This window comes from Phoenix dactylifera, chromosome 13 (genome assembly GCF_051530095.1).
Source record: "Phoenix dactylifera cultivar Ajwa chromosome 13, Ajwa_hap1_PhDact_Kaust_v1.1, whole genome shotgun sequence".
In the NCBI taxonomy this organism is placed as follows: domain Eukaryota; kingdom Viridiplantae; phylum Streptophyta; class Magnoliopsida; order Arecales; family Arecaceae; genus Phoenix; species Phoenix dactylifera.
In genome coordinates, this window is record NC_143202.1 from 22,210,177 (window position 1) to 22,354,355 (window position 144,179).

At 39.5% G+C, this 144,179-nt stretch overlaps 7 protein-coding genes across 17 annotated transcripts; 5 read left to right on the top strand and 2 right to left on the bottom strand.

Moving 5' to 3' along the window:
* Positions 1-44: 44 nt before the first annotated feature.
* Positions 45-6,901, top strand: LOC103720286 (phosphopantothenoylcysteine decarboxylase-like). Of its 2 annotated transcripts, none has more exons than XM_008809917.5 (3): positions 45-209; positions 5,741-6,107; positions 6,383-6,901. In XM_008809917.5, exons 2-3 carry the CDS (start codon positions 5,769-5,771, stop codon positions 6,665-6,667), a joined length of 624 nt encoding a protein of 207 aa, XP_008808139.1. In that variant the 5' UTR covers positions 45-209; positions 5,741-5,768; the 3' UTR covers positions 6,668-6,901. The 2 variants fall into 2 exon arrangements, with proteins under 2 accessions (XP_008808139.1, XP_088566046.1); XM_088709920.1 differs by having other exon boundaries at positions 68-209; positions 5,746-6,107.
* Positions 6,902-32,749: 25,848 nt separating this feature from the next.
* On the top strand, positions 32,750-42,424 carry LOC103698759 (cystinosin homolog). Its single transcript, XM_008780806.5, has 8 exons — positions 32,750-33,060; positions 33,215-33,347; positions 35,398-35,487; positions 35,609-35,733; positions 35,932-35,974; positions 38,391-38,508; positions 38,595-38,644; positions 41,942-42,424. Exons 1-8 carry the CDS (start codon positions 32,942-32,944, stop codon positions 42,086-42,088), a joined length of 825 nt encoding a protein of 274 aa, XP_008779028.1. The 5' UTR covers positions 32,750-32,941; the 3' UTR covers positions 42,089-42,424.
* Positions 42,425-45,894: 3,470 nt separating this feature from the next.
* On the top strand, positions 45,895-46,847 carry LOC103720283 (histone-lysine N-methyltransferase trithorax-like protein). The gene has a single exon (XM_017845972.5). The coding sequence runs from the start codon at positions 46,031-46,033 to the stop codon at positions 46,649-46,651; it is 621 nt and encodes a 206-aa protein (XP_017701461.3). The 5' UTR covers positions 45,895-46,030; the 3' UTR covers positions 46,652-46,847.
* Positions 46,848-47,868: 1,021 nt separating this feature from the next.
* On the bottom strand, positions 47,869-71,038 carry APC2 (anaphase-promoting complex/cyclosome 2). Of its 10 annotated transcripts, none has more exons than XR_015972845.1 (18): positions 69,814-71,038; positions 63,880-63,969; positions 62,005-62,031; positions 61,641-61,872; positions 58,519-58,799; positions 58,284-58,355; positions 56,793-57,034; positions 55,761-56,177; positions 55,416-55,617; positions 55,171-55,285; positions 54,992-55,074; positions 52,555-52,674; positions 52,256-52,344; positions 52,096-52,177; positions 50,039-50,221; positions 48,811-48,879; positions 48,537-48,721; positions 47,869-48,190 (listed from the first exon to the last, which is right to left on the bottom strand). XR_015972845.1 is itself a non-coding variant. In XM_088710222.1 (18 exons), exons 1-17 carry the CDS (start codon positions 70,024-70,026, stop codon positions 48,599-48,601), a joined length of 2,640 nt encoding a protein of 879 aa, XP_088566348.1. In that variant the 5' UTR covers positions 70,027-71,038; the 3' UTR covers positions 47,869-48,190; positions 48,552-48,598. The 10 variants fall into 10 exon arrangements, 7 of the variants coding, with proteins under 7 accessions (XP_088566348.1, XP_088566350.1, XP_088566349.1 ...); XM_088710222.1 differs by having other exon boundaries at positions 48,552-48,721; XR_015972848.1 differs by lacking the exon at positions 62,005-62,031 and having other exon boundaries at positions 63,895-63,969.
* Positions 71,039-75,054: 4,016 nt separating this feature from the next.
* Positions 75,055-103,589, top strand: EMB2423 (telomere length regulation TEL2 family protein). The gene is made up of 13 exons (XM_039130898.3): positions 75,055-75,541; positions 75,843-75,871; positions 78,962-79,064; positions 83,337-83,511; positions 87,550-87,747; positions 88,784-88,944; positions 94,566-94,842; positions 95,442-95,656; positions 95,731-95,829; positions 95,912-96,426; positions 96,558-97,321; positions 97,400-97,598; positions 103,097-103,589. The coding sequence occupies exons 1-13, from the start codon at positions 75,361-75,363 to the stop codon at positions 103,250-103,252; spliced, it is 3,072 nt and encodes a 1,023-aa protein (XP_038986826.2). The 5' UTR covers positions 75,055-75,360; the 3' UTR covers positions 103,253-103,589.
* A 2,970-nt stretch (positions 103,590-106,559) lies between these two features.
* LOC103697396 (26S proteasome regulatory subunit Rpn7) lies at positions 106,560-116,995 on the top strand. The gene is made up of 8 exons (XM_008779242.5): positions 106,560-106,860; positions 106,961-107,075; positions 114,601-114,691; positions 114,788-114,933; positions 115,029-115,248; positions 115,327-115,435; positions 116,127-116,295; positions 116,609-116,995. The coding sequence occupies exons 1-8, from the start codon at positions 106,725-106,727 to the stop codon at positions 116,781-116,783; spliced, it is 1,161 nt and encodes a 386-aa protein (XP_008777464.1). The 5' UTR covers positions 106,560-106,724; the 3' UTR covers positions 116,784-116,995.
* Positions 116,996-138,073: 21,078 nt separating this feature from the next.
* LOC103721262 (cytochrome P450 71A1-like) lies at positions 138,074-140,511 on the bottom strand. The gene is made up of 2 exons (XM_008811399.5): positions 139,294-140,511; positions 138,074-138,911 (listed from the first exon to the last, which is right to left on the bottom strand). Exons 1-2 carry the CDS (start codon positions 140,173-140,175, stop codon positions 138,297-138,299), a joined length of 1,497 nt encoding a protein of 498 aa, XP_008809621.3. The 5' UTR covers positions 140,176-140,511; the 3' UTR covers positions 138,074-138,296.
* Positions 140,512-144,179: the final 3,668 nt, after the last annotated feature.

Consider the following 144,179-nt stretch of genomic DNA (forward strand, 5'->3'; position numbering starts at 1 on the left):
CAATGGATATGCTAACTTGTAATAACCATTTTCGCTTTTTAATTCAAACAAAGTCGCCGTACCAATTCCTCCCTTTCTTCGGTGCTTCGCTGCTCCCGTTCTTTCATTCCCCTCCCAACTCCGCCTCGCCGGAAAGAACAACCGCGGAGCGCCGCCGGCGGAAGCGAGGGCCGCGGCCTCCCCCGCCTCCACTCCCTGACCTTGAGCAGGTACGTTCTTTCCTTTTCCTTGATTCCTATCTGCACTCCACCCGTAAAAAACTTTTATCCAACCCTAATCCCTAACAAAATCACAAACTCCTTTGATTCTTTAGCCTAAATATCTGTTCTTCATCTCATAATCTTCCTGCCAAGTCTCCGGGAATGTTGGTAGTATTGGCAGATTATTTCATCTCATCATCTTTTTGCTTGATGTAAGAGTAATTTATCTGATTAAGTCCATTGTATGCACTTGTGCTTGATGTTTATTGTTGTCGTTCGTGTTAAAATTTTAATCATTAGATTAATTAGACAAAGGACTCTTCTTTAGCATCAACCTTGTGCTCAAGGGGGGCTTTTGATTTGCCATAGCTCATGAAAGAGTTGGTGGGTGGGACAAAATGCGAATAAATTTGAGTGCAAAACTAACTGTAGAAGAATTTGTAGACCTGAGCGCAAGTTGAGAATAAGGGCATTAAAACCTTTGTTTTTCTTGGGAAAAATGACTAATATGGTTGTTTAACTCATGGAAAGGCAAGCGATTATAAAAAGATGGCACCTACTGTTTTCTTCCTGAACTTGCAAATACTTAAAATTAAGCTTACACCAAAGAAAAAAGAAAAAGAAACCTTTGGAGTTTTCCAGTGTGTAGAGACACTTTTTTATGTAGTTCTGTTTATGTACTGAGTTTATGAGTGTAATAATTTGTTGAAAAATTGAATTTCCTTTTCTAATTCCCATAGAAAAAATTGTTACCTAAACTGAACTTTGCTAAGTACGGATTCAGTATTGCACAGTCCAAATGTGTATACAATTGGAGCAAATACAGAAATAAGTTACCTAATTCGTTTTCAGCCCTATCATCTAGGTCCTCAGTCATGCTTCTTAGGTCCCAAGCGGCCCTATATGTGATTTGGCCACTTTGTCTAGAAGCTTCCATGTGCAGGTTAATTGATTAGATTCCAAGTGTAAAAGGGAACGTTTGGCATAAATAAGAGGGAGGGTTGCTCCTGAGCGGGTAAAATGTATGATACCTTACAGATTTGCTTCATTTGTGCGATAATCACTAAGCAATCAACATATGGGCAGCAAACTCTATTGCATCAACTAGTGTGAAGTAGAAAGTAGTATTCTAGTGGATACTGGATGATGATGCTTCAAAGTATTTTGTTTTGATATTTCTCTTTGGCTTTACCTTAGAGATGAATTTGATTTCTTATGTGAAATGCTGTCTTTTGCTTTGTTAAACTCTTCCCTAGTCTAGGGTATTTTTTTATGGTTGCTTTTGAAGGCATATGTTTAAATTGTGTAGCCAACAAGGTTGGCTTTCCTGCTGCTAAATATACTTTATGTTTCAGATTTGTATCCCTCTTTTGTCTAGTGTTGCCGCAGTTGGTAATTCAAAACCGATTCACGAGTGGTTAAAAAAATTTCAATTTTAAGTCATTTTGAGTCTTAGGTGGATAATTCCATAATCCATATAATCGCCCTATCAGCTGAGACAAGGTCTGTTGGTAGAATGATGGGATGCCATTTTGTTCATCTGTTGCAATTTGATGCCAGTTATCTATGGCATCCATCTATATAACCCATTTTTGAGACTGAATCATCTAAGAACTGTATGGAATAGGTTAAGGTGCTCTGTTGACAATTTTGTTGGTTATACTTACAACAATCTGCAACGAGGGCTAACAAAATCTGGTGCCCTGGAACCACATGTATCAGTGATTAACCGTAAGTTGTTAAGTCAGAACTAAAAGTTTCATATAACTTATTCATAGCAGCATCACATAACTTGTGATAACCAATAAGCACTATCATATTTATCTTGGTTTTCTAATTCCTGATTGCTATTTGTTTCCATCAAAGTCCAGATCCTCTGTATAGTCACTTTTCAAACCCCCGCTTTCAGGTTATATTAAAGTAATCTTAGTCTTCATCTTTCTTGGCCCCAAGTTTTTACCTGTTTCATACCAGGCCTTCCTATGTCTTCATTGCATATACTCCCACCATCTTAATTGATTTTAAATGATGTTAACCTTCACATTTTCATCTACTAAATTTCTGGTATTTTTCTTATTACTAACCCTTCCTAGTTTATTATAATTCTGCCACAATGTATTCTTTTTAATGTTAATATTCTTTAATGCTTAAAAACTACCTTATTCAACATTGTTTTTCATACTGTGTCTTATCATACTTTACTGGTTTATTCAGCATTGTTTTTCATGCAATGATTGTATAATGCTCAAGATCAGTGTTTTAATTCACTGCCACTTTTGTTTTCTTATAGATATCTTTTGCATCTCTAATTTTTATAATGGAACAAAGATCATAATAATAATGATAGTTGTTTTTTTTAACCTCTTGGTGAGAAATTATAATTGCAGTCACAATATTAGTTTTGTTTGTTATCGTCTGAAATGAGAATAAGTACTCCATTTTGGTCAATTTAAAATTTGGGCTGTGTTCTCTAGAATTCCCATTGCAAGTCCAAGTTGACATTCACCCCTTCTCTAGTCTTATATGCTTTTGCTATATCATCTACAAGTTTGTACGCTAATGGACCCTCACTTGAACAGTGAGAGTTAGTGTATTAGTAACATTTATAAAAAGGTAAGACCTAAAGTCTGACCTCTATTGAAGGTTTACTGCCACCAGTAACCTCCTAATCTTTCCATAGTCTATATGCTTGCTAATACTTTAGAAACTTTTCTTTATTTATCTTAATTCCCATTTGCTATGCTTTCCATGTGCCGCCAATTTAACTCTTTGTATATTTGTTCGGATTCAAGACCTAGAGCATAGTACCCAAAGAACAATAAAATCTCTCGCACTAGAAACTGCCTCCATAGAAATGCTATAGAGAAGAATTTGAGAAGAAAAAAAGAAACAGGAAGATTAGAGATGAATCGAGAAAGAATGAGAGGAGAGGGAGAGGAACTATGAATCATCTTATTAGTTTGTGTTGTTTCTTATTGGGGCCAAACAAATGTGGGCTAAAAGTGTCGGCACCTAGAATTAGTGGCCAAGATGAACAAGACTGCATCCAATGGTAATACTGGCCAACGTACAATGTTGATCAACTAAGTTTGTCCAAAAAATGCCAGTTATATCAAATTAATAAATTAAAACATAAATATGAAATCTTCAGCATTCCCTTCAACCTTGATTGTATCTACAAATCATCCAAGTTTGGATTATGCTCTCCTAGTTGTGTCTTTCCAAGGGCATTGTGAGACTGCCAACAATATGATTTGATATACAACGAGATTTTAGCCTCATATCCACTTAAGTGAATTAATGATCCACTTTTATACAAGGACTAAAGGATCACTTGCCATGCCTGAGATTGTCACATGTTAACATGGTATGCCTAGTGACTTATCAGACATCATGGCAGACAAAATGGGTCCATTTCAGCGCATGTTGATCCTACACACCAATACAGATGTACATGCAAATATTACATCTTCAGTTGCATTGTTAGTTACAGGCCTTTGCCCTTTATTTATTATGTCTTATCAAATTTATCTTCCTCTATTTTATAACAATTCTTTGCCCATGAGTATTCATTTCCCTTCTGGTTCTCTTTACATCGGCATGTCATGCCATCTCAGAATTGTCATTTGCTTCTTCCTTTAATACTGAATGCTGTGCATAATTCTGGAATGACACAGTTATCTCCCCGCATAATTTGCCCTGCACATACTTGCCCCCCCAAGATACGCCAATTTTCCAGCTTATGAATGCATTTCTTTTTCCCTTATGTTTGCAATGGTGTATTGTCTCATCCTGAAATTATCACCTGATTCTTTCCTTTTGTGCTAGATATTCTGCAAATGCTTTACGTTATCAGTTATATCATCTGTTAAAGTCTCTATTAGCTAATCATTTAAAAATTTGTAATTTGTTAAATTTAGCTCCCCTATGTTTAATTTGCAATGTGCATTGTCTCATCCTGAAATTTTTTACTTGCTTCTTTCCTTTTGTGCTAGATATTCTGCATAAGTTTTACTTGTATCAGTTATATCATCTGTTAAAGTCTCTATTAACTAATCATTTAAAAATATTTAAGTTGTTAAATTTAGCTCCCATTGGTTCTAATTCATCCTATCATTGTATTTGCTACTTTGTTGCTATTAAATTCTAGTACCCTCATTCCAAGTGGACGGATGGAAACGATTGCTCTGTAGAATTTACATTTCATAACTGAGGAGTTACATGGACAACCAGAAAAAGCATTAGGAGAAAACTTTAAAAACAGGTGGCATACATTTTTTATTGTATAAATGGTGCCCAGTAATGTAGATTGGTAGATCACTATGCTTATGCGGTAATAACAGAGATATTTTTAAATCTTCACCTAGTTTACCAAATAAAAAAAGAGCAAACAAACTTGCTAACGGTATAAAGTTTTGGAAGCTGTAGGATAACTGGCATGCCTGTGTTAATTTGTCATCTATTTCATGGATAACCCAGATTGAGTTTATATTGTTGGAAGTATTTTATCTTAGAGATCACTTCAGAATAATTATGGGATAGTGGTGAAACAGCTGTTTAGCTGTTTTCTTGCTATCATGGTGCCTTTTGAACTACACCCCTGGCAGCAGCTATGGAAATCTCCAAATTTACCTGCTAAACACCCCCCCCCCCCCCCCCCCCCCCAACCCAACCCAACCCAACCCAACCCAAACAAAAGAAAAAAGTGATTTCCATCTATGTCCAGATCCTGAAAGCGAAGGATTTTTCATTGAATAATAATGCGCACTTGCACATATATTGTAAGCATAGATAGGCTGTAATTGTTATTTCAAGTAGAATCTTTGTTGTCTGCGTACCTGAATTAATTGCAGCAGGGTTGCTGTTTTAACTGGTGGGCACTTCTTTTGGTAAGGATCTGCATTCAGGAAATTGAGTCCACATAGTGAGGTAAAAATAGAATTCATGTGTCATAGCTGTTGCGAGATAGGGTTCTTCTGAGGCCATCGTGCAATATTTTTTCTCCTACTCTTCACAATCTACCTTTATTCCTAGAACACCTACTGCTATACGCTTGCTTTGTCCAATTGTCGTACATTATCTTCATCAATACTAGTTCGATGAGAATTGTGTTAGCTTGGGAATTTCTTTCAATATGATGGTGTGAAAATGAACCATGTTGTCTTCAACACATTCAACTTAGTTTAACCAAAATTTACATTAAAAAGAAAAAATTTCTTGTATCTTGATAGCTTTAGATGAGAGGATAATTGCTTTTTATTGGTAACCTCGTATGATTATAATAATTTTATTTCAGTCACCTGACCATGAAATATATTGAAGCAGGTCATTTGAAAAGGTACTATGCTTATATTCTGAAATCTGAATGAGACAATTGACAGAATAGACAGTAGTTCCACATATTTGTTATATTTAGCCTTTCTGCAAAAGTTTATAAACATCTTCCTTACTGCATGTTATCTCCCTCGTTCGTTTTATTAACTATGGAATCATTAGTTTTCAATAAGCAGTTCCTTTCTCTTATTTCTGATTATCTTCAGCTCAGCTTCCTGTATTTAAGAGGGAGTGATGGCTAAGGTGGAGTCATCATCAGATAATGTGATGCATGACCATGAGCAGCCTGTTAAGCCACGGATTCTCCTGGCTGCCAGCGGAAGTGTAGCTGCTATAAAATTTGAGTCTCTTTGCCGTAGTTTTTCGGAGTGGGCAGAAGTCAGAGCAGTATCCACAAAGTCATCCTTGCACTTTTTAGATGAAGCATCACTTCCAAGGGGTGTGACTCTTTACACAGATGATGATGAATGGTCTAGTTGGAAGAAAATCGGAGATGGAGTGTTGCACATCGAACTACGAAAATGGGCAGATATTATGGTAATTGCTCCATTATCAGCAAATACCCTAGCTAAGGTACGTGTACAATCTACTAAACTTCAGCTCTGGACTAATGGCTCCATTAAAAAAGAAATTGCTAGTAACCTGCACTAATCTATCCTGAAGGGTTTTTTGATTTGTTGGAATGCATAGTCCATGTAGTAAAATGATGTAAAAATGGATTCATCGATGATTTCTGTTGATCATTTTGTCTTTCTACACTGATCTGCTAGCAATTATTTATGCCCTACCAATTTAATTGATACATTGCTTTGTATGGCATTCATGCATATTCTTCTTGCCTTAAGTAGATTGCAGGAGGACTTTGTGACAATCTATTAACATGCATTGTGCGAGCTTGGGATTACAGCAAGCCTCTGTATGTTGCTCCTGCCATGAACACCTTCATGTGGAACAACCCCTTAACGAAGCGTCATTTAGAAGCAATCGGCGAACTTGGTATAACTTTGATTCCATCCATCACGAAGAGGCTGGCTTGTGGAGATTATGGAAATGGGGCGATGGCTGAACCTTCCGTGATCTATACTACAGTGAGGCTTGCTTACAAGCCATCGCCAGTAAATGGATCTGGTTGATTCTCACATGTTATCAGGTGCTAATCAACTTTTTAACCTAACATTCTCTCTGTAGCTGTCTTGTTTTGCTCTGCATAATGAAAGATACTATGCTTAAAAATCCACTTTGGTTGTTTCTCCTTGTCAGAAGGAAGGTCATCTGCATAGGAGTATAGTTCTTTTAAATTGCTTCTTATGAAGTCATAGTGACTTTGTAATTAGAGTTGTATAATACTTTAAAAATCTTCTGGCAAATTCTATTGTCTCCTATAAACTGAAGGGCTGTGATGTACATGATGGATGTGATGTACATGATGGATGGCAATAGATTCATGATCCAGATTTTAATGTGTAGAAATCATGACAGTTGGAATCTTCCTCATTTGGGAAACCTTTAAACCACATGATGATTTATTCTTCGCTATCACCATGGACCCCTATTCTTATGAATAGGTCATCAGATTGTTAGAATTTTGCGGTCACACTTATCTCTGATCTTTGCCTGTTGACTAATTAGATTGTGCAGGGATGAAGCTACAGGCAAGTTCAGAATTCCCTTCTGCTGCTGAAATATGTTTTCATAGCTTTAGAATGCTGAGAAACTCCACCTTCCAGCAGTCTTGAGGTGCTGTTTGGAAGAATGGGGTCTAACCTAATTCAGCTGCATTCAGAAGTATGGAAATAAAAGAACATGACCACCAGAATTGTCTTTTTGAATGGAAACTGTAGGGATTACTCGCAAGTGTTGCCTTCCCAGGCTTCATTAAAAGATAAAATCACCCAAAAGAACCCCAAAATTCTCTCTTAAGCCACTTGTAGTTGTCAGAAACTAATGTGTTAAAAAACATTTTAAAGATGACAATGATAACAATAACGAAGTGCATTAGAAGTTGAACTCTCAAAGAACAAGCAAAGCAAAATAATTGGGATTCCAGAAGAAAAGAGAGAGGATGGATATGAGTCAGGCTTTCTCCATTAACCCCCATAACTGATCAAAAACTAATACCTTCTACCATGAGGCAACACACTGTGATCTTAAACCCTGGTCAAGGATCACCCTCCTTCCCACCATTGGAGTGCAACATGTAATGTGAAAAGTTATACTCCTAATTTTCTGATTTTTTTTTTAAAAAAAAATTCTTCTGAAAAGAATAACAAAATGAATTAGTTGATAAGGAAAAAACACTTTGTTTCCTTTTTTTTATAATTTTCTTCCTTGTTTTCTCTTAATACAAGATTTGAGTGATTGGTGAGCCACTAGAATGCGACCGAGTATGGTTGACCGAGAAGGTGGGAGATGGGTCTTGAGGACGTTTATTCTTTGAATGCTTGACAGCACAAGTAGTAGCATGAAACGGAAAGATGTTGATGAGGTGTTAGCAACTTCATTTGATAATTACCGATATAGATAATAGCAAGGTCTTCAATGTTCACGTAATCGAGCCGTGTATTCATGCTTCAAAGAGAGAGCGAGCTTGCTGTGCTCAGATTATATAAATGGTTTCACAGTACATGGAGTTCGATGACATGATATATGTATGACAAAAAGCAGACTATAAAAGAGCTTCCTTTGCGGCCAGTGCAGTGGACTGGATGACCTCATTTGCAGCCCACCATTCAGAAGGATTCATCTAAGGTGACCATGCATATGTGCCCTGATCTTTGTGTTATTTGCTCTTTTTCTAATTTTGTTGGTTATACCCATATCCGTCGTGTGTGAGCTGCTATTGTAAATAATAATAATAATAATAATAATAATAATAATAATAATAATAAAAGTTTTTTTTTTCCATAAACTAGAACAGGAGAAATTAATTTCTACCGACAAAAGCTAAATAAGCTGGACTATAACAACGCAAGAAGTCGTAAACTCGCTACGGATGAGACAAGATACAGTTGCAGAGTATATAGATTGGAAACAAGACGCTTTCATTTCAATTCTAATTTTTCTTTCCAAAAAAGTTTATATCACCTGAAAAAAAAAATCAAGTAAACAATAATTTGGACAATAACTGTTGTTATAAAATCTGTTTAATCATTACAATGGTTAATAATGATTTTAGATAGAGTGACAATGATAATAGAATAATATCATTACTGATCCTTGAGCCCCAAAAAAATCTTTTGTGAAGTGATTGATTATAACCCTATTTGATTTTGATGAGCTCAAAGCATTTGAGTATATCTTATGTTTACTAATGAATTCAATCTAGTGTTTCAGTGAAATTCTTGTAAATTTATGGTTAAGTGTCTCTAGATTTGGTTCAAGACATTTTGGATAAGTTAAGAAGTCAATTTGAACCAAAGTCTGAGACTCGAGTTGACTCCGGGAGATTACGAGTCGACTCCAAGCGTATCAGAAGCACTGGCACAGGCTCGAGTCGACTCCTGTACATTACGAGTCGACTCCGACTGAGAACAGACAGACGAACAGAAAGATCCAACTCAAAACCTGTCAACGAGTCGACTCCTGAAGAACGCGAGTCGACTCCGATACTGCCGAGTCGACTCCAGGGTAGTACGAGTCGACTCCAGGGAGTTACAGACAGAAAGACAGAGAAGTTATTTTGGACCCTGAGAGCCGAGTCGACTCCTGAGGAACTCGAGTCGACTCCGATGGTTGGCAGGTCGACTCCAAAGGAAGCGAGAGTCGACTCCCAGTGTGATACAAGGCAAAAGTCAGAGAGCAAGTTTCGGACACTGAGAGCCGAGTCGACTCCCGCAAAGTCCGAGTCGACTCCAAGACAGCGCGACCCCAAAAAGACAGAAGACAGTATTTTCGTCTCTGAGAGGCGAGTCGACTTCAAGACAGTTCGAGTCGACTCCAAGACAGCGCTACCCCAAAAAGACAGAAGACTGTTTTTCGGATACTGAGAGCCGAGTCGACTCCGAAACAGTTCGAGTCGACTCCAGGACGGCACGAGTCAAAAGACAGAAGATCGGGAGTTCGGACTCTGAGCGCCGAGTCGACTCCCAGAATTTCCGAGTCGACTCAAGTGAGCAAAATTGAAGAATACATCCATGGATTCCTTGGAATGAGTCGACTCCAAAAGTGCCAGGTCAGCTCCAGACTTTGGGGAGTCGACTCCGGGTTAAGTCGAGTCGACTCCCAGTCGAGAAGAGCACTTTAATTCAAAATCCGGAACAGTTGCCGAGCCGACTCTAGAAAAGCATGAGTCGACTCCTGCTGCAGCCGAGTCGACTCCAGATCGCGCGAGTCGACTCCGATCCCAACGGAAACATTGTCAGGATGTGCAGAATGTGCAGAACGGCTAGAAAATTGTGTCTAACGGCTAGTTTCCGTGGGGAATGGCATAAATAGCCACAGAGGACTGTAGCAAGGTAGAGAAGTGACATTCCTTTCAAAGAAAACACATATTCTTCATCTGCCAAAGGATTTTCAACAGAAAAGAAGGAAGAGGGTCATTAACTCCATTCAACCAACTCTTCCCAGCATTAAAGAAGTCTCCTTCAGCCTTCAAGTCTTCAAGACATTCAAGAGGAGACCCAGAGTTCAAGTAGCCTTCCACTACATCATCATAAATTGTTTGAGGGCTCTTAACTTCTCTTCTATTTATATTGCTGAAAATCTGCTTATTTAGAAGCTGTATTTTTCTGTTTGTTTTTCTATCCATTTGGTCCTTACTTGATTCAATCAGGGGATTGAATCAAGGGTGTAAAGGTTTGTTGGGGAGCCTAGGTTGAAACCAACGTGTGAAGGGTTTGATTGTGATCCTGGAAAAACAATCGGGCAGTTCTAGTCGGTGAGCCTGGGAAAACCGACCGAGTTCGTTGTGACCTCGTAAAACAACAAGTTGGGTTGTGAGCTTGTAAAACAACCGGCTGTAATCCGAGGGGTTATAGTGAATTCCCAAGTGAGGCTTGGGGAGTGGACGTAGGAGCAAGGGTTAGCTCCGAACCACTATAAAATCATTGTGTTTGTGATTGCCTTGACGTCTTTACTTTCATCTCACTCACTGCACATAGCATTTAATTAATCAACTTGCAAAAAGTATTAATTAGTGTCCACAAACATTTTAATTGCAATAATTATTTTAAAACCCAATTCACCCCCCCTCTTGGGTTGTCTATCTGGGCAACAAGTGGTATCAGAGCCGGAACTCTTTTACCCAAAGAGTAAAAGATCAAAATGACAACCCCATTTGGATCTTCCCACATTGAGGGCCAGTCCACCCAAAGACCCCCATTCTTTAATGGATCCGACTACTCATATTGGAAAGCTAGGATGAGAATATTTATCCAAGCCCAAGACTATGAGATGTGGACCATTATACTAAATGGACCATACATCCCATCCATTTATGTAGAGGGTGTCACTGTACCCAAACTTGAAAAAGATTGGGATGACAATGACATTAGGAAGGCACAACTAAATGCCAAAGCAATGAATGTACTTTATTGTGCTTTAGATAGAAATGAATTCAATAGAGTCTCTACTTGCAATTCTGCAAAAGAGATTTGGGATAGACTTGAAGTGACCCACGAGGGCACAAATCAAGTGAAAGAATCCAAAATAAATATATTAGTTCATAAGTATGAATTATTTAAAATGGACTCTAATGAAACAATCACTTGCATGTTCACTAGATTTACTGATATTGTCAATGGCCTAAAAAGCCTTGGCAAAAATTATACTAACAGTGAGCTTGTCAGGAAGATTCTTCGGTGTTTACCAAGGTCATGGAAAGCCAAGGTGACGGCAATCCAAGAGGCTAAGGATTTAAACAAGCTGCCACTCGAGGAGCTACTTGGATCCCTTATGACGCATGAGCTAACAATGAAACAACACCATGAAGAAGAATCTTCTCACAAGAAAAAGGTAATAGCACTAAAATCGGTTTCCACTAACAAACATGTGTCTTGCAGCAGTAGCAGTGAAGAAGAAGACAATGAGGGAGATGATGATGAGGCACTCCTTGTAAGAAAATTCAAAAGATTCATCAACCGGAAGAAGTCCTCACATCAAAGGAGAGGCCCCTCAAGTTCCTATCACAAGGATAAAGGTAAGGAAAAGAAAAATGAGGGGATCGGATGTTATGAGTGTAAGAAGCCGGGGCACTTCAGAGCTGAGTGTCCTTTACTGAAGAAGGGGAGCAAGTACAAGAAAAAGAAAGTCCTTGTCTCCACCCTATCGGACTTCGACACATCATCATCATCATCGGATGAGGAACAAGAAGAAAAGGCCAACCTTTGTTTTATGGCTAACGACAATGAGGTAACATCCGGAACACATTTAGATTTTACTTTTGATGAATTATATGATGCCTTCAATGAGTTAATGGACGAGTACAAGACAATAAACCTTAAAAACAAAGAATTAAAACTAACTAACCAAACTCACCTCCGTAAGTATGATACATTAGTTAAGGATAAAGATGTTTTTATTAAAGAAAATTCAGAACTTAAGACAAGCAACCAAATCTTAATTCAAAAGACTAATACCTTAACTAAAGATAACGAAAGGCTGAACAAAAAAATATTAGAACTTAAAAACAATAAACATATCTTAAAAGAGAGTCTCACAAAAGACCTAAATGAACTAAAAACAGAAAAACAAAAATTGACACTAGAACTTGAAAAGTACAAGCCTTTTGTAGAAAAATTTACATATAGCTCAGAAAAATTAAAGATGATACTTAATAGTCAACGAGCTGTATTCAATAGGGCTGGTTTAGGGTATAAACCTAAAAATAAGCAAAAACTCCTTAGTAATTTCTTTGTTAAAGCAGGGGAAAGTAAAAATAAGAAAATAACATGTTTTTGCTGTGGAACATTAGGACATAAAGCAAATGTGTGTGATTATAGAAAAGAAAAAACTAAAAGAAAAATTAAAAGGGTTTGGGTTCCAAAAGGAACCAACATTACTAACCATGAAGGATCCAAGAAAACTTGGGTACCTAAAATTGTATGATTTGCTTGTGTAGGAGTGTCTTGCAGCCAAGGTCGACAAAAATTGTTGGTACTTGGATAGTGGCTGCTCAAGACACATGACGGGTGACAAGGATCAATTCTTCACCCTTGAAGCTAAGAAGGGAGATGCTGTGACATTTGGAGACAACAACCAAGGTCACATCATTGGTATAGGTAAAGTACAAATTACCCCTTCAACCTTTATTGATAATGTTCGATATGTTGATGGTCTTAAACATAATCTACTTAGCATTAGTCAATTGTGTGATAGAGGTTTTGATGTTATGTTCAAACCATCCTTATGCATCATAACCAACTCAAATAACAATAGTTTAGTTCTTAAAGGAATAAGATGTGGGAATGTATATGTAGTAGATCTTGAGGATCTTGCCAAACATAACCCATGTTTAGTTGTTAATGAAACTAAGGATAATGATGCTAGTTGGTTATGGCACCGTAAGTTAGGTCATGCAAGTATGGACACTGTTGCTGGTGGTCCAAACCGAGAACGATTGACACGACGGTGTGAACGGGGTTCCGCCTGAGTTGTCTTGGTTGGTGCTGGTTGCGCTCCACCTTCCGCCAAGGAACCTGCAAACAAGCCTTGCACCACCACCAGGGTGGTGATGGCCCTCCGACGGTCAAGTCAGAGGAGATTGGAGGAGGAGAGATGATAATCACAAGTGGGAGAGAGTGCTCTGGGAGGTATTGCTTACCCCCCCCTTCTCCCCCCAGCCGCATATATACCTGGCTGGGAGGTCTCTCAGGGGGGTTTGTCGTCGTGGGGCACGATAGAATGGCCACTGACATGGCCGTTACGGGGCGTCGTGGAGCAGCGCTGGGTACGGTCATGGCAGGGCGTAGTGGAGCTCCGCTTTGTACGGTTGATACAGGAGATCGTGGGCAGCATCGGGTACAGCCGTTGCAGGGAGTAGTGGAGCAGGAGGCCGCGGCGTGCCTCTGGAGAATAGCCTGTCGTTATCAAAAGATCTCCGACTCGGGGTCGGAATGCTGGATCATAGGGCAGCCGACCCGGGGTCGGGCTGCAAAGCCGAGGAGGTCCGACTCGGGGTCGGAGTGCTGGATCATAGGGCAGCCGACCCGGGGTCGGGCTGCGGAGCCGAGGAGGTCCGACTCGGGGTCGGAGTGCTGGATCATAGGGCAGCCGACCCGGGGTCGGGCTGCGGAGCCGAGGAGGTCCGACTCGGGGTCGGAGTGCTGGATCATAGGGCAGCTGTAGCTTTCCTGGATACGCGTGCCGATCACGTGGGGCATGGCGGCTCAATTCCCCCATAACAGTAGCCCCCCACTTCCGAGCCTGGAACCAGAAGGGGAACAGGTGAAGGGAGTGATGTTTCGAGATTGCCGCCATCCTTCGGAGAGGCGCGCGCGCTTCAAGCTTCCCGCCTTCTTTATGGCGTATGGCGGTTGCTGCTGACCTGGCAACCTGAGGATTTCGGCGGACATCCTTCCTTAATGGTGTCGATTCGCCTTTGGGGTGCGAGCGACCCTTCGGCGGCCAGGCGTCTTCTGGCGTCATCGAGGTGTCACTTGCCCTTTCGCCTATTTAATCGGGGGCCCTCCCCCGTCCGTCTTCTTCTTTACGGACATTTTCGAGTTCTTCCGGCGCTAGGCCAGGCATCCGAGGGTTAAACCTCAGAAAACTCTTCCGGCGCTAAGCCAGGCATCCGAGGGTTAGGCCTCAGGAAATTCTTCCGGCGCTAAGCCAGGCATCCGAGGGTTAGGCCTCAGGAAATTCTTCCGGCGCTAAGCCAGGCATCCGAGGGTTAGGCCTCAGGAAATTCTTCCGGCGCTAAGCCAGGCATCCGAGGGTTAGGCCTCAGGAAACTCTTCCGGCGCTGAGCCAGGCATCCGAGGGTTAAACCTCAGGAAACTCTTCCGGCGCTAAGCCAGGCATCCGAGGGTTGGGCCTCAGGAAATTCTTCCGGCGCTAAGCCAGGCATCCGAGGGTTAGGCCTCAGGAAATTCTTCCGGCGCTAAGCCAGGCATCCGAGGGTTAGGCCTCAGGAAACTCTTCCGGCGCTGAGCCAGGCATCCGAGGGTTAGGCCTCAGGAAACTCTTCCGGCGTTAGGCCAGGCATCCGAGGGTTAGGCCTCAGGAAACTCTTCCGGCGCTGAGCCAGGCATCCGAGGGTTAGGCCTCAGGAAACTCTTCCGGCGCTAGGCCAGGCATCCGAGGGTTAGTCCTCAGGAAATTCTTCCGGCGCTAAGCCAGGCATCCGAGGGTTAGGCCTCAGGAAATTCTTCCGGCGCTAAGCCAGGCATCCGAGGGTTAGGCCTCAGGAAATTCTTCCGGCGCTAAGCCAGGCATCCGAGGGTTAGGCCTCAGGAAACTCTTCCGGCGCTGAGCCAGGCATCCGAGGGTTAGGCCTCAGGAAACTCTTCCGGCGCTAGGCCAGGCATCCGAGGGTTAGGCCTCAGGAAACTCTTCCGGCGCTGAGCCAGGCATCCGAGGGTTAGGCCTCAGGAAACTCTTCCGGCGCTAGGCCAGGCATCCGAGGGTTAGTCCTCAGGAAATTCTTCCGGCGCTAAGCCAGGCATCCGAGGGTTAGGCCTCAGGAAATTCTTCCGGCGCTAGGCCAGGCATCCGAGGGTTAGGCCTCAGGAAACTCTTCCGGCGCTGAGCCAGGCATCCGAGGGTTAGGCCTCAGGAAACTCTTCCGGCGCTAGGCCAGGCATCCGAGGGTTAGGCCTCAGGAAACTCTTCCGGCGCTGAGCCAGGCATCCGAGGGTTAGGCCTCAGGAAATTCTTCCGGCGCTAGGCCAGGCATCCGAGGGTTAGGCCTCAGGAAATTCTTCCGGCGCTAAGCCAGGCATCCGAGGGTTAGGCCTCAGGAAATTCTTCCGGCGCTGAGCCAGGCATCCGAGGGTTAGGCCTCAGGAAACTCTTCCGGCGCTAGGCCAGGCATCCGAGGGTTAGTCCTCAGGAAATTCTTCCGGCGCTAAGCCAGGCATCCGAGGGTTAGGCCTCAGGAAATTCTTCCGGCGCTAGGCCAGGCATCCGAGGGTTAGGCCTCAGGAAATTCTTCCGGCGCTAAGCCAGGCATCCGAGGGTTAGGCCTCAGGAAATTCTTCCGGCGCTAAGCCAGGCATCCGAGGGTTAGGCCTCAGGAAATTCTTCCGCTCGCTGGTCGGCCAAGGCTGGCGCAAGCCGAAGCGACCGGTCGGGGCTTCCGGCTAGTCTGCTCCCGGGATGATCATCGGGTTAGCCAGGCATCCGAGGGCCGTCAAGCCTCAGGGAAATTCCGCTCGTTGGTCGGCCAAGGCTGGCGCAAGCCGAGGCGACCGGTCGGGGCTTCCGGCTAGTCTGCTCCCGGGATGATCATCGGGTTAGCCAGGCATCCGAGGGCCGAGCCTCGGGAGATTCCACTCGTTGGTCGGCCTAGGCTGGCGCAAGCCGAGGCGACCGGTCGGGGCTTCCGGCTAGTCTGCTCCCGGGATGATCATCGGGTTAGCCAGGCATCCGAGGGCCGAGCCTCGGGAGATTCCACTCGTTGGTCGGCCTAGGCTGGCGCAAGCCGAGGCGACCGGTCGGGGCTTCCGGTTAGTCTGCTCCCGGGATGATCATCGGGTTAGCCAGGCATCCGAGGGCCGAGCCTCGGGAGATTCCACTCGTTGGTCGGCCTAGGCTGGCGCAAGCCGAGGCGACCGGTCGGGGCTTCCGGCTAGTCTGCTCCCGGGATGATCATCGGGTTAGCCAGGCATCCGAGGGCCGAGCCTCGGGAGATTCCACTCGTTGGTCGGCCTAGGCTGGCGCAAGCCGAGGCGACCGGTCGGGGCTTCCGGCTAGTCTGCTCCCGGGATGATCATCGGGTTAGCCAGGCATCCGAGGGCCGAGCCTCGGGAGATTCCACTCGTTGGTCGGCCTAGGCTGGCGCAAGCCGAGGCGACCGGTCGGGGCTTCCGGCTAGTCTGCTCCCGGGATGATCATCGGGTTAGCCAGGCATCCGAGGGCCGAGCCTCGGGAGATTCCACTCGTTGGTCGGCCTAGGCTGGCGCAAGCCGAGGCAACCGGTCGGGGCTTCCGGTCGCCCCTTCCTCTAGCGCCAACTGTTGCTGGTGAGGAGTGTTAGTTGAGCGGCCGCGATACGCGGGTTCTTCGAGGAGGATGCGGCCTGGGCGCGAGCGGAGACACGTGGACCTAGGGGTATACGTCACCCGGATCGTCCTGCACAAAGAATGCGATTTAAGGAGAATGACGCTTAGGAAATCGCGGGGAGATACGCCTCGGGAGCCGGAACGGCTCCGGATTCAGTGCGCCTGCATTTATTGGAGCCACCCGTATCGGAACTACCAGGGGGCCGCAGCTTGGCTATAAATACAGGTGCAGGTACGATGGAATTTGCCAAGCCGGAGCTGCAGGTTGCCATGGATCGCGGACCTCCTCCTTGGCATATGACTGAGAGACTCCTGTCGAAGGAAAGGGGAGGCGCTCCCCTTACAACTTCAGCCAACTAGCCGTTTCATCTGGGATCAACAAGGAGGGTCTCCCCGGCGGAACTCCGCTCTAGGCGTTTCATCCGGGATCACATCTCCCCTCCTTGAAGTTCAGCCTCCCGGTTGAGCTCTGCGCCGGACGCTCAATCCGGGACCGCGCCTCCATATACTCTTCCCCCTTGAATCCCTTCTCTTCCCTACCACTGGGGAAGATGGAAATATCCTTTGGAGGCGGCGTTCCCCTGGGGGCAGCGGGAGCTTCTTCTGCGGCGGCTCCTCCTCTTTTTGGTGAGGTGCTGGATGGCGCCTCCGGTTAGAAGCACCCACTTCTGGTGGGACTGCAGCCGCCCTGGGTTGAGGGTTTGGGTCCCCACCTCTTCTTTACTTTCTTTACTCCCTAATTCTCCTCTGGGAATTCCTTGTAATCACACGAGCACGCCACTGTAACCAGAAATTATTGAAATGAAAAGTATTGCACCTTTTTAAATTGTCTTTCTGGCCTTGTTGTTCTACTGGTAATACATCCGCAGGTTAGCGAAATTCCAGCCCCTTGGAATTTCTCGGCCATCTAGGGCTTCCAACTGGTAGGAGCCAGGTCGGTTTACCCAACGAACTTTATACGGGCCTTCCCAATTTGGCGCTAGCTTCCCACCTTCCGTAGGTTGAGATGCCTTAGCTCGCCTCAGCACCAGATCTCCAATTCTGAAAAGCTTCGGTCGGACTTTGGAGTTGTAATATCGGGCCACCCTCTGCTGATACATTGCCATCCGTACCTGAGCCATTTCCCTTGCCTCTTCCAAGAGATCCAAGTTCCCTCGGAGTTGCTCTGAATTGGCCTCGGGTCGGTGCGCGGCCACCCGAGGCGAGGGGAGTCCGAGCTCCACGGGGGCAACGGCTTCCGTGCCATAGGTTAGGCTGAAAGGCGTCTCTCCAGTAGGAGTCCGTTGTGTGGTCCGATACGCCCAAAGGACATTCTCGAGTTCCTCGACCCAAGCTTGCCCCGTCCGGCCGATCCGCGCTTTGATACCTTGGAGGATTGTCCGATTTGTGACCTCGGCCTCGCCGTTGGTTTGGGGATGCGACACGGATGTGAACCGATGCTCGATCCCGAATTCCTCGCAGAAGTCCCGGAAGTGCTTGTTATCAAACTGTCGACCGTTATCCGAGATGAGGACCCGAGGTACTCCAAATCGGACAATGATGTTCTTCTTCACGAACTTCCGGACTTGTGCCTCCGTGATGGTGGCCAGTGGCTCTGCCTCCACCCACTTGGTGAAGTAGTCGATGGCGACAATCAAAAATTTCCGCTGGGCCGAAGCGACGGGGAATGGTCCGAGGATATCCATTCCCCACTGTGCGAAGGGCCAGGGCGCGGTGATTGGCGCCAAGGGGACAGAGGGGACTCTCTGGACGTTGGCGTGGCGCTGGCAGGCGTCGCATTTCCGCACGTGGTCCTTCGAGTCCTCCAACAAGGTCGGCCAATAGTAGCCTTGCCTCATGATCTTATGCGCCAAGGACCTAGCCCCCAAGTGCGATCCGCAGATGCCTTCGTGGACTTCGCCGAGGGCGTAGGCCGCTTCCGCGGGGCGGAGGCACCTTAAGAGGAGGGCGGTAAACGAGGTCCGATACAGCCTCCCTTCATAAAGTACGTAGTGGGCGGACTTCTTTACAAGCCGCCGGGCCTGATCTTCGTCTTCAGGGAGGATTCCTTCGGCGAGGTAGGCGACGAGCGGGTCCATCCAAGACGGCTCCGGATCAATTGCCATCACCGCTCCAGCCCCGTCAATGCTCGGGGCATCCAGGGTCTCCAGGTAGATTGCCCTCGACAAGTTGTGCGCGTCTGCGTCCACTAGGCGGGACAACCTGTCGGCCCTGGCATTTTCGCTCCTCGGGACCTGCTGAATGTCAACACTGCCGAGGTCGGGAATGAGTGTTTGCACCTTCCGGACGTAGCTCTGCATGGTCGGGCTCCGCGCCTCGAACTCCCCTCGAACCTGCCCGACCACCAGCTGGGAGTCGGTGAAGACTTTCAGACGCCGGATGCCGAGCTCCCTGGCGAGTTTGAGTCCCGCGACTAGGGCCTCGTACTCCGCCTCATTGTTGGTCACTGGAAATCCGAACCTCAAGGCATACTCGGCTATCACTCCATCGGGATTGGTGAGGACCAGCCCAGCCCCTCCACCTTCAGGGTTCGACGACCCGTCAATGTGGAGCGTCCAGATCGGGAGATCGAGGCTGGGTGTCTCCGGCGGCTTAGGTTCCGCCTCCTGCACAGTGCACTCAGCGAGAAAGTCCGCGAGCACCTGGGCCTTGATGGCTGGTCGGGGCTGGTAGCGGATGTCGAACTCACCAAGTTCTACTGCCCACTTCACCAGCCGTCCCGCATTCTCTGGATTGCTGAGAATCTGCCGCAGTGGTTGATCGGTCAAAAGGGTGACAGAATGAGCCTGAAAATAGGGGCGAAGCCTCCTGGTCGCAGTCAGCAGCGCGAAGGCGATCTTCTCAGCCTTCGTGTACCGCGTCTCAGCATCCCGGAGGACTCGGCTGATGTAGTATACAGGCTTCTGAAGTCTTGCCTCTTCCCGAACCAGTACTGCGCTGACTGCGGTTGGGGAGACCGCCAGGTAAAGGTAGAGCATCTCCCCCTCTTGCGGCTTGGACAGCAGGGGAGGAGACGCCATGTACTCCTTGAGCTGGTCGAACGCCGCATGACATTCGGCCGTCCAGAGGAAGTCTTTTGGGCGCTTCAACACCTTGAAGAATGGTTGGCAGCGTTCGGCCGACTTTGCCACAAATCGTCCGAGCGCGGCGACCCTTCCAGCGAGCTCCTGAACCTCCTTCACTTTGGTCGGAGGGGACATATCTTGGATGGCTTTGATCTTGTCCGGGTTGGCCTCGATCCCGCGCTGGTTGACAATGAAACCGAGGAACCTCCCGGCCGAAGCACCAAAAGCGCACTTCGCTGGGTTTAGCTTCATGCGAAACTTTCGCAAGGTGGTGAAAGTCTCCTCCAGATCTGCAATGTGCTGGTCTGCATGGCGGCTTTTTACCAGCATATCGTCCACGTACACCTCCATATTCCGGCCGATCTGCTCCTTGAAGATTTTATTGACGAGGCGCTGGTAAGTGGCGCCAGCGTTCTTCAGACCGAAGGGCATTACCTTGTAACAGTACAGCCCCCGGTCTGTTATGAAGGCAGTTTTCTCCTCGTCCTGTGGAGCCATCATTATTTGGTTGTAGCCGGAGAAGGCGTCCATAAAAGACAGTAGCTGATATCCGGAAGTCGCGTCGACCAGTTGGTCTATCCGTGGAAGCGGAAAGCTATCCTTGGGGCACGCTTTGTTCAGGTCGGTGTAGTCGACGCACATCCTCCACTTCCCGCTCGCCTTCCGGACAAGTACGACGTTTGCCAGCCACTCGGGGTAGCTCACCTCTCTTATGAAACCTGCCTCCAAGAGTTTGTCTACCTCCTGGTCGACCACCCGGATCCGATCCGGGGCACAGTGTCTCTTCTTTTGCTTTACTGGTCGGTGGGTCGGGTCGACGTTGAGGGCGTGAGAAACGACCTCCGGGTCGATCCCAGGTACATCGGCCGCCGACCAGGCAAACACATCTGCATTGGCTCGGAGGAATTCCACTAACCGGAGCCGAGCTTCCAAGTCGAGGTTGGCACCGACCCGGACCGTGCGGTCCGGGCGGCCTTCTTCGAGGGGAACTTCGATTACGCCCTCGGCCGGCTCCCCGTGCCGCAAGGCCACTTCGTCTCTGGCGTCAAGTGACTCGACGCTTAGGGCCTCCATGGGCTTCTTCCCTTTGAGAGTTGCTAGGAAACACTGCCGTGCGGTCGGCTGGTCACCTCGGACCTCTCCAATCCCGGCCGCTGTGGGGAACCGCATGAGCAAATGGTAGGTAGAAACCACCGCGCGAAGGGCGTTCAGTCCGGGTCGTCCGAGGATAGCGTTGTAGGCCGAGGGGACACGGACGACCAAGAACCCGAGCCGCACCGTGGCTTCTGCGGGTGCAATGCCCGCAGTCACAGGCAGCTCGATGACACCTTCGGCCGAGATAGCGTCTCCAGTGAATCCTATGAGGGGGGTGGATGTTTTGTGCAACAATTGTCGGGAAAAGCCCATCTTTTGGAAGGCCTCGTAATACAAAATATCAGCTGAGCTTCCACTATCCACAAGAACACGCCTTACATCATAGTCCGCCATAGTGAGAGAGATCACCATGGCGTCATCGTGGGGAGTCTGAACCCCCTTTACATCTTCATCACAAAAAGTGATTACATTTCCGACCCGCTGCCTCTTCGCGACGGCCACTCCTGATACTTCCGCCGAGCCCCCTGCGTTCCTCACGGGCCGAGAGCAGCCCCCAGTGATGGTGTGGATCACTCCCGCAACGGGTCGATTCTGCTCCCGAGGCTCCTGAGGGGCCGGGTCGGCTGGACGCGGGTCTGCGGGGGGACGTCGGTCGTTTACATATCGACCGAGACGCCCTCGGCGAATGAGAGCCTCGATCTCGTCCCGAAGCTGGAAGCAGTCTTCGGTATCGTGGCCGTGGTCTCGGTGGTACTCACAGTACGCCCGAGAAGGCTTCCTCCCAGGGATCTTCTTCATCTGCCTCGGGACCGGGAGGTCCTCCCGCCCCTTGACCTCCATGAGGATCTGGGCCCGGGGGGCCAGGAGTGGGGTGTACCGGTTGAAGCGTCGGTGCGGAGAACGAGGGCGTGTGGCGCCGTGGTTCCTTGCTGGTGACGGGCTTCTGCGCCGGCGTTGAGGCGTCGGGCTCCTCCTCTGGGGTGCCTCTTTTCGCCTTTTCTTCCCGGGCTTTAGAGGGGCCTCGGCGGCCTCCTTGTTCCGGTGGGAGGCTGCCTCCTCGGCGTCTGCATACTGGTTTGCCCGAGACAACAGCTCCGGGAAGCTCCGCGGCAGGCGTTTGTCCAGGGAGAAGGTGAGTCTGCCCTTCCGGAAGCCTCGCTTCAGGGCTGAGAGAGCCACCTCCTGGCTCAAATTCCGGACCTCCAGTGTTGCCTTGTTGAAGCGGGTGAGATAATCCCGCAGGCTCTCTCCCTCGTTCTGCCGGACATCGAAGAGGGAGTCGGAGACCAGTCTTCGCCGGCTACTGACGGCGAAATGGCTGATGAAGAGACGGGTGAACTGGTGGAAAGACTGGATGGAATTAGCCTCCAGGCCGGCGAACCACGCCCTTGCCGGGCCGCGGAGGGTCGCCGGGAAGGCCTTGCAGAGGAGAGGATCCGATGCTCCATGGAGGAGCATAAGAGTCCTGAAACTCTCCACGTGGTCCCGTGGGTCCGCCGCCCCGTCGTAGGGTTCGATCGCCGGCATTTTGAACCCCGGCGGGTTTAGGGTTCGCAGGATCCTTGAGGCAAGCGCCGGCTGGGAGGAGATTTCCAAGTCGGCGAAGGGATCTTTGGAGTGGCCCTTCAGGACCTGGAGCTGTCTGTGGAGATCGTCCACCCGCCGGTCCAGGGAGCGCGACCGGTGGGTGGGAGACAAGGAGCGGCGCGAGGGGGACCGACTGGAGTGCGGGCCCCTCGAGGACTGGGGTGTCTGAGAACGCGCCCGGGTCCGCCTCTCGTACCCCGCGCAGCTCCGATGAGAAGGTCCTGGCAGAATGGACCGCACTCGAGAATCCTCCCCGCGCCGGCGCTCCTCTCCATGGGAGAGGAAGGAGCGCGGGTTGTGAGGAAGAGGCGAGTGCTCGGGGAGCAGCAGCTCCTGAGCCCGCTGCGGCACCCGAGAGATCACACCCTGCAGATTCTGCACTGCCTCCGCGAGGGTGCGAACCTGCTGGGCTAGCTGGTCGAACTGAGCAGGTTCGACCGTCTGAATGGGAGGAGAAGCGGTGGAATGCTGCTGAGAGTGTGTTGGGGACGCAGCAGCCTCCCGGCCAGAGGCGCGAGAGGCTCCGCGACCGGAAGCATTGGAAGCTCCGCGACCACCTCGCCGTGCCATTACGATCGTTCTGAGATTCGGCCCTCCTTCTAGCGCCAACTGTTGCTGGTGGTCCAAACCGAGAACGATTGACACGACGGTGTGAACGGGGTTCCGCCTGAGTTGTCTTGGTTGGTGCTGGTTGCGCTCCACCTTCCGCCAAGGAACCTGCAAACAAGCCTTGCACCACCACCAGGGTGGTGATGGCCCTCCGACGGTCAAGTCAGAGGAGATTGGAGGAGGAGAGATGATAATCACAAGTGGGAGAGAGTGCTCTGGGAGGTATTGCTTACCCCCCCCCCCTTCTCCCCCCAGCCGCATATATACCTGGCTGGGAGGTCTCTCAGGGGGGTTTGTCGTCGTGGGGCACGATAGAATGGCCACTGACATGGCCGTTACGGGGCGTCGTGGAGCAGCGCTGGGTACGGTCATGGCAGGGCGTAGTGGAGCTCCGCTTTGTACGGTTGATACAGGAGATCGTGGGCAGCATCGGGTACAGCCGTTGCAGGGAGTAGTGGAGCAGGAGGCCGCGGCGTGCCTCTGGAGAATAGCCTGTCGTTATCAAAAGATCTCCGACTCGGGGTCGGAATGCTGGATCATAGGGCAGCCGACCCGGGGTCGGGCTGCGGAGCCGAGGAGGTCCGACTCGGGGTCGGAGTGCTGGATCATAGGGCAGCTGTAGCTTTCCTGGATACGCGTGCCGATCACGTGGGGCATGGCGGCTCAATTCCCCCATAACAGACACAATATCAAAACTAGTTAAAAGAGATTCCGTGATAGGTTTGCCAAAACTAAAGTTTGAAAAGAATAAAATATGTGAAGCTTGTCAATATGGCAAACAATCAAGGAACTCCTTTAAATCCATAAATTGTGTCTCTACCTCTAGACCTCTAGAACTACTACACATGGATCTATTTGGACCAACTAGAACCACAAGTCTAGGAGGAAATAAATATGGTCTAGTTATTGTAGATGACTTTTCTAGATATACTTGGGTCATGTTCTTAGCTCATAAAGATCAAGCATTTTCAGTTTTTAAGAAATTTTATAAGGAAGTAACAAATGCTAGAGATACTTCAGTCATAGCCATTAGAAGTGACCATGGAACCGAATTTGAAAATCATTTATTTGATGAGTTTTGTAGTAAAAAGGGAATAACTCATAATTTTTCTGCACCTAGGACACCACAACAAAATGGAGTTGTAGAAAGGAAAAATAGAACCCTAGAGGAAATGGCTAGAACCATGCTATTTGAAAGTAACCTCCCTAAGTACTTTTGGGGGGAAGCCATTAATACCTCATGTCATATATTAAACAGAGTTTTATTGAGACCCATTATAAAGAAAACACCTTATGAACTTTGGAAAAACAGAAAACCAAAAGTAAACTATTTTCATGTCTTTGAATGTAGGTGTTTTGTTCATAATAATAGGAAAGACAATCTAGGTAAATTTGACTCTAAATCTGATGAAGGTATATTTTTGGGGTATTCTACAACTAGTAAAGCCTATAGAGTTTTTAATAAAAGAACCCTAGTTATAGAAGAATCTATACATGTTGTTTTTGATGATTCTAGTGATATCTCTTCTAGCAAGAGAGTTGATCTTGATGATGATGCTGAAATTCTTGAAGAAAAGATTGATGAGATGACATTACAAGATGATGAACAAAAATTAATTAGAAATGCATCATCAAGCCAAGAGGCTATTGTGGATCATGGGCTGACTAAGGCTTGGAGGTATGCTCATGGGCATCCTAAGGAATTAATTTTAGATGATCCATCTCAACCTGTTAGGACTAAAGCATCTCTTAGGAACTTAAATAACCATCTAGCTTTTGTCTCACATTTTGAACCCAAACACATAGAAGAAGCTGAAAAAGATGTAAATTGGATAAATGCAATGCAAGAAGAACTAAACCAATTTACTAGAAACAAGGTATGGAACCTAGTTGAACGACCCTCTGAATATTCAATTATAGGTACCAAATGGATATATAAAAATAAACTTGATGAAAATGGAATTGTAATTAGGAATAAGGCTAGACTAGTAGCAAAGGGCTATAATCAAGAAGAAGGTATAGATTTTGATGAAACCTTTGCTCCTGTAGCTAGACTTGAGGCAATTAGATTATTACTAGCCTTTGCATGCTCTAAGGATTTCAAATTATTTCAAATGGATGTAAAAAGTGCATTTTTAAATGGATATATTAATGAGGAAGTGTATGTAGAACAACCTCCTGGTTTTGAAAATCATCAATACCCTAATCATGTGTATAAATTGAACAAAGCACTTTATGGTTTGAAACAAGCACCTAGAGCATGGTATGAAAGACTTAGCAAATTTCTATTAGACAATGAGTTCACTAGGGGAAATGTAGATACAACACTGTTTTTAAAGAAGAAAAATAAAGATATGTTAGTAGTGCAGATTTATGTTGATGATATTATTTTCGGTGCTACTAACAATCACCTCTGCGAAGAATTTGCTGACTTGATGCAGAGTGAGTTTGAAATGAGCATGATGGGAGAGCTGAACTATTTTCTCGGGCTTCAAATCAAACAATTTGAAGAAGGGATCTTCATCAATCAAGCTAAATACATCAAGGAGATGCTTAAGAAGTTTGATATGGAGGAAAATAAGTCAATCAGCACACCCATGAGCTCATCATGCAAACTAGACCAAGATGAATCAGGTAAATCTGTAGATCAAAAGATGTATAGAGATATGATAGGATCTTTATTGTATCTCACTGCAAGTAGACCTGATATCATGTTTAGTGTATGCATGTGTGCTAGATATCAGTCTAATCCTAAGGAATCTCATCTAATTGCAGTAAAGAGAATCTTTAAATACCTAATAGGAACAAAAAGTATAGGTTTATGGTATTCTAAAGAATCTAGCCTGAATTTAATAGGATACACAGATTCAGACTTTGCTGGTTGTAAACTTGATAGAAAAAGCACCAGCGGGTCATGTCAATTCCTAGGAGAAAATTTAATCTCATGATTTAGCAAGAAACAAAACTCGGTTGCATTATCTACTGCTGAAGCTGAATATGTTGCTGCCGGGAGTTGTTGTGCTCAAATCATGTGGATTAAACAACAACTTGAAGACTATGGCATTAAACAAGATAAAATTTCCATTAATTGTGATAATACAAGTGCCATTAATCTAACTAAAAATCCAATTCAGCATTCAAGAACTAAACATATTGAGATAAGACATCACTTCATAAGAGATCATGTACTGAATGGTGATATGACACTTCAATTTGTTTGCACTGATGATCAATTAGCTGATATCTTCACAAAACCCTTGAGTGAAGAGAGATTTAGTGTGCTTAGGAGAGGATTAGGAGTGATTGATCCATCCTAGTGATATTCTCTTCTAGTTCATTGATTTTGATGATTAGCTTGTGTTAAATATGTAGTTTCTCATCTATAATCATCAAATCAGATCATAACTTAGTGATTGTCCCTTGGTTGGTACGAAAATAGCATGATTTTTAGGTGCGTGCCAGAGTTCGAGTCGACTCGAGTAAGTTTCAGAGTCGGCTCATAAGGGGGAGTCGACTCGCACATAGACGGGAGTCGACTCGAGGCCGATGGAAGCATGAGGGGAGTCGACTCGCGCATATTTTGGAGTCGACTCGAGGTCGAGTCGACTCGCGACTTACTGGAGTCGACTCGCGGTCGGGATCCGAGTTTTTAACCCTAATCCAAGCGTTTAATCAACACTTCTATTCATCGCCTCCACTATTCACAAAACCCTAGAGCCGTCTCCGACATCGTCTCCGACCCCGGTTAGAGTTTTTCCGTCGACCTTCTTCCGTCCATTAGGGTTTTACCCCATTCCTAGGTCAACCATGCCCCGTAAGTCGGTTGTCCCAAGCCGGAAGAGGCCCCAACCCGCGAGCGGCACCGAGCGACGGTCCAAGGCTCGGAACGATCCCGTGAGGCCACAACCTCCGGTTCGTTCTCCGCCGAGGCCGATTCCCTCGCGTCCGTGCGCCGGGAAGGCGGTCTCCACAGGGAGATATGTCAACTTCGACTATCTCTCCCGGGAAGGCTTTACCATAGGGGATAGGTTGAGGGCCCAAGGCCTAGAGTTCTTTTGTTCCCTAGATCTCCCCACATACCCAGGGCTAGTTAGGGAGTTCTATGGTACAGTGTCTAGGGGGAATGGTGGGATACAGAGAACCGTAGCGGGTGTCCCTTTATTTATTTCGGAGGATTTTATTGCTCAAGTCCTCCATCTTCCCCAAGTAGGGGTATCTCCTACTCACCCGGCCGATAGGACTGAGGCCCTTACGGCCATATTAGGGAGTCCACCCCAGTCCCCACTAGATGAGGTGTCCGCTAGTTCCCTTTCAGTTGAAATGCGGCTCCTCTTGAGCATTATCTCTAGGACCCTTTTCCCTAAGACCGGCCGCTTCGATTTTGTATCTGAGAGGGACCTAGCCCTCATGTATTACATTCTCCAGAACACCCCAATTAACTTTCCCAAACTAATCTACAAATACCTATGTGAGCCACTAGACAGACCTAGGCTCGCCCTTCCATATGGGATGCTATATACCCTGATCTTTAGGGAGTCCGAGATCCCTATTCCTGAGGGGAACCCTCTCGCGCACTGCGATGGACAGATCGCATGGGTGAGGGAACCCTTCACAGGATGGGTTTTCATAAGGTAGAGGGAACGTGGGTCAGGAAACCATCCTCCTCCACACCTACTACTAGACACTCCCCCAGTCCTGATCCTGATTCAGACTTTCCCACCTATCCTCCACCTCAGCACCATCTACCTCTGCCGGACCCTCCACTGCACCACCTTCTCAGCCACTAGAGGTCCGGATATCACCTGAGCAGCTCCGGGAGTTGCGACAGGAGATCGTGAGGGATCTTCGGGACGACCTACTGAGGGAGCTCCGAGGTCCAGCGATTGCTCCCTCCACTGCCCCCTCTTCTGCATTAGTTCCCTCCTTATCAGCCGTGACCGAGATGACGGCTCATCTGAGGGAGGAGATCTTCAATGTCAGAAGCCTTATACAAGCCCAATTCTCCAACATGAGCGATGTCACAAGCAACACACGGAAGATGCGAGATGACATCCGACATGACATGGGCACTAAGAGTCAGGGGGCCGAGCGACTGGCGAATGTGTTAATCGCCAAGTTGGACAAACTCCAGGAGACTCTGACTGAGCTTTCCACGACGCACAGTAGGGCCACCTCGGCCATCATCACCCAGCTAGGGAACGTCACTGATGGGGTCAGTCTACTAATGGAACAATCAAGACTGAGCAGAGGAGCCACATCCTCGAAAAAGCCCTAGCTTATTTTTTTTTATTTTGACATGTATTTACTGCTTTACTCTTTATATTCACAAATGTACCTACACATACATCAATACAATGAGTAGACAATTTTCTTCAATACTGTGCAAATTAATCTCTAACTGCTTGTGTGTTCTACTTACTTCCTTTTTGCTATGATGACAAAAAGGGAGAGAAATATATTGAATAGACATGTAAAGGGAATCAATGAAAATCAATAAAAAGAAAACTTTTAAAACGCATAATAATTTGTTCTTAGTGGATTCGATACCTCGAGGCTCATTATCTCTTTTTTGGGGCTCCTAATGGAGTAATCTCCAGAATCTATTCAAGGGATATTCGGAGATTAGTTGAATCATACTCAAGAACAAATTGGCAGATTTTTTCTTTAAAAACCAAAAATTTAAGATCAAAAGCTTCAATGCACTAAAAGAAAATTCTGAGAATCAAAACAAAGTTGAATGCATATGTTGAGGGGGAGAATCTGAATTTTTAAGAAAGCAAAATTATTAAAAATATATAAGCCAAACAATTGATTGCATGACATGAAGGCTTATATAATTCCAAATGAAAGGGGGAGCTTTAACTTCAAAATTTACTGTTTCACTCCTTTCAGTCTTGGATAAATTAAAATAACTAGACACTTGAATTCATTTTAAAATTTTACTATAAATTTTCTTGTTTGTTGAGCAATTCACTTTACATATACTCAATGTTTTGTCATCATCAAAAAGGGGGAGATTGTGGAGTGATTGATTATAACCCTATTTGATTTTGATGAGCTCAAAGCATTTGAGTATATCTTATGTTTACTAATAAATTCAATCTAGTGTTTCAGTGAAATTCTTGTATATTTATGGTTAAGTGTCTCTAGTTTTGGTTCAAGACATTTTGGATAAGTTAAGAAGTCAATTTGAACCAAAGTCTGAGACTCGAGTCGACTCCGGGATATTACGAGTCGACTCCAAGCGTATCAGAAGCACTGGCACAGGCTCGAGTCGACTCCTGTACATTACGAGTCGACTCCGACTGAGAACAGACAGACGAACAGAAAGATCCAACTCAAAACCTGTCAGCGAGTCGACTCCTGAAGAGCGCGAGTCGACTCCGATGCTTGCCGAGTCGACTCTAGAGTAGTATGAGTCGACTCCAGGGAGTTACAGACAGAAAGACAGAGAAGTTATTTTGGACCCTGAGAGCCGAGTCGACTCCTGAGGAACTCGAGTCGACTCCGATGGTTGGCAGGTCGACTCCAAAGGAAGCGAGAGTCGACTCTCAGTGTAATACAAGGCAAAAGTCAGAGAGCAACTTTCGGACACTGAGAGCCGAGTCGACTCCCGCAAAGGCCGAGTCGACTCCGAGACAGCGCGACCCCAAAAAGACAGAAGACAGTATTTTTGTCTCTGAGAGGCGAGTCGACTCCAAGACAGTTCGAGTCGACTCCAAGGCAGCGCTACCCCAAAAAGACAGAAGACTGCTTTTCGGATACTGATAGCCGAGTCGACTCCAAAACAGTCCGAGTCGACTCCAAGACAGCACGAGCCAAAAGACAGAAGCTCGGGAGTTCGGACTCTGAGCGCCGAGTCGACTCCCAGAATTCACGAGTCGACTCGAGTGAGCAAACTTGAAAAATGCATCCATGGATTCCTTGGGATGAGCCGACTCCAAAAGTGCCAGGTCAGCTCCAGACTTTGGGGAGTCGACTCCGGGTTAAGTCAAGTCGACTCCCAGTCGAGAAGAGCACTTTAATTCAAAATCCGGAACAGTTGCCGAGCCGACTCTAGAAAAGCATGAGTCGACTCCTGCTGCAGCCGAGTCGACTCCAGATCGCGCGAGTTGACTCCGATCCCAACGGAAACATTGTCAGGATGTGCAGAATGTGCAGAACGGCTAGAAAATTGTGTCTAACGGCTAGTTTCCGTGGAGAATGGCATAAATAGCCACAGAGGACTGTAGCAAGGTAGAGAAGTGACATTCCTTTCAAAGAAAACACATATTCTTCATCTGCCAAAGGATTTTCAACGGAAAAGAAGGAAGAGGGCCATTAACTCCATTCAACCAACTCTTCCCAGCATTAAAGAAGTCTCCTTCAGCGTTCAAGTCTTCAAGACATTCAAGAGGAGACCCAGAGTTCAAGTAGCCTTCCACTACATCATCATAAATTGTTTGAGGGCTCTTAACTTCTCTTCTATTTATATTGCTGAAAATCTGCTTATTTAGAAGCTGTATTTTTCTGTTTGTTTTTCTATCCATTTGGTCCTTACTTGATTCAATCAGGGGATTGAATCAAGGGTGTAAAGGTTTGTTGGTGAGCCTAGGTTGAAACCAACGTGTGAAGGGTTTGATTGTGATCCCGGAAAAACAATCGGGCGGTTCTAGTCGGTGAGCCTGGGAAAACCGACCGAGTTCGTTGTGACCTCGTAAAACAACAAGTTGGGTTGTGAGCTTGTAAAACAACCGGCTGTAATCCGAGGGGTTATAGTGAATTCCCAAGTGAGGCTTGGGGAGTGGACGTAGGAGCAAGGGTTAGCTCCGAACCACTATAAAATCATTGTGTTTGTGATTGCCTTGACGTCTTTACTTTCATCTCACTCACTGCACATAGCATCTAATTAATCAACTTGCAAAAAGTATTAATTAGTGTCCACAAACATTTTAATTGCAATAATTATTTTAAAACTCAATTCACCCCCCTCTTGGGTTGTCTATCTGGGCAACATCTTTCCTATTCAATTTTTAAATATTTTAATTTCTGACCCTAAATAAATGGTTTAATTTATTCAATTTATTGAAAAAAAATGAAAATAAAGTTCAGAATTTTTTTTTCACTAAAGCGAATAATTTATACAGCTTTAGTACATACACATCTAAAAAGAATTAAAAAAATAATATATTTCGAAGCGTCCTAGGTAACTCTCTTTTTTCGATCCATATAGCACTTCCACAGTAATTGGTCATACATGAGACTATCCAATCTGCGGACTCATTGGTCTCTTTATATAGATATTTGGCCTGGAATACTATGCCATCACCAGGGCCGGCCCGAGCCCTAGGCGACTGAGGCGGTCGCCTAAGGCCCCGGGCCAATGGAAGGCCTCCGGGAGCAGAAGCTGGCTACGAGTCTTCCCCCTTGATGGAAGGGAGGTGGAGGGTTTCCTGGCCTGCAGAGGGCAATCGGGGAAGTTGGGGACAGTAGTTTTGTTTTGGGTGGAGAGAGAGAGAGAGAGGAGGGATTTGGTTGGCTTCATACACACCTGAAGCCACTCTTATCTTTCATCCCTTCTCTTTTTTGGTTTTGGTCTTGGTTTTCCTTCCCTCACATTACTCCTGATCCAGCTGGGCCATCAGGAAGAAAGATAGGGGGATTGGAGATGGACTTCTTGGAGGGTGGAGATTCTTTTAATTTTCTCCTCTCGGTTTCTTCTCCCCTCTTGGGTGGTAGAGAGAGAAAAGGAGGGAGGGGGTTGAATGGCTGCTGTGCCGTGATGTTGCAGTTGCAGCTTCGGTGCTCACTTGAAGGAGAGATGGTCTTTAGCAAAAGAAAAGGAGGGTAGAGAAAGAGAAGGAGGGAGGGGGGGTTGAATGGCTGCTGTTCCGTGATGTTGCAGGGGCTGCTTGGGTACTCACTTGAAGGGAAGATGGTGGGATGGGACTTTTATTAATTAGATGGAGTGAATTTTCCATAATGACCCTACTTTCTCTTGGACAAATTTTTTGACCGTGAAGCGCCATGGGATGGCCTTTTTCCTATTCTGCTCTCGCTTCACATGGTAAACAGTATTGCCAAGAACAGTACCATGGCCCTTTTTTTTAAGTATTTTTTTTAATATTTTCATTCAAGAATTATATTAAACTGAAGAGGCTTTTTGTCGACCTTTATTAGATTCATGCATCTTTGTTGAAATAGTGTACTTGACAGCAATCTATTTCCATAACATTTTTTTAAGTATTTTATATTTATTAAAAAATTATTATTTAAAAAAAAGAGGCCCCATTTACTGAATTCGCCTTGGGCCCCCAGATGTATTGGGCCGCCCCTGGCCATCACTGGCCATAAGCCAAATATCTCAGAGTAGAGGGTGACACCCACACATACTATCTATTTTTCTAGATCTAGTTAATAATTGTGGCCGAATCATCGGCAAGCGTAACTGTCCAGCCCCGCATCGCACGCTAAGCATGGCCTCACTCTGCGGATGTCGCCCTCAGCTGGAATATTCCATTTTTCACTCCCTTGGTCAAGCGTAGGCACCAAGACACGTTAGTGTGTCGACGTCCATCACTGCCATGCACTTGGGCCGAGATCCCAACCAGATTCCAACACTGTAGACGCCGGCCTCCTTAAAACTCCACGAGTCATTTACCAAAAATGCCCCTACCCTGAACAGCAATATAACACTCCCTACCCACGAGGTTCTTTCGTAAATCCTGGCCACATCGAAGGCCTTAATCACCTCATCGGCCGCGTTGGTTCGCCCAATCAACGACTGGCCTTCGGGAAAAAACAAAAGGAAAAAGAAGGTCTCTTGCTTCTCATCTCCCTTTTCTAGTTTTCTTCTACTCTCTGAGCGGCGAAGGGAAAAGAGATGAAAATTTCGTAAAATTAGGAAAAAATGGCTGCTTGGAATTCTATATACCTTGAGGTCACCTACCAGGTTTTTGGATGGATCGCCTTCTTCTCATGGTCTTTTAGCTTCTACCCTCAAGTCATACTCAATTACAGGCGAAAAAGGTTCGATTTTTTGATTTTTTTTTTTTGCAGCAATTTTAGATTCAAGTCCTGTTTTCTCGGGGGAAGATTGGATTTTGATTGGGCTTTTGTTCTTTTCTTGAGGTTTTGATTGCTGGATGACTTATGTTGTGGGTTGATTGGTGGGGAATTGCAGTGTGGTTGGGCTGAACTTTGATTTCTTGGTGCTCAACATGACGAAGCACTCGTCGTATCTTATATACAATGCGGCGATGTTCTTCAGCCCCACAATTCAGAGGCAGTATCATGAGAAGTACGGATTTCAAGAGGTAGGTGGTTCTTGATATGTGTTTCAGTTTCTTTGGATTGCAACACTTTGGGGCTGTTTGGATGCCCGCGGATTTTTTTAAATCAGATAATTTTAAAAACATGAATTTTTCTTAAACAGGGGGCGGTTTGTTTGTCATGAAACTCATGTTTCAGGTTTTATGATTTGTCAATTTTGGCAGAACATATTCTATGGAAAGCAACCAAATAGGCAGATTTGTAAAACTCATTCGTTGTGAATTTTTTGTAAACCTGTTTTACCAAAACTTGTCAACCAAACAGCGCCTTTTAGTTCACTATCTGGTGTGAAGGTTCGTGTTTTTGGAGTTGGAAGATAACACCCCAAGAAAACATAAATCTATACTAGCCTTTTTGTTTTTATATTTATACATATAAATTAGAAGCCTATGGTCATAACCTTATGTAAATGGGCCATTTCATGGTGTTATTGTGGTAATTGTTTTTTTTCTTTTAATTATATAATCACCAATATGATGTTATAAGCACCAATTACCGACCTTATGATGTCTAGTTAGTTTGTCGGTTGGAGGCGAAAGTCCATTTAATTATGTTTCGGAACCTGAAATGCTGATGCCCTTTTCAGAGTTGAGGTTCTAATGGTTTGGATGATTAATTTAGTTGAATGGATAAAGATATTGTAGGTTTTTATGTGCCTTCAGTTAAAATTTTGGTGTGCTTGAGGTTGGATTGATACAAACAAGATAAATATTATTCATCAATTATATGATAATGAAGTAGATGAAATCTTACCTTTTTCTGAAGAAAAATCTTCTTTATTGTGTAGTTCTTTAGTCAAGATAGAGCAGAGGGATTAGATCCCAAAAAACAATTATTAATATTATATAATATTATCTAATACCAGTCCAATTCATGGACAATGTGAAGTGGGATTATGGTAGATTTTGATGGCACACTTAGCTTCTAGTTCCAGCTCGCTATGGTCCCTTTTTTCAACTATATGGATTGTTTTAGTTTGGAACATATAAAAACTGCTGTATTATTCTTATGCTACTAAATGTCTCGATTATTTTAATGATGGCTTAACCAGGAGGATTCATTTTCCCAACTTTTTCCCATTCCAAAGTAGGTGCGAGATCTGTTCTTGGTCAGTCATTTATTACTGCAAAGTGCAAACAAGGGGTTCCTTGAGAGCTACTATTTCATGTTAGTTATAGAGCATTAGTTTGAAAATGCAGATGTGCATATTGTCCACCATATTTACATGATATGGACTGTGGAGGTTCTGTAGTCACCATGTACAGCCAGGATAAAATGTTGTAAGCAGTAACACAAGTCTCCTCAATGACATATATCAGTAAGACACCTTCAATGAGGATTGCCATATAAGATCTTATTGTTTTTGGTATATTGATTTGGTTGATTCTTGTTTGCTACTTCGGGGGATCTTTTGATCTGTTTGCTTTGAAACTTGCCAAAATCTTTTTGATATCTGGTCAAACCTAAACTGAAACTTTGAACTTTATGAGGCTGTACATGCATGCATGTTCAATCCTGTGCATGATGTTTTGGCCTTCTTTATGGTGCATATATTTATGTATTTTAATTCCAACAGGAAATAGCATATATGGATCCTACTGCAATCCGAAAATTTTGTTCTTTTAAAATTAGTAGTAAAGTGATCCGGGAACCATTTTTATTTTTGAATTGCAGTCTAAACTACATAAATTCTGCTTTCATATTTATAAGTTTGGAGGTTGACCAGTCTCCTCCCTCTTTAAGGGAAAGGAGGCTTGCCTATATATTTCACATTGTATTTACATTAAATTTAGCCTAACTATGCAAAGAGGCGTAATTGAGCAGGCAGCGCCATTTCCAATTTGACATTTTTAAATCTACACAATCATTTTTTTTGCCACTTTAAAATGACGATGACTAATTATGGTGATGTTGATAGTTGATCATGACATTACTTTAGATTTTTGCTTACATGAATTGCCATCCTAAACATTGTTTAAAGTGACAATACATGAAAATGGATTATCTATACATCTTTTTTCCCCATCATGGCAGATGATTCCTGTGGCTGCAAATGATGTCGCTTTTTCAGTGCATGCTGTTGCATTGACAGCTTTTACTTTATTCCAAGTTTTAATCTATGAAGTAAGTGATCTTATCTTGAACTACCTACAGCCTTTTATCCTCTAGATAGGTGACAATCTTGCCCTCCCCAATCCCTCATTGTAAGTGCTCACTTTTCACATTATTATCTTTAAAATGACAGCGTGGAACTCAGAAGGTCTCGAAAACTTGCACTGGAATCACTACAGCTGTTCTGGCTTCTGCTGTGGTCTGTCTGATCATAGCCTGGCCAAAGCATTCATGGCTCTGGCTCATTTCCGTGTTCAAGTAATTCTTTGTCTTTTCAGAAAAAAGTTAAATTCTTAACCTATGGTTATCCAAATAAACATTTTTGGTGGCTTAGTACTGTGATGTTTGGATGTCAAAATAACAAGTTACCGCAGATATATCTTCAATTTGTACATTTTTTTCCTGGCATCAATTTGATAATCTGATTAATCTTTCCTTATTGCATGCGTGTTTCAGCACAATACAAGTTATCATGACAGCGATCAAGTACATACCACAGGTAAAAATACTTCTGCAGTTTCATAAATTTCCTATTTCCTGTCTTTGATTGGGGTTTGTTCTTAAGATATTCTCTTATTTTAGCAGGCAATTTTAGGAATAATATAAGATCGCATTTTTCATCTGAAAGTTGCAAAGCATAAATCAATGAATTGTTGTGGTAGCCTTGATATAGGAATTCAAGCATTATAAGAGAAATTCTAATTTGATTACCAATCTGAAAATAAAGCATTCCTATCTTTGAAGTTCCAAATTTTCCTCTCACTGAGAGCTAATTCCTATCTCCAATTCCAAATTCTGCATGGGAAATGCACCAATATGTTAATTTATGCTTGTCACTATTCTTATCTGAATGATCTTTAGTAGATTGAGTCATTGAGGTCTACTTACAAGAGATTACTTTGGCTGTAAAGGTTAATTAACTTAGGTGATTTAATCTAGAAAATATTCTTTCGAACTTACAATATAATTGCTTTTTATGTTAGGAGATTTGAATTCCTATAGCCTCATATGGAAAGTATGTAAACAATTCTAATCATTATAACTTTACTCTTCCTCTGCGAACTAGCCTTAGATCGGTTGGTTGGCATCCCTCTTCATTTGGGAGAGGTCCAGGATTTTTAACCCTAGTAGTGGTATCACTGATTCTTAAAAAACTCTGCGTCTTCTTTTGGTCAACTGCAACCAATAAGCACAGCAGGTTCTCATATACTATTCCCACAGAAAATACGATTCATACACTTCTAAAGTATTCCTGCTATCACAAGCCACAACTTTCTTTTCTCTTCGTGAGTTATAAATCAATTCATTTGTCTATTCAGTGATTTAAAATTTAATTGAAAATATGGGCCAAAAAAAAAGATGCACAGAGATGCCCACCAGTGAATAAAAGAACTTGGATATATTTCCTTAAGGGCATACGACTTGTGAAGGTTTAGTGACCCAAGCTCTAGTGCTTACGATTGGAAGCTTTATTGTGAATCTTTGATATAGATGGCTGTAAATTTAAAACTATATATTTGAATGCCTTACCATATTTTAAAAGTACATAATACGCAAGATCCATTTACATAAATAGTATATTATTAGGTTGGTTCTTCTAAAATTTGGTAATTGGTAATTCTCTTTACACGTAATGGGGAATAGGATCTACAAGGTTTTAGGTAACTTAATTGTCGTGTCAACCAAACAAGGCACTTGTTAAATTCTCAGATTTGAAATTTGGTGGGGATAGGGTTTTATGGTTTGAGACACTAGGACTTGAATGAGGTTTATAAGCTTGTTAATGGAAGAAAAGGAGCTTCAGGTTGAAGTTATACAATGGGATTTTTTTAATTTAAGAATAATGATATAACAAACAGTATGGGAGTGAACATGGTAAGTGAGTGAACATGGTAAATTAGGTTGAAAATCTAGGAGGTGGAGAAATTTATCTAGCTTGGAGGATTATAAGAAGTCAGAAAGAGTTAGTAGGAAAAAAATAACCAAGAAATCTTTAGATAAATAACCAAGAAAGCTATAAAAACCTTTTAGATGTGGGGATGATATCTGGTGTTGCTGGAACACCTTGATACCTAGACATTGCAACTCGAATTTTAGGCATCAGACCTTTACAGGCACATTTAACTGGGCGAAAGTGCTAAAAATATATGGATAGAAGTTCTTCAAAGTCAACTTAGAGAAACTTGAGTATTCAAGTTTTTGGTGGGTTGAAGGTTGCTAGCATCACATTCTGCTTTGGCTTCTCCCAGAATTTATTTTGGTGGAATTAAAACAGATTGAAATCAAAATTTCAGTGGGTATCACCATGTGAGTATTAAAATGCATTAAGTGTTGTTTGCAAGCTTTAAAGAACCAACATCGAAATCCAGAAATGTGTTTTCTGTGAAAGTATGAACTTGAGTTTCCCACTTCAAAATTTTCTTTGTTGAAATTTCTATGGTTATGCTATATTTCATCTAATATAACAACTATTTTTATCTTCTACAGTAAAAGACCTCGCAAATACACAGGCAAACCATTAAAAAAAATGAGGTTCTATTGATTATGATTTTCTTACATCAATGTAGATGTATTCATCTTCATGAAATGTGAAGCCATTCAAATTAAAATCAAGGCTTAGTTAGGCATATGAAATTAGTGAAAAAACAGGGAGGTAAGATTATTATCTGGAACTTGATATTGAAATTCAGTTAGAAGGACCATATATGAAGCATTGTATTCTTTTTGTTTTTGAGGAAAAAACATGTGATGCTATTGATAAACTTATTTGATTCATTTAGTGGAAAACAAATATTCTATCTGGTCTCTCTGCCTATCCTATTTGTTATGTTCAGCTCTTTGATGCTAGACTTAGGTTTATTGCTTTCTTTCTTAATGGATCTTATTTATGGACATTACCTAGCTCTCTTTATTAGGCCATAATGAACTTTAGGCGCAAGAGCACGGTTGGCTGGAGCATTGGCAACATTTTACTTGATTTAGTGGGAGGCATCCTGAACTTTGGTCAGCTGGGTGTACAATCTATAGACCAGGGTGTGTTACATGTTTCTTATAGAAAGCGCTCCAAAAGTTTTCTTATAGTTGTTTTCATTTTCTTGATCAAAATTAACATTGTGCAGATACATGGGTAAACTTCTATGGTAACATTGGGAAAACACTGCTTTCATTGGTATGCTATACTATCTCTACTCTAGTTTTATTTTCTATATGAAGGAATATAATAAAAGCTTCGTTTTTTCCCTACAGCTTTGTTGGGCTTGCATATTCATCTTCTAGAATCTGTCCTTTCCATTATTCTATTTGTTTGTTATATACACCAGTTTTTTACATAAAACAAGCACTTTTTTGGTAGAAACATGTAGCAAGCATTTGATCCATTCTGTTAGAATAGAGTTCCCTTTGCTCATGAGGTTGAGTTTGGTGGGGAAAGAAGAAATTCCACTGATTGTGATTCATAATGCTAGTGGATGAAAAGGTCTAAAAGCAATAGGATGACTGCATGATGAAGTTATGGCATGCTCAGTTGAGAGAACCTATAAATTTCCCTGTCTACGCAACTCCTTCTCAAAGTGACGGCAAGTGACTGCCATTCCATTAGCTCAATAAAATCACATGGGAGGAAGTTTTATTGCACTAAGATGAACTATGGACCCTCATGAAAAAAGACAGTTGCCTAGTCTTTATCTGTGTATGGTGACAGTTTGCAAAACAGAATACCTATTTTAGGGAGAAAATGAATAGATTGGTTTGAACTTTGAATACTTGCTTAGGCCTCTTGGTTGTTTTGAGCAGAACGTAGTGAAACAAACAGTCAATAGTCTTGCCAAGAAAATTATAAATGAGGCAAAAGCTACAAAATTTATAAAAACATCATATTATCTGAATTGAGAGTTGCATCTATGGTCCGAGCTTAAAACTGTTGCCTACTTTATTAACTCGGTACTTTTGGAGGAATATTGTCGTCTTTTCATTATATTATATACTTGTAGCTATCTTGTCGCTGATATTGGAATAGGTTTTCACATGGATACATGACAAGTACTTTAAATTCAAGTGCAATACCAGCTGAGATTATACGATAGTTATTTGGTTTCCTATTACTAGTCCTGGCCATCCTGAATGATACATAAACATTGATCTTCTTTTCAAATTTCTTACTTTCATTTCATTCCTGTAATAATGCATTTCACTGAATATGTGAAGATATGTTCTCTTAGCCAAAACACTAGCCCGAAGGTATTCCAGAACTCTAATAGCTTGACTCTCTCATCCTTGTATCTGATGCTTCCGAACTTCTTCATGTGGATCCTTTTAGTATAACACAGTAGGCTTAGCTACTTCTGCAGTCCTGCAATGCTCTCAACCTCTGAAGTTTGATGCATGAAGGATTGATGATCTGAATTCCCTGATCTAAGGCTGCACATTTCCTGATCAAAATTTAAGTTTCTTTGCAGTTTGAATTCGCCAGCTTTCTTTCTCGTCCACTTAGATATAGTCGAACTCTTTCTCAACTCTTCTTAGCTATTTCATAAGAATTGGGAAATGTGTTGTTGATTCTTTGGACTCTTTTCTACTTAACTCCCAAACATTATTTTAATAAAATCTTAAATTGCACATGAGTATGTATTAGATATTTAACGAAGTTCTCTGATATTTTTTTTTTGTTTTTTTACTTTTAAATCTTCTCTTCTTTTTTTGACAGCATTTGTATTCGCTAATATATGTTCCCTTATTTTGTTATACAGATCCTTTATTTTCCTGAATTTTGACCAACTTTCAAAATAATTTCTTTGGCCAATCAGCTGTGAATCCTGATTCATAGTGGGTCACTAGAAATTTCTGAGATAAATTTCAACATTTTATTCTTTTTTTCCTCTATTTTCTTCTCAAAGAAAACTCTTTGGCTCTTAGTTTCAGTTTTCCCCTACAATTTTAACTGGTTTATTGAGAGTTTAGTTGATCAGAATTTCACTAACAGTCGATTTGCCCTGAAAGAACAGGATTTCATTTCTGTGTGCCAAAATTTTTCCCTGTTCTTCTTCCAACAGGATACCATCATTAAGAACAAACAAAATCCACAAGGAGAGCAGAAAATAAATTTGGGTATAGATCTAGACCATCAAATCATCATAATGTTGACCTTTGTAAAGATTTTTCAAAATGGTTCTGAAATAAATTAAGTAATGATGATGCAATTAGCAACTTTAAGACCTGAAGAAATTTTGGGAACACATGAGGTTAGTGTTGATTTTGGTGCTGATTTAGATATCTCAAAATGGATAATCAGATGTTTTAGGAATTTGTATTTCATATTGGTGGGTTAGAGTAATTTGTATCCTTGGTTAGTGATTGTGTGTGTATCAAAACGTGGAAAGAATCGGCTCGTGGATGAGTTTCTATTTACTAATATTGTGAATGGTACTATTCATCGTATGACATACAGATTTCATGCTCTGCTTTAAGCCAATTGATTTCACCATAATAGTAGCTCTCCAAGGACACCACTGTATGTAACTCTTATGGCCTGCCAGAAATCTTCTATCCTGTCCATGAAGTTGGCCATTCTCAATGGTCCAACAATTCTTCTTATTTCTGTGGTTATTGGAGGGTTACTCTCCTTAACCTCCTTTTCATCAACAAAAAAGCTATCTACTTATTAATTCAACACTTTGGATACAATAAAATGATTACATCATTTGATGATCCCTTGTGGCCCAAGGTTGTCTTTTGTGGAAGGAATCTTCTTAAGGAAGAAAAGGAAAAAGGAAAAGGAAAAAGGAAAAAAGACAGAAAGAAGTCTACTTCTTGTCTCTTTATGTGAGCAATATAGAAAGGCCAGGTTGATTTCCTTGCCTTTATCTTCTCCAAGTCTACCAGGCAAACAAATGAAAAGAAGGAAGAAATTCATGCTTTAGGCAGACAAGTGAACAACTTCTACGCATGTCATTTAGGACTTCCCTTATATGCCATAATCTGAGAAGAGAGTATTTTTTTTTCAGATGTTTGATTCTAATTCCCGAACTTGTTAAGGTTTTGCAAATAAATATATAAGACCTCTATGAATACAATTAAATCCTCAACTTCTTAATTCTGCACATACTCTTATGCACTGATGATACAGCCCTCCTTGCTTCACTATAAGACACTGTGTTTTACCAAGACTTTGAATGCAAGTACCAGTTGAATTTCTTTGTTACATGAGATTGCTCTAGATATATTTAATGTATGCGGACACCCCATGCTCTCATAGTTGGTTCATATTGAAGGCACTCATAGTAGGTTGAGTATTGCTAGATGGGCTAATTACCTTGGGAATTACAACCAAAGTATCTTTATCTTGGTCTCAATATGATCCTCTTAAAGAGTCCAAAACTTGATGGGTTCAAAATTGGTTGCTGAGGTCAATATTCTTTCAGCAAAATGAACTTAAACTCAAATTCATAGTCTTTTATTTTTCTTTTTTCAGGAAGTTGTATTTTTCGACCTTCTCTTTATCTTTCAGCACTATGTGCTCTACCCTGCCAATAAAGAAGAAAGAAATCAGGCAATTATGCAAGAGAGTGTCGCCCCACTTATCAAGCCTCCGGACGAGCCTCAATCAACATTGGTATAAGGGGATATATTGCCCTTCCTTCTCTATTGTCTTTTTTTTTTTTTGTGAATAGAATGGAGGCCAAAATCCCAGAATAAAAATATCTTGGCATCTGATATGGTAAACTACTCTTGTGGTTATATCTATATATCATTAGATAGGATTTCTTATTTGCAACACACAACACAGGATTCAGGTGATGATAAATATATTAATACGAGCATTACACCGTTATATGAAGTTGTAATGCATGAATGCTGTTCTGTATATATGGAATGGTGGAATATGGAGCTCACAAGTATAAGGTTGGCTGATGTTGATCTGATTGAATCGACCAGCCTTCCAGTTTGCATGATATTGTTTCATCAATCTTTTCAGAGATGCCTAAGATAAACCACCATTAACGAAGATCAGAGGACATGAGGTGAAAGCCTTCTCTTCATGGTCAAAAACTATTGGTCTGAACCATCAATTGTTGTGTCATGGATCCCTGCTTGAAAGTTTGTGGATTATGTTGAAAGAGCTATATGTATGATTTGGCATCAATTACATCCAAAATGAAAATAAATTATTTTTTTATTACAAAAATGTTGTTATATCATGTTATTATCAAAGAACGATCTGAGTTTAACAACTTTTTAACAATACAATTAACCTAGAATTATTATATAAAGTTCATCTAACAGAAACTGAACTGTTATTTTTTTTTAGTCTACAAATACTCATGTAATATTTTTTTTATGTTTTAACCGTGTAGAAAATTCTAAGCTATGACTTAATTTTGTCTGCATCTAATGCTAATGCTATAGTATGCAATTGGGACCTGACACAACCCAACATCTGTGTCTTAAATTCAGCCTTGCCAAATGTTGGGGTTTCTTCAACCCAAACCATAATCTCATATCAAGCTAGATTTAAGATGGGTTAGATTGATGGCAGATTGGATCGAGTTGGATGGGGATGATTTAGTTAAATGGAGGATAAAACTCTCTCACCGCCGTATTATTACACAACCACCTAACCCAATTAGCATGTTGGACCAACAAGATTTAGAGTATGCTCAACTCAAGTTGTAGCCATATAATGATTTCAAACATATCATAATTTGTGTTTCGGAATAATGTAGAATGTGGATTAGGTATGCCACAAAAAAAAAAAAAAATATAACCCATCCAATTGGGCATCAAATTGGAACTCATGCTCAAGTACTTTTTTTGAACCTGCTTCATAACAAATTTAGTAGTTATACACATTAAAAGATCATAAGAAATTTGACTTCACATTGGGCTTATGCTTTAATGAGCCTGATAATTATATTTCACATTTGGTTATTTTGGGAGGACATACCTTGATTAGATCAGGCCAATGCTTTTAATCTAGTTATATATGATATATCAAATCCATTCAAGTTGGGACTTGGGAGCAGCCTCAAACTAGATGACCTGGCCTGGACTTTGGTTTGAATTGAAGGACCTAAATCTGATACTAAACTTGATCATGGCCTGTCCACAAAGCAGCCAAGTCATGCACAAAAACAGTTTTAATTGTGTGTGAAAGCAGGTTTATCTTTGTATAAAAGATCAAAAGTAAAATGTTAGCAGTCATATTAGAAACTAGTTGACAAGTTCTCTCTGTCTTTTCCTAATATATAAATGGTAGGTTGATTCATGAGTGCACGTTTCCTAATTTTCTTCTCGATATAAAAGCCTAACCTTCCAGACCTGGTAGGTTCTTGTAGACTATTTTAATGGATATTTGTTTGTGTTTTTTTAGTAGATGAATCCACTTTTCTTCTTAAAACAACAACAACAACAAAAAAAAAACCCCAAAATCTCAAGTAGATGAGTGCAATCCAACTGCCTCTTTCTAACACGCTTGAAGACTACTTTCCTTCTGAAAGATAACAAATTTAAAAGGATTAGGTGGGTACATGCGGAAGGGTACACATAGCCCAAATGTTACCATGTACTATTGGAAAGAGAGAGGATTCAAGCATGACAAATCTGAATAAAGTAGAAGGATCCAAGCATATGGTTCTTGGTTCTTCTTTTGTTTATTTCTAGAAGAGAAGAATGTCATATTTTAGGTGCCTTGCTCTATAAGAACTAGGAAATTAGGGAGAATTATCCTGAAACAAAAGGTAAAATTATCATTTTTAAAAAAATGTACTTCAAGACCCAACCCTAGTATTAAAAAGAGTCATGAGAGGATTGATACTTTATACCATAAATCTATCATGAAAGGATTGGTATAGACCTCTTTTGGGACCATTCTTGAGGTCCCTAGCATTGTATTCTTTTTTTTTTATTTATAAAAGAGAGGATAAGCAATCGGCACCATTTCCCATGGAAGTGCTATAGAGTGCCTTCAGGTTTTGATTCTAATTTTAAGGTCAATTCTAGATCCATTTCTTAACAAATTTAATTGTAATCCTTTTCCTTTAATATAAAGGAAATTTATTATATTGTCCATTGCCTAAGTGTATAGCCTGCTGTTCTGATGACCGGTTATGGTTTACAACCATTTTGGGTATATTTTGGAGGATGCTTCATTGTTATCACTGGAAAATTGGATGTTAAGCCTAACCAAAAGATTTGAGGTGGAAGGCCAATGGTCAAGCTATTTGGTTTGAGTTAGGACAACAACTACGAACTTGGCTTGTGTCAAACTTGATATTGAGTTGAGATTCCTTGATGCAAACCCTGTTTGAGGGTAAAAAACTCAAGATCGGGCCCCTTGCATGACCATAATTATCAAATCTTATCCCAACTATTTAGGATTAGCTCTATGGATTCTAACTTGCTAAAGAATTATCTCCAAAACGATCTAAAACCTTTTTATAAGGTAATGACTTGGCTAATCCTTATTCCCTTGTCAAATTAGCAAGTTGCTCATTGGATAGAAAAGTGGCACTCTAACATTTAAGCATGTGAAATATAGATCCATTTCATCATAGTTGGTAATTTTCTATAATAGTCAAACCTCTATTTTTTTGAAAACCTAACATGACATTAATTCTTGGTCGACCATACATGAGCCAACCTTGACCTACCTTGATCCAACCAATCTATCCTAGCTTGACATGCTTGAGATAATCTAAACATAGCTAATTTTGACCTAACACAACTCCATATGGTTTTTGGAGAACAAACAATTAAAAATAAAGCAATCAACCAACGACTAAACTTCAGCTAAGATGGTACAACCTCTTGCCACTTAAGACAAGGAGCGAAGGTTCGATTCTGAAAGGTGTTGATCCTCATTTTGATCCCCACTACTCGGCATATACCGCGATTCCATGCATGCTATATCTATCTAAGGAGTTGAGTTTCTAAAAACCCCCCAATCAAAAAATAAAGAAAAAGTTGATCAACCAATTTCTAACAACTAACTAGCCTCCTAACCCAATCCATATCACTCTATTCATAATCAAGCCGTGTAAAGTTTGACCAAACAATCTAATCCACGCAATCCCTAATACAAGCCATGGTCAATCAAAATGAGGCCAGGTTTGGTTAGTTTTTGCCATGGCTAATTGGAGGAGAATTGTTGACTTACTGTTAAGAGAGAGACTAGTTCTAGTTTGTACCTCATAAGTCATAACACGGACTAATCCGTTTAAAATACTCTTTTTCTTGCAATACAAGTGCGTGCTAATTTACCAAGCATTTGGCATGGCTGGCGGAACCTTCCCTTCCCCTTGCATCACCTCACAAGATACCATTTCCATCCCTCAACAGCTATTGGCCTCTTTAAAAAAAGGATTGCTTGCCCCGTTTTTCCACCAGACTTCGTTGGCTTTGTCCTAAACAAAGACCATGACCAGTCCTAAACAAGAGCCTTGCCACCATTTTAGAACAACCAGAAGCTGTAGAAACAAACGCCAGCCTATCCATTTGAGCAAGCAAGAAAGCAAAATTTAAGATCTCCATTTAGCCTTCTCCATTGCCAAGCCACAAGAAGATGAAGAGAGAAGGATGGCAGCATGGAATGGTTAGGAGGCCAAGCATTATTTTGCAACCACCATGCAATCCAAGGCACGACGGCAAGATCTTCGATAGCTCCGGCGTGCCTCCGACCGCTGGAACTTGCACCAAGGCGTCATCCAAGCCCACCAACCATTGCAAATTCAGCGGCAAGTGCCGACGGGCTAGGTGTCAGGAGTGCCACTCCCACCCCATATCCAAGTCCAGGAACAAGGCCAAAGGTACGTACAAGCTCAGGGCATGTGATGTTGCTTTGAACCACAAGTTGGTATCATGGCGCATCGTCGTGGACAAGGAAAGACTGGTGAATCTCCGAGGGGCATCGGCGAGCGAGATCTTGAGCCATTTGTCTGGCAACTGCTGCAACAAAGGATATGAGGATGACGATCACACAGTAGAAGATGATGTAGAATTTGGCCATGGAGATTCTTTTGCAGAGCCTGTTGATTTGACGATCGAAGAAGAAGAGGAAGAGGAGGAGGCTGGGCCGAGCTGCTCGAGTGGCGACGAAGATGGTGGTGACATGGGATTCTATGTGGTTGAGCTTTCTTGGGATTACTTGGATGAAGAAGATTGGCTTGTGGTGGGGGAGAAATGAGCTTTCAGCTAACACAAAACGTATGGAAGAGAAAACTTATTTCTCTTTCTATTCTACTCTTTCTTCTCCTCCTGTTGTTTTATTTCATTTCAGGCAAAAATGTTTATCATCTAGATCTATGGTCGTGTATCATATGTTGAACTTTTGTAAATTATCTATGAAATGATCCAAGAAATCAATTATTGATTCAGAGAAAGTTGAAGTATCAAACTTCTCATTCCAAAACCTCTTTTTCTTTTCCCTCTAGTTTTGCATGGATCTTTCCTTTTAATGGAAAATGCAGGGAAGAGGGAAAAAAAAAGAATTATTGTCAGAAAAATCTGCCATTAGTCCATTATAGCAGGTTGCTCACTCCCCTAACCAGCCTTTTTGATGCTAACAAGCTAGACATTGGACACCTGCAGATCAAAGTCCATGATTAAGAATTGAAGAATGTCCATGGAAGATCCAAATTTATGCCAATGATTTCACAGTGAGCAGATCAATTTTAGAATGACGTTACTAGCATAAATGATGCCAGGAAATCAATTGCCCAGTTGAAAGGTTTAAGGGTAGGACACGGTTTAAACCAGTTACAGCAGTCGGCTAGAATGGAATTTCTAAATTTTCCATATAACTCCAATTAAATTCACAAGGAAAATGAGAACCATCTCTATGTATATATGTATTTAAAAGAGTAAGTTTGCAGTCATCAACAACATGCCTGTATCAGAGATTTGCAGTGAGAATGCACACAACCTTTCAGTAATAAGAAATTTAGAGTTAGAAAGAACAAAAATAAGCAGGTGGCTGCTTCAACTAGAAGGCGTAAATGGTTATTGGTAAATTTCGGTTTCTAGTTTAGGCCAACATTAGACTTCTTTTTTTTTTTATGAAAAAAAAATATCAGTCTTTATACATCAGCCGGTTAAGTAGGACATAATTCTGCACAAGGTCGGCGGAGGCTGCGGCAGGCTGGCAATGGCCGCAGCAGGCAAGGCCATGGCTGGACCCTTTTTTCACGGAAAGTTGAAAAGAGACCACAACATGGACTGCACCTTCCCTCTTATTTAATCCCCTTTGTTCTCCATATTCCACAAGACTGATAGGTTTTGGGTGCAACAAGAAGCAAAGTTAGTTTATAAAAGAAACATCAGATAGGACTCAGCTAAATGAGGCTGATGGATCCAGCATACAAAGGCCAAATAAGTTCAAGACGAGTTACATGCGAGAAGAAATGAAGAGTAAGATCAATATTTACTACTAGTATTAATTACAACTTTGAGATACAACTTGATTTCACCATCACAGCAATCTTTCCTATAACAATCTCCTTTTCTGTTTCTGTAATTACAAGGACTTGATTCCACCATAACAGGAAATCTTTCCGTTAAGACCACTTTTTTCCTTCCTTCAATCAGAATAGCCACTGGAATCGAAAAGGCAATCATTTCTGTTATGTTTGTAAATCCAGCAAAGATTTGATTGCACCATCACAGAAATCCTTCCTACGACAACCCCCTTTCTCCAGTCCTTTTGATCGAAAAGCAGCCACAAAATCTAAAAGGTAATCACTTGTCAAGTTTGTTGGACAACTTAATTAACAACGATTTCACAACTTAATTGATGTGCACTGGAAGATGAAATATATCTAGTTGTAAACAAATAAATAAAGAGTAATGCTGTGGGGAGCCAGTTATATACTCCCCGAATGCTCATTTCGCCATGTGGCACAGGAAGGTTGGTGTCCAGGCGCGAATTGGTGCACCATACATGAGGGGGTGGTTGTTAAGCTGCCAGCTCAACATTGGAGCCAAGGCCTGTTAAAGATGCACCCCTTTGTACCAAAAAAAAAAAAAAAACACCCCAAAGCATCTTTTAGAAATAAAGAGTCCTTTCAATTTACATTAGTAAATGTCACCTGGCCGCCCTTCTTGAACATGCAAGACTGAAAGGTTGCAGTAATAGTTACTTCTTGAGAAAGTACAACCCATCCCTCATTTCTAGCTTCTCTTCAGTTATAAGACCTGTCAGAAAGCTCTGCAGTTGCTGGAGTGACTTGTCATAAGAAGGTTCAGCTACACAGAACATCTGAAATACAAGGGTGTTGTATAAAAATACGCAACTTTGTCAAGATATGCAACTTCAGAGAAAATTTGTTAAATTTGATAATGAACTACCTTCAAAGTATTATGTATCCTATCCAGTGTCATACTGCCAAAATTGGTGAGCATCCCGATGATGAATTTCTGCATCCAAGGGAAGCATTAGTTAGCAGAGCTGGTGAATTTGTTAAAGAAAACAATTTTCACAAGGGCAAAAAAGGAGAAGAAAATCAATTTGTTTTCTAACTTCTGGGATATCCATATTCAACACAATTTTCGGCCCCGACAGATGCCAACCACATTCAGAACTACAAGTAAAACAAAAAAAATAGTATTGCAGATTCTATATTATATTCAACTTGTTTTATGGAGGACTCATAATTAATAAGGATGAGAATGTGCTTTCCTGTATCACATAAAACTCATTGTATGCCATGATAATGGACAACTTTTGGATGCAGGTGTTGCTAGTACCATGTTGGCAAAATCATACAACATCAAAAGTATGTTCTTTTATAACAGACAAGATTATAGCATTAGCAATGAAAAACAAATAATGTTTTGAAGGTCTTATGTTGGTTAACTTCAATAAACCTCATTCTCAAAGCTGCAAAGGCTAGAATGCAATCTGGACATTGAAATTGAACAAGGAGAGATGGAAATCGTCCGTCAACCTTATAACAGGTGTTATCTACTTCATTAAAATTATGAATATTATGCAAGATTAAGATTGTTATGGCATAGAAAAGTATCAGCTTATTGGCAGTAGTAACATTACAACCATTTGACATCATATGTAAACTCCAACTTCGCAGATTTACCAGATGGTCATTGATGTCAATGAGTTGTTTAAATCCCAGTATTGAGACCCATCCAGGCCTGCTCCCTCATTGGTACAGGACTGGGATGGGTCAGGACGGACTGGGACGGACCAGGACAGTCATCAATAAACAAGAATAAAGAGAAAAAATGAAAAAGAAAAATGTGTCCCAAGATACCACCAGGCCATCTCAAGTGTCGGGACACAACCATCTCAGTCTTGATCAATGCCAAATGGTATGGTCGGGACATTCCTCAAAAGAGAACCTGTGTCTTGCACCCATCCCAGGTACCATCCTCTCACCAGAATGACACAGTACTAGCAGGAAATGCCAGTCTGCCAATACCGTAGAGACCCAAATCCTTGATGCCACCATTTTTTTAAAAAAAAGAACCATGTTCTTATAGAAGAAAATCTTCCATGAATAAGAACTTTGCTTGGTTTTGCAGATGCCAATATCATTCAGAGTGCAGCAGAGCAAACCTCATATACAGTCATTTCTTTCCGCAGCTGTTCCTCCACAGAGGCCACGGATCTCTCGCCTTCCTCATCTGCTGCTAAAAGGCCTTCAGAGCTCCCATGGATAAGCCCATTATTATTCACATCATCAACAATGGTAAAGACATGATCATCGGAATCTGATCCAGCTGACTCTGCCAGGATTCCCTGAGAACACATGAAAAAGAGAATATAAACAAGCTCATTGCTGAAAATTAATCTATATGATGCTAGGATTAGTATTAAATCAATAAGACTAAGAAACATGTCTGAAAAGTTTTGCAAGATATAGATAGTAACACAGAACTTTCTATTTGACAAAGATATAAGCATCCATGGAGAAAACGCATAAACATGTGGAAAGAAATTAAGGGAACAGGATCCTGGTGAATCTGTCCTGTCTAAATTTGTAGTATGTCATTGTGTATGCTAGCATGTAACCAACTTAAAAGGTCCCACTAGTTTATGCAAACTACATATTCAAAGTAGGGAAAGATGTCATTGAACATTAAGGTAGATTAAATTATTTAGTGCCTGAAAGCTTTGAAGTTATGGTAGTGGTGTCCTTGGTTTAGAATTTCAGCAAAAAGCAATGTCGAATTTCTCAGGCAATTTTGGTCCAGTTCAACCAAATAAGTTAGGTTGGGGGTCTGCTAGAATGAATGTGATCCAAAAAGAAGAAATCTGGAACAGAGAGAGAGCCTGTTCTTTTGTCCTGCTTTAGATCAGGGAATCAGATATCCAAAACATTTTGCTAAAAATGTTCCAGATTTGGCCAATGGATCTAAGCATGAAATTATAAAAAGAAATCGTAACACCTAAAAAGCAGAAACTTTATCAATGAATTTGTTTGTCAGTGGTAGCTCTAGCATTCCCCCTTTGCATATTGCAAATGTGTAATAGATGAATTTTTCAGGAATTATTTTGAGTCTTTGACTGCCATAATCTTGTGGTTTTTATTCTCTTTCAGTTAAGAACTTCAAATTGGTGCCTTTTTATGTCCCTAACCTCCTATTATATCAGTGATGCAAGGTCAGTCAAAGACCTAATGGGCTAGGAAGTTCTGGGACTTGCTCACTTATAATGCTTGCCATCCCACCTCAGAAAACAACTTAGGAATAAATGACTTTGTGGTTCAAAGAATACAAGGAAGCTTTCTAGGTCTTCCCTAGGGTTTAGGAAATCAGGTTTGCCCTTAGGGCTTTAACCTTAATAAGTTTACTGCTGAACTAAGATCAAACTTAAGGCAATAATAAAATCCTATGCATAAAAAAAAGGTTTGATGAGGACTGAGAAGAGGAAATAAAGGAACTATAGAGGAAACAACTAGAAGCAGAAGGCAGTAGAAAGAGATGGGATGAAGAGAATGAGAAGAGAGAGCTGTTTGGAGAACAAATTCCTTTTCCCACTTAGACAATCATGTATTTTGACCCTTAATTTTCCAGTGGAATTTCTTTTCGCTTGAAGAAGAAAAATATAAAGAAAATGGAAATTATATTCAGTGGTCAAGAACAAGTTGTTACTTGTTTGACATTTTCTTAATAATATAATCTGAGTTCCTTTTAACAACCCACCATCTAGAACATCAGCAATGATGCATTAGGGAACATAAGTTGAAACTTGAAAGTATAAATTTTGTGGATGAGTAGCATATGTAATGTATTAAATAACAAATAGGAGGTCCTACACATTTTTCTAAATTCCTTTTCCCACTTAGGCAAACATGTATTTGATCCTTAATTGTTCCCCGTGGAATTTCTTTTTGCTTGAAAAAGAAAAAGAAAAAAGAAAAAGAAAATTATTTTCAGTTGTCAAGAAACAAACTCTTACATGTTTGACATTTTGTTAATAATATAATCTAAGAGTTCCTTTTAATATCCACCATCTAGAACATCAGCAATAATGCATAACAGAGCATAAGTTGAAAGTATCTTTTTGGATGAGGAGTATATGTATTGTATTAAATAACAAAATAGGAGGTCATGCATGTTGTAGATATTATTTGCATGACTTGATATCTTATTAGAACTTATCTGCCATACCTTGCTAATCCAAAAATTTATTCTCCGGTTAAGTGTATCCACAGGCATCCCAGTCGCTGCCGCAAGATTCTTGGAAGTCCAACTGTGGTGAAAACAATTTTTTAAAGGCAAGGCAATAACATATACAAATATACACACCAAAACACCTCGAAGACCTTACCTTGTTTGCTCCTGAAATTGCATGATAATCGCTGCATGCACTGGAGTCACAGTAAACTGCATGTTCCGATCTTCAAATTGCAGTTCCAACTGAAAGTGAAAATCATAACAAAACATCCAGTAGATTGAATCATTAGAATCAAATGCTTCTACCCTTGCACGAACTGCATTCCTTGTTAGTAGAAAAGCATCTTCCACAAAATTGTTTATCCAAAAATTTTCTAAAGCTATTCAGCCAGAAGAGCTTTTCTAGACAATGAGAAAATGATGGGTACTCCCAGATTTTTCCAAGTTTCTAACCTTCACTGTTCCAAGATTCTTCTTCCACAATAGCTTACGAGGCGTCTTGATCTCATGGAACCTCTTTGCATAATCACATAGTAGTTGATCAACAGAAGCAGGGATGTTAAGAGACTCCGCCTGCATTTTTCTCAAGGTCAACAAGAGATCAGCAAGAAATCATCAACCAATTAACTGTATTATAGAAACAAATCATCTTATAGAGATATCTATCTCATAGACAAATTTGCATAAACTGGGTTACCATTTACATAAATCCATCATCCTCACAAGTATCATTTATTCATTGTACACCAAGTAGCAGCACTATAGCAGCATGTACAGGTTTCTCTTAGACAATACAATGTTGCTGATTTCAATTAGGCTACTCTTGGTAAGCATGCTTTCCGAAAAAAAAGTACATGCAAACATAAATTGGTAGGTGATGCCATTCCATCTCCCATTTTCTTCTCTCCCATCCCACTATTTTCGCGCTTTGATAACCAAGCAATGTATTGAAATTAAGAAGACAAGAAAACAAAGGAAGACAAGGAAGATTCAGGTCAGGTTGCACTTGACACCTTGTTTTGAATGCTATAAAAAGTACAAAACTACAAATCATATCTCTCTGTAGTCAAGGACACATAAAATAAGAAACCTCTATATGGTTTTAAAATTAGTCCTATTGAATTAATAAATTATAGGGGCGATTATTCATGTTTTATCATGAAAACAGTTAGATTTACACCATGCACATGTTAATATACTAATGATTGGCACATGCGACAGATACCATAAATGGTTCAATGGTTAAATGGGAAAAGTAACCATACATCTCTTTACTTGAGTTCAAGTATAGAACCCGCATCAAGTAACCAATCCGTCTATTTTGTTCATATAGTTGATTTCTAGGGCCAACCTATACCTGTGATGTACTAAGTTTCAGAAAGTAGCAAAGTGAGAACAAAAGAAAGGGAGCTTAATGTTAAGCAGCCTATTCTATTGGATTGTTTAAGATAGCCAATCACCATCATAATCCCACCTACATACATACCAATAAATATTGATAATTCTTTCACTGTTGAGGTGCAGAAGGATGCGCTCTATGCTGTATGTAACAGCTCCTTAAAAGTTCTATGCGAATTACACTTACAGCATTTTTATGTTGATAATATCACTAGTTATCTTATACGAAGACAATCTACTGCTCAGTAAGTAGTCTAGGAAAATCTTTCCTGATGCATTTTGGTGATTATACCCTCCCTGGTTATCTATTTTAAGATAATTACTGGCGGTTAACTAATTTTCCACAAGTTCTATATTCACTTTTGCAGTATTTGTTCTTGGTTCATGAGTTGTTCCTTTAAACTAGACATTGCCACATGCAATGCAAGTGATGATTCAAGGGAGAGCTTGAGCAAAGAATTTGAGTGTGGGATGTCAAGATCAAGAGGGAGATGAGAGATGGCTGTGCTCCCATTGGTCTTGATTATAAAGTGTAAAATCGATAAATATTGTCCTTATTTTAGTTTACAAAAATGCTATCGACCACCACTTGGTTCCCTAGCCAGTTCCTCATCTAATATGATGCCGGCATGGTAGAGGCAAAATAGAAAATTGAAGTGAAAATGTTCACCAACCCCAAGTGCAGTACCCAAATCCTCTCATGCCACGTCCCCACTTCTTTCAAGAGAGCTGCCTGACACTCCATAGCATTTATGTACCCTTCTTTCCATTTTGTTTTGCCAAATGGGTGCGAGTCCCCCACTTCAGATGAAAGAAAAGAACAGTTTCACTTCTATCCTTTTCCCATCAAACTTATAAAAGAATTTGGCCACAATAGAGGGAGTTCAGCCACAAACAGCTTTTCCATTTAAGAGTATAGATGCTTCCATCAACCTCAACATATCATTAATGCCCTCACAAACTAACCATCCTTTGTTATAATTTTACACCAGCAAAAACACCAAATCTGTTGAAATTGCCAGCAACCTGATTATATTACTATCAGAGTTAGAATACTACTTTTTATACTTATTATAGGCTTCATTCTTCCTTCTTACAATTTTCCAAACTTGATAGAAAACCTTCTATTATCACTGCTTACTCATATCGCTTCTCTCAATTCTCCCCAATTACATTATTCTCCTACACCAATGAGTCCTGATATCTAACTTTTAATATGCATGAATATTGTTTATCTGGCCTAATCTCTTTAAATTACAAGCCCTAGTCAGGTTCTTAGAAGTATTTATGCATGAAGAAAGATAGTGCTCTGGGTAATAGATACTGCTTCTCCAAGCGTCTTAAACTTATTACACAACGGACAGATGCAAACAAAAGCATGTTCTATTCAAAGAAAACTAATAAAGGAAAATGTCAACATTTTCATAACAGATCCTATACTCCATTTCCATTTTCTAAACAACCAAGAGTTGATATCCCAGAGACTATATACCTGTATTGGGGGCCAAAAGTTTGAAGATATTATTGTTGCATCAAGAATATGCAGAGAGATGTCTGTCTCTCCTTGCTCAGAACCTAAGAAACATTTACAACAGCAAGTTAACTTAAAACTTACATAGCAATAGCAACAAGCATTAGCGAGTGATTATTTTTCAAAAAAGTTCATAATACCACTGAGAGATGGCTGGGGTACAGATGCTTTAATATTAGCATTTGTCCTCTTTGAATCAATCAAATCATTAAGCATAATTTCACATTTCTGCATGCTGCTCTCTCCAAAGTGTATCTGGTTACATAGAAACAAATTTCAGTTTACAAGATGAAAGCATTAGTCTACAAAAGCAAAAGTGAAATTGCAAAGATTTTGTTATGACATCAAGATGGACTACTACTAGATTTATGTGCATGAAGCCCACCTTAAGGAGCTCTAAGGTACGTATCTCTGAGTCAATATCATAATCAGATTTATTTAGAAGCTTTTCTGCCAGCATAACACGGTATTCATTAACTAGCTGGTCCTTCGAACCAATTATGCTGACCATCATTCCAAGTATGTCAATCTTCCTTCTGTTCCTGCTACTTTTCAAAGGGTCTGCCTCTACTGGATCTGGTTCCCAGCTGAAAAGAAGCACAGGAGTGATGGTAAAACAAGCTGATTGCTAATATGTCAACTCATAGTAGTGCCATATGACTGTTTGATTAGCAAAGAGGATATTAACAGTAAGCATATTTGTGCTCTGAACATCATTAAGAAAACATACCGTTCAGCATTTATCCATGCTTGCTTGTCGTCCGAATTGATATCATCATCATAATCAGTGCTCTCTTGGTTCTCTGCATCTCTATTTAACTCTTCAAGAAGACTATCACCAGCATTTCCTGGGCCACTAGGATTTCCCCCGGGCCCATCAGTAAGCATGGTAACAATGCATTTTATAGTATCTTTTCTTCCCCTCAAATAATCCCTAATTGGTTCACCTACTGCTTCAAGAAATACACCAGTAGGATCTATTATTCGAAGTGCCTTGATAGTGGACATATATTGGTGCAATATGTCATAGGTTGAGGCACCAGCAGTAAGTAGGCGATATCTTAAAGAAGAGATGAATGAATCAACAAGCTTTGAATGCTGCCCTGTATATTCTAGACACTGCTTCAAGTCTTGAATTGCAGGATAGCTGCATAAACTTCCAACAAGACAGTGAGAAGCAAAATTGGGCATAAAAAGTGAAACTAAAAATGGAAAAAATAAATGATGAGAATAGAAGTAGAACAAAAGAATGAAATATGAGCAGGTACTACATACAAGCATGAATTGGCACATGAATGTCCACATCCAGAATACTGAGTTTATACCAGAACCCAGACAAGAATTGCTCATCTATAATAGAGAATCATAAACATTAAATCATGACAATGCAGAAAGTTTATTCAGCTCATAGCCTCATATTAGGGCTATTAAGAGACAAAAAGAGAACTGCCCTATTCATGTACATGTAAGCAAACAAAGGCCAGAGGGAAATAAGTAAGAAGGGGAAAAAAGAAAAGAAAATCTATGCATGCACCATGTGTTAGAGAACATATGCATAACAGAGCACTAGCATTCATAGCACAAAACTAGAAACTAAGAAACGTACCCATCCAAATGTACATCTAACATAAAACTATCAGCCAAAATCATTTTCAAATTACAAAATGAAGGAGAAGGAAGAGCTTGTCAGAATTCAAAATAAATCAAAAAGTTAACTATTCTAAACTCCATACAAAACTTAAAAAGAAAGCAAAACAGTAACCTGTCAGGATAATCCACGATAATCTCAAAAAGTTTGCCTATTCTCAAGTCTTGCAATGTTTCATAAGCAAAATACTCAAGGCGCAACTGCCATCTAACAAGCCCTTCGGAAGGAGAATCAATCCCTGGGTAACATGATGGACGTGAAGCCAAAGGCGATTTAAGACCAGATGACATGCTATCATAGTCAAATGAGTCACCCAGATATGCTAGAAGAGCATGTAAGAACTGCAGAGGAACAGCCTGGAAAAAGGTCAACAATTATTAGTGAACATTTTTAAGTAATCATCATATGCCTTTCAGAAAAATCAGGAACTGATAAACCCAGTTAAAACAACATGATTAAGAAAGCATATGTCGAAAGATAATAACCAATGATAGAAAGCATGACTATTTTTTGAGAGGGAGGATGCTTAATATTGGTCATGCATCAGCAAGGTACGCCGTACCGGTACTGGTAGGCGTACCAGTCGCCTACCAGACCGATACAATTCCAATTCAAACCGGTTTGAACTGGTATCGAATCAGCCAACAGAGAGCAGCGCGCGAGGAAAAAAGCCAGCGAAAGCGCGTAGCGCACGTGCGCGCGCCGCGTTAAATGCCATAGAGTGGTATTTAAATGCCCTGCGCGAGCGCGGTTCCCAACTCGCGCCCGCGTGAGCACGCTGCCCAGTGCAGGGAACCGCGCGCGGGCGAGCTGCCTCGCCCACATACCGATTCGCACCGGTACCGAACTTGTACCGCTCGGTTCCAGCCCCTGCCCACGTACCAGTGGAAACCGGTCTGGTTCACACCGGTACCAAACTTGTACCGCTCGGTTTCGGCCCTAAAAGGGATGGAACCGTTTTCCACACTTGAACCGGACCGGTCTAGTACGGGCTGAACCGGCCGGTACGAGCGGGTTAAGCATGCCACATGCATCAGTGAATTCTACATTCTTGGATCATTATTATATTGTACTGATACAACTAAGCCAAAAAGGTAATTTAACACCCATAAAAGTAAAGATCATCTTAATAATTAAACAATTAACTGTTTCCATGCATGGTATTAAGGAAAACAGTGGAAAGTGGAAACCCAACATGGCGGGTACAAGTAGGAATTCTTTCCGACTGGACTTGTTCAAAACATCATCTTAACAATTCCAGGGGGGAAAAGGCATTTTTTCAACCAGAAAAGGAATAGCTATACAAATGTACATTTAGGCAAAGGCACACGCTTTGGGGCCTTGATTCTTTTTTTTTGTTTTATTTTTATTTTGCTCTGCTAGCTCACGGCCTTTAATGCCAACAGCTAGCAAGGTGCATACCTTAGCTGGTAAGCTAAGATTGATCATCAAATCAAGGCCTTACAAGTGATGCCATCATAACAACAGGGTCAAAGAGATAATTTCTAATCGATCAAGGGTATTAGTAAACTACAAATTGTTAGCACGTAACAAAGTTGCACTTTAACCAAAATTTCTATATTCAAAATGAAGCCTAGAGAGTACCTGAATCCACTCTTTAATAGATCCAAGAACAGGAGCCCTGTAATCATCACCAGCTAAATTATGAACTTTAGCCTGTTAATGAAGACAAAATGCATGCATGTCGTAAAGAACTCTTAGATATAGAGAATAATTATGGTAGACATATCCAAAGCCACTCTAAGAAAATAGGATAAACATTCTTAAAAGCAAAATGACATCGATATACACCTGTTGTATGACAGAGAGTGATGCTAACCTTCAAGAGTGAAAAGATAGCAGAAGCATAAGCATCTTCAGTCAGGGATGTAAAACCAAGACTTCTTAGATCACGAACAACAGCACCAATGTTTTTAACCAAGGAAGTGTTCTTTGAAAAAATTGTCTCACGATTGCTCCCATCAACATCCATCTCTCCAGATGCAAGGTTACTCTTGCTCTTTTGGTCATCAATTTGGAATCTGTTTCCATCTTCATAATCCTCAGCCATCAAAGTGCTTAGCTGCTCCAATTTTTTTTTAAAATAGAAGCGCAGCATCTCTAAGGAAAAGAAAGACATAAAACTGTTGAGTAAAGGATCATTAGCAATAAGTAGCACACACATACAGAAACACTACATGGCAAAAAAAGTGGGATCCCTTAAGGATATGTTATCTAGATATCACATCGTCATCTAGCTCGGTAATCACAACCATAGCCATGAAGCTTTGTCCCAACTATTCAGGATTGATTTATTAATTCTCATTTTACAAATGTTCCTACTTATGACTAACTCTAAAAGTTACTTCAAGGCTTTTCAAATCATTTTTCATAAATTATATATATGTTATCTTAGATCTTCCCTTCTCCTCCTAAACCCTCCAACAAGGACTCAAGTACCCCACCCCACTACTCACCAAAGCCTGTTCAGATCTATGTTGCAATGCATACCATTTTTAATCAATTCTCCATCAAATTTATCCTTAATAAGTCAACTCTTACAACTCCTCTAATATGCTCATTCCTTATCTAGCCTTTCTAGTTTTACCATATGTCCATCAAAAACGTTCTAATTTTTTGTACCCTCAACTTTTTTCTTGGATCTCATTTGTTGCCACACATTTTTGAGCCACAATATAATAGTAGTCCTAATTGTCATCTATAAATTTTTCCATAACCAAGGTATGCTTGATCACATAATACCCCAAAAGCATCCCTCCACTGTATTGAACAGTTCTAATTCTAACGAATCTATTTCTCCATTATTTTAACCGATCCTAAGTAACAAAGATAAAATTGTGCTGTCTATTGCCATCAATCTTGACCAATGTCTCATTTTCATTTCTAGTGTTAAAATTGTGATCTTTTATTATATTTTATTCTCAAGATATCTAAGCCTTTCTAATCATCTTTTGCCTCAAATTTGAGTATTTATCTATTTATGTTCATGTATGTAGAGACAGAAAGAAAAGGAACTACAGTCCTCTTGAGGGGATCTAAGCTCAAATCAGATCATTGCAAATCATGATAATTGTTATTTTTCTTTTTTCTAAACTTACAAAGAATGGATCTAAATAGTGGGCTTTTTAGTTGGGTAAATCTTCCAACTACATGATTTTTCCTACCTTTCACCTCGCATCTATCCATTTTAATTCTCCTTTTCACAATGGAACACTACCAAGAAAACCTCAATTCCAAGGTCGGAGGAACTGGTACCAGGCACCGTACCGGTTCCCGGGCGAGACGACTCGGTATGGGCCGTTCCGGGCCCGTACCGAGAGAAGGATCATGGGAGAGAGGAAAAGAGAGAGAGAGCAAGCAGGGGAGGGAGGGCCAGAGGAGGATGGCGGATACCGGAGGAGGGTGGCAGATGCCGGCGAAGGCCGCGGCCGGTTTTTCTATTTCGAACAAAATAGGGGTCCGGCCGTGACTAAAAAATTTCGTGTATTTTGAGTGAAATCGACAAGTAATTTGCCAACTTTACTAAAAATTGCAATTTTTTTAAGGCCGCAGTCGGACCTGTTTCGCTCGAAACAGAGGCAGCGGCTGCGGCCTCACTTGCCGCGGCTGAGGCAGGCCTCCGCCGGCCTCCACTGACCTCCGCCGGCGTCCCGCCCTCTCTCTCCCTCCCTCCCTCCTCCACTAGCTCTTTCTTTCCTTCACCTACTCCGAATCTGGCAACGGGTTCCGTTTTCGTTGCCGAAACCGCACCAGTGAGCCACCGGTACGGCTCGAGACTACAGAAACCGCCTGGTTCGGGACGGTTCCGCCGACTCTGTTCAATTCAAAAGATCTAAAACTTTAAATCAAAGAAAATAAAAACAATCATATCAACATGATTTTTTTTTAACTGTAAAAGCCTCCCGAAGTACCCTTAGTGTTACTTGTCATCTAAATTCTTATAAGTTGAACTAGAATATAGTGTTACATAGAGCTAAATTGATAGGTAGACTATGTATCCAGTATTTGAACAAACCTCTAGCATATAAGACCATTGACAGTCACAATAGAAATTTAAGCTAGAAGAACCAATTTCTTGAATAAATGCAATTTACAACATAAATATCCAAAATATTTTCCTACCTTATATGATAAAAAAGAAATGATATTTCCATGGATTCAACTCTGCCCAATGTACGTGTGAAGCAAAGAAAAGCATTTATTTCAAAAATGAGGATCAAGGATAATGGGGCTAACTCATTAATACTCCAAATGGCATTGTTGATTGCCATTAAGACATGCAAATAGTAATGTGTTTCCTATGAGGGGTATAAGCCCCTTTTCCATCCTAACATTAAAGGAAGCAAGCCTGCTAATTAACATGATATATGGGATGGCCAGAGTTTAGAATGCAAAGGGCCCCTTGATTTCCTTGAGGAGTTAAAGGCCTATAGATGTTCCACACTGACTAGAACTAAACAATTACCTAGAATTCCTTGTAGGGTCACCATTGATGTCTTCTAAAGAACAAATTCCCATTTGCTCTGAAACAGAATGATGCAGAAAATAAGCTAACAATAAATCATGCAAATGATTTAACTTAAGCCGCTTTGCTCCTAAATAAACAAGAAATGAAGAAAAGAAAAAGGAATGCTCAGCTTATTGACGAGATAGAATTTTCATCTTAATGCAGGTCAGCATTAGTTAAAAACAGAGATAAACTTTTAATTGTGAAGTCACAAACCTGTAGTAAATAGACAATATTCTGTATAAAATGCCATGGAGGAAACCAACTAAGGGTAGCTTACATAAGGGAACAACGGATTGTACAGTATAACTGAAAAAAATCATGCTAAAGGAAACCAAAACGACAGCATCAGTTGACCTTCTATGCAATATGAACACATATGACATCAATAAATATGATATGTATATGTAAGAAAGGGAAACCGACAATTGTACCAGGAAAATGCCGAGGAAGCGTTGTTAGGAGAACTGATGATACCATCAACTGGTATCTATAAATAAGATTGGATCCATATTGCTCTAAGTTCACCTTTTCTGCTGATATACTCTCCTCACATGACTGAAAAGCATGAATCAGAATCAAAAGGCACTTTTCCAGATAACCTTTTTCTGAGCATATCTCTTCCAATGACTTATTCAATATTTCCTCGGGCCAACCTTCCTGACTCTGTTTTGCATGCAAAGAAGCTAATGGCATCATCGAGTGTTCATAAGGTTGAAGAGATCAAGAAAACAATTAAAAATCTTATTGAATTTCGTGAAAATATAATTCAATCTTAAGGGCATATGGCATACCAACCTTTTTTATAAACCATCCCTTCATTTCCTGAGCTGCAGAAAGTTTTAGTAGGAAAAAGAGAAGAAAATAGATTCCACAGGCATGAAAATGGGTATACGGAGTTATGATGCAGGACACTTCCCTTGAGGCTAGGAAGCATAGAGAACCAAAGAAAGCTTAAGGTATTAAAGGAGCAGAAATTCCTATTTATATTAGATTTTATGTCATTAATTAGATCTTACTTGTAAGCCTCCCGATCAAAACCACATTTAGGGTTGACAAGATTTGCATTAATCGATTAAAATTAGTTTCAAATCCTAAAAAGGATATAAAGATCTCGCTGCCCAGCTGGCATTCTCTAGATCTGTCACTTGTCTCCGTCCCATACTTTAGGTAGGTTATGGCTATTGACTTGAGTACAAGCAATTGACTACCAATAAGTATCTTGTTTGGGCAAGGTGATGACTGATGACCATCCAGCATATGTACAAAAGTAAACAATGCTTCTAAACATAATAATTTATGGAACAGTAAATGAAAGTTAAGTTGCTTGGGCCACAACCAATCTGATTCTTCTCCATGGTATATCTTATAGAAGTCCTCATATTTCAACCAGAGCAACATCAGATGATATGTGATGCATCTACTTTATAAGGCCTTCAACAACTCTGACTTCTGTCCATTTATGTGCATAAAAGTGGATTAGATTACAGTATCATGCAGAGCTATCATTCAAGGTTCACTGCAATCAATCAATGCTTCAAGGCACATGAAAGGAAAATAGGTGCCATGGCAAAAAGCTTCAAAAATTTAATTGATGATTTCATAAAGTTTTTGAAAATATATTCATATTTAAATGACAATTTACATGCCTAAAAGTTTAATCATAATCAGCACAACCTATCATTGGAGTTTCAACGTTAATTCAAACTCCTCTTGACGTACAGTCTGATCTGACGAAGGCAGAAGATATTCATAATGAACTTCGTTGTTTCAAGGTGCAAAGTAGAACTCCATGCATGAGATGAGAAGCAAATGGTGGAAGATCTGATTGTCGAAGACTTACCAAGCAGGAAATGAAGTCAACAACAATCCACTAAGCAACCAATCTGTCTTCACAGATCCACTACTTCTACCTTGATCAAAAATCTGACACATAATAGCATGTTTAATTAGGTGTAAGTCAGGGTCTCAAATTGTGGGGTCCTCAAGGAAGTGCTGATTTTTGTTTTCTTGCTGACAAAAATTTGATCTCAAGTGTGAAATGCAAGTTTTGACTTCCAAAAACACATTTTGACTTTTCCCAACACAAATTGAGGTCTAGTTCCCTAGCATGGTGCATTTAATATTAATGATCATTAACCTATCCCCATAAATATTTTGACTATGGCCACCACGACTTTCAACAAGAAAAGCATTATAAGTCAACAAAAAACTGCAGTTTAGTGCTATCGACTTTCATCGGACTAAACTTTTCATTATAACCAACTTCAACGAAACTTGCTGCGAGGTGAATTTCAAAAGCAAAGTAGACCTTTGGCCAACTAAAAGAGCCCTAAGGTGCATCCAAACGAGATAGTGCAAGTCTAGAAACTTTTGATCAACGACCTCTTATTTCAGATTCCTATAGAGATCTTTTTAAAAGATTCGCACATCATTGAGATGCAACAACTAGATCTAATTGATGTAGAGAAGATACTGACAATCCAGTGATTCTGATCGTGTTACCATTAAACCACAATTGAAGGATCCAAAGATCAACACCATCTTGTAAGAATTTCTCTTCAGAAGACAACAGCTTTCAAGTTCGATAACCTTCAGCTATGGTAAATCTTAAATGCCGCTGCAATTATAGATATTCTTTTAAAAAAATTTTAAAAAAAACATCAACCATACATGGAGTTTACTCACTGCCAATGTTTGAGCATCATAGTAAGCATGAAGTTGCTGCCAAAATTTGAAGACTGCATTCTTCTTGAATGTCTCCTGCAATATAAGAACTTGACATATCAGTCCCAAAGTTTATTTATTTGATCATACAAAAACTATAAGTTCAGCAATAAAACTAAACAGACCAAGTTTCATTAACAGGAAAAGGTCTCTAGAATGCAGGTAATTAAGTATACATTTATATCATTATCAGTAGGCCATAGGTCACTTTAACCAAAAATATCCTGCCAGAATGCAGGTTTAGATCTGTCCCAAACCACACATATAAAAGGTAATGAAATTAATCGTACCTATCTCTATAAGCTGATTAGAATCAATATTTTGTTTACCCAAAAAGTCGATGTGTTCTACTATTTATATAACTTAAGAGGAGATACATTCAAGGAAGATGGTAGCTAAGGCCATCAAATTCCTGTTTGTCGGTAATTTCATACAGCTTGCTTGTATGTACAAAAATAATAATACTGATGAATGGAGATTGAAGTGGTGCTGTTCTACATGACTGCCTGTGATGCAGGTTGCAATTATTTTGGGGAGGGGAAGTGGGGTGCGAGGGCAGTGGGGATTCAAAGACCTGGGGCAAAATATTTCGACCATATGTCTTGCTTCTATACCAAAGTTCAGATGCTTCCAACTCTCAACCATCAAAACTTCTTGTTAAAACATGGAAGAACATCACACATGAGGTTAGCCGTGCTTGAAGAAAAAAAGTCCTATTCTTTCATTCCTTTTCTCATTAATTTAAACCCACAGCTCTTTGGTTCTGAATCCAGGAAATATGTTACAATCCACTTTCCAGATTACCATTGTAATACCCAATGCTTTTGTTTAGAAAGAAAAAAAATAACTTATTTATGTTGGACTTACCTAATAGTTTGGATTGGGCATGGTTTCAATATACTAAGAACACCACACATGAGGTTAGCCATGCATGAAGGAAAAAAGTTCCTATTCTTTCATAATATCGTCCCTTTTCTCATCGATTTAAACCCAAAGCTCTTTGGTTCTGAATCCAGGAAATATGTTACTATCCATTTTCTAGATTACCATTGTAATACCGCATGCTTTTGTTTAAAAAGAAAAAAATAACTTATTTATTTTGGGCTTAGCTAATAGTTTTGATTGGGAATGGTTTTGTTACTGTAAATCTCTTGTTGTTAGCCACTGTGCAGTAGTTAAGATGTGATTAGTATTTATTTTCTTGAATCTCAAATTATATTAAGATGGAAACCTGGTGGTGTTAAAATTATTAGATTTATTAAGAGTCCAACATTTTATAAAATGGAGGCTTCAACTTGGAATGGAAGCAATAATCCTTAATCAGCTAGGATTGAATGCCTATGTGCCATACCATCACTTATTTGATGTTTAAATATATTACGACGAGTTGAACATGCCTATTTTGTTAATTAGTTTAACAATCCTGATAGTGATGGTCTAATAGGATTTATGTTTAGTATTGGAACATGATGACTTGTGGTGGTGGTCATACTTGAAGTGAATCCCCGAAGAGGTTGGGCAGATACAGATTATGGCATTTGAGAACTAACAAGTGCTCAGAGTTTATTCCTTGGGGTCAAGCTAGGAGAGATGTCTCCGAATTTGACTCTGACGAGGCTTGTAGAGTGTACAGGATGGCTTTGGTTTTATAACTAAGCGGACATCAGTCCTTTTGAGTCCAGGACTAGGATTACTAATATTATATAATAAAGGTGCTTTAGGTGGCATCCTCTAGTGCTTTTGGATTTGGGTGTCCTTTGTGGAGAACTCAACAGTGATGGAGGGAGTCATGTTGCGAGAGTGAAACTGAGTAGTTGAAGGTTTTGTTAGTTTTATTTAAATAATTTGATTAATCCCTCTATATTTGTTCTCTCAATTGTTTGCCCATAGTCTTTAGTTTTCAAAACTTCTGTATAATGTAATTTTTGCAAAAGTTATAAAATCTGTATAAATTTCCGAAAAATAATATCCTGAAAATCTGTTTTTCCCTTAAAATTTCTGAAGATTTTAATTTTCTGAATACTAAATTTCTGTATATTGTATCTCCAGAACTTAACTTTGTAAAATAGATTCTGAAAAATTAATTTCCAGAAAAACAATATCTGTTTGCAATTTCTGCAATTTAATTTTCGTTTAAATTTCTGTATTCTAGAATTTTATGTTTTAAAATTCTGTAACTTAATTTTCTGTAAATAAGAATCTGTAAATTAATTTGTGTAATAATTAGCAGTAACCTAAAATTCTGATTACTATACATTTTTTTGTGTGTTATATTTCTATAATCTAATTTTTGTAAAAGAAATTTCTTTACACTAATTTCTATACAATAGATTACAGTAAAGTAAATTTCAAATCACGTTCCGATACTGGACCCTGTACCAGTACCATTCTATTACAGTATCGGTACATCGTACAGTATGATATAACGAGGCGTACCGAGTGTCGGTACGGTACAAGACTGCATATTAGTTTAGTACCGATATGGTACGTCCGGTATCGGTATCGTCTGGGATGTTCAGTATCAGTATGGTATGGTGTGCCCGGTAACTTACGGTACCAACTGATATGGCAAATCTTGTTACAGATTATTATATTATTGTAAATTTTAATTCTATGACTTAATTTCTGCAAAATAAAAAGTTTTGTTCATTAGATTTCTGCATAAAATATTTCAGCCACTAAAATTCTGTCAATTATTTTCCTAAAATTCAGAATATAAAACTCTATGGTTATACTTCAAATTCAGAATAGCTTTGGAGAAAATCAATTTTTTAGTTAGAACTTGTATGGTTGATGTATTTATCTTTGTTTAAAAAGTGTTATGGAATTGATGGGAGATTTCATAAACTACTGAATTATGGAGTATAATAGTTAGATAAACTTGTTTAGCTTGTGGTTATAGCAAAGTATTTGGTTTTTGATAATTATGGGTTATGATCTTGCTCATACTTTGAGAAATTTTGTAAGTCATGCACCTAAAACCTAGTTTCCAGGTTGGGATGCAACAATCATAAGAAAAACATAAATTTACTCATCGTGGAGCTACCAACTAGGAATTTCTTCTCCCAACCAATCTAGAAGTCCATGGTTGGTCTTGTATATAACATTCTACTCACAATCCAAAACATAGCCATGACATTAACAACAATATCTTATCTAAACCCGCATTTGATCTTTATCTTCATCTTCACCCAAGATCCAGCCACCCACCTTACCTAATCAATCGAAACTGCACCTCCAGGACCACTTGGTGCAGTAAAGCAGATGGCTGATACCTTCAGCCATGCTGATTTTAATCAGGTCCTTTTTCTTGACAAAATTGAGTTGCTTTTGGAGTCGGCTCTCAAATGCTACCTCATCTTGCTTACACTCAGTGAATAAACTCGTACTAAATTAAGTAATTTGAAGCCTTTCGTTAGTTATCATCTAAGAAAACAATAAGATATACTGCATTAGTTTAAAAATCACTGCCTACTACCATTAGGAATTAATGTTTGAAAAATTTTCCTAATATCATATGTTTCAATACTAACTGTGACTTCAGACAATTTTAGACCAAAGAACAATTTTAAAATTATTAATAAAAAATTAACAAGGGTTAGCACCTTTAAGCATATTCAACATGTTAATCACTATTATGCCCTTCTCAACTAGGGAAAGCTTATTGCTTATGCGATATCACCAATAACACACAACATTGACACATCAACCATTTTCCACCTTTAACCGTGCGTTCAAGCATCTATTCAACGTTCCACCGTCATTTTTGCCCGTCATAATCAATTAATCACCATAGCAGCTTTCATAGTAATTGGTTCTTTATTCGTGCTCCTGCAACAACCCACAAGCAGGCTTCACTTGCTTTCCCATTAAAAATCATTGTATTGACTATGTCATCAAATAGTTGTATCAGAGAAATTATGTCTAGCCACTAATGAAGATAGGCATGAGAGCAGCCATGTCATTCAACTTTCTCCATCACCTTTTCAAAAAATATGTCCTTGAAACTTAAGCTATATGGACTATGGAGGTTCCCAATTATTTCTTCAACATCTTCGAGGTTTAGAGTAAAATGTACCCAAGACTCGCCACCCTAAGGAGGAAGAGATGATTCCATTTGGAGATAACACATGGCTTGACTTAAAGATCTACAGCCATATATGTTTCATGAAGTGCTGATGGTTCTAGAAAAGATAAGCACTTCATTACAAAAGAAACTGAATAATTTTGTATTACATGATGAAAAGTATAGCCAAAGAACACAGTCTATGCCAATGTTAACTTGTGTCTCTGAAAAACAATTCAACACACCTGACTACATGACTTTTGATTCCCCGTTTGCTTATTGTGCGTAATTCTTTGAAAGGATTACTAATTCCCTAAGCTCCTGCTCTTTTTCAAACATCCATCTGTAATTTGTAGAACAAAATATGGCTGCTTTGTAGTTTTGTCTGTCACAAATGTACACATGTACGTTGAGCCTTGACTTTTACATGCCCATTTCATCCCCAAAACATGCAGTAAAAAGATACTTTGCTCTGAAAGATGACAATTCTGTGTAATGCACCTTAACCCCAAGGTAATCACCCATATAGTACATTCTGAGCACCTATTTGTCTTAACTAGATGGATCAAAAATTTCTTACAGTTGGCTATTAGATTTTGACAGCTTTTGGTTTAGCAATTTAGCTTTTAGGAAACTGACACTCGAATTTTAGAAAATGGATGAGTTTTTTTTTGGAGTCTTCCCTGTTATAGGCATCAATCTAGTAGGTTAGAGAGTCTTTCTCCAAATAGAAAGTACGAAAGATTTAATATGAAAAAAGAAAGGGGATTTTGCAGATGAAGTTCACCTTATTTTCAATTTTGCAAAAACAGGTTACTTTTCTTGTTTTTGCGGAAATAGTCCATTTTGGACTCAACTGGACTATTATGTCCCTGGCCTTAAAATAAATGTACACATTTAGTTCACTCGATTCACCCATGTTGGTAATGGATACAGAAATAATATTAGCCAAGAAAAATGTATAATGTTCTAATAGCAGGCCTAAAGGCACGTATCATGGCCCAACAGAGTCCAAAATGGACCATTGTTGAACAAAAAAGAGGACAAAAAAAAACGGCTATTTACCAAAAACACAAGTCTCCATAAAGTCGTAAGACCATGTATGGGGGCTAATATCCGCCCAGTGCCGGTAAGTTAAGAAAGTTGGTGTCCTGATGACAAGAGAGCTGGTGACTGAAATCTTGGTGAACGATCCCCGTAACTATAATGACTCTAAGATAGTAAATTTTTTTGTCAGGTAAGTTCCGACTTGTATGGAAAGCGTAACAATCTAGGCACTTTCTCGAAGAAAGGCTCCATGAAATAGATATGTCCATGAAGATGCGGACTACTTACACCTGGATAGAAAAATCTTATGAAGCTTTACTATTTTTTGGGACTGGAGCTTAGGTGGAAGGCAAAGAAGGCCTCCTTCTTTTGCAAAAATAAAACTATGGATTTTTGTTTTCGAATTCCCTAAATTAAATTATAATTATTCTTTAATACCTCTGAACACCAATCTCCTGTCAAAGATATCAACGAGAACATATTGGTGAAGTCATTTACCCCATTTTCTGTTCTATTCTCAGTTCTCACCAATTCACCATGTAATTCCTATTCTTGTCACTATGTATTTTGGTATGGAGATTTAGCATCAGCACCAATTTAACAAAGCACCTAGCCATCCAAAACACTACTTACATGGGCCTTCTTACAAACATTAGATGTGTAGCATGTAAGGGTCGGAATTCCACTACCCAATGCAGCAAAAGTTGAAATTTTTGGGCGCAAAAGGAGCTGCATTTATGGAAAAAGAGGGAAAGAGAGCAACGCACCTCGAGGGCATGGAGGAAGTGATCCCGCACGAGGGAGGCAAGGCCGTGACGGCAGAGCGTGGCGACTAGGGGGACGAGGTCGGGGCCGACGGAGAGGTCGCCACGGCCATCGACGAGGGCTTGGGTGCAGGCGCAGAAGCCGCTCCAGCTCTGGAGGATGTCGCCTATGGCTTCATCCCCCAAGGAGTCGAGAATCCCCAGGTCGCTCGACATCTATGAATGGGGCAGCGATGTAGAAGCGAAGGAAAGAAAAGGGCAGCGTCTCCGCGCGGGGTCGATTTTTAAGCGGATGTCTCTCCCGAGAAATTATTCCCTGGACCCGGTCTACTGCTTCCTCTGTAGAGCGGGCCTATAGTGGCGCGCCATGTGGACAGGGCCTTCCACTCCTAATAAACCGGGGACGTGGCCTGTGCGGGTACAGAGCGGCCGGCGGCCTTCTGGAGGCAGCCGAAGGTTTACCCGGGGACGACGTCGGAGGCGAGGGAGAGGGAGTCCTGCGCGAATCCAGCGAGGAAGGAGGAGAAGCCGTAGGTGAGATTGAAGCCGCAGGCAGCGGTGCCGGCAGGGCAAGTGGGGTTGGGTACCAGCGAGCGGCAGAGCGCCGCTGGGGACGGAGCGGTAGGTGGTGGAGCGAGAGGTATCAAACGGCAGGGCGGCGGAGGAAGCCGGGCAGCCGGGGAAACCGGAAAAGGGGAGCCAGGCGACGTTGCTGCTGGTGTCGACGGCGAGGAGGAGAGACTAGGGAGGGGAGCCAAGGCTGGCGCGGATGTCGTAGGTGGGGGTCTGGAGGAGCTGACTGTCGGAAGCGATGGGGACGAAGGAGCGGCGGGTGGTGGCGAGGGAGGCCAGGTAGAGGAGGGAGTCGTCGCGGGAGAGGAGGTCAAGGAGTGGAACTGTGGAAGGGGGAGTAGGGGTCGGAAATGTGGAAGACGCGGGAGACGCTCGGGTGGGCAGGGATGGCGGAGGCCTTGAGGTGGAAAATGACGGCCTCGGCGAGCGGAGAGGAGGAGAGGAGGCGGTTGCGGGCGGCGGAGGTGGAGAGGGTGGTGGCGGCACGGGAGGAGACGCGGCAACTGCCTCGGAGAGCGGGGAGAAGGAGAGGAATCCGTTGCGGGCCTCGGAGGTGGAGGGGATGGTGGCTGCACGGTTGGAGAGGCCGGCGGCGTGGACGGGGGTGAGGGGCAGGGACGAGAGGAGGCCGCGCTGGGATCCCAGAAGAAAACCCGGTCTAGGGTTTCTTTGTGGAGGGCTTCTGTAGGCCAGGTCTGCAGCTGAGCTGGTAGACCGAGTCTACGGAAATATGATTAGATAAAGATGGAAGGCTCTCATGATTTATATTATTATAATAATGTAATAACAATAGCTTTTGTTTTTTTGAAACAGCGAGGAGGTTAACCTTAAAAAAAAAATTACAAAGCACTACAGAAAACCATCTAAAATTGAAATATGATTCTGGATATCACCATGTACAGCATGTTTTACAATCCGATCTGCTACTTGGTTTTTTTTATGATAGATATGAATTGCATGAAACACAAATAATTTCGCTATTAATGGATGATATTTTTTTGTCAGTGGATGGTCAGTATATCTGTAAGTATGGGGAGAGTTAATCCAGTTAATCACTATTGCCGAGTCTCTCTTTTTTTTTTTTTTGGTTCTTCCAAAGAAATCTCCTAGAGTATTGACTATTGAGTCGCAAAATAGGCTACCCAGTCGGTTGCACTGTTCATCTTCTAATAAACATGGGAGGCTCGGAAGGAGCTACACTCTCGCGCTAGTCTCCGAATGTCGTGGAGCACTGACTACTTGTCTGTCTCGTTGTGTCGGCTTCAAACTCACTCAATCACCGTGGCTGAGTCTCCTTCGAGGTGAATATAAAACGCACGTAGAGCATGGATACTCTCACATGCAGCTCTAAGCTCAGTTCCAATGACAGAGGTGTCGAAGATCCGTCGGTTCCTGACCACTACAAATTTGGCATTTGTGGTCCCTGATAACAAAGCCCACACTCTTGTTATCTCCTCCCTCAGCAGTGTTGCCGTCGAAATGCACCTTAGGAAAGCTAGGGAGTGGGGCTCTCGGAAAACAAAAACAACTCTGGTTTCCGAGTCTCCTTTGATCCAAACTTCTTATGCTTGAAACTACAGTAATGATGTGCCAATTCCAGCCTAAGCTACTACTAGTTTTACGTATATAGAAATAATAAGTGCTTGTTCCTATTATAATATAAACCTTGATACATGGATGCTCTCATGATTTATACTACTTTAAATATATTTGTATCTACATATGTATGTGGGTAAGAGTTTACATGAAAATACATATGTTAGTATATTACTTACACTGCATAAGATCAAATTATAAGATAATTACATAATTATTCTATTATAACTTATATTAGAATTATAATTTAAAATCATATGTAATTATTATATTATATTATACTCATGTTAGAATTATAATTTAGAATTAGTTACATCAAATAATTTTTTTTAAAAATCCTATTGAAGACATATTCAATCCCAAGTCGCCTGATACATTTATCCAAGATTTTACTAAGTTGGTAAGGTAGCACCTTCCTTGAAGTGTAATTTCAATAATTAAAAATTATTTATTATGAAAAGTTTCAATTTATCCTAAAATATACTTGTAAAATTTTAACTTATTCAAAATACTCATAGAGTTTTAGTTTGGTATGTCTAAAACATATCATGAGACTCCTAAGTTTCAAAAGATATGTCAATTTTCTACTCTTGACAATGACCTGCGTTTATACCTATATGATTCCAATTAAGTGCAAGCATACTTATAAAGATATGAGGTAATATATATAAATTTTAATTTTCAATAGACTTGTACTTTCAAAAAATTATGTGCAAAAGTTTTACTTTATCCCAGATTATACTTTTAAAGTTTTGAATTATCCTGTAAAGTTTTAGCTTGATGTTTAAGACACATAAACCAAGATTCCTAATTTTTCAGTAGTCTTATTAATTTCCCACCTTTGAAGATGGCCTACATTTACATTTATAAAATTTCAATTTTGTAGAAAATACACTTATAAAGATATTGAGGTTGAGAAATGCTTCTAAATTCTGGCAAATATATATGTGCTTCCTTTTTCTTTTCAATCTCATAACCAAACTAAACATAGCTTATAAAATGTTTATTACTAAATGGGTATTTTATTGTTGTTTATATATTAAAAATTATAATTTTATGGGTTAGTATTTCACTGATCGCCGTCCTACGAAAATATAACAAGATTTTGATAACTCCCACTTGATAAGGTTTAGCAGCATTTTTAAATCGTTCATGAAGAAAGCAAACATACAATGTCTCCTAGAATAATAACTAAACTCGTTTTCTTCCAAACATCTTTTTTAGATCAATTTGCTTCTTTTCATCCTTTCTTGTATTCTTTCTTGCTTGATGCTCCATCTTTTGCAAGAGAGTAGACCAAAATATTTGTACACCACCTTTCAAAAATGTTCACTTTCTCCGCATTGAAAGTAGGGAGGAACCTTTACTAAATTTATTAGAGAACTACATGTTAACTCCTTGACTAACCTTTCTCAATGTTTTACTTTGTCATAAAATGTTATATATTAACTTTTGAAATTTAGCTTTCAGTCAAGCTTCGAGGCAAATGAGTGCATGGAAAGAAAAAAGATTTTAATTTAGTTCTAATTTAGATCTTGGGTTTATATTTATAACTCTTAAACCCCACAAGATAATACCTTAAGTTGGTGAATCTAGTTATTTTGACAGCACATACTTTTATCAATGAAATTTATTTTTTTAACATTTTATACAATTTTCTATTATTATAATTTTCTTGAACGTTTCAAATTTAAAAGATGAAGGTCTCAATGTGCAGAAAAAGCTTTGAGAATAAAAGAAGATATATATTAACAATTTTTTTGAATCTAGGAACCTGAAAGGAGAAATTTTCCATTTTGCAAAAGAACTTAAATGTTTGAAAACTTGCAATATATAAGATATAGAAATTGATCCAGCCACATTGGATATTGATCAGATGGGTGCTTCATCACTCGTCTAGATAATACAAATGGTATTTTTACCATTAACTAGTTAAACATGCACATGTCAATGCACACATAATCAATAAATATTGCTTACAAAAATCTTAGAGAACGAACTATATTAAAATAGTTAGAATCCAATTCTTCCGGAAAAAAACCCCTAAGATTTTAATCATTCCTTCGACAATTTGATTCAACCAACCTATGAAACTGGTTTTAGCTAAAGTTTTTGTTGGTATTTGTGATAATTATGATTAAATTTAGTAACCCAAGATAAAAAAAAAAGAAGAAGTAATAAATGGACTTATGCAATTTTTTTTTGGTACAACGGTTGCTCACAATAATCTATTGTGAGTGTAACCAACAGAATCAAGAAAAACAAAATGGCTTAAGGTTGTAGGGGCAGTGTGAGACCATGTCCACATGACCTCTTCTGACCCAATTTGCCATCTTGTTCGCCTCTCAGTACACATGGATAGCCCAAAAGAAGTAACAATCTCTCACCAGCCTCTAGATATCTCTGAGCAAAAGGTGACCATCGCTCTGTTGCTCTACATCTCGGATCCACTCAATCCCTATGGCTGAGTCACCTTTTAGAATTCTTAAAAGTCGAATCTAAGAATCATGTGTATGCATCTAGATATATAAGTAGGATCGAACCCATAACCTCTTGGTTTGTTACCTTCTACTCAACTACTACAGCACCTTTAGCTAGTTTTTTTTTTTTTCCTTGAGAGATCATGTTGACCAATGCTTCATTTGTTTGGTTATATTTTTGTTTCTAAAGAAGATGGAGGTGAAGAAATAAAATGGAAGAATATTAGAAAGGTGAAACCAAGATGCCACTAAAAATAAAGTTTTGTAGTTTTTTTTTTTTTTTAATTTCGTTGTTCATAAATTCTGGAATCTTCCAGGAACCTAGCTAAGTCCAGGTGTCCGAATCGGATCTGGGTTGGGTCAGAATCCATCAACGTTTTCGACAGGCTAAGATATCGTTTTTATCCCTGTGGATGGCCGAAACAGAGATAAATTCTGTAACGGTTCGTTTCGGTGGAGATCGTAAGCGAGTGAAAGTCCAACAAAACAACCGATCGATATCGCTTGAGAATTTAGATCTCGATTTTCGTATCACCACCGAAATGTCAAGATATCTCCAGTAGAAAAACAAAAACAAGATATCGGCCGATTCATGAAAGCGGCACGAAATCCTCTTTTCTGCCTCGGCTTCCTCTCTCTCCCTCTCGCTCTCGCTCTCCATCTCCCGGCCCCGGCCGTTCCTCCGCGGCGACCACCTCTTCACCATCCGCAGCCACCTGCTTCTCCTCCAGCCACAATATCTTCACCGTCATTAGCCACCTCCGGCGGCCACCCGTTGATTGGGTTGTCAACTTGTTCCGGCGGAACGCTCCGGTACGAACTAAATAACCTATCTCTATTTCGGGGACCCAAGGTCGGGTCTTTTACTACGGGGGAATCGGGAAAGCAACGAGCTTTGGCCATGGAGGAGGAGAAGGGCGGTAGTGGCAGCAGGGGAAGAAGAGAGCTGGAAAACCTACTCCTTCGAAAGGTTGGGGATGTCTCCTCTGCGATCGATGCTGCGAGGCACGTCGACGAAGTGATTTGCGCCCTCCATTCGCTTGCTGTCCTCCTTTTCCCCGTCGATTCCTCTCGCGTATCCGGTTCGATTGCAAACCATTCCCTTCCTTTTCTATGTGTTCTTTGCCTTCTTATTCTTCTCTTTTTGTTGTTGAAATTCTTAACTATAGTAACAATCATTTGTTTATTTCTTCTTTCTTGCGGTTCAATCTAGTCTCAATTCATTCTTTTAATTACAAAAAAATGAAATAGTTTATAATTTTGGTACGGCAAAGTAAAGCGGCTGTCATATAAAATTTCAGGAAACAACTTTTTTTTCCACATAAAGAAAATGAATGAGTATGTTTTTGCTTCTCTCATTTATCTTGTTGTTTATATTTGCAGGTGTCATGGATCCACGTTACAGAAGCCAGGTATTATTTAAACTTATTAATGTTTTTTTTAAAGACTTTCATAGAAAGAAACTACAAGCTGCGTACTGGATTTATGGATGCAACTACTAGAAGCTTGGTCTGGGAAAAGCGGGGAAAAAGAAGAAAGACATGGGATTTACTTTGAGGGGAATGGCCGCCAAGAATTTTTTCCAGCAATTTCTTGCATATTCCCGATATACAAGAATCTCCCTTGCGAGAAAACCCCACAGCCTAGTGCAATTTTTTATTGAATTTGCATAAAATCCGCCAAATGTTGCACCTAACAAGCCCTCCTCTAAATAAATAATCCTTTAAATTCATAAAAAATGCAAAGTGTTAGGTTCTTCTTCTCAGACCATTCATTGTATGTATTTAGAGTGTTGGTCTCTAGGGCAGAGAAGATTGTGAAAACAAGGGTGTTCACTTTAAAGGGAGTTACCTCCTGGAGTCTTCCTTCAATATCTTGCTTAACACCCACATTCAAGGTTCTCCATCTTAGATATCCCATACCCCAAAACAAATCTTTTTCAAATTCAAAAATAACAAATTATATGTACAACATTCCAAATGTTCTAAAGGTACTCCATGTAGTTGCATGTAAGCATGCTGTCAGTTGGCTTCCTTGCATATGGCTAAATGGACCCAATAAGCACCCGACCATACAACAGTCATATAGGCATGGTCTGTTGTATTGCCCGGTACGAGGTGTACCGAATTATTTCAGAAGAAAATCGGTATGAAACTCAACTTTGAGTCGGCACAAACTTATACCGACATGTACCGAGGCGTACCGAGGTATGTACCGGCCTAACCGAAGCGTTCCGAGAGAAAATTTGAGAAAAATAGTTAGAAAGCTATTTCGATACATGATATGTGCCGTACCATACCAAATTGGTAAGGTACCAATACGATACCTGGTACTAAGATTGCGGACCTTGCATGTAGGTGTCGAGACATATATAGTCCATATATGTAGCTTAAATAAAGATATCTGGCTTCCTCTGGCTTTGCCTTCTCTTCTTCTTTGCTTATTTTCTTATTCTTCTCTCAATCAGCCAGCCTCTTCCTTCTTCCCCTCTTCCTGCACCTCGCCTCCTCCTCTTCTGCATTCTATCATTCGCACTCTACCTGCTACCTCATCCTGCCACTTGTTTTCTTCTTCCACCTAGGTGCTTGCATATTGCCTTAGGCACTGTGTGGTGCCCCAGTCACCTACATATGGCCGCTTTTTAGAACCTTCCTTGCAAGTTTGTAGAAATTCACTAAATGTAATGCCAAGGAAACTATATTTTTTAAATCATGAAAATAATATAAGATCTCAATTTCAAGAAATGCACCAAACTTTGCATGTAAGGTTTAAGACACTTGACAAGAAAATTTTGTCTATATCCTAACTTAATTTAGCATTCCTCATCCCTTTTTGTTGCTTAGTCACTCGATATGAGAGACAAACGTCCATAATATGAGAGACAAACGTCCATGCATAGAAGTATTCTCATAAAATCTTGAAAATTGAAATATCTAGGTAACATATCTCCCCTATGATCTACATGCTTCGAAGATTGAGGTTCACAAAATAGCTTCTCCAATGGTGAATCCTATAAGCATATAGGCGTCCTAAACAAACATTTTGATTTTTGACTACTACTCATGTTAATTGACTATCCAATGGTTCATTATGGCTTTGGTAGGGGTATTGTAATACTAATTTCTACCATTGAAGGAAGGGCTATTATTGTCATTACAAGATTCTTACACTTTTCTTTTCCTAATTGCTGAACATAGAAAACTAGCTGTGTTTCAGACTTTGTTGGTAGTTCTTGTCAGTATGCAGCATTTTTAGGAATGTATAACCTTAGTGCATTCTTTGAGGTCATTTGAAAACTGTCCTTTCATTGTTATTTGTAGCCTACAAATGCATTGGATTGGATTAGGTCCAGTGCAACCAAGGCTTAAAGTAATTGAAGTTTGGGCTTAGAGTTGGAAACAGGTCCAGATCATCTGTAAATTGGGCCAAGTCCACTAGAGAAAAGGATCACCATGTAAATTGGAGCAAGGCGGTTCCAAGGTTATGTGGTTAGGTTAGGATTGGATAACATCCATACTCTAGTCATTTACCTAAGGGAAGAAAAGGGATGGAGGAGGATGAGGAGGTAGACTAAGAAAAGGAAAGGGTATAGGAGGAAGAAGAGGAGTTTATGGAAGAGAGGAGGAAGTAAGAGGGAAAGGGATGACTATCGAAGAGAAAGAAGAGCAAAGGAGGTGGAGGAGGGAGGAGTGGTGTCAAAGAGAATAGAGTGAAAATATGCGAACAGGATGGGAGGAGGAAGAAGGGCAAAGGGAAGAGGAGGGGAAGGAGGAAAGTGGGTAAAGGTGGGGAAAAAAAAGAGATTAGGTGGGTGGAGGTGGATCTGTATTTTCATTTACAACTTTTCAAAATCAAGCTGGTTTGGATTGAGTTCATTTATGCTAGAGGCACATAGAAATTGTATCATTGCAAGCCTAGTTGAGCTCGAAAAATATGACTACGCCCTAATGAAGATGGATGTTTTGCGAACCAGCCACAGTCATCCTTTTAGACCTCTTGTTATTTTTAAAAGCTAATTTTTTGGTGGTTGTTTTGTTAGATATTGAGGTCTCTTGCCTCCCCCTTACCCACCTACGAAAAAAGAGAGAGAAAGACTTTGACTTAAACTCTCTATCTCTTAGAAATTATCATGACAATGTAGGAGGGCCATTTTTTGATCGATTAGTTCTATACGTTTCTTTTTGATGGACCTATGGTTTTATTACTGAGAATTCATAACACTTAAAATCTACAGATCATGGTCAGTGAAAGCGTTTGTAGGTCAAGAGGTGATTCTTTCCATTAGCTTAACAAATGAGAGTAAGCTTGCTAACATTTGGCTGAGAGAAAATTTAGACTATTCTAGGCACTCTAGCAATGTGAAAGTTTTTCAACTCAAACATTAACAAAGCTTGTCACTTGGTATAAATAATGTGTAATTAAGGTTCTTTATGAGGAAATTGGTTACAAGGAAGTTGACTTCCTCCATAATGAGGTTTTATTAATTTATGACTTTTTATTAGGTCCTTGATGTTAAGCGTCCAACTAAAGCTGAAAGCAATGACTGGAGACATGCTTTCTATCATGGATCTGCATTTCCAACAATGTCTAGAATATTAATTTATGGTAAGTTACACATTTATTTGCAACCTTCTTCATTTAGTTAGATGTTATGGGTGTAAATGAGGTTTTTTATTCTAAAAATTTAGTCATATCTGTTCTATGTGCTTCAAACTGAATATAGCAACATGAGTCTATCTGAGATGTTATTGGTTTTGTTATATAAATTTTTTGAAGTTCCATTTTCAAATGCCATAAATGTCTCTCTATGGATTTGTTTGTTTGGATATCATTCTTTATATTTGTTTATAACCTTGTATTAGTTCAGGATGTTTGCATTCTTCATGGTTTTAATATATAATCATAATATCATTATGCTACACTAAATATTTTATCAATGTAAAATTTAAGTAATAACTATAACATAATGACGTCTTGATTCTTTTGGATTGACAAAGTTCAACCGATCGTGATATATGTTACTGCTTAATAATTCATTTTGTTTGATATCATTCTTTATATTTGTTTATAACCTTGTATTAGTTCGAAGATGTTTGCACTCTTCATGTTTTTAGTATATAATCATAGTATCACTATTCTGTACTAAATATTTTATCAATGTAAAATTTAAGTAATAACTATAGCATAATCAGTCTTGATTCTTTACAATTGACAAAGTACAACCAAGTGTGGTATATGTTACTGCTTAATAGTACATATGGGCACCAAAAGTTATATAACACTTTATGGAGATACTATAAAAATGATAATAAGATAGATCTGTGAACTGTTTTAGATTCCTTTTTGAATTGAATTACTTTTTGACTTGCATACACAACTTAAGAATCCTTAAATAAGCATCCTGGATGGATGTTACTCATAAAAAGACATAAAAAACTGTCTAATACTGACAGAAACAAAGTCACACTACTCTAAAAAGCTCCGGCTATGAGATGCTAGTTTAGGTTGAAAACATGGGAATAACATGAAACATGTACTCAATATCAATGTCAATTACCCAAAAGAAAACATAGTGATAACATGTATAGTGATGATGCTGCATCTTGCTGCTGTACGACCTATGCCACTTTTCACATTGTCTTAAGAAGTTCATCCATTTCTTTGTTTTTGATATTGTAAATGACAACATATCGATTAATATGAGCTACAGCTTATAGGATGTGCAACTTTTGGATGTGTTATTGGCATGTTTTAAATGTCGTGATCTCTGATTGTGGCGCACTTGGAGATATGTTGGGTATCAATTAATGGATAGGATGAACCATAGATGGAATAAGAGTCTGAATGCCGAGAAATGAAAATTATATTTCTATGTTGACGATGATGAAGCAGCTGTGCTTCATGTCATCGGTCATGTCCAACCATTGGTTGCTCCCATGACGACAGGCTGGTTTTTATTGCCAGCAATAGCTGGTCGGGCTTTACCTTTTGAATGGGTATATGGTCAATTCATGAGAAGAATTGGTCAATATTGCTGGTACTTTACTGAAATGGAGAGTCAAGTAGTGAGCTTGCTTGGCTCAATGCAATGCAGGCTATGCAAATAATACTGCTTTTTTCTTCAGTGAAGCACCAAATGAACTTAAAGAAAAGGAAAAATAGGGAGGTTTAAAATAAGGGTTTTTTGTGTACATGTCCTTCTAAATATTGAAATTTGCATGAATACCCTTCCAAAATTGATATTTGCATGTAAATCCTTATAAAATACTTGTTTTGCATATATACCCTCCATTTTTCTTTTTTCTTGCATATATGCCGATCCCATCTAACGCCGTTAAGAAATTAGTGGTTTAAAATTAAAAATGACTGAAATATCCTTAATAGGTAGATATACAGAAAGATATATTTGATAAGGGTATATATGTAAATAATACTTTGTGAGGGTATTCATGCAATTTCACATATTTATGAATTTACATGCAAAAAATCTAATTTTATTTTTTCTATTTCAACCTGCTTTAGTCTTCAGTGAGATATGTTAACCCGTTACCCACTTTAGAAATAAAAAGATACTTTCATAATTTTAATTAAATTTTATTTTAAATAAATATAATTTTGGCTAATTACGTTAGCTGAATTGTTATGTCAAAAGTATTCATACAAAAATAATATTTTGTGAGGGCAGACAAGTAAATATCAATTTGGAGGGTATTCGTGCAAATTTTAATATTTAGAAGGGTATTTATGCAAAAATCTAAGATTTTTTTTGCATGTATACCCTCCTAAATATATGAAATTGCATGAATACCCTCCAAAATTACTATTTTCATGTATACCCTTATAAACTTTTCTTTTTACATGTTTACCCATTAATGGTATTTTCGTCATTTTAATTTTAAACCGCTAACTTCTTAACGGCGTTAGATGGCATGGGTATGCGTACAAAACAAGTATTTGATGAGAGTATACATGCAAATATCAATTTTAGAAGGGTATTCACGCAAATTCCAATATTAGGAGGGTATGTACGCAAAAAACCCTTAAAATAAAAAGTGAAATTGGTTTTTAAGTTTCTTTTGAAAGATGTATGCATGCTTTTTCATATTCCCTTTGTAAAGGAAAATGCATTTATTCCATATGAAGACTGATTTTTTTTAGAACACCTAACGAGATTTACTGAAAGCAATTTCTTGATTCACTCGGTAGAGAATCCATACATGCTGGACCTATGCATGTTAGTTTCTTAGTAATTTGCAAGCACCTCAAATGTATGTTATTCAACCATTTTTTTAATATATTTTGGTTTTTTCCCTGCATCTAAAACTTTTAATATCTTAGATCTCAAGTAGTATAATTAGTTAATTTGTAATTTTTACCTGTTGTGCACCAAAAATTACCAGCACAATAATTGATATCAATATTAAAACCCTTGCACCACCTCTAGCAATCTTAAAGTTAAAATGACCTGAGGTCTTTTCTCATATCTTCATTTTCTTGTTAAGGTTCTGTATCTGTGATGCTTGTTATGAATGCCATTGCAGGAGTTGCGTTCTTCTGTTCCATAAGGGAAACAATGATTGCTTTCTATACTATGTTTGCCCAGAGTCTAGTGGTCGATGTCCAACTTCTCTGCAGATATCCTAAAACCACACTGCAACTATGAAGCACCAGCCCATCTATGACTGTATCATCTTCATTGTTGTTGTTTCTGTCATCATCATCAAGATTATAACCAGATACAGACAATTTAAATGTGACAAATGCTGTTCTTCCTGGAGGCAAGTCATTAGCAAGTGCAACGAAGTCGTATGGCTAGGGTTGATGACTTGCGTTATGAACGTGATTATCTTGATTATGCTTTCTTCATTCAATTCTTCTTATGTTACATCATGACATTTCGACTACGCCTATGATTTCATCAATGTTAATTATGGTGCTTGAACCACTGCCCATTTAAATTATCTCTCCTGTCAAATTTATGTAAAGGATTTCAAGACCTTTAAGGATTTAACAGTTTATTGGGCCTCATTTTTGTGCTCCTTGGACTTGGAGAATATGCTTGTTGCAGGAAGTCCACATATTTAACTCTGCTATTGATGCTTAATCAATATTTCATTCATAGTTCAAATAAGCTTCATCAACTAACTGTCTCTCTAGCTCCATACCTCTTCTCCTAAAGATCCTTTGTTGTTTATCATCATGTTTGCATGACGATGTGTTGTTCAGACTTTGTGCACCAACTATGGGTTTAATTGTTTGTTAATGCATTTTACCTCAGTATTAACTGACTTGTGTTAAAACGTTAACTTGCTTGAGGAATTGATGGTGTCGTTTTGCTGTTTGATTAATTTTGCCTGATGAAGTCAGTGTTTAGATAAGTTTAATTGGTTAGCTTAGTGATAGTGATGGTTTCTTTCTGCTGAAGTTTTTGAAAATTATTGAAAACTTGTGAAATTCTTTTTACTTTTTTTAGCTTTTTTACTTTGCTTAATTTATTTTTACTCGATTAGGTCAATATCTTGGGGGAAAACTCATGATTCTTGACTTAATCCTTATTGGTAAGATAGTCATTTGATTCAAACAACTTGATTTAAATCCAGCATCAGTCTATGCGGTGGCATCCACTATTCGAGATTTGTTATTACCTGAGTAATTGAAGTTAGTTATTCTTTTGAACTATACAAAGTGCATGCACGCTGTGGAGCTTAGGCTTGATTTTAATCTTTCTGGAAGTATTCCTGTGATACCTGTATAGAAATTTTAGCAATTATATGCTGGGGCAGTTAGGTGCTATAAGTTATTGAGCAAATAACTGTACTGTTGACAACATAATTTTTTTAACCATTCAATGACCCAGCATCACATTGAAATGTGCAGATGTTGCATTAAATTGGCTTGCGTTGTTTCCTATATCAGCAAGGAAACAAGTTTATGATTCATTTTTTGTTGAAGGACCTCCAACTGAAATAGTTCAAGCCCTGGTTCCTGCTCTAAAGCAAAGTGGAACCAATAGAGATGCTGATCTTAATACTATCTGCTCAAATATCGAAAGGTATTCTGCTTTGTATTGAGCTTTTATTTGGTGAACCTTATCATTTAGAGATACTCTCTGTACTACTAGTTGTGTTCACTGTATCATGGAAGCGCGGTTGCTTTTCATCTTTTGACGACAACTTTTTAGCATGCCTATTCGATTTGCAAACCTGTCAAGCTTGACTGCATGCAGCATGGTTTAAGTTTGGAAAAGTAATCATGATGGCTGGTCATAATTGATTTCATGGAACATGAGGGCACATGATAATGAGATGTATGGAACAAATTTATCTTTCTTTTTCTTAATATGTTATTTATTGGTTGTCGAGAAAAAAATGTTTTATTTTATTCTTTTTTTGCTGGTTTGTGATTCTTTTTTATTTTTTATTTCTTTTATTTTCTTTCTTCACCTGTTTTATTATTCTTTTACTGGACCTCTTTTTGACCTGTTGACCCAGCCTCCAAAGTCTTTTGAGTGGGCTCTCTCTCTTTATGTGAGCGGGAGAACTAGATAAGAAGTTGGGTAATGGCTATTGTTAAGTTTAGTGGGAAAAACCCACATTTCTTTGGGTGCATTCCCATTAGAAAATCCAAATTCAATAATTGCTATATTTTTAGGGAGTTTATAATTTCATAGTGATTTTGATTTTAGAGTTAAGTTGTTGATGTTAATAATTTTCCTAGATAAAAAGGATTTACCATATGAAAAATATATCAGAATTGCTTGACTTTTTTGAGTTATTCTGCGCCAAGAATTAAATTCAGCTTGTTAATGATGTTATCCGTGAGATCTGATAAAGAAACTGAGTTCATTTACTTCCTTTTTTTTTTTTCACAAACTCCATATTGCTTCTACCAATTGGAGAATGGAGTAATTGAGAGAAGCATTATCATCTAATGGAGGTTGCCAAACTCATTCTTCAAATAACTAGAGTTAAACACATAGCAATGTACAGGGGATTATGGATGGTTATGATCCAAGCAGAGCCTCACAACCATGTTATGACATACTGGAAAAATAGAAATGCCGGGACCAGGTGGAATCATGCTCCCTTAGAAACAATGAGAGGCATGAAGTCTTGAATCTTTGAAAGGGTTCTTAGGTGATAAATAAAATGGAGTTGCATTCGGGGTTGCTGTCACATCCTTGCGCGTGTCATTACAAATCGAGATGTTACTGTGAAGCGATTGTTCTTCCTTGTTATCTAGTGACTTTGTTATACTTTATATACTATATAGTATAGTTAAGGGGGGGTTACATTGCATGATGTTGGTACCGTTAAATTCAGTTCTTTTGGTTTTTAGCTGCATTTGTTTTGTTTGTGAAGTGGACCAAGGGAAAAAAATTGGATTCTCATTTTATAAGGGGTCTATTCGTAGGTAATTGGATTCTTATTTTATCATTGTGTACTTCTTGGGGCCTTCACATACTAGAATGGTTCGTGTTGTAGTCCTTAATATTGTGAAAGGTTCATGACTACTGATGTAACCTTTCTTCTAGTTTGTTCCCTTCCAAGGATTAAAGTTCCATATCCGGTGCTTGTGCCGGTCACAGGTTGGCATGGTATTTATGGTGCTTTGTTGAGTTGCACAGGTCACATGCCCAACCGCATGGCAAACAAAATGGGTTGGTGCTAGCATGCTCTTATCCATATCCGTGTATAGAAAACACATGGTGCATACCCCTATACTATACCCTTGTCTTGCCAGCATGGTATGTGCTGGACAACATGGAATGGCATGCAAGATATTACATGTGCTCTTTTTTTTTTTAATCTGGGTGAATAGAATGCAAATCTTTATCGGGAGCAAATTAGTCTTGCTTTCGTTCCTAATTGATGGCCTGTTCTCGACAAGTCAGTCATCTTATTCGTACCTTTAATTATTGCATCATCTGAAGGACGAATTAGTGTGCATTATGCAAGAATATGTGAAGCGAGCTCTTCCTTGGTATTTACTACAGTCAACTCCAGAATTTGGCAATCTTGAAATCAGGAATGTGGAGAGTTTTTGACTTGTGGAAAATATATTAATAGATCTTCCTTTAAGTGAAAAGGTGAGTAGAATATACATACATTATATGTATGCATATAATGTTTGTATATTTATATCAGTATATGTATATATATGCATGTATATATTCGTTACATATATATTAAATATATGAAAGAAGAGGAGACAAGATGAAAGAAAGAGGATAAAAGGAAATAAAGGGTGATGGTAAATTGGTAATATGGTCAAACAAGTTGGTCATATGCCCCTTGCCTATATTGCAACATAGGTTTTCCATGTTTAGTTGATGGTCATCCAAAACACCATGTTCAAGTGTCTTAAAATGTGATCCATGAGGCTGCATATGTTAGGGCGGTCTCTTGACCTTATTGTATTACTTATATGCAATTAGTGTATGTGGTCATACTATATATGAACAGAAAATTCAGACCACTTGGTGCTATGCAGTCGTAAATGTGGCTCAATTAGCATTGTTTAGCTGCATATGTGGCCCACAGCTTTCTGGGGCCAAATATTGTGGGGCACTAATGTAGGCCTGCAAATGGATCATGTAAAAATTGATGGTGAGGTTGGATGTTAGTTTCAATTATGTTACAAGTTTACAACTATTGCTATTAGTATTAAGTACTAAATAAGCATAGATTATTAGTTGTTATTAGTATCAAGGATTCAAGTCCTGGCGGGACGTCCCGTGGGACACCAGGATGGGGTACCATCCCATGTGTCGGGATGATAGACAAGATCATCCTGCTATCGTCCTAGCATCCTGATTGGCACGTCTTGGGACATCCCCTATCCTCAGTGTCAGGACGGGGCAGAATCGCGGGACGTCCTATTCCATGAAAAAATTGGAACAACCCCATCCTACGAGATTTAAGACCTTAATTAATATTCATATTATTAGTTCAAAAAATATTACCATCACCCTCCTTTGACAGGATGAGCCCTAAACCAGGTTTGTGCACCATAAATTGGTGCTAACTTAACCTGACTCAAACCCGATCCCGGTTGTAACTTGAGCTCCCTTCAACACCTCCTCTCCTGATTCTGTCCTTCCTCTCCATTGCCTCTTGCATCCTATCGTCACGATGGTACCACACTACCACCTCTAGACCCTTGGCCCCCTCTGAGCCTCGACAAGAAGATTCCCCGCATCGGGAGCCCTCCAAGCATTCTCTCCTTGACTCCACCACCTAGTTTACCTGTCCAATCTCCCAAATCCTCTATAGCCTTGTCCGTAGCTTCCACCTCCAATACCATTATTCCAACCTCCCGCTATCGACAACTAGATTGAAACCAAAAGAAAAAAAAGAAAGTTGAGGATTTGAGAGTATGAGAGGCTGGTGAAACCAAAATTAAAAAAAAAAACCCAGAAAAAGTACCATGATGGTACTGGTATGTACCATTGTCTCGAGAGTTGGTACACGATGGTATGGTACTGAGAAAACTGGCTCCACCCACAGTATCGGTATTTGAATCCTTGTGTGTCTGTATGTACGTGCATATGTAGCACATGTTTATGTATGCAAAGCTGAGTGTACTTCTTTTTAGGTGGCTTCATATGCATTTTTCTTTTGTTAAGGTTGTGCTCTTGCTCATATTGTTTTGCTTCATATAGGGTTCTGTTTTTCAGTAAGAATCCAAGGCTTGTAAATCGTGCCTTAGAAATATGCAGTTTCTCATATCATACCTAGCCTTCTTCCTTCTTGTCGCGATTCTTTACATGCCTACTAGAACATTGGACGATTACTTCCTGCTTTTGCAACCCTGAATGCTTAATGAATAAGACAGTTCACCTGGCCAACTGCTCTTGAAGGTTTCATTGGCAGGCATCTCTTCTTGTCCAATGTGCATTAGTGAGGTAGTTGATGTGAATTTATTGGTAGCCAGTAAACATTCTCAAACTTTGATTCCATATAGATTGGACAAGCCTTGCTTCTTGTCTAATAACTTGTAATCCATGAACACTTTACCACATTTTTTTGCATCTACATTTTGCTGTATGAGATTTCATGAACTCTTTAGTCTTTACCCATTGCAACAGGTTATTGGTACTATGCTTGCTTGAGAATCAAGGAGTGCGTCGTGTAGTTGGAGAGTTCGGACTCCCATATTCAAGTGATGAATATGGTGATGAACTGCTTAAGCCAGACGTGTCAATGTTCATATCTAGGGTGGCACAACTACTTGCATCAGTTCCTGACAAAGCAAGATTGGAGGCTTTACCTGCACTTTCGTCACAGTATCCTCCATGGTTCCTGTTTGAAAAATACATTTCATATATATATATATAATATACATATAAAATAGTTTCAGATGGGACCTAGATGCTATTTGACTGCTACAGTTTGTTCTGACCTCATCAATAATGTACAACATTTTTATAACTCAAAAATACTGGGTAACTTATATTGATTTTAAAACTATATACACATTTTGGTTTGTGTTTCTGTTGTTTTGTTTGGTTACTATTTGACCTTTGAGGGAAATCTCTTATCATTAAACCAAGCTTTTCATATAAAATATGCTACAATTTGCTTAATATAATATTTGAAAATGAAAGCTTTATACTAAATGTAGAACTAAATTCTAGCAAACTGATGCACTGGAAGAGTTTGAAGATCATCTGTGGTTGGAAAATATTAAACTGCAAGCATTAACCTCTCAACTAGAGTTCTTCGCATACATGCATGTCAGTATGTATATAAGAATTTATGGATTCCAAAAGAGAAAAAGATGATCTAAGGTTCGTGTCCCCTGTCTTTGACTTCCCTGGAATGAATAAAGATCCCTCTGTAACTTAGATTATTGGTGAATTTGTGGGATTTAGTTAATTTCCTAAAATTAATTATAAAATTGATCATGTAATCACATGCAGTTTAACATAACTGACTTGATTACTGATTGGTCGGATGTGGTTTGAGAATCCTTCTTTTTGTTAATTTGTCATTTGCTACTTGATTTGCTAATACAACCTTTAAATGGTAGGATATCTTGTAAATAATCTGTCTTTACCTCTTAATTTTCTGTGAATAATACCCTTTTCATGTAAATTTAATGAACACTCATGATTGCAATTTGCACTTTACAAAATATTATGATAATGGATTTAAAACTTTCTAGATTATCTTCGGTTTAGTTGAGTTTCTCTCCTTGCCTTTATCGAAATCTGTCTTTTCTGTTGTAAAAGAGAGGTGTGTTTCACTCTACTCATCTTTTAAATTATTTTGTGGTTAGTCATTTTTTATTTTGTGTTTAACCTTGACTAGATTACTAAGCTTGTTCTTCCAACAAATTACCAAACAACTTCTGGTTGGAGCAGAAGAAAGAGCTATGGAACTATTTAATAAGAAAGATGCCTCAAATAGAAATGTTCTGGATGGATCATTCTTATTTGTCGGGGAAATATTTTCACGGATTTGTAGACGTGGTTCTACAGGTAATTGGAATTTTGTACTGCTCCTAATAAAAAAGAAATGCACATGCCTTCTTCTTGTACTTATATATCATTTATTGAATTGGCAGAATGAAATTATTGAGCTATTAGAGTGTCCACCAGGTTCGCACAACTGAGCAGGCATAGATGACAGCTAGTGCGGTGGCAAACTATATTTTATGCTCTACATAGAATATAAACTATCGATATTGACATGAAATGCTCTGTGAGCTTCACTTCACTTATATGCCAACAAAACTAGAAAGCCAAACGCCAAAAGAGTTAATTTTCTTTCAGGATTTAGTTGTTGGATATCTCTTGTCTAGTTGAGAGGCCAAACCATAGCTTTTGAGGAAGTAATCCTTATGAGTAAATACCTCTGTGTTGTGTCTTTCTTGTCATGCAGTCATTTCCTTGTCATAGAAAGAACTTCCTTATCTGTTTCTAGAATTGTTCCCTTACAATGCTGACATGCTTTTTTGTATGGTTCTTTAAATCTTATTAGGCAAAAGATAGTTATTAGCATGTGCATTTAAGGTTTGAGCTTCCCTAACGCATTTGCTGCTTTTGTTTCCTTTGGCAATGATGGATGTCATCATCCATCATGCATGAAGCCAATTGATGTTATCATCCATCTCTACATGGAGGATGTGGTCTAGTATTTACAATTCGATGAGATGCTTAAGCCTGCCTATCTAATATCAGTTGGTACTTGGCTTAGATTTTTTTACCATATGGGGACTTCTTTGGTTTCCCATTGCTGTTTCATGGCGTTACTGATTCCCTTAAATGAATGATTTCTTTCAGTTACCAACTTTTTAGGGAAGTTTAATGTTCACTTATAGTTTTGGACTGTATGAGAGAATTATCAATTTGATATTGTTGTACTTCCTCTACACCCTTTTTTTACTTTAATTTAGAAGAAATTGTGAAAGCAAATGTGCTCTCTCTGGGCTCTGGGCGCTAAGCAAATATACACTAGAACCTGGGCCAACTCTAGTGAAAAGAAAGCCAAATTAGGCATGCATGCATATACAGATATAATATAGAGTCGATGTGTATACAAATAATACAATTATTGTATACAAATATAATACTCAATTGATGTACAGACTAGTAAAAACTATGAAGACTTGTAGAAGCAATGAATAGATAAATACGAAGCAGTAGCATTTCAACACTGGTATGATTTAAAATGGATGTGGAACAGTGGAGGTGCTGAGTTTGTAGGATGTAGTGAGCTGCACAAAGCCATGGATGAAGAACTACAAACAACTAGGAGTATGCTTTTGGTGTTAATAAATAGAGTCCATGAAGAATTGAAGATATAAGGTAACAAAGATAGGTACATAAGTGAGTTGAGATTATAATGACAGGAGATGAATGGAGGAATAATTTTAAATAGAGGAGCAAAGTTTAAAATACCATGGATTAATACTGACTGACCAAGAGCGGGTTACAACACATGCTATATCGAGGATTGTGCTGACTAAGGGCATGCTGGGTATCCATAGGTCTGTCCTAGACATCACTTGTATGACATCTTTTGTCCTCCAAAATCTGGTTTTCAGTTTTTAACTATGTTTTCTTGTCTCAATGCTATGTTTTGCAAGAACAAGCTGGGAGTATCAAGTTAACTACTCTGGCCATGGTTTCTGTGCTTGTTGAAGTTAGAAACATGCATATTTATTGCATAATTCATATAATTTAGAATCTAAAATACATGTAAAACGCATTGATCATACGATTAGCATTTAAAAAGTAATTAGGTTACTAAAATCATAGATCCAATATAGGAGTGTACCATCAGTTACATTTTGATGTACACTGAAGAAGTCCATAAGTAGCATCGATTATTTGACTAAACAATATAAAAGATAATTTAATAATGCCATTCAACAACAACATCATGTTCTTCATACAATCCCCCACGTCAATAGCATAATGTTCTCCATGCTATCCCCCATCTAGGTGCCAGTGTGAGCGCATGGTCAGCTTGTAGCATCCTCGTCGATTACCAAGTCCCAAAATTTGTTTTCTTCCTATTTCTAAATATTATGTTTTTATAAATTATTTTTTAAAATGATAGCTCAAAAAATTATTTTGGTAGAATTGTGGACAAGTGAATTTCATGCAGCATATTCAAAAATCAACCAAACAAACAACACATGGTTGGGCCGATTTTGGATTTACATGATTTTTGGGTTCTATGCGAAACCTCCAAAATCCTTGAATTTGAGCCCAAGCATCAAACAGTTTTTACACAAAAAAAAATAATTGAAGAAATCTGAGCTTAAATAGAGATCTCCAAACTTCTGAAAAGCCACCGGTCTCCTCTTTGTTTTCTGCCATGAAAGAATGAAAATGAGGGGACAAAGGAGGAGAAGACAAGCTCCCAAGTGGTATTTTGCAGGATAGCTAGGTCCTATGCATGAATAGCTTAGTTTTGGGGCAACCCAAGGGGGTAACTGCCCCAACTGCTTGATCCATGATTGTTTTGGGCCCGTTCAACCAGTTCCGGCCTTGAACCAGAGTACCTATTTTGAGTGGTTGGTTTGGCATGGAGCAATATGTTTTTCCCGTCCATAGATAGGTTCAACATGCAATAACATGTGGTTATTATTAGAACAACCGAGGTATAATCCATGGTATGCTGTACCGGCCCGAACTGGGTGGTACGGGGCGTACTGCACCGTACTGGTTCAGTACCGGTACCCGGCATGGATGGCGTACCGATACTTGGTATACTAGAAAACTCCGTACTGTACCGACCGACACTGTGCTAGTGTGGCATCGGTACCGGTATAGGGTCCGGTACCGAGACGGCAAACCTTAATATAACCACGATAAAATACTCCGAGCTTTTTTAAAAATAGTTGCCAATAACATGAGCTCGATAATGATGTCAGTTGCTAACTAGAAACTGGCTAATGAAGTCAACTAGTAGAAACCTAGAATCCTAGACTGTCCATCATATAGCAATAAGCCTAACAGATAATGCCTAGGATCAGTAGCAATATCATGGTACATAGGGCCATATCATGAGAGGCAGATGCTAGCAGCAGTAGTTTGTCTCCTTGTTGTGAGGATCTCAAGCTAGTAGGGTTATATATGTAGAAAATCTCATACACAATGCAAGTTTCAGAGCCAAGTAAACTAATAAACAATCACTAGTTGAGTGGACTGAAGAAAAATTAAAATAATTTATAAGTTAGAAAGAACCATCAGGTTAGAATGAGCAGGAGCTTAATAGTCAAACCAGAAGATGATAATAATGAAATCCAAAGTAAAGAGGTAACAAGAGTCAAGGATGGACAGTGGAAGCATGAATATACTAATAGTCAACCATGACCAAAACTACTGTAAGTAACGAGCAGGAGGCTTTCGGCATGAATGGTGAGTCAGATGCACTTATTGATCCTCTGTTGATTTAAAGAAGTTAAAAGATAGATTAGATCTCGAAAAACACAAAAAACAGAAATAAGTGAAATAAGGACTCAAGGACATGAATCTTGTGAAAGGTGGGTGGGTTTTGACAAATCCTAGTGATAGATGGCCTCCAAAAAAAAAAAAACTGACATATTATTGATCCTCTGATAAACTGATCTAGATAGAAAGGATCTAAATGGAAGAATGGTAAGATTTAAAGGACTTGTGGAATGAGAAATTGAGGAGTGCAACTAGGGTCGCAAGCAGTCCCAATAGGCTATACATTACATAAAAAGAACGGCCTTCACAAATCATTAAGCTATGCAGAAGGCTTATTAAGTGGTGGGGTGCACGACATCAAAATAGTGTGGCCAAGGCTGAAATCCTAGAAAAAAGGAAGAGCCCAGTGAGAGAGGAAAAAGGAGGGGTGAAATTATAATTTCTATTTGGATAGGTACCTAATAACTTAAAACCAGGGTCTAGAAGCTGCAAACAAACAATCAAAAACAGAATAAAGGAGCCATAAGATGAAGCAAATAATGAAGAGAAATGTCCATCTGGTGGCCAAGAATAAGATGAGCCAACGAAATGCAGCATTATTTTAATGAGGAACATAACCCACAAGTCCTAAGAGTGTCTGGGTAAAAAAATGCAAGGCTCTGTTGTTGTGTTGGTACTTACAGAATCTTACAGGGATCAATTAAAAAACACCAAAGTACCAAAATGGACAGATTGGATTAAACAATGACAGATTCCCAATAGAGATGTCAAAACTGTGACAAACCACCATTTTATTTATCAATTTTCTTTTCTTTTTTGTTTAGAAAATGTATCTTGTATGCAAGGAATTTTGGGAGGGCAACATAAATAACCTATTCGTGGCGTGGTTGGTGTATTTTAGGAGGAACTATAATGAATCTGAGTATTTGGACTTACGAAGGTGTCACAGGGGCACATATTGTGTTTTCTGGCTTGTTGGCAGCTGTCTGGCATTAGGTGTATAGGAATCTAAAAATATTCTATCATGAGTGTACAGGATTTACACAAAACCTCTATTCCTGCATTTATCAAGAGATTAGATCTCAGCATATATGGAAAAAAGTTTATTGGCCTATCCTTTCTAATTTAATTTAATGGAAGTGAGATGAAACATAGTGCAGCTTATGACAAAATTCCTCATGATGCTAATCTCATATATATGAAAATCTTTTTCCCCCTTTTTCCTTGCATTTGGGAATGTATTGTAAGAGTGGACAAAAGGAAGCCAACAATCGAAGTAAGAGATGATTGTAGTCAATTCCACGTGGTTTGGCTTCAATGTACCCTTTCATTCTCCACATTCACTTAACCTTACTTGATTATAGATGAGGTGTTCTTATTTTAAGTTGACTTGTGATGTGCTACTAGACTATGAATGGCAATGGGTAGGGTACCTGCAAAATTTGCCCTACCCGTATTCCAACCCATCTCAAAACCTACTACCTGAACCCATCCCAAATTTGATTAAAAATTTGCCCAAAAATCTTAAACTTGTCCCATCAAAAAACAATAAATCTATTGGATACCCGAACCTGCCCGATTAATCTTTATTTGGATTGGGTTATTTGGGTCGGATTGGGTATCTGTCCCGAAATTATGAAAAAATAAAAATAGGGGGGGGGGGGGGTGGACAGAGGGAAAGGCTTTTGTATAATAACCTAAATGTAACTAATATCAAGTAAAAATCAGTAATACATCAAACTTCCAATTCAGACTTGAACAAACAACCATAATCCATAATACAACATTAAGTCCATAATCCCCTCACCCCTCTATTGTATATATATTTTTCGTAAATTTTTTTTTTTTTTTTTGTGTGTGTGTGTGTGTGTGTGTATTATAATCTGGTTCGGGTAGTGGGTACTCGAGGGTCAAATCCCAAACCCTAACGGGTTTTAATTTTAAATCCCAAACCCTTCTCGAACCCTATAAGGTGTTGCTAAACGTGTCGTATTAGGGTTCGGGAAGGGTCGGATACCTGAAAAAACTTGCGCAGCTCCCATCCCTATACTAGACTTATTTCTTAAGCTTCCCAGTATTTTAAATTTAGAAAGGCTAGATATTTAAAATATTCAGTGCATTATCCTCTCCTTTTGGAGGTTTAGATGGTAATATATAATTCCTTACTCTTTTACTAATGCTATATTTGTTTTCAGATGTTCTTCTAGTTGAAATGATACCTAAGATTCTTGATCATGTTCGTAGCTGCTTATCATCAAATGTTGATCCTATAGTTCCTGATACGATTGAATCCAAACCCGAATCCCAGTTTTGGTTAAACATGATCGAAGCAACCAAAGACCAATATGCTGTGGAAAGGTTGTCTGAAGAGTTGCTGCGCCAGCTAGCCATTAAAAATGTAAGCGATGTAGAAGCTTATTGGATGCTTTGGTTGGTGTTTAGTCGGGCTTTCAAACAAAAAGCTGCAATGAGGTGAGCTGACGTTCCACAGATTCTATGCCTAATAGGAATTTTAGTATTGCATATCAGCTGTTTCCCTTTTCTTTCAATTGATAGATGAAGTAAACTACTCAAAATATTACATGATACGTCAGCCAGCATGAATTACAATATTTTCTAAATTTCTTTTTATCTTTTTTATTGTTCTTGAAACAATGTAAAAAAAATCCTTTATTGTATCTCTACATGAATACAAATTTCTGCCTTCTGTATACAAACTTCCTAATTGATGGTGACAAAATTTTGCAGTGTGCTTCCCATGCCTAGTGAATTCTGACTGAATACACAGCTCATCAGTTGGCTTTCCTCTTTGCACATTTAGCATCAACTTGAATTCAGATTGAACTGCTAACTTGAGCCTATATCATCTGCGAAATTCACTTTTGACTATTGTACTCCCGTATCTTCATGTCTTTTATAGCTATGTTTTATGAGCTCTTCTCTATGTCATTACCCACAACTCCTGTTGCTGAAAATTATGAAGCTAGAAATTTATAAGTTTTCTTGTTCTGTTCTCTCAGGAAGGATCTAATTCAGTTTTTTCTTTAAATTGATTGATTTGTTTATTTCAGGGCTATTTTTGTTGATAAATTTCTACACTGGAAAGTGTTTCCCATCGCTTGCCTGAGATGGATTCTTCAGTTTTCTGTTTTCGAATGCCCACCAAATGCTGATACACGAATGGAAGGTCAAAAGACATCACATTTTCTTGATACAGTGGAACGTCTGGTTAACATTTGGTCCAGACGCGAGTTTGTTCAATCATCTCCCATGGAGCAGCAAGCTTGTATCCCTTATGGCCATTAGCATTCTCATTACATTTAATCATCATGTATTTGTATTCCTTTATGTCAAATTCAGATGTAACTGCAGCTGTTGGTCTATGCATAGAGAGAATGTCCAAGGAAGAATTAGAGACTACCAAGGATGTCTTGCATTCCATTCTTCAAGGAGTTAGCTGTAGTATTCTGTCTCTAAATCAAGTAAACTTTGTCCTGACAGCCTCTCTTTATTTTTAACATTTGATTTTCATTGTTGATAGGTAGACTGGAGAGCCCCATCGATCTAGTTCGAAAAATGGCTAGTTCTATTGCACTGGTGTTCTCCAAAGTTGTTGATCCTAAAAATCCTCTCTACCTTGATGATGATTGTGAGACTGTTGACTGGGGATTTGGGCTTTTATCACAAAAGAAAGAGATAACAGCTGCTTCTCATAACAATGAAACTATAGATAAATTTTCTTTATCTAAGGAAAAGAAACGTGCATCTGATAAAAAAAAGCAGAAGGATATGAAATATGAAACTGTCCACAGTGATGCTGTGATTTCAGACTTTAGGTTGGTAGATCCTGATGAAGTTATCGATCCAGCTACACTAAAAGGTGAACACATCTGGGATGAAGAGGAAAAAGATGATGAAAGCAGGCATTCTGAGACTTCAAGTGACTCATCATTACAGCCATATGATCTGTTAGATGATGATACAGATTTGCAGAAGAAATTCTCACAGCTGGGTGAGATTGCTGCAGCATTACGAAAACCTGATGACCCAGATGGTGTAAGTTCTTAATCCATAGTTAAAATTTTCATGTCGTGATAGTATCTGTGCTGGAATATTTGTCATGATAAAAGGAGGACTTTCAATTGGAAGCTTTTTTTGCGAAATTTCTTACATTGTCCTACTTATAGGTGGAAAGAGCACTTGATGTTGCTGAAAACCTTGTAAGAGCATCACCTGATGAACTCCGGCATAATTCAGGTGATCTTGTTAAAGCACTTGTTCATGTACGTTGCTCAGACATGACAATAGAAGGAGAGGAGGATTCTGCTGAAGAAAAGAGGCAAAAGGCGCTAGTTGCATTACTTGTCACGTGCCCATTTGAATCTTTGGATGTTCTGGCCAAATTACTATATTCACCAAATGTGGATATCGGTCAACGTATTCTGATAATTGATGTCATGACTGAGGCAGCACAAGAGCTTGCTGACTCTAAAATCATAAGAACAAAACATCAGCAGAGGGATTTGATATCTACAATTTCTGGAAGTCAACCATGGTTCATTCCTAGTAGCAGAGGGCCTCCTGGAGCTGGTCCTTGGAAGGAGGTTGCAGAACCAGGGACTTCTTTAAGCTGGTCCCATCGTTATGAGAGAGAACTTCCTTCTAGACCTGGTCAAACAAAGTCGGGAAAATCACGTATATGGAGTCTTCGGAAAGCAAAAGATTCCCAACTGGAATTGTCAAAAAATAGATTTCCTTTGTATGCTGCTGCTTTTATGCTCCCTGCTATGCAAGGATTTGACAAAAGAAGACATGGAGTAGACCTGCTTAATAGGGACTTTATTGTTCTTGGAAAATTAATCTACATGCTTGGTGTTTGCATGAAATGCATGGCTATGCATCCAGAAGCATCAGCTTTGGCCCCTGCCCTTCTTGATATGATAAGATCAAGGTACCATAAACTTAAATAATTTATTGGTGCATCAAGATTGATTGCAATGTTTATAATAGTGGCTTGTGTTTGTGCCAGGGAGGTCTCACATCATGCAGAAGCATATGTCAGGAGATCTGTTGTCTTTGCAGCTTCTTGCATACTTGTAGCTTTACATCCATCATATGTCGCATCTGCTTTAATTGAAGGCAATCAGGAGATTTCTGTTGGGCTCGAGTGGATTCGTACATGGGCCCTTCATGTTGCTGAAGCTGACCCTGATACAGAATGTTCATCAGTAAGTATTATTAAGACCCGAATAGAGACTTGCATATTGTCTATATACTGTTTCCATCTTTATTTTCTTTTTGATTCAGATTTTGTATCACAAGCAAGTATTAATACCGTGGAAGTTTTTCATAAATATTATTAGCAGCGAAGCATTTGATAGATGAAGATAAGCAAGCGATGTTTCGAATATTTTTTTTTTTTATCATATGCTACCTGGAAAATATGACTTAAAGTGTATATTGTGTTGTCGTCCAAGCTTTGCGACGTCTTGCTTTGACACTATGTTGCAAGAACCATCTGCCTTTCATGGTACACCTGCTTTAAAAGTTTGGTTTAGTTACTGCATTTACCTTTTGACACTAAAAAGATTTTCTTTAGCAATATCACAAGCTCTGGAATCATTATCTCGCATGAATGACATCTGTCAAACATATACTATTTTCCTTTCTATTTCAAAATCTTGTAGATTGAACTTGTAAAAAAATCATCATGCAAATTTTCCTTGTTTTCTATATGTTGCAAGAATTCTTCCACTTGGCTAAGATACTGGGTTGGACATGATGCAGGTTGACACTAATTCTGCAGGCTTTGTCTATTCTTTTTAAAGGAGTGTAAAATGCAATCTCAGGGACATAGAATGATTCAAAAAAAATCCTAAACATTATTTCTTTATTTACTTCTAATCACTAGATCACTACATCACATTGAAGAAAAATATTACGGTTGTGAAATGCTAAAGAGTGCTATCATGAGACATAGATGGTCTTAACTTACATTTATTTGGCTTTATTTTTGATGAATTATCTAAGTCTACATGATGTGCTTCTTTCATGAGTTGGCCATGTTGTTTGGCACATCGCTGATAGGCTGTTCTTTGGGGTTGTCACTTCCTTGCTCCTATGCATGAAAGTGTTCCCTTAATAGCATGTTTCATCTATAATTTCACATTATTTCTTTGGTCCAGATGCCCTGAAAAATTTGATATGATGGATTTAGCATCTTTGGTTTCAGAGAATTTGTTCAGTACTCTAGTCAAGGACTGGTGTCTCTATCATATCTAGAGCAAGTGTTGCAGCTAGAAGTTATAACAATTTGTTGTTGCCATGCTTGCTAAATTGGTGCAAAAGATGTTGGATCATATCGTGAATTTTTTTATTTGTAAGCTCATGTAACATGAAACATTTCATATCTTGAAGGGCATCTAATTCTAAAATTGTTTCTACAATAATGTTATTTTAGGTAGCATAACCCTTGATAAGCTTTACGCTGACCATTGAATTGTCCAGTTTAAGGTTTGCTGTACTTGAGCATATTGCCGTGTATTGGGCGTATCATTCCTTACTAGTATTGAACAGAGTCCATACGAGGGGCGCACTGAGTCTCGGTATGCCAAACCAACCCCCATACAGGGTGTAGCAACACTAGGTAGTAGGTATCGAGATAGCGAACCTTGGTCCAATTTAATATTATGATAATGTATCTGATCTTCTGTTCATTGTGGTGCTTCCTCTTGTGCTAGTAGAATGAGTAGTGAGAAAGGAAATATGTGCCTGGTTGCAATTTTCATCATGGACGATGCTAGGTTTGAGGTGAGAGAGATTTTGATAGTGGAGGAAGTAAATGCTCGGTATATAAGGCCAAATATCAGGGGTGGGCTCATGTATCTCCACCTAATACTTTCCGTTTGCACTCTAAGTCTTCTTTTCTCTTTGGTAAATAACATGCATATTACATGCCAAATACTAGTAGGTACATAGATTAGATCAATTGAAACTTGAGAGTTATAACATTATATTATTAAAAAAGGATTTTGGAAGTGGTAGTAATATCATGTTGTTAAGTAGTATATAGGACCATGCACTTTGCCTATTGACATAGAGGACAGAGCGTTTTTGTTTGCTTTCATATATCTTTAGGCTTCCCTATTTTGAGCCATGCTGGAGATCCTATTTGCTCTGCTTTTGTTAGCTCTTTTAATGTGCTCCAAGCAAGGTTCGCCGGATCGACCGTACCGACGTACCGGTGAGCACTGGTACCGGTTGGAACCGGTACCGAACCGGAGACGCGCACGCGGACGCGTTAAATGCTTAATGCTACTCTGTGGCATTAAGTGGCCCATGCGGGTTGGAGCCTGCGTGGTCGCGCCTCGCGTGCGGGCTGTACCGTACCGGTGCCTGTCGGCAATGGTTTGGTACAGGCCGAACCAACCGGTTCCGGTTGGTTCCGCATACCTTGGCTCCAAGTGTATTTGGAGTTGAGGCAAGGTGGGAAATCCTAGTCTAGGTTTGGTCAAAGTCCATAACATGATGTATCTCTTTTATTGTATTATTCAAATGCATTATTTGGGCCATTCAAATGAAGTCCTTACCGATAGAAAATAACTAGGATAAGGATCTGTTTAGGAGTGCATGGTATAGTATATGCAGGGCTGGTGGTTATAGAGAGCAAAGGTCACTGATGATCCGATTGTGAGATGGAAAAGTCTAAGAGAGAAACCATATTCAGTTACATGTTAAGAAATTCCTGCAGTCAGAAGGATGGGGCTTTAGAGTTTAGGTACATAAGTTATTATGTCTTGGTATGATCTCGGAATATATTTGTCGAAGGATGTAGGAAGAGGGGAAGACCTAAAGTAACATGGATGGAAGTTGTGAAAAGGAACCACAATAACTCAAAATACCATCAGATATTACCCTAAATAGAACTGCTTGGCAATATGAGGCTTCATGAAGCCAACCGCAAATATTTGAGGCAAGGCTTGATGGTTATGGTTGTTATGGTAGGAACTTAGATGGAATAAATACTTTCCATTAAGGAAAAAAAAGTATGACACGGTTTCCTATCTCTCCCTAGAGGAGGACTCCTCTAGGAAGAAAGAGATAGGAGAGTTTTGTTGCAAGAAATTTTGATGGACTTCGAGCTGAACAAGGTTCTATTTAGTTTGTATAAGTACACCAATTACTCTTGTCAAATGGATCCCTTACCAATCTCATAATCTTTTTCCTTGGTCGTGGGGGTGTTAGGATCCTAAAATCCTCTTTTCTTCCATGTTGCTCGGATATAGAAAAAAATCACTTCTAAGATTTTATAAATTCAGATACCATTATAGGATCACTCCAATTTCATACAAAGCCTGGGCCTATGCATTGATAATGCAAATAAGAAGCAATATTGAGATGAACCTGCTTGATGAAATCAAAGCATGAATGAAAGGAATTGTTGAATAACTAACTTCCAGATATCCTATTTATAATGAGGAGTTATTGTTACATTGACTTGTAAAATTCTCTGCTTTGAATCCAGAAAACAAAGTTCATGAGCAAGTTTCTCTTGCCACCTCAGAAAAGATCGAAGATGAGACTAGATCTCTCTCTCTCTCTCTATGTGTGTGTGTGTGTATAACCATGTACCATATAATATCAACCAGTAAGCTACAACGTGGTACGTGCTTGGTTTCTAAGTAGATTTTGCCCCTTATGTATTCAGGACTCTATCTTTGCTAACTTAAGACAAAGGTACATGTCAACCAGCTCGGCATTTTTACCATGCCAATGTTTTATAACATGGCACTGTATACTTTACCTCGCCTGCTTTATTGCTTCTTGCTAAGCTTGCTCATACAAGTCATTTTTGTTGTTTTCGTTTGTGATTGGTATAGAACTATTAGTCCTTGATTGCTTCATGGTACTCAGCAGTCTATGACAAAGTAATTTCTTTCATGCATGTTAGTTTCCTGGTAGTCTCTCTAAAATATCTCGTGTTTAATTGTTTGGCACAATCTATTATTAGATTCCTCATGTTATTTGGATCTCAGATCAGTTTAAGGATCAACGATTTGTTACTATCAGAAAAAATTAAAAGGCAAAAGAAAAACCTCAGCATTGCTCCTTCATTATTTACCATTGACAGGATATTCTTGTCAAATAAATTCGAGAAAAGATATATCATATCATGCTTTAAATTTCCTATCAGTCTATTCAATATTAAGAATTAAGATTGGATTATAACATCAGCATTACTCTAGTGAATGATATTATCTAATTGTACTTGCTTGTAACTTTTCATTGTGTTTTCCTCTTGTTGAAACAAGTTTGTTTTAACATAAGAAAAACCTCAGGTTGCTCCATCATTCAGCATAGACAAGATATCCTTGTAAAGAAAATTTCAAGAAAGGAGTATATAATTTCACACTTTAAATTTCCTACCAAATTATTCATATTGAGAATTAAGATTGGATTATAACATCAGCATTATTCTAGTGAATGATATTATCAAATTGTACTTGCTTAACTCATTCATTGTTTTTCCTCCTTTTGAAACAAGTTTGTTTTAACAGAAGAAAACCTTCAGATCACATTTGGTTCGTTGGAATACATCAGGAATAGTTATCAGTTTCCCATTCTAGGACATTCTTATGTTTGTAGGGGGGTTGGTGCAATGGATCGGGTTCGGTTGAGTCAAAAAGTCCTCAAACCATATCCAACCCATAATCAGAGGAAATATGCAAACCAATACTCAGCCCATTTATTTTATATGGACCCATACCAAACCTATAAACCCAATTAGCATTATATTGTCAATTATATATCTTAGTAGATTAAAATGAAATATAGCCAAAGATAGGGACTTAGGATTTGTGTACAAATAAGGTGAAAACCAGGAAAACTGAAAAAAAAAATTAAAATTGGCTCTTTAACATGCCATTCACTCTTCCTTTTTTCAATTTATTTATTCTCTAATCACTAACTGTGTAGTCTTTTTTATTATCCAAACCAATCCTTTGCTAGGCCATAGCTCATCACCTAATTACCACTATCCTAGAGGTTTTGGGATGAATTTTAAAGGTTTGTTCAAACCCATGGCCACCCATTGGGTTGGAGGGCTAAACCCATCATTGACCTATTTATAATCATGTTAGTCTGGCTAACCCATACCCAATCAATTGAAAGACTCTTTCCCAATCTCATCCATTTTAGGTGGGTTCGTGCAGGTTGGTAGGTCTGGATCAAAAATTACTACCCTTATATTATCCCTCGTGCTGGAAACGTGCTCGAGTAATAATGAAAATTCATTCTTACCCTTCAAATGTATGAATCCTCATCATTGATCATAATTAACAATGTCGATAATTTCTAAATCAAGAATCACATGCTTTTAGAGTTCCTAACCAATTCATCTACAAGTTTGATAATGGACATTTTTCCCAAAACTTAATAAATGGGTTTATATTCGGTTCTTTGTTTTATGGATGTGTATCTCATGATCAGTGGTATGATATCTTCATGTGGATGAAATAGCATGTGCTTTAGCACTATGACTTTATTCGATGAACATGCTGTTATCAAATTATTTGTTTTTGTTTTAAATATCTTCTTAGACTGAAATTGTTGGTGCATACGTGCTCGCATGCATTGGTTGTGATCATAAGATTAATTGTTGTCATCATTATGCACCCACATGCATGAGTTTGTTCATTCCTAAAGCTAACTGTTATCATATGTGCAGATGGCTATGACATGTCTCCAGCTCCATGCTGAGATGGCTCTACAGACATCCCGAGCACTCGAATCTGCTGAAAATTACAAGGCTCGAACATGTCCTCTGCCTTCCAAGACAGATAACATCATAATACCCTTCTCAAACATGGGATTTGAATTCTGAGGTTTAAATGATTTGTACATATGCAATAGCATCTCATGATTATTTTACTCTTGATCTCATCTAGACCTCAGCTTCTTATGGTAAGTTAAGAAAATTAGATTCATCACCCAGAAATGAAGTTCAAGTGCATACGTAAACCCACTGATGAAGCCTGATCATGATTCAAGCGACACGTAGTCACAGGTTTAGATGAAACTGCCAGTTGATCTTATTGTTTTTGATGACCACAAGTGACCATCTCACATTAGGTGAGTCTATTCTTGCGCGTCGTCATTGAATTGTATGTGAACCTGCAAAATGGCATGCAGCACATATACAGCCTATTTTTACCTCGAAAGACATATGGCTCATGATGACGATGGATCTTCAGATTTTTCTAATTCCTTCTTGATTTTGTGACTACTCAGATTTAGATTTTTCTAATTCCAACAAATCAGTTCTTAGGTATTAAACTTTCAGTGATGTATGCATTTTTCACATAAAAAGCTCCAAAGCATTTAACATTCTTACTGCATTTAATGATAAGACCTAATGGATGAGGATTCATGTTGCTGGCCAAGTCCTGGGTTGTGTCTTATTGCTTTAGAGTTGCAAAGCCTACAATTTTTTTTTCTTTTGGATCACAAGAAAACAGCACTAATGTCACACCCCTGTCAGTTCCATTAAGACGTCCTGCTTTAATGTTGTTATTCATTTGCATCTTTATTATTATTATTGTTATTGTGATCGTCGTCGTGATCATGATAATAATCATAAATATCATCCCAATCATCACCATCATAATGAGTGATGATTGGATGACTGACCTAAATGGAACTTTGGTGAAGATCTGACGCAGCTACAAAGCAAGGGATAGGCATTCCACTAATTATTTCTCAAAATGCAGGATTTCTTATGTTCTGCTTGGCTCAGAAAGGTGTGATGGTTTAGCAGAAAGATGCATGCGGACATGGCATGCATCTTTAGCTGCTCACAACGAATAACAATGCCCTCGCTGCACCAGACAGCCAAACACCCATGAAACCAAATCCTACATGAACTCCTCCACAGCTATTTTTGGTTCACAAAGGGTAACTAGCGACGGTCTTCTTGTAAGAGCTGAAGCCTTCTCTGGTTGCACCTTTTGCCCTCGTCTACACCAAGGTTGGAGAGCAACTAATATATATTTAATCACTCCTGTCTCAAAACCCATGGCAAAAATGATGGATCTACAACATTGATATAAAAGATTAGCTAAGTTGAGTGCTTGTTTGAATGGTATCATCCCTTGCTATTTAAGCAAGAGGATTATTAGTCTAGGGATGTTAATGGGGTGGATTGAGTGTAGTTAGTGAAATACCAGACCCTAACCAGGACGTTTTTTGAAATAAAAAATTATAACTGTCGCAAAAAAAACCCATAAAATTTAAACCGGAAAAGCAAAAACTGTTTAACCCTTTTTATACATTTCAGAATTTTTACATATAAATAACTAAATTAAAGCTATCATCCATATATTTTTGTAATATAAAATAATTTTTATAATTTTATAATATAAATTAATTTTTATAAAATTTTATATGTAAGTTAAAGTTTTGTTATTGAGTGGAGTATGGGATGGTTTGGATTATTTCATAAAGTTCTTAATTTGAATTTATACAAAATATAAAGAGTATTAACCATCGGGTATTTTCAGTTTGAGGGCCAGTCTCAGATTTGGTTTTGGATTTGGTTTCGGTGGGGTTCGGATCAGAGAATTTATCAAAATTGAAATCAAAACTGAAAACCATTCCTTTTTAATTTCGATTAAAACCTCTCCATCTGGTTTGGAGATGGATACCATTGACATCCTTAAGTCAGTCCACAGGCCATAGGTTAGATCAATACAGAATAAAAAACAAAGATTAGCACCCCTTAATCTCAAAAAAAAAAGCAGCTAAACTGATTTTGGAGAGGAAATCCAATGCTCTCTTCTCGTATATCGGTTATCTACTTGCGCTGGAGGTCCAATTCTTCAGTGCAGTGAATAAGGCATTACCTACTTGACACTGGTGGCAACCAGTGCAACACACTACAGAGTATCTCTTTTCTTCACTAAAATATAATATCAAAAGTTCCTTTGCTGGCCGAAAATTGGAGCTCCCGCAATAGTTTGTGGGCTTGCAAATTACGAAATAAACTCGAAGCCAATTCAACCAATACAAGAAAGAGAGAAAAGCTGCCTACTTCTCAAAACTTAAAGCAGTTCCCTCTTGTCAAATTCCTCTCCTACCGTTTCGTATAAATCCCCTGTTACCATATTGTTCCAAAGCTATTGTATTCAGGAGAGTGAGCACTGAACAAAGAACAAAAGAAACAACAGACTAAAAATATAAGATATACTTATCCCCACTGAAGAACTTTGTCCAACTATCAGATGAGAACATCATTTGAAATCTTTTCTCCCATGTAACGGCAATCAAAACTTAAAAAAAGAAAGCAAAAAAAAAAAGGACAAAAGACACAGAAAGCATCCATGAAATCTAAATACTACTTGCAATTAGGCAACCATCTTTCCTATTCTCACTGCACATCTATGTCTGAAAACATCTCATAGTAAATCAGAACTATTATTCAACTGGGACAAGAATATGACACGAAAATATATTAAATATGTGGCAATATATATTAATACACACATATATAAATACACATATATGTACCCACACATGCGCGCGCGCGCGCACACACATATATATATACACACACACACACATATATATATATATCAGAAAAAAAAGAAAAATGAATGGAAAGCAATATCAGAAACTTGGGATAGGACTCAGCAAAAAAAGTTGCTCTTGCTTGCCTTTAGCCAGCTTCAGAGACCTTAGTGCAAATTCATTGCCATCTTAGTTACGAATGAAACAAAGGAACTACTATCCAATACTCTTTTAAAAGCCGGTATCTGGTGGCTAATGCTTTTGCTTTTCTTGTGTACTAGAGGCAGATAGAAACCATATATGTGTGTGTGCGCGCGCGCGCGCATGTATGTATGTTTGTGTGTGTGTATGTATGTATATATGCATGTATGTATATGTATATGTACTGCATGACTACTTAAGTCGGTTTTCTAGCTTTCAATATGGCTTAGCCTATATCAAAATCCGATCCAATAAAACTACGGGTTAGCTTTCAAGATTCAAATCCGACCCAACTCAGTGGTTTATTGGAAATTTTTTTTTTGACCCAAACCCGGATTTTTGATTAACGGATACCTATCTGTACGGGCTTTTTGGGCCGACATCCTCGCAAATGAAACATCATCGCAAATGAAAACTAATTTCTCGGCCCACAAGAAAGCCTCGTGGCAGGCAGCTCCTGCAGCACGAAAACATAAAAAGCGGCCGAAGTCGGCTGCAGCGAAAGAAAAGGGCACAAGAGATCGTCGAGGAGAGGGAGGCAGAGAAGGCGAAGGAAGGGTTGAGGCAGCGAGAAGGTAAATAGGGAGAAGATGGAAGGGCAAGAAGGTAGTCAGCAGCCGCACCTGGCTCTCGCCCACAAGCTCTTCCTCCTCGCCCACCCCGACGTCGACGACATCGACAAGGTTCGCCTCCGCGATGAGGTCTTCCACGCCGTCATGGATCACGGTAACATCCTGTCTAACCCTTCTTCCGGTTCTTCCCCTTTCCATTCCCCTGATTTTGCCGATATTGCCACTGACCGGATCCTCTCGTGTGGAAACCCTAGACATGGCCCCGCTCTACGAGTCGCTCGCCGCCAGATCGGTGCTGGAAATGGACACCGGGGTTCTCGATTCGATGCGGAGGAGGATCGAGGACGAGCTCAAGAAGCTCGACGAGAAGTAAGATCCCTTCTCCCTACCTTAGGGTTTGGTTTTTTTGGCTAATTTTTCTTCTTAACTTTGGCATTTTTTGTAATTTTTTCTTAGTTTAATTTACGGATTGGTGATTACCAAACAGATGTTTGTTTGTATGATAAATTCGTAATGCATGTGAACTCTGAAAGATGTTGGCTTTTCTTTTAAAAGTTTTATGAGGAAAAAATGTCCTAAAATATTTGTCATTGTATTAAGGTAATGAATTAGGGTAGCATGATTATGATTGCTCTGAAAAATTGAATTTTGATGCCTGCGGAGTATGTCTTTTACGAATCCTAGAAAGATCTCCTAGAAAGATCTCTTATCGCGTTGATTGGACCGAAAGAGATTGTGGCAATGGAGCAAATTTAATTGGGATAGGCGGGTGAAAGACACTATTTTTAGTTTAGTTTCTCAGAAAATAAAAAGAAATGAAAAAGCTGAGAAATTTTTCTTGTTTTATTTGACAAAGAGAGTTATGGAAGTAAAGAAAGTGGCCAGGATATTTATCCTTTTCTATTTGATTCACTTGCTATTTGTTATTTTCTAGTCAAAGTCAGCAGTTGAATGGTGCCAGAAAATTTAGCTGCTTAGATAAATATTTGACTCCTTTTCCCTTATAATTATTTATCGTCCAGAAATATTCTTTTACTTGCAAATGTTGGAAACAAAATTTCATTAGCAGACTGTCATTTCTTTTGCTTTGTTAGCAATTTAATGGAGCCTAATGTTGGAGATAAATTTTCTTTTACTTTGATATGGAATGGTCAATAAATCAGCAAACCTCCGTTAAATTGATAATTGGGCACATGTGTATACGATGATGCTGAAATTTCCTCCTCTAACTAATTGATGCTTAACTCCTAGCCTATTTATTTCTAGTGCCTTTATTCAATGACTTGCATATTGACCATGTATACTATAAGGGGCATTTAGACTCCTCCTACAGAAGGCAGAAGGCCATCACTAGAAATCAGTATCTGTGCCCTACTATTGCGATGAAATCATGAAAACAAGATCTAGCAACCATTCACCACTATATTTAATAAACACATTTTTTTTAATCAAAAGAAAAGGCAATTGTTGATTTTAGATGTTAAATCTGAGATTTTGCGGATTATATTTCTTTTACCTATTGGCTATTCGCATAACAGATTTATGGGAATTTAAGACGTGTTTGGTGTTGCTTAAAAATATACTATTGCAACTTCTAAAGAATTTTTTTCTAGAAAAATAATTGTTTGGTAACGATATCTGAAAAGTGCTTCTACGAGAAAGTTACAAAAGTGCTTTTAGAAGAAACTAGAAAATCTAGCTTCGGCTACTTCTTTTGTGAGAATTTTTTTAAAAAGCAGAAGCAACACCAAACACACCCTTAAGGAGTTTTAGAGTGTATGGTGTAGAGCAGTCATTAATTTCTATGAAAAGAAAGGACAAGAAAGGTAATAAGGTTTAACAGAATGAAAGATACCCTTTTCTTAACTAATTCATCTCAAAAACTCCCAAGCAAAACTCATTAACCTCTCCCTCTCCTTCACTTCCATCTTGCCAAGCCTATATAGCTCAAAGTGTTCCAACATCCATTGGTTTAGATGTCTCCTCCACAGGTTACCTCCTTACGTTTTCTTCATCGTAGATAAATTTAATTTGATTAATTGTTGAGTTAGGCCACTAACTAGGAAAAAAGCATCAGGAGGACTTTAGCCATGCTCATGCCATCTTCATAAAGTGAGCCACCAGTTGGGGTGAGATTGAGTCCCATCAACCTTCTTTCCAAGAAAATTTTTTTTTTTTACTAGAACTAGGACATCTAGATAGGATATAAATGACCATCTTGAGAATATCCTTCCTGATATCAATCTTTTGGAAGAAATGCCTTGCCTTTCCTTGGTCTGTACCTTGAACATCCACTCTTCCTTTTTGTACACCTGCTTCTCCTTCACCTCGTCTGCTTAGGCACTCTATAGTGTACAACCTAGTACTTGTACTAGATTGCTGCCTTGATTGGAGCCTCTTATTTTTTGAAGTCCTTGATGAAGTGCGCGAAGGCCATGCTTCAAGACTTCTGCCTGGCTGATATTTGGCATGATGGAGGAGAAAGATATGAGACTTTTGAGGGGCAAGCATCTTTGGGAATAATTTGGTTTTTCTCAAGGGTTTGAGGAAAGAGGGTATTTTTGGTCTGTTGAACCTTATTAACTCAAAGAATACTTGTTTACTGGCTCATATTCCGATCGTGCTTTTCTAGGGGCTAGCATCAGTCACATGGCATGGCCACAAGGCATGTAAGGCTGGGCATGGCATCCTAGCTTTTCTTGGTTAGTTTTTTTCCCCGTTTTATAGAAGATGATCTCCAATTAATGTGACGGAGTGTAGAAGATTCCACATGAAGCATGGTATCCAATCAAGGACTCTACCACATATGGAAGGTGATCTTTAACTAAGGTTATTATCTTGCACGTGGAATAAAGATGGTGGAGATAATCAAGCCCCAAATTTTGTTTCTTTTTGTTTATTTTTTTAGTTTCTTCTATATGTATCCTATTTCCTCCTCCTAAATGGTAAATAAAAGCTAAAATAGGGTGTAGGAGAGCTGATTCCTTTCCCTGCAGATTCATTATGCTTAATCCTATCTTCATTATTTTCTTTTTTAGCAAGTTGTGCAACATTTCTTTTTTCATCTTTTTCATGTGCATTTTTTCCCTTTGTCTCCACAAAATTTGTTGCCGAAATATTTCGCTCCATAGGCTTTATGCATAGAAATTGTCATATTCCCATTTTGTTTTCCCATTGTCTTCTAGTGCGAACTAGGTGCGAGTTTTCCCATCCTTTTTCTTTAATGAAGTTTAATGGAAGTAAAGTAAAAGGCATCAGGTCTTGTCCCATCAATTATGGCCATGAATTATTCTGTCTACCTCGTCAACTTGCCACAATCCCCAATCAACAAGATGATCCTTGGGACCAGCCTTGCAAGGATTGGCTGTTGGTAACCGACCACCAGTGGCTGCAAAATCTGCTGTGCATTCCTTGCATTTGTTATCTTATAGTATTATTGCGAACTTTTTGCCACTATACCATGTGTTTTAATATAAAACTAGAACTTAGCTGACTTAGAGTCATGATGCCTCATGGTTTCTTTTATTTCTATAAAATAAAGTGTGCTTCTACGTTTATGTATAAAGTTTTTCTGCACTTGGTTTGTGAACTATGTTTGCTCATTCTTCACGGTTTGGTAGGGATCTGCATGGATGTCAAAACCTATGGATTATATTTAGGATAAACATAACTTTCAGTCGCTATAATCATAGTCAGCTGTGATGCATGTTGCATGCTATGACATCTGCATAAGGGACTGTGAATCGGTTCTTTGAAATAAAGCAAGTTATTTTTGAAAAGGATTTTGCTGAACTAAACTAAATATAATCATGGGCAGCTGATACCTAGCTTGCTAAGATATAACCCATTCCTTTTCTTGCCCTTTTCAATATCTATCAACTTGTGAAGAAGTAACAACTTTAGTTCACAAACCAAGAGCAAAGAAAATTTTATGCACGTACTAACAAACTATCAAATCATATGTTTGTTTGTTTGATTGTTGGGTCATATATATCGCTCAGCACCATAACCAACCATGGTGGCACTTTTTTACCTAAATTAGATGAACATATAATCAATTGCAGCTCTAAGTCCAACTGAATTTTTAGTTTGTTATTAGCGAGTATGAGTGAGCACGAACTATTAGCATTCTAAATAGGTACGGAAGCAGTTTTTGGCAATTGAGTTTGGCAGGTCTGGTCTTAGGGGTCATTATTAATTGTTGATGGTGATGGGGCAGATGACGTTTCTGGAGATTGGTTAGCTTGGTCGGTGTAGTTAGTTATAACCATGATTTTGGGATGAGACATTAAGTGGTGACATTGATACTCCCATTAGAACTTGTTAGGAAGAGGAAGGGGGGAGTTCTTACACCTTTTCTATAAGAGAATAGGGAAGAGTAGTATAAGAAGGACATGGTGCCTTTTATATAAGCCAATATAGTGAGTTATTTTGGGAAAGAATCCCACGGAAAGCAAATGTAAAGAAAAATTAATATTTTATATTGTACAGCCTAACAAAATCAAAATTAACAAAGATAAGCTTTAAAAACTAAGGTTATGGGAGTGATGTGTTTGATGGAAAGACTTTAGCTATCTTACTCCCTTCTTTAGCTTTTACAGCTTTTCAATACCATATGAAAGAGGAAAATGCTGCAAAAAATGAAGAAAATAAAAAAAAATATAAAAAAGGCGGGACAGAAGTTGTTCAGATTCTAGTGGAGCTTAAATCTCTTCATAGTATTCCATGGTACAATCTTTGATTGAAGATTCTTTCATATTTGGTAGAATCTGTCCAGAATTGGATATCATCTTCCAAAAAAGTGAGACTGAACTACGAAGAAATTGAACAAAAAAAGAAACAAAAAGAAATCTTTTGCATATCCATGTAGGGTTAGATTCTTTCCATCATCTTCCAGATTTGTGCAAGTAGCATTCTTGATTGGAGATTGTCCATAATCTTCAGTTTTTGGTAGAATCCTTTATTGGAGATAATCCTACATTGGAGATGCTTTGATGTTTCATAGAGTCCTTGGTTATATATTATCCTTGATTCGTTCACTCTTCCATGGTTAAGACTAACTCCACAAAGTGGCCAGCCATTCTCTTCCTTCTGTTGTAATGATCTTAGACATTGACTGAAATTAAATCTTGGACAGTACAACTGTATCCATTCAAACATTTAAGATGTTGCCATATAGCAGTTTTTTTAATTAGCACTTCCTCCTACTAATCAAGTCCTCATAACAAGGTCCTTAGCAGACATAAACTCAATAGAACAAAAAAAGGACTCAACCTAGGATTCGACTGTGACCCTTAGAGCTCCAATCATGTTGAGGATGCTCCCATCATCAATCTATAATGACTCATTCTTTATAAAGTTCTTTGTTCCAGCACTTGGTTTAAACTTTAAATGGAAAGACCTTGGATATTTAAAACTTAAACATTGAAGCACTAGATCCAGACTGAAGATGCTACCTAGAATTATAAAACACAAATTTTCTTTGATTAAACCAAAAAGACCACTTTTATTTTTTTCACTTGTCAGATATCAACAAGGAACCTGCAAATTGCACTCTTAAAACCCTTAATTTCCTTTATTATCCCATAAAACCTTAGCTTGTCAATAAAAATTTGTATCCGATTATGCTTAAAACTCTTTAATGATTTTACTTAACCATCATTCATGCCTAACCCCCTGAAACAGTTTCATGTACAGTAGTGAGCATACAGTTTGATTTCAACCTGAAGTTCCCACTCTTACAATTACTTTTACTCTTAGAGTTGAACTTCCATTATTTGGGGTCTGCACCATGGAGTGGCCTATTGTAGCTCAGACTGTAACTATGGCCTTCTACAGTTTTTGTGGGGATAAGCCTCTTATCTTACAACTGTTTCCTGAGATTCAATATCTTGATTAAATGCAATTGATATACCATTCGAGTTCTGCATAATGCAGTTATCTAAAGTATATCAATCTAGCTTTTAAGTTAATGGTCGAGGAAATAATTCGTCTTCGTCTTCACTTAATTTTAGGTTTACTTTCCAGTATTGAACAAGTCCACATTTCCAGTCTTCTCACATCATAGATGCCTTGAAAAGCTGAAGTGTGAGTATCCTGCCATGTCTTTCAAATACAGGAACATCCTTGAACTAATCATCGATCATGCATTCATTTGGAAAAGGAGGAATTAATCTGTCAAGGTTTGATTTGGCTTCAATCTAGTCGCGTCATCAAATTAATCCTGATTTCAGCAGTTTTGGAAGTTCTTGCGATCTGGTTCTAGGTTTGAGAGTGTTAACTTTCTGGTACAAAGATAAAAATACTAGAAATGTCAAAAGTAGGTAGTGTCATAAAAAAGTAATTTTATCAAGTCAAGAAGAAAAGTTAGACATCATATTTAATGTGTTTATTGTTTGATGCTTTGGGTATATCGTTTTCACTGGCACACGCTATGAAAGTAAAATAATCACACTTAAAAAATAAAAAAAATGGAATCATGTTTCACATGATTCTAGAAACATTTAATTTTGACAATCTAATTCATGATAATAAACAGGCCACAAGATTCAAACTTTAGGATATCCAAATCTAAGTCTAGTTATCACCGCATCTGCTATCACTTGATTTGCTCTTTCTCATATCTTGCTGTTCATGTGGCGGCTAATCATCATGAAGTGTGCTGCTCTTTGATTGCTCTAGGAAGTGATCTAGGTCTTAAGGATGGGTTCCTGGATGGTTATAGAAAGAGATCGAAAGCCTAGTTAAGATTAGGTCATCTCTTATCTGATGGGCTCCCCATGCGCCTCCTTGCTCCCTTTCTTCCTTTTTTGTCTTTCTTCCAAAGCAGCAGTGTTCCCCTTACAGGCAATAAGGAGGCCTGGTGACAACTGCTGCCAACATATATGAGTCACTAAAAGACCCCCAGCTCAACTAGGAACTCATATTTCTCATGTCCATCTGATATACAATGGTAGACTCATCCACCCACGGTATGCTGTACCGGTCGGTACCGGGCGTACCGTATCCGTACCGATGGGTACCGGTATCAGTACGCCAATGTCGGTATGCCTGATGTACCGTATATCGTACCGTACCGACACTCGGTACGCCTATACTAGTACGGCACCGGTACGGCAAACCTTGCATCCACCTGTTAGGATATTGTCAAAGAAAAATAAGGGAAATAAAAAGGAAATAGTTGTAGATTTTTTTTCTTGTCACAGATAAAAGGTAAAAGAACTTGAATAATCCTTAAAATTCCTCTGCCGTTACAGCAGAAAGCGGACACATTATCTTTTACTTTTGGACAACCTTGTAGCCCAGAAAAGGTCCATTTCCCATTTCTAGATTCCCTTGAAGCTGGTTGCATCACCGTTGCTTTTGATTCCGCCCCCCCCCCACCCCCCCCCCCCCCCCCCCGCTTCCTCCTCCTCCTCCTCTCTGTGTGACACAGACAACACACACTTTGACTATAGGACCTGGGGTTACAACTCTTGCAGGTAAACATTTTGTTGACATTAACAAATATATGGGCTGTGACAGCAAGGAATGTTAACGACCCATTCAGAGAATTTGACAAAGACATTTTTCTGGACTAATCCTACATGCCACCATCCTTATCTTTTATCAAGTCTGCTATCTCCAGGAATTTTGTGCAGAAAAACTGGTGTAGTAGCTCAAGAATAGGTAGTGTAGGCAAGATGTTACATATGATCATGATTCATTCTCTATAAGAAACTGATGTTTTTGCACATTCCAAACTGCACATAAAACTTCTGCTGTCTAATTGCTGGATCTTATAGTGATTTTTTTAAACCCCAATTATTTAACTTCCCTAAAATAGATACTGGCATTACTTTATTCATCCACTATGATGTACTGCCTCAAATAACATTATGTTCTCAATGTGAAGGATTGCTGATGCTGAAGAAAATCTAGGAGAAAGTGAAGTCCGTGAAGCTCATCTGGCTAAGTCCTTGTTGTACATTCGGATCGGTGATAAGGTATTTCTGTATTACTTGTATTTACTGATACGGTCTAAATACCAAAATTGCTTACATTGAATACTAATGTTTGCTTATAATCATTTCTCCATGTAGGAAAAGGCATTGGAGCAGCTCAAAATAACTGAAGGGAAAACAGTTGCTGTGGGTCAAAAGATGGACTTGGTCTTCTACACATTACAGCTTGGATTATTTTACATGGACTTTGATCTCATTTCCAAATCAATTGACAAGGCTAAGAAGTAAGATTGTAATTTAAAAGTTTACTTGGCACTATTTTGTTATTGGTGAATTATGATGCAAACCTTTCTCTTATGTCTTTGTACAATGATGACAGCTTGTTTGAGGAGGGAGGTGACTGGGAGAGGAAGAACCGTTTAAAAGTATATGAAGGCCTATACTGCATGGCCACCAGGAATTTTAAGAAAGCAGCAAATTTATTTTTGGATTCCATATCGACCTTTACGACTTATGAACTCTTTTCTTACGATACATTCATCTTCTACACTGTTCTCACAAGCGTTATATCACTGGATAGAGTCTCACTTAAGCAAAAGGTCTTCAAAAACTTTTCCATATGTATTTGGTTATTTGAAATTGGAAGATAAGTAAATTTCTGACACAATATGTGACAGGTGGTGGACGCACCAGAAATCCTTGCTGTAATCGGCAAAATTCCTTATCTGTCCGAGTTTCTTAACTCCCTTTATAGCTGCCAGTACAAGTCATTTTTCTCAGCATTCTGTAAGTGAATGAATCTCACTGTACATACCTTAATTCTGAACTATAATTAATTTTTTTTTGGCATTTGCTTAATGTGTGAATAAGTGGAGTGGAAGTTTACTGGAGGTTGTCGTGGATCTTAAGATTTTCCATCAGTAACTTCTTTGGGGCATTTACATCCATTCACCTCTAATTCATATTGACTGGTTCTACATTTTATTCAAGAAGTGATGACACATGATATATGCTTCATCTAATTTATTCAAGTCTACTTTCGTGGTTCTATATCAGCTGCTCACTTACCTAAGCATCATTTTCGTTGAAGCATTTACCTCCCATATTCCACTCGCTTTTTGATTGTAAGATTTGAAGAATGATGAAAGTTTTCAGAAAATGTGCAGAATATTTCCATCATCTTTTAGTGGCATGCAACTATCAAATAGCAATCCTTGTGCACATCTCCATGTAACACACCCTGTTCAAATTCTTTGTCATTATCTTCATCCTCCAGCCTCGTCTGCAATAATAATATAGTCTATTTACTGGAATGATTCAGTTTATGCAACTGATGTCACTAGAATCAAGTGCCCTTTTGCATTTCTCAAACAAAATTGCATGAAAAATATTCCTAAATTTCTATACAAATATGGTGTTTTCAATCATAAGGCCTGACTGGTTTTTCTCTTCCCCCCCCTCTCAAAATTGTTCTCAGCTGGCTTGACTGAGCAGATAAAGTTAGATCGCTATCTACAACCTCATTTTCGGTACTACATGAGGGAAGTTCGCACTGTTGTTTATTCTCAGTTCCTTGAGTCCTACAAAAGTGTAACTATGCAAGCAATGGCGACAGCATTTGGAGTATCTGTGGATTTTATAGATCTGTAAGTATATCTGCTGGAGTTTTGCACGTCATCAAAGCATTTTATGTTAAGCTATTCTAGGACCTCAACAAAAAAGAAGAAAGAAAAAAGAGGACCATTTCACAGAGGTGCACATCCCACTGATGTTACGAGAGTTGCAATGCAAGTGGTGCCTGCACCTTTTTGAGATCGATCTCTTTTTTGTTTTTTGGTGCTTTTTTTTTTTAAAAAATTCCCTGACTGCCTTTAGTTGAGCAGCTATTAACTTCACATATTTCTTATTATTGGCTAGATAGAGTTCGAAATGCTCACTTTTCTACAATTTACATGTCAGGGAATTGTCTCGTTTCATAGCAGCTGGGAAACTTCATTGCAAGATTGACAAAGTTGCTGGTGTTCTCGAAACTAACCGACCTGATGCCAAAAATGCTCTGTATCAAGCCACTATCAAGCAAGGGGATTTCTTATTGAACCGAATCCAGAAGCTTTCCCGTGTGATAGATTTGTAAACTAGGTATTTGGCTTCAAATGTATACCTAGTTTAGGCTTTTCGTTGCAACTCCAGTCTCATTCATTCAATAGAACTGTTTTTCACCAGTCCACCCATTTCGGAGATTGTTATCCCCTGAAATTCTTTTGCTGAAGAATGCGGTATTGCCTGTGACCGTATGAGAACTGTACTAGCTGGTATATTTCTGCTTGAGCTTGAAGGTTTGTTGCAGAGCTTCTCTTTGTGTTATCAATTTCTATTGTTATCGTGAAAAGAGTTAGTGTAGCTGTGGAAAATGATGACTTGAAAAGAAACCGAGAGGGAATGATTGTGAAGAATACAATCATCTCCAAACAAATGGTGAAGGGGAGCTTGCGAGGTTAATGTTTCTGAAATTATGGGTTCCAAGAATGCAGTCTAATTACAATTATGAAGTGGTCTGAATGTCTAGAATTTGTTCCTGTTTCTAAAAATCAAGGTTCGAAAATTAATATGAAGTAAATGAAAAATATTTTAGGTTATGCAATCAAGCAAATTTACCGTAGTGGCATGTGAATCAACGAATGTGGTTGAAAGATTCAGATATGCTCCTCCAGAGAGTATGTTGGTTGTAAACTAAAAGTGTTAAAGAGTCAAAACTTGTGTAAATCAATATTCCCTTAATTATCCCACAATGATCAGATAAATGTCCAACAAATTGAAGTGATGATTGGTGATGATTATCTTAACTTTGTAGCTCCCTTTCAAGAATTTGGTTGTCAAAATAATGTCAAACTCTTAACTAGGTATGTCTTATTCTGAATATTGAACTTGAAACAGAAGATGTATTTCTAAGTTGTGAAAGCTTCAGATGTATGAGGATAAGGGTTGGTGGTTAAAATTCCATAAAACACAAAAAGGTCAGTGGTTGGAAAATTGATTTTTTTCTGGTTTCTTTGTAGAGATTGGTTTGATTACTGTGCAAGAGGTTTTTTTTTTTTTTGATTTTTGACATGAGTAGATCTTTAGACTAAACAATGGAGGTCTGACGGTAGGTGATTATGCAAAAGCTAGAGTTATTTGAATGGAAATGGATATGTATATGGCAAAGTTGAACTTGTCTTCTTTCATGGTAATTTATGTAGAGAAATGTATATAACAATACAAGTGATAATATATATGATGGTTAACTTATAGAAGTTGGTTTGCTTTATGAAGAAACTGGTTTAGAGAACTACATGGATTGATACGAGCCCTTATATGATGGTACAAAAAGCACAGCTCGTTTCTTACTCAAAATATGAAATGATTGCATTACTATATCAAGTTGGAGAAGTCTGTGGCTCTTTCCATCACAGGAATAATGTGAAACAGCTAAGGAAATAAGTATGCTTTGCTTGAAATGATATTATTTAGGATTTAGTTCCGAGGCAAGAAAGATGTAGCTTATTTTGATTGTCTCTGGTGCATTGTACATGATTGGCAAATCGCATGCAAATAATTCATGTATATGTTTGGTTTGGAACTAAGGAGGGTTAAGTTTCAAAAAATGTCCATGATCTATTTATTTTACTTTAAGTGAAAAAATATCCATAATTACTGTGTTAGCGATTATTTCTATATCCCTCAGCAGATGACCAAATTGTGTGCTATTTAGTCTCCTTTTGTGGCAAATCCATATAATGGATCATTAGTTGCTTGCATAGGCCTATGCTTGTTGCATGTACTGTTATTGTCCTCTGATGACTTCATGTGCTTGCACCACACCGTCCCTCTTCTCTTCATATGGCAATTGGTTATCAAAAATTTTAAAATGATTCTAAAAAAAGCTTGAAAATGTATACTATCTACCAACATTTTTTTTTTGGCGAGAAGATTATGAAATTCTAATCAGGAATATATTAAAGATGTGGACCGACATCTTAACCACCAACAGCAATGGTGAAACAATAAAAGTACAGTGACTTCAAGAGTCTATATGATGGGGACATCAGAGCCTTTCATTTAGATGATCCTGAGTCCTCGAATTGAGTCAGATCCGGATTGGGTCCATTTGAGTTCGAGTTATTTTTTTTATTGCATTATTTGCTTTTGTCTCAGTGAAGTCAATTTGGTTAGTTGTTTTGTTATCAGACTAGTCAATTGGGTTTATATAATTGGGTCAATTTAGTGGACCAATTTTGGTAAGAGATTAATTGATGTAAGGGTCCAAATTTAATTAGTATCAATTGATTGATTTGGTCAATTGATTACTTGACTTGGTCAAGATGTAAGGTCTATATAAAGACCAACCCTCTCATATATGAGGCGATTGATGATTGAATAAAAAAACCCTAGCCTCCTTGTTCTTTTTCTTCCTCCTCCTCTTCTCTTCTTTCTGCGTCTCTATAACCTCTTCTTCCTTCTCCTTCCCTTCTTCTTCCTCTTCCTCCTCTTCCCCTGCAGTTGTCCGCCATTATCTTGGTATCAGAGCCTCGGCTTTGCTTTTGTTGCCAAAGCCCCAAAATCCTGTTTCTGGACGGACCACTTCGATTTGTTTTCCACGTCTGCCGCTGCCGCCACTTGAATCCACCGCTGCCCCATGCGCAGCCTCACCCCACCACGGTCCGCCATCCTTGTTCATTCACCCCCACCAAAATCCCACCCTCTCTCTCAGTTTCACCAAAGAAAGGGGAAAACCCCTTTGGCATTTCCTCCCCACCACCCGTCACACCCGCGACTAGCCCTGCCCCGCTCGCCACTGCAGGCCACCTACGACCACCAACCCATGGGGAGTAGACCACCCTCCCTGCTTCCAACCATCGCCACTGCCTCACAACACCACCACCGCCCCTTGGTTCACCGCCACCCTCCCTCTCGGCATCAAACCCACCGCCAACCATCACTACTGTTGAGCCTTTCCCTCTTCTCCTTCCACCTCCAAAAATCCCACACCGTTCCCTTTTCTCCATCGTCGGACCCACAGAGGGGCCGCCACCGGAAGGTGCCTGTCGGAGCCATGACCACCTTGCTATCGGCTCACCACCGGCCGCCGCCGCCTGCCGGAGTCGCCCGTCGCTGGTACTGCCGCTGCAGCCTTCCCCCGCAGCCGCAAGGATTGGAAGCCCTCCTCCCAAAACTATCGGGAGGTTGAAGAAAGGATTAACGGGTAAGTCATAAAACCCGTTCACCCGAATCCGGTAGCCCGGATCCAAAAAAGAAAAGAAAAGAAAAGAAAAGAGTATCACGTGCCTTGCACGCGGGAAAAAAAGGAAAACAAAGTTTACGTGACCGCACGTGACTTAAAAAAAAAAAACCTTACCTCTGTAACTGTTCATCTTCAACCTCCGCCTGCACCGTGAACCGCGCCATCGCCGTTGCCGAGCCTCGTCATCACCGCGCCGCAGCTGTCCAATCGCCGCCCACCCGACGAGCAGCGCTGCCGCATCGCCAGCCGTCCCCGCCGCCCTCCGAGCCTCCTCTTCTTTCCGTCGCCTGCGCCCACCGGCATCCGAGCTATCACCGCCCATCTCTGCCGTCGCTCATCGCCTGAGCCACCACTGCGGAGTGCCGCTTCCCCTTCCAAGCATCCCGAGCGCAGCTCCTCCGCCACCGCCACTTCCACCTCGGTGCCTCCCCGCCGCCGAGCAGTCCGTCCGACCACCACTAGGGCCGCCGCCACCCCCTCCCCTTCTCCCCTCTCCCCTTCTCTCCTCCGCTGACCGCTCTTCACTGTCGGTGCCTCTATCTCACTCCTCTCCCTCTCCAAATCCAGAGGGATTCGAAACCCTCTTTCATCTCCACTCCTTTCTTCCTCATTCACGAGTCAGTACAGCCTAACAAGCCGCGCCCCACTCCCGCGCCCAGTCCACGGGCTGCGCCCACATCCTCGCCCAAGCCACTCACCACAGGGCCCAACAGGCCTACCTGCAGCAACCCATTTGCAGCCCAGCGCCCTTTAGGCTGCCCACTGCTTCAAAGTCCCATCCACAGACCCGCCAAATTGCTGTGATCAGATCTAAGTTGAAGCCAATTGAAGCTAATTGAAAGGTCCATCAGCTGCAACCGTACCCCGATCGTCGCCCCAGTCCACGAGCAAGCGATTGATCGTCTACTTTAGAACAAGTTATAGATTTCCATTTTTCTTGGGCTTGTTCATCTAATTATATTCTAGCTCTCTTGCATGATAGCCATATTTTCGAAAACTTATATTACCATCAAAATTCAGAACATTGAACCTTTCACTTCCGAACCCGTCCTATTATCCATTAAATCTAGATATTAAATTAGCACACCCTAGCAACTGGACGTTTCTCAGCATTCTTCGATCAAATTACTTTAGGATCGGAACAACTGTACTACTTGATTGCAATCTAATTTCTTAAATTAAATAATCTTAATCCTTAATTCCGAATAACCGAAGTAAAAATCAGCAACATTTAAACTTTAAGTTATTCTTGTGAAAACTTGCTGATCTCTAAAATCATAATAAATTGCATTGGTAGGTTATCCTGCATCAAATTTGGTTCTACATCATATTTATTAGGGTTTCATTAGTGACATAGCATTTTACTTTATCGTACATAGTGTTATCCTTGCATGCCAACCCGTAGTGGTAAGGAGTACCATTTCAATCAACCTAGAACCTCCGTAGCTGCCATGGATTTCAACGTTTTGAGGGCTCTTATGGAACAGTTCGCTGCCCTGCGAGCTTTAGATGAAGAAGTCAAACAAGAGGTCCCTAAGCTTATGCGAAGCATCAGGACCCCTAAACCACCAACCTCCGTTGTAGCCCAACCTAAAATTGGTTTGGCCGCACCACCTGTAGTCCTTCCCCATTTCCTTAGGCACCAGACCCAATGCTCTAGGTGTCAACAATTTGGCCACATAGCGTTCTAATGTTTCACTAAGACCTACCTAATTATTGAACCAAAAGTTAGGAACCAAGAGGCCGAATATGTTGAAGAAGTCTATGAACCAAATATAGAAGACTATGTAGAAGACTTTGAAGACGAACCCACATGATTAGACTTTGTCCATAATGATTTCCAAAGGGAGACTATTGACCTAAGTATAACCAAGCCACTTCACATCACTACTGTGGAAGAGGCAGTGAAAGATATTGAGAGCCGGTCACTTGAGTTGGCATTTGTGGCTAAAGATACCAATGCAGAGTCCAACCTTGAACATTCCCCTGTAGTAGTTCTCCGTCTAGAGGAGTTTCATTTTGTAGTCCCTGTTGATCTTCTGGATGCAGTTCCTCCGATGCGTGATATCAAATATGCAATTGATCTAGTTTTTGGAGCATCTCTGCCCAACCTTCCACATCATAGGCTCAACCCGAATGCATATGCTAGGACCTGGGATTTAATGTTACCGACAGTTGAGTTTGAAGTAGTGCATGATTACAAACCTAGGCAACCAATAGACTTGTTTCTCATGTCTCATCAGTATAGAGTCTCTGGATCTGCACAATCATTTGCATCACATCCACATTTATTGCATCAAGATATCAGCAATTACATTCACTTTAATAACTTAAAATATAAATTTCTTACTGATTTACACAGACGTTATAAAGAGCTAAGTGAAAGAGGTTACGCCATTATAAGAATTAGGCTTGAACGACTTTCTTCAGGAATGTTCAAGAAATTGTAAGCTCGTAGTGCGGAATCGTTCAAAGTCCTATGGAAAATTAATTCGAATGCATATGCTGTGGATCTTCCTGGGGATTATGGGATTAGTGTGATATTTAATATTGAAGATTTAGTCCCATACAAAAAGACAACATTCTTGCTTTCTGACCCCTTTGTTGATATACCTGCCCATGTTGAACACCCTGAACTATTACCTGCTGTTGAGCCACCACCTCCCAAATTTTATGCATGCAGAGAACAAATAGAACATATATTGGATAAGCAGATTATGTCAACCAGGAACGATGCTTACCAACGTTACCTTGTTCGGTGGAAAAGTCGACTAAAGTCTGATGTGACGTAAATTTCTAGAGCCCAGTTGTAGTGCCTTGACCACGATCTTCTGGAGCAGTACGACAGCCGGCCAGACCTGTACTCGATGGGGTCGAGTTTTTTTCACTCGGAAGAAGTTGATGGGGACATCAGAGTCCTTCATTCAGATGATCCTGAGCCCCCGGATTGAGTCAGACCCGGATTGGGTCCATTTGAGTCCGAGTTATTTTTTTATTGCATTATTTGTTTTTGTCTTAGTTAAGTCAATTTGGTCAGTTGTTTTGTTATCAGACTAATCTATTGGGTTTATATAATTGGGTCAGTTTAGTGAACCAATTTTGGTATGGGATTAATTGATGTAAGGGTCCAAATTTAGTCAGTGTCAGATTGATTTGGTCAATTGATTACTTGACTTGGTCAAGATGTAAGGTCTATATAAAGACCACCTCCCTCATGTATGAGGCAATTGATGATTGAATAAAAAAACCCTAGCCTCCTTCTTGTTCTTCTTCTTCCTCCTCTTCTCTTCTTCCTGCATCTCTATAACCTCTTCTTTCTTCTCATTCCCTTCTTCTTCCTCTTCCTCCTCTTCCCCTGTAGTTGTCCGTCATCACCACATCAATGATTGGTGATAAAGGATAACTTTTTCGCTCATGATGGATGATTGCAAAAGAGGGGAATAAAGAACAAAAGAAAGGATTTAGCTATTTACTTCTCAGAGATCAGAAAAAAGAATGTAGAAAGGTTGAGAAATCCACCTTGGAAAGAGATAACAATGGAGTCCAGCATGAAAATGATCTGAATTTGGTATGTTAATCCATTTCTTTCTTTTTCTTTTTGCCTACATCCCTAAAAAAATTCTCAAAAGATCTGAATCTTAAAGATCTCAAGTTTATTTTTGTTCATAGAATTTGAACACACCGCTATCCAGATGGGTTGGCTCTCAATAAGTAACATAGCAGATATTTATCAATAACATTTAATGGTGAAAATGTACAACTATCAATTATAGTCAATTATTAGATTCTGTGTCCATTATCTTCCTTTCCTTTGAATCACATTCCCAGCCTTCTTAACTTCATTCAAAATTTTCAGGTTGATTCCAAATGCATTGTATTCACATGACATAAACCTTGCCTTCAGTGTGCTCTTTTGTCTCAATCTTTTAACTGTTGCTCTCAGGCTTGGGTTTTAAGCTGCATAGATCTGTATGCATATAATTCCGCGAAATATGATCGATCTTGTTACAAACTTTTGATCACAAAGCAAAAGCATGCATGCGGCGCAATTTTCTTGTAGTAACAATAAAGTGAGCCATGCACAAGGAAGAACTTTTAAATTTGACGTACATTTTAAACTGGATTTCATCGAGGAATTGGATGGTGAAATGAGGCACAAAGAGGTGGCATTACATAGGATCATTACTAATATGCTCATAAAGTTTCCTCTGAATTCTTTAATAAAGATGATATAATAATTATTGTTTTGACCAATAACACACCAAATTCTGCATTTGGGGAAAAATGTAATGAGTCTGCCGGTCACTGAAATGTTTCATCACAGCATTGCTCTTCCTTTAATTTATTTTAAAAACAAAATCAAGTAGTGAACATATTATTATAAATATTGCAATGAGTTAGGTATAAGTGCCAACAAAGTACCAATGTCTTAGTAATTGCTCCCGCTAGATGATGCACTCCTCTTTTCTTTTCCTTGTGTTTGGAGGAGAAGAATATTTATCTTATTACAATAAAAGAAGCTATTGCTAACCTTTTCAAGTTACATCAGGAGACTGACATTAAAGTCATATAGACTTCTTTAAATTTGGACAAGTTTTAATCCTCTCTAGATTAATATTATCCTTCATTTAGTGGTAGTCAATCATGCCTAACAATCCATATAAGAAAGTAATGAAGAACACTTCAACAACTATGATAACAAAATAAGGACTTACATAACATCAGAAGCAACCCATCTACTTGAAGAGAAACACCTCAACACCCTTGAAATAAAGAATGTTTAGCTGTATCTCTTGAAGTATAAATTATTAACTGACATCAAACACTTTGCCTTACTGTTCTGTTTAAATGGAAGCATTCATTCTGCCACACATTCATTCTGCCACACATTCATTCTGCCTTTGTTCTCCAAGTTTTTCAAAACTTCAAACTGTTCTCAAGCCAGAAATTAACTCATGAACCAGAGCTTCAAGGATAATTTAACTTCAAAAGTATAGCTTTCCTTCTTTATCTTATCTAATGTATGAAATTTTAGAATTGAAATTCTGTGGAAAAGAAAATCTGGAAACATAATGTAAATGAAAGAAAGAGAAATCTTGTAAGCTTAAAAAATTCTACATGAAGTATAAATTTCCATATATCCATTAATTTATATATGTTATGGATTGCTGAAACACACCCAAACAAACACCTTTTTCATGAAATCAATATTTATATAAATAATATGCAAGATCTCAAAATTTTGTGATGGTGCAGTGTAATCAAAGCGCTTAAATATAATTCACCCAATCAGTCATCAAGGGTGTAAAGTATTTTCGTATTAATTAACCGATCTTAACCAACAGATTCTTATTGGTTTTGTTCATCAAATTGGTAGATCTAACAATGAATTCAACATATCTTTCAAGATTGTGAATATAATCATCATATTTAGAGAACAACCAAATTTGACATTTTGGTATTAAGTATGATAGAATTTGTGGCAAGGGTGCATCTAGACTTTCTTGATTCTTCATAAAAGTAGAGGATTCATTTTAGTGTCTTTTCTTTAATTCAAGTTGATTATGTATGATACTTATGTGGCCAAAGTGATCCACATCGCATTTAGTGATTCTTCTAAATACTCATAGTAGTCAAAGTGGTCTACATCGGGCCTGGTGATCCTTCTGGCTTAATCTTGCATTCCCTAATGGAGGGATTATGGAGTTACCAGAAATTGATAATATTTAACAATAAAAGCCTGGTAATTGCATAATTACTTTAAAACTATTAAGTAGATCTTTGATTCATCTCTTCTTTTTTTTAAAATCCTAATCAAATGGATACTGGAAATTTGTTTTGCAAGAATGCTGAGAGTAAGAGAGAAGGTTATTTGGAAATAAATCATAGTCGTATCATGGGGTCGGATTTTACTAAAATACTTCACGTTTAAAACTCTTCATCTTACATAACATAGCAGAATTTCTATTGAGATATGTTTCTCTTTTATAATTGCTTTTCCTTTTCCTCTTCCTCCCTTTGCTTTTATTGACTAATTATAAGCCTGACATGGACTCTTGCATTAAAAGAAGGATGGGAGTTGAGGGAAATTCACATAAGGGACATCTTCAAGTGGATATAATGCCTTCCATGAAGGCAAAGAATCAGTACTATCAAACCAGCATAGCTTGGAACCCTCAGGACTAGTGTCATCTATGGAGAATGAAGTGCTGGAGCTGCATGAAGGGTTAGCTTGAGGTTTCATCTCTTCAACATCCAAACTTTCCCATGACATCCCATCATGCAAAACGATCGTGTTATTGAAGCCAAATAGGACCTTCTCATCATTCATCAAATGTTCTTGGCTGCTTGAAGCTATATCCATAATCTCCATGCTCTTTTCTTGGACTTCTGAGGGATTAGATTGTGCAACACAGTCACTTTTTGAGATGTCATATTTTGCAAGATGTTCTATGGGATTGTGGGTCATAGGGTCTAGGACAAGGAGCTTCAACCTCTTCTTGATTTGAGTATTCCAATGGTTCTTGAATTCATTATCGGTACAGCCTGGGAAGTATGAAGCCATCTTGGACCACCTGCAATGTATAGGAGATTCTTTAGTCATGCGAAGAAGATTGGCGACCGACATGCTTCATTCCTCACCGATATGTTTACATAAATGATTAATGCCTCAAGAAGATAATATGGTAATTGAGATAAAGACTGAGAGAAGAATCTCGAAGGAGGAGACCTGTTACCATGGCAGGATTGGAGTTGGATGATTTGGTTCTCTTCATCCTCAGAGAATGCTCCTCTCTTAAGATCAGATCGAAGGTAATTAGTCCATCTTAGCCTGTAGCTCTTTCCACATTGGATCAAACCTTGGTGAATAGGCGGCAACAAAAGCATATCCACATAATCTTGTTAGATAATTACTCTGAACTAATTCCAACTCAAAATTATGTGCAAGCAACCAGAGGTGCACCCATAAATGCAGGCATGCATCATGGTTTTTTTTTTTTTGAGTTTGTAATTTTATGGAAACTAGTGATTCTAAATCCTCATTCATGCCAAAATGATCTTCCCAAAAAAGAGTTCTAATTTTTTGAACAAGACGCCAACAATCTATCAACTTCCACATAGAATTTACAAAAAGCAACCAACCAACTAGTATTTTCATAAATCTCCCTCATTTAAGTCTTGTATAGACTGGTTTCCATAAAACTTATTTCTAACCAAAGAAAGAGAGTTACCAGCAAGCTTTGGAACGGGTCGCCAACAATGTATCAAGAAGATCTTGGATTATCATGTTAATCACAATCAATGCGGAATATAAAACTATAAAGACATACCTGTATCCATTGCTAAAATCTGTCTTTGCTTTTAGAGAGAAGGATCACCCTAACAACGTTCCTCAAGAGTATCTCACGATGATTAGAGGCACAAATTATGTTATAGGTATGAACCCTAGAGTCTCTCATTTCTTTTATAGATTTTCTACCAGCAAGAAAACCAAAAGGCTCTTACGAGCAAGAAAACCAAAAGACTCTTTTAATAGGTTTTCTACCCATAAATACAATTGGACTAGTAATGACCCATAATCCTTTAATTGGGTATTATAGGGTGTGTGGGACACTTTAATAGAATATTAATTAATAATATTCTTACATTCTCCTACTTGATCCATACACCCATAAAACAAAATAAAACATTCTTTGTAATTTGAAAATACTTCAATTTTTTTTTTTTAAACGACTATTATGGGTTATGACATTAAAATCATACACGTGCACGCTTTTCATTAGAAAACCTTCCTAGTCCAATATACTTCATATGAGTTCCATTATATCAATGTCAAATTGGCTACCAATGCGAGTCATGGCGGTCATTTGTTATTCAACAACAAAATTCCTTCCATGTACCACAACACTAGCAACTTTATTCAACATGATCTTTTATAGGGGTTTGAGGCTACTATCATAATGCCTTGGGTTCATATTCATATCTATTTCAGACATTTTTCTTGTCATCTTTCATCCACACAATTCAATGTACATATAAGTGGAAAACAAGAAAATAGAAACAATTATACTTGGATATCCATGTATGTCATGAAGAAAACATCCAATACATTAATGAGCTCACTAACATGTTCAAAACATGGATAAATACATAAGACCCATACTGTCAACATGTTCTTTAAATTTCTTTCCTGTTAATCCTTTCGTCAAAGGATCAGCAACCATAAGTGAAGTCTCGATGTGTTCTATGGACACTGTTTGTTTCTGTACTTCCTCCTTGACACTAAGGTATTTGAGCTCCATATGCTTCGCACCATTAGAATACTTGTCATTATTGAAGAAAAAGACTGCATAGGAATTATCACAATAAATTCTCAGCGGCTTGGCTATAGAGTCGACAACTCCAAGTCCTGAGATAAAATTCCTCAACCATAAACCATGCACTGTAGCTTCAAAGCACGCCACAAACTCAGCCTCCATTGTAGACGAAGCAGTAATAGTTTGCTTCATACTCTTCCAGAAATTAGCTCCACCTGCTAGCAAATTAAAACACATAACCAGAAGTGGATTTTCTGCTATCTGAGCAACCAGCAAAATCAGAGTCAGAGTATCCGATCACCTCTAGATTATCAGTTCTTCTAAAGGTGCGCAAATAATCCTTAGTTCCTTGCAAATAGCGCAGTACCCTCTTCGCAGCTTTCCAATGGGACATTCCTGGATTACTTTGGTAACGCCCAAGCATGCCAACTGCAAAACTGATATTTGGCCTCGTACAAGTTTGCGCATATATCAAGCTTCCCACAACAGATGCATATGGAATCTTTTCCATCTCCTTCCGCTCCCAATCAGTCTTTGGACATTGTGAGATGCTGAACTTATCTCCTTTCGTTATCGGGGCATCTAAAGATGAACAATCTTTCTATATAACTTTTCTGAGACATCCCAACAATCCTCGTTTTTGGTCTCGAAAGATTTCGATTCCAATCACGAAAGATGCCTCACCCATGTCTTTCATTTCAAAATTTTTTGAGAAAAAATTCTTAGTTTCATACAGTAAACCCATATCACTACTGCCCAACAATATGTCATCAACATACAGGACTAGAAAAATAAACTTGCTCCCACTGACCTTTAGATATATACATCGATCAACGACGTTTTTCTTAAATCCAAAGGTAATAATGGTATTATGAAACTTTAGATACCATTGTCGAGAAGCTTGTTTAAGTCCATAGATTGACTTATTGAGCTTACAAACCAAGTGACCTTTACCCTCTTCAGAGAAGCCTTCCGGCTGCTCCATGTAGATCTCTTCATCCAAACTTCCATTCAAAAAGGCCGTTTTCACATCATTTGGTGCAACTCCAAATCGAAATGAGCCACCAATGCCATAATGATTCTGAAAGAGTCCTTTTTAGATACTGGAGAAAAAGTCTCTTTATAATCAATGCCCTGTTTCTGAGTAAAACCTTTCGCCACAAGTCGGGCTTTATATTGTTGCACATTGCCTTTAGAGTCATGTTTTCTTTTGAAAACCCATTTACATCCGACTATTTTGCATCCTTCAGGCAATTCAATAAGATCCCAGACTTTGTTTTGGGCCGTGGATTTTAACTCTTCCTTTATGGCATCAATCCATTTATCAGAATCACTTCTGCCTTTAATTTTGAAAACGTAACTGGATCATTACTTGTTCCAATGTCAAATTTGTTCCTGGACATACATTACATAATCAGATGAAATAGCAGGTCTCTGTTCCCTCTGAGATCTGCGTAACATCATTTGTTCTGATATCTCCATAGCTTGTTCATCAGTGGCATTCTCATTATGAGATGGATCATTATTTACTTGTTCCACAGTATCATTAGAATGATCATTAGGCAGAACAGTAATGCTTTCTGAAAAAGTGGGTATTGGAACATCAACCCGTACTTCCTTAATGATTACATCTCTCAATTCTTTACTCCCACTGACTTCACTAAGCTCAAGAAATTTGACATTTCCAGTTTCTACTATTCTCGGACTATGGTTTGGACAATAAAACCTATACCCTTTGGATCTCTCTGGGTAACCAATAAAGTACCGGCTTACAGTTCTAGGATCCAATTTCTTTTCATGTGGACTGTAAAGCCTTGCTTCAGCTGAACAACCCCAGACATGCATATGTCTCAAACTTGGTACCCTTCCAGTCTATAACTCAAAAGGAGTTTTTGGAACTGACTTACTAGGGACACGGTTTAAGATATACACAACAGTCTTAAGAGTTTCACTCCACAATGACTTAGGTAAGGTAGAATTGCTTATCATACTTCTAACCATATCCAGTTAAGTCCGATTACGCCTCTCAGCAACACCATTCTGCTGAGGCATACCAGGCATAGTGTATGGTGCCACAATGCCACGTTGTTCAAGAAGTTTGGCGAATGGGCCAGGGTTACGATCCGATTCATCATATCTACCATAGTACTCACCACCTCCATCCGATCTGATGATTTTCACCTTTCTATCTAATTGCCTTTCAACCTCAGTAAGAAATATCTCAAGGACCGTAGCGGCTTGAGATTTCTCATGTAGCAAATAAATATATCCATACCGTAAAAAATTATCTATGAAGATGATAAAGTACTTTTCTCCCCCAAAACATTCCGTGGAGAAAGGTCCACATATATCTGTATGAATTATTTCAAGAAGCTCCTTACTCCTTGTGGCACTTTTCTTTGTATGTTTGGTTTGCTTTCCTTTAATCATACAGATATATGTGGACCTTCCTTGTGGCACATATATCCAGAAGAATCCCTTCCTTTACTAATCTCTGTAACCTTTCTTTGGAGATATGCCCCAACCTTTTATGCCACAAGTCATAAGACTTTTCATTAATCATGTTCCTTTTCATTCCAATACAAACTTCATGGTGTTGGGTGTAAACATTTTTAACAAAGGTATTATCAAGGCAAAGCTGATAAAGGCCATTAGAAAGAAAACCAGAACCAATAGGAATAACATTCTTAAACAAACTAAAACAACCATTCTGAAAGAAAAAAGAGTAGCCATCAATGTCAAGTCTTGACAAGGAAATCAAATTACGCCTTACAGAAGGCACAAAAATAATATCATGAAGGTCTAAACAATGGCCGGTACTTAAAATTAAACGAAAGGTTTCAATGGCCAAAACTTCGGCCTTATTCTTATTTCCCATGAAGATGACACGTTCAATTGGATTTGGTGTACGGCTTGTAAGGAATCCCTGCATTGTTAAGGAAACATGAACATTAGCACCTGAATCTAACTACCAAGTATTAGTAGGAATGCTTACAAGATTTGATTCGAAACATACACAAGCATAAAGCTTACCCTTCTTTTCGAACCAAGCCTTATGCTTTGGACACTCAGCTTTCATGTGTCCAGGCTTCCTACAGAAATGACATTTTGTATCCTTTCCTTGAACCTGATTGCCTTTTCCAGGTCCCTTTTCCTTTGGTGGTGCTTGTTTCTTTCCCTTCCCATAATGGTGCTTTTTCTTTCTAGCTTCTTGAGTCACAAAATTAGCAGAAAAAGTCGCTTGTTGTTTTAGTCTTATCTCCTCCTGAACCACCATACTAGCCAACTCATTCACATTCCATTTATCCTTGATAGAATTGTAGTGCATCTGGAATGGACCATACTGAGGTGGCAATGAGTTTAGGATGAATTGAACAATAAAGGACTCCTCTACTTTTATTCCTAGAGTTTCAAGTTTGGCAGCTATATTTGTCATCTCAAGGATATGCTCTTGCATTCCCTTAGCCCCATTATATTTCATGGTGGTAAGTCTAGCCATTAAGGTCCCCGCTAAAGACTTATCTGCTGAGCGAAATCTCTCCTCAACACTTATCAAAATGGTTTTGGCATCCTCTGTACTAGGGAGTGAGTGTTTGATGTTTCCAGCTATGGTCATTCTTAAAATCATGAGCCTCAACCTATTTGATCTCTTCCAGGTTTTGAAATTATCTTTCTCATCTTTACTACTATTTTCAGTAAGGCAGCTGGTTTTGGGGTCAAAAGGGATAAATCTAAATCAAGAACTCCTAAGGTGAATCTGATCCTCTCCATCCATTCTGAAAAGTTACTCCCATTCAGCATAGGGACAGATGATGCTTGTGAATGTAAAGAGACCGGTATACTTACTGAAAAGAATTTCAATTTAATCACATTAATGCTTTGAATTAGACACTCATAAATATAATAATCAGAATTTAAATCATAATGGATGAACTAGGGTATCATTAAAATCCAACCTTTGGGAGGATCCTAACATACAAGTGTTCCTTCCGGTATTTAAATTCTGTGGATGAACTAGTAGTATCATCAAAATTCCTCCTTTGGGTAGAAAATTTTCACATACAAATTGTTCCTTCCAACATTAAAAATTAGTGGATGAACTAATCATATCATTAAGATCCAACCTTTGGGAGGATCCTAACATACAAGTGTTCCCCCCAATATTATCCATTCATAATTATGATGTCAAATATTTGCCATCTAAAATCAGGTAAGATTTTGTACCTTTGGGCAAACAAATTCTTACTTGATTTTAGTACAAATAGATTACCTTAAACAATTCATGTCCAATCAATAAATAAAATTCATCAAGCAATAATGGAATTTTACATATAATGGACTAAGATTTCTACATACAAATACATGCCCAACCATAATAAAATTCAATTAACAATTAAGAATTTAACACATAATGGGCACAAAGTAATCTAGAGGTAATAAGAATAATTTTCACAATTTTTTTTATATGTCAGATGAAGTCAGATGCACCATTATTTAAATTACATAAATAGATATTATCATCTATCTAACCAGTTAGATGTCCTTATCATTGCTGATTAAACAAGAAACAAATTACTTTGAGGGTCTATAAACCAAGATCTAATTCCTTCATGTTTTGGGAGAAACACCACTACGTTCATGAATCAAGACATGACCTTCTTGAAAGATGGTATATTGCAATCAGCAATATACTTCCTTCTCATGAATAGATGCCTGTAGTGTTTTTCACATGAACAATATGTTCTAAGAATATAGACAGACCTATATTTTACACACCAGGAAAGAAAAACATAACAGAAAAACTAACAACTTGGTTATTAGCAGACCTGCATAGGAAGCTAATAACAACAAGCTCATAAATCAGCATTCTCAGATAACTGTATCAAAATAATGGGAGGAGTTACAAGGACGGCCACATACAGGTTTATCTTCATTTTCCTATTTACTCTCTAGAGGTGGGAGATGATAAAAAGATGGTGTTGATGTCCACAAGCTTTGCTCAGCCAGCACAAGCAATTGATGCATTCTAAGTGGGTGTTCATTTCTGCCAATATAACACTGTAGGCGTAAGCAGTGGATTTGTCATTTATGCATGAAATATAATGTTCCAACTTCCAAGCCTGTTGGGTCAGATTTACGTCAGGTCATGTAAAGATTCAAATTTACTATATGGAAACCCTGCTTTTATAAGCCCAAAAACAATTCGGACCAAGCCAAACTGTATCAATAATAACAGGCACAACAACCATAGCAACTTCAAAAAAAGAGAAACATTCCTTGACATGAACAGAAGGACAGAAAATATTTTAAGAACTAAACAGAGGTATGGACAAACAAAATGCAGAGAAGTTTATTTTGCCACTAATAACTTCTATAAGAATGCTTAGTATGAATATACAACTATGAAAAACTTGGCCACAATTTTTAGAACTGATATGCAATACGGCAACTGTATCCACAAAGAAAATGTTGATGAGTCAATTTGACAAACAGGTGGAAGGCATGCATATTTATATAGCTCTAGGACAAATTTTTGATAATAGGTTATAAAATTAAGTAGACAGAAATGAAGTACATAAATCCATCATAATCTCCAAACCTTATTTGATGGCAGATTCTTAATATCAATGGAAAAACATAAAAATCCACAACCTGGCTCTGATACCAAAATGTTATATTTTCAAATATGAAAATACATCAAGAAGATCTTGGATTATCATGTTAATCACAATCAATGTGGAATATAAAACTATAAAGACATACTTGTATCCATTGCTAAAATCTGTCCTCGCTTTTAGAGAGAAGGATCACCCTAACAACGTTCCTCAAGAGTGTCTCACGATGATTAGAGGCACAAATTATGTTGTAGGTATGAACCCTAGAGTTTCTCATTTCTTTTATAGGTCTCCCACCATCAAGAAGACCAAAGAACTCTTTTAATAGGTTTTCTACCAGCAAGAAAACCAAAAGGCTCTTATGAGCAAGAAAACCAAAAGATTCTTTTAATAGGTTTTCTACCCATAAATACAATTGGACTAGTAATGACCCATAATCCTTTAATTGGGTATTATAGGGTGTGTGGGACACTTAAATAGAATATTAATTTATAATATTCTTACAAAAGCAACCAACCAACTAGTATTTTCATAAATCTCCCTTATTTAAGTCTTGTATAGACTGGTTTCCATAAAACTTATTTCTAACCAAAGAAAGAGAGTTACCAGCAAGCTTTGGAACAAGTCACCAGCAAGCTTTGGAACGAGTCGCCAACAATGTATCCCCTCATTCATGATGAAGTTGACGAGCTTCTGATCTTCCTACATTGTCCATGGACCTCTCTTCAATCCAATCTTATCGCAGCACGACTGTCTCCCCATGTCTACACACACGGAGAGAGAGAGAGAGAGGACCAAGTAGAACAAGCACACAAGCTTTGGGTGGAGAGCTAGTGCATGAGAAGCATCCTTTAGTATAGAATAGAGGACTGTCCAAGCCAAAAGTGGCTCGAGGAAAATCACCTTTGAAAGTCTCGCTGAAAGATCCTTTGGATGGACATAAAAAAGGAGAGGTGGCCGACAAGCACGCACGCATGCAGCCAGGTCCATTTAGTCCCATGCCTTTTCTTTACAAAAACTTTAAAGGAGCAGCCTCCCAATTATGTCACAAGTGGGGTGGAAGGGAAGAGGGATTATGGAGGGTTGTTTCCTAAAAGGGCATCATTTAGGATGGTGTTCTTTAGATATTACTACCCATTTTAAGATTCCAATTATATCTTGCTTTTCTGGTCATGTCTGATGGAATGGAAGTGGAGAGAACCTAACATTTGATTGAAGAGTGAGCCAACTGGAATTAGGTTGGCTGGTTCTTGAGCCAGAAGTGTTTGTTTTCTTTTTTTGAGATTTGAGTGAGAGGACGTTTGCTTGAATAGGGTCAGAGTAATCATTTTCATAATAAGCTAGCATCGCAGTATGGATCGACATACACAAGTTTATGTTATTCAAGTACATGTACACTTCTGGTTGGCTGGTGCAATCATATGACACTTTGTTTCATGATGACATTGAGCAGCAGCCTTTTTGCAGCAGCTTGAGCATGGCTATTCCTTAATCCCCTTCATGTATGTCTAACTACTATCCATCCTTGCATTCCAGCTCTGTAACTCCCAAAAATTTTGGGGAGGTCCATTTCCTTTCGGATTGATGTGTTTGATACATAGAGATATAGACATAGAAGTCTTTTATATTATGAAGGTTTTATGTGGTTGGAGAACAAATATACCCTGTTAGCTGCATCAGACAGAGTAAATTGGATGAAGAAATAGAGGTTTAAACTATTGCACGTTTTTGACAGGATAAATTATCATAAGTGAAGCAACAAATTGGAGCTTATGCAAGCTTCACTTAGAAAAGGAAAATAATATTAGCTCAAATCCTCTGCTCATTGACAATTTATAGCTTCATGTTGTAAGCAAGAGGCTAAGGAATTGAGTAAGTCATTCTTGAACAGCTCAAACTTAGCACGATATATGGCTCGACAAGGGCTCACGTGGCAAACAAACTAAACAAGAGCATAAACTCATGAAGCATCAGAATTAACTTTCTGGCTCAAAAAGGAAAAAGATAGAAAAAAGAATCAAATTTAAAATCGTTTCCAGCTAGGTTTGAGAAATGCCACGCTAGCTCGCTAGTCACTTTTTAGCGCAAAATATAAATATGTAAAAATAACTATCGGTAATTTAGTTACTATGTACTATGCTAATTTGTTTATTCGATAGCAATATCAATATCTAAGAACAAAGTTCATTAATAAATAAACATTAAAGCCATTAAGTTGAATTCTAAAACTGATGCCCTGCAGGGCATCTTAATTATATGATTCTCATAAAGATCACAGAATTTCATAAGTTGTCATTTTGGTTTTCTATGGAACATTTAACACCATCTTCTAAACCATTTAGGGGCATTTTAACTCCGAAAGGCAGGCCAAAGTGATAAAAATCTACATTGATCATCTAAAAGCCAATAAAGGTGCCATTTCAATCATTAATATGGCTCTATTTTTGGAGGTTCAGGGGAAAAAGAGTATCATCGGAGAATATTCTGCCATATTGCTGTAAGGATGAGATATGGCATGAACAGGAAAAGAGAGGTTCTCTTCCATATTGCTTTTTATTGGCCTATAAAAGAACAACCTTAACTAATATGGATAATGTTGTTTACAACTTGAGTCCTCAAGGGGGTCTCTTGTTACTTGTTTGATTTGCTTTCCCACTCTATTACTTTGTACAAATGTGGGTTATTTTTCTTTATCAGATCTATTTATATTCATGTATGTCCTATTCTGTTGAGTTTACATTTTATGGCAGCCTATGAAGGAATTTGCGCATCATTTGGTCCCAAAGATTTTATTATCTTGCATGATTAAAACGAAATTAGTTGAAGCATTCCCCATGTTCCACTCAAGAAAGATAAAGTCGTTTTATCCCTAGATTGTGAATTAAACATGACAAATTGCGACGTCAGGTTCATTTTAATTTCTTTTTTTTGACTGAACAGGTCCATTTTAGAAAGGGCCATGTTCTTCATAATTGCAAAGGGATCAGTCAGCAGCCAATTTCACTAAAAGTTTTGGTAGGTCTGTACGACAATCTCTTTAAATTTGGAATGACCTCCTTTTTATTTTAATTATCACTTATGGCAATCACTTTGGGGTTCATTAGCATAACAAAATCCATGTATTTATTTTCTAAATGTTTTTTTTTTCTTTTGTGGTGCATGTAGATGGTTCACATCACTTGTTTTCCTTTCTGTAGTTGGAGAACCATGAATTGAAAACTTTGCCAGAATATTGTACCCTTAAAGCATATTACTCTAACTTTTAGTTGCTTGTAACTTCCATTGAATCTTTACCAGGAAGATCCAAATTCTTAGATTATGTATAAGAAGACAGGAAGATGTTGACTTTCATGACAAATGCATTGGTGGATGTCAACAGTTTCGGCTCGAGCGATAACGATGAAGGAGGAAAGGAAGCTTGACAAGGATATGTTACTAATACTAATGAGTCACGGCAACATTTACTTTGAGATTCCAAAGGAAAGATCTTTCATTAATCTTAATCTTTTGCCCAAATCATCCATAGGGGGCCCTTAAGACTTAGGTGTCAATGAAGAATCAACAATATTATCATACAAAAACCTGAAACATATGCAGTAGAAATTTGACAAGAGGGTGATATGATACACCTCGGGGAGGGCATATTATCCAACTATATCACTGCCCGCTGGACATATTTGAATAAAGTTTTAGACACTATCTAAAGCTTTACTTTTGTAAGTCTAGTAGGCAGTGCATAACACAAGAATAGCATCGACCATGAGGAAAAAGAGGTTAATCCTATCTGGAAAACAAGCAGTGGATGAATTATCAAGTGAAACCAGCTAACTTACAATGGATGATGTTTGAGAGGAGCATGATGTATGGCAGAAAGATTTTTTAAGTATTAATGTCAAAGTGTCCTTTCAAGAAAACTATGAGCTCAAGATGTTTGAGAGCATTGTGGGCATCATTTGGTATATATAAAACTAGAAATCATGTTTGTAGCTATCTAATCAATATCATCGTCAAAAAAAAAGCTATCTAATCAATATTATAAAGAAGGAATCAACAATGATTGATCTTTCCCCTCATAAGCTTGCTAATGTCGTCAAAAGGAAAAAAAGCTATCTAATCAATATTATAAGGAAGGCATTAACAATGATCGATCTTTCCCCACATAAGCATGCTAATGTCTGTCAGCAAATCAATCTGGCGTAATATTTATCACTTCAGACAACATCAGTCCTCTCAAATTCCATAGATGAAAGTTCAGCACATGCAAATTCCAAGCAAAGACTTTTCTCTTTGGTTAGAGCATTATAACTCTAGCCATGATATTCACAGATCATAAAACATTATGCACATAATTTTTCCCTTGGTTCTGCAATCTCTTCTTGCGCCTAATCTTGCATGAGTAGATGACTAAGCAATATAACTTAAATGATTTATGGCTATTTCATGATGTGGTTTATGGCTACGAGGTGAAGAGCAGAACTCTTGTGCACCGTAATTCCTGGCGCTTCATTCATGTCGATGTCTTCTCTGCTCGTCCCAACAGGCAGTTCCCAGTCGAAATGGTATAACAAGCTCGCAAGTGCTAGCTCCACTGTCAAAGCCCCCAGATTCAGTGCAGGGCAGATTCTTCGACCAGAACCAAATGGTATGAACTCGAAATTATGGCCTTTGTAGTCGACAGAACCATCCATGAATCTCTCAGGAATGAACTCTTCAGGGTCATCCCATGATCTAGGATCTTTTGCTATCCCCCAAGCATTGACATACACCCATATGTTCGGAGGGATATCATATCCATGAATCCGAGAGTGTCTCATGGACTCTCGAGGAACCAGCAATGGGGCAGGAGTGTGCAGCCTCAGCGTTTCTTTCACCACCAACTTGAGGTACTGCAGCTGCTGAAGATCTCCTTCTTCCACCTCTCCTTTAGTTCCTAAAGAAGCTCTTATTTCTTCTTGTGCTTTCTTCATCACTCTCGGGTGCCTTACAAGCTCTGCCATGGCCCATTCTAAGGTCGCAGAAGCTGTATCCGTTCCAGCAATGAAGATATCCTAAGCAAAAGAAGAGAACAAAATTCGCTTTAAAATCCAGTTCAGTGAAACTCCACAAGAATCTTAAAGAAAGGACATGAGTAGCAAAGCCTTGTATAGAGCACAGTTTTTTTCGCATCAAAGAAGCGAAAGCAAATCCAAGTATGCAAAGTCGGTGAAGCGGTCCAGCACTAACTAAAGGATAGCCATGGCCGGCTAGCGAGCCACTAAGAGATTGGTTCTGCAGACTGAGAAGGGGGATATGCCTACTCCATGAAAGCACCACTCTCTGGTACCCGTGCCTTCCCCTGCCCTTACACAAGTTGGAAAGAGGCCGCAGGGGGGAAGAGTTTCAAAAGTAATTGACTTTGATGAAATATATGAAGGTGCGAGAAACGGATACCGTTAGCACTGCTTTGATGTTATCTTTTGTTAGATTTCCATCCTTGTGCAGCCGAAGCAATACATCAACTATGTCTTCATGCTGGGGTCTCGTTCTCTCGGGGTCAAGGTGCTCCCTGATGACCTGCTCATAGAAAGCATCAAGCATACTAAAGTTCTTCTCGAGCCTACCTGCAACTCCACTTATCTTGTCCATCCAGCCTATTGATGGGAAGAAGTCCGCAATGAAAAAACCGCCTAACAACGCCTGCGCTTCGGTAAGCATCCTGTGAAATATACCCTTCTCATAATCACTTTCTTGGTACTTCCTACCCATCGCAGTTCTGCAGATCATATTATTGGCCAGCGTCATCATCAGCTTGCTAAGATTTATAGGAGTTGGAGAAGAACGGGAGATACGATCGATCATTAGTGAGATCTCTTCTTCCCTTATAAACTGAAATGATTGCACCCTCTTGGCACTGAAAAGTTCGAGGATGCATAACTTTCTCATCTCTCTCCAATATTCACCATAGGGCGAGAAGCTGATATCCAAACAGTTGTAAGACAACTTGCCGGCAGCAACAGGGCGAGGCCTCGAGCACAGGTCGAGATCATGAGTTTTCAGTACTTCCCTGGCCATCTCCGCAGATGAGACTACTACTGCTGGGACGCTACCTAGTTTTAAGTACATGAGAGGGCCATATTTTTGAGAGAGCTGCCATAAGGAGTGATGAGGCAGCCTACCAAGTTGATGCAGGTTCCCGATTAAGGGAAGCCTCTTTGGGCCAGGAGGGAGCCTGTAATCTGCCTTTCCCTGCTCCATTCTTTTGTATCTGAAAGAAAGAAGAAGGGAGGCAAGTGTGACAAAAAGAAGCCATGCGAGTATGATGCAGATAGCCATTACTACTAGGAGGCAGGGCAAGGCAATCTTATTTGTAGCAGCCCTGGTACTAGAGACGATACTCCATTATATATGGTTTTTTACTGTTTCAGAAATTATTAAGTGGATGAATATTGATGCCCGTGACTTCTTATCTGTTGGTGACCAGAAAATTCCAAGCTAGTTTTCAAAACATCGACACATGAATTTGGACGTAACTGGATTCAGATAGCAGAATTTTCACACTATGGCTGGACCAGCTGATAAGGGTGGTGGAAGGCCACTATAACTTTTCCTGTGGAGGAGAGAAAAAAAATAGCAATAGTTGTGCACGGCTTAGGAAGAAGATACGTAGGCAATAAAGAAAAGCCCCAAGCATCTTTTTTTGAAACTCTCTCCTTGGCAGATGATCCAAGGACTTTGCTTGGCTGCTACGCAGCGGACGCTTGCCGGCCAGCTGGAATCCTTATCTGTTGGAAAACTTTCTCCTCACTTTCTGAGATAATTCTACTTGCTGGCAGAGTGCATGTCATGCTCATTGTCATGCTCATGGGTGTTGAGTAAAACGCATTAGCTTAGGTGGGGAACATTGACTTCTTATCAAAGTATCTAATATTGTAAAACGCATGAAGAATTGATGAGGTTCTCTTGAATTAATTTAAATTCCTATAACATAGTGTAATACCCAGAAAAAAAAAAAAAAAAAAAAGGAAAGGGTGACAGGCCGGCCTGAAAAGACTGGGCCCATCCCCCTTTTTACGATCGTGCCCTAGGCACGATCGTGGATGAAGGGAGGGTGCAAAGGGGGGCGGCGGCGTTGGAGGGTTGATCGCCGGAGAGGACCGAGCGCCGGAGAGAAGACCGAGATCCGGCCGGCCACGGAGGATATTTTCTTCGGTGAAGACCTCCCGCAAATCGGGTGAAGAAGCGTGGGATCTGAGGGGGGAGTTGTTCACGGTTCCTCCTCCGATTTCTCGCCGGAACACCCCTATCGGACCGAGGTATGCATGGCTCACCTCTTGTGTTTCCTTTGCTAGGGTTAGGCTGTGTTGGATTGGGATTTTGGCCGGCGAATCGTCGGGAAAGAGTCCGAAACAAGGTACTCCCGTTTCGGCCTCTCTCTTCCGGATTTTGCCGCCGCCGGCCGTCGGGTTGGCCGGGATTCATGGCGGGTGGGGTTGGTCGGGTCTGTGAGGGGGTCGGAGAGGGTTTTATAGGCTGTGTATGTGATGAGGGAGGGTGGATCCGAGGTCTTCGTCCTCGGGATCCCATCCTCTCCTCCTCTTCCCCTCGTCGGTTGGCCACCGGCAGCGACGACGGCGGTTGGGTGCCATCGGGTGGGGGCCGAGCCACCATCACGGTGGCTGTGATTAAACATGTAAAACTAGACATGTAAAATAGGTTGGACTAACCTTGTCATGAGATAGCATCTACGAGCTTATGCGTAGGATAGCTGCCACAAACTTATGCGTGGGATAGCCTCTACGAGCTTATGCGTAGGATAGCCTTCACGGGCTTACGCGTGGGATAGCCTCTACGAGCTTATGCATAGGATAGCCTCCACGGGCTTACGCAGGGGATAGCTGCCACGAGCTTATGCGTGGGATTTGTGTAGTCTTGGACTGGGTCATGATCTTGGTTAGTCCAAAGCCAGAAGTGATAAATTCTAAAACTTGGGAATCAGAGTAATATGTGAATGGATCACATAATGTGAAAAAGGATTTATGTATATAAAATGGTTATATATACTTGTTGTTTATTGATGAGGGACGAGATATAGTATCTAACTCAAAACAACTCTGAGATTTCGTATAATTGTGATGTTCCTACAAACGTGCGGCCTTCCTTTGAGACTGACTCCGCTTTTGAAATGATGAAATGACATTTATTTGTTATTTTGATGATTTTATCATTATTACTGTGTGTGGCTGTTGGGATTCTTACTGGCCTGAAAAAGCTCATACTACACTTACATTTTTTTTCAGAGGCACTGGATTCGTAGGATCTGTCGGGTGGGACAAGAAGTGAGATCGATCTGGAGTCAGACTGCTAGATAGTTAGAAGCAGCTTATCTTTTATTGATGAACATTTGAAAATCTTGTAATTGAACCGATTGTTTATTTGGACATGTCGGATTTGTCAATTTGAATTAATTAATTAGTTGTGGATTTATTGAATTGTTGTTTATCTTAGGCCTTGCATGATCTTTAGGGCATTGCTCTAGGGCTCATGCGGCCGGTCACGTGCCGGACCTGGGTTGTCACGCTCCGAGCCCGAGGCACGGCAGACGCCGCACGCCCGCACGGCGGGCCGCGCAGGCGTGCAAGGCAACGGATTACATCAAAGCAAATACAGATGTTCAAGACTTATTTAAGGATTAATAGCAGATGCTTAAAATTGTCATAAATAATTAAAATCATTCAAAAGCAGTCTTGCAAAATTTCAGAATAACATATACCAACATAATTTAAATGTCCAAACTAAACTAACTAAAATGCCAATAACTGAAGAATCATCGGAAACTCTAATGCACTCCCCAATCCCGTGCAATCAAGCCTCTGGATCTGAAAAATGGAGAAAACAGAATAATGAGCTACACTAGCCCAGTAAGCAACAAAATACCCCAGAGTGGGGTCAGAGCATATCAGATCGAAATACAGGACAATGTTTGAAATCAATCACAAATAATATCATTTTTTTTTATAAAACTCTGATATCATAATCTCAACATGGTAGGCTACGGCCACGTAACCCAGTGGCATGGGTTGCACAAAGTGCCAGAAACCACTATTGTTAGTCACCGGTGGAAACGGTGTCCAGAAACCACTATTCTAATCACCGGTGGCGCGGTGTCGAAACCGGTTCCTCACAGATTACAAGTCGACAGGTCCAACGTATAATCTCCATTGGCGGGGCCAGAACAGAACAGAACAGATCATAGCCATGCTGAGAATGCATATATATAAAAATAGTTTTCATAAATTGTGCAGTCATATTTCACGGATTTCAGAGCATATAACATGATTTTCAAATAAAATTTAACATGCCTGACCCATTTTACAGAATACAAAACATTTATCAGAATTTAATCTATTTATCAAGTAATTTGAAAATTACACTTAGAAGTATTAAGTTACTTACCTCTTCTCGCTTAATTCCTACTTCAGGTAGGCGGATCAGGTTCACCTGTTAACATTTAATTAATTTCTTTGTTAATTTTAGAGCTAAGCAAAAATCAAAAATAATACTATTGGGTTTCGGGTTCGGGTTCGGGTTCGAAACGGCTTTCGAGTTCGGGTTCGAAACGGGTTTCGGGTTTGGACTGGGTTTCGGATTTGGATTGGGCCCACAAAAGGGTACGACCCAAAATAGGGCCCAAACTAGGCTGAACTGGGCCCAAATTGGGCCCACAAAAGATTATGGCCCATCTGGGCCCAAGTTGGGCCCCTAGTGAACCAGGCCCAAGTTGGCCCAGTTCGGCCCACGATGGGCCTTCATCTTCCCCAAACTCCCCATGGACAGGGGAGTTGGATAGCAAGAGAAGGAAGAGGGGAGAGGGGAAAGGGCTGGCTGGGTGGCCGGCCTAGGTGGCCAGAGGGCACCTCTCGGTCGACGGCCAGCCGGCCGCAGTGGCGGCCGGCGGCCGTTGCGGTGGCCGGGGTCGAGAGTCAACCGAGAATGGTCTCGGTTCATGGGGCCAAACAGAGGGAGCAAAGCAGCTATTTGGCATGGAATCAAGGCAAAAGGGGGCTTACCGGTGGTGGCAGAGGCAGTGGGAGGAAGATCTCGGCCGCCGGTGCTCGATCCGGTGGTCAAGCGGCGGTGGCGGCGGTGCTTTCCTAGAAGGAAGGAGATCTCGAAACAGGGGAGGCACGGGTGGTGATGGTGGTGGATCCGGCGGCACGCCAGCTACTTGGGAGGCAAGGGCAGAGGAAGGAGAGGGAGGAGAGGGGGGAGGAGAGGAAGGAGAGGGATCTCGGTGGTGGTCCTAGGGGAAGGAAAGATGGGGTTTTATCGCCCCATCG

Bases quoted from the DNA above. Each gene is read 5' to 3' on its own strand.
- LOC103698759 (XM_008780806.5), top strand. From the start codon at position 32,942: ATGGCTGCTTGGAATTCTATATACCTTGAGGTCACCTACCAGGTTTTT. The intron at 33,061-33,214 runs GTTCGATTTTTT...GGGGAATTGCAG, and splicing joins CTCAATTACAGGCGAAAAAG to TGTGGTTGGGCTGAACTTTG. The intron at 33,348-35,397 runs GTAGGTGGTTCT...CCATCATGGCAG, and splicing joins AGAAGTACGGATTTCAAGAG to ATGATTCCTGTGGCTGCAAA.
- LOC103721262 (XM_008811399.5), bottom strand. From the start codon at position 140,175: ATGGCTATCTGCATCATACTCGCATGGCTTCTTTTTGTCACACTTGCC. The intron at 138,912-139,293 runs GTATCCGTTTCT...TCTTTTGCTTAG, and splicing joins ACATCAAAGCAGTGCTAACG to GATATCTTCATTGCTGGAAC.
- EMB2423 (XM_039130898.3), top strand. From the start codon at position 75,361: ATGGAGGAGGAGAAGGGCGGTAGTGGCAGCAGGGGAAGAAGAGAGCTG. The intron at 94,843-95,441 runs GTGAGCTGACGT...TGTTTATTTCAG, and splicing joins AAACAAAAAGCTGCAATGAG to GGCTATTTTTGTTGATAAAT. The intron at 97,322-97,399 runs GTACCATAAACT...TGTTTGTGCCAG, and splicing joins CTTGATATGATAAGATCAAG to GGAGGTCTCACATCATGCAG.
- APC2 (XM_088710222.1), bottom strand. From the start codon at position 70,026: ATGTCGAGCGACCTGGGGATTCTCGACTCCTTGGGGGATGAAGCCATA. The intron at 56,178-56,792 runs GTTACTGTTTTG...AAGTTTATGCAG, and splicing joins ATCGTGGATTATCCTGACAG to CTATCCTGCAATTCAAGACT. The intron at 52,178-52,255 runs GTAAGGTCTTCG...TTTTCACCACAG, and splicing joins CAATTTCAGGAGCAAACAAG to TTGGACTTCCAAGAATCTTG.
- LOC103697396 (XM_008779242.5), top strand. From the start codon at position 106,725: ATGGAAGGGCAAGAAGGTAGTCAGCAGCCGCACCTGGCTCTCGCCCAC. The intron at 107,076-114,600 runs GTAAGATCCCTT...CTCAATGTGAAG, and splicing joins CTCAAGAAGCTCGACGAGAA to GATTGCTGATGCTGAAGAAA. The intron at 115,436-116,126 runs GTAAGTGAATGA...AATTGTTCTCAG, and splicing joins GTCATTTTTCTCAGCATTCT to CTGGCTTGACTGAGCAGATA.
- LOC103720286 (XM_008809917.5), top strand. From the start codon at position 5,769: ATGGCTAAGGTGGAGTCATCATCAGATAATGTGATGCATGACCATGAG. The intron at 6,108-6,382 runs GTACGTGTACAA...TGCCTTAAGTAG, and splicing joins CAGCAAATACCCTAGCTAAG to ATTGCAGGAGGACTTTGTGA.
- LOC103720283 (XM_017845972.5), top strand. From the start codon at position 46,031: ATGAAGAGAGAAGGATGGCAGCATGGAATGGTTAGGAGGCCAAGCATT.